General features: G+C 35.6%; 2 protein-coding genes and 2 pseudogenes across 7 annotated transcripts; 3 read left to right on the forward strand and 1 right to left on the reverse strand.

The window, feature by feature from the left end:
- Window positions 1-2,572, forward strand: part of LOC147820785 (UMP-CMP kinase pseudogene) — an 8,060-nt pseudogene extending 5,488 nt beyond the window's left edge.
- Window positions 2,573-8,628: 6,056 nt separating this feature from the next.
- On the forward strand, window positions 8,629-29,988 carry LOC147820786 (eukaryotic translation initiation factor 2 subunit 3, Y-linked-like). Of its 2 annotated transcripts, XM_087203573.1 has the most exons (12): window positions 8,629-8,778; window positions 9,368-9,431; window positions 10,693-10,820; window positions 10,908-11,029; window positions 14,411-14,505; window positions 16,808-16,966; window positions 17,573-17,707; window positions 17,923-18,017; window positions 18,364-18,508; window positions 21,933-22,102; window positions 23,524-23,696; window positions 29,213-29,988. In XM_087203573.1, the coding sequence occupies exons 1-12, from the start codon at window positions 8,710-8,712 to the stop codon at window positions 29,274-29,276; spliced, it is 1,419 nt and encodes a 472-aa protein (XP_087059699.1). In that variant the 5' UTR covers window positions 8,629-8,709; the 3' UTR covers window positions 29,277-29,988. The 2 variants fall into 2 exon arrangements, with proteins under 2 accessions (XP_087059699.1, XP_087059698.1); XM_087203572.1 differs by lacking the exon at window positions 10,908-11,029 and having other exon boundaries at window positions 8,702-8,778.
- Window positions 29,989-47,016: 17,028 nt separating this feature from the next.
- On the forward strand, window positions 47,017-101,603 carry LOC147820787 (zinc finger X-chromosomal protein-like). 5 transcript variants are annotated; one of them, XM_087203566.1, is made up of 10 exons: window positions 47,017-47,413; window positions 49,641-49,790; window positions 53,620-53,692; window positions 75,619-75,708; window positions 79,976-80,530; window positions 96,661-96,810; window positions 97,027-97,170; window positions 97,395-97,550; window positions 98,127-98,267; window positions 99,280-101,603. In XM_087203566.1, the coding sequence occupies exons 2-10, from the start codon at window positions 49,695-49,697 to the stop codon at window positions 100,458-100,460; spliced, it is 2,586 nt and encodes an 861-aa protein (XP_087059692.1). In that variant the 5' UTR covers window positions 47,017-47,413; window positions 49,641-49,694; the 3' UTR covers window positions 100,461-101,603. The 5 variants fall into 5 exon arrangements, with proteins under 5 accessions (XP_087059692.1, XP_087059697.1, XP_087059696.1 ...); XM_087203569.1 differs by having other exon boundaries at window positions 47,279-47,413; window positions 49,666-49,790; XM_087203571.1 differs by lacking the exon at window positions 49,641-49,790 and having other exon boundaries at window positions 47,232-47,413.
- Window positions 101,604-110,146: 8,543 nt separating this feature from the next.
- On the reverse strand, window positions 110,147-111,170 carry LOC147820788 (MKI67 FHA domain-interacting nucleolar phosphoprotein pseudogene; annotated as a pseudogene).
- Between the last annotated feature and the right edge of the window lie 33,009 nt (window positions 111,171-144,179).

A 144,179-nucleotide genomic window follows, 5' to 3' on the forward strand; every position in this document is an offset into this window, starting at 1 on the left:
CTCCTAGTCTCCTGATAGCTTTTACCATGAAGAGCTGTAGAATTTAGTCCAATTCTTTTTCTCCAACTAGTGATAGGATCATATGCCTTTTTCTTTTCCTCTGTTAAAATGATGACTTTTTGGGGGTGGATCTTCCAATGCTGAACCAACACTGCCATCACTATAACAAAACCACTTTCTACATACTGCCAGATCTGACTTCTAATAGTTTCTTTTGTTAAACAAATTTCTATCTATGTTCATACTTTTTTCTTCTTTATCTTTATCTAGTTTTAGGATTAGCACAATGTTGATTTCCTAAAATGAGGCCAGAAGTGTTCCTTCTTTTTCTGCTTTAATTGTTTGATATAATTTATCAGTTAAAATGTATATGAGCCTGCTGTTGTCATACAGGTAGTTTTTCAAGCTACGAATATACTTTTTTTAATAGGTGATATTCAAATTTTATATTTTCTCCAGAGTTAGTTTCATTAATTTGTCTTTCAAGGTACTTCTTAGAAGTTGTAAAATTTATTTCAAAAAAGATTTCTGTAATATGCTTTCTATATCCTTTTAAATTCTGTAAAATCTGTGGTAATGTCTCCTAGACATTGCTATTGTAATTTAAAAATGTATAATTGTTATTGTGTAATAGGAAGAAAGGTCTAAAGGAGCATGGGAAATGGGAGGGGTAGGGGAAAGGAAAAAAGTGAAAAGAAAAAATATGAGAAAAGGAAATAAATGGAAACAAAGTCTTTGCAAATAGGGAAGGGTGGAGGGGGTGAAGGGAGGGCAGGGGAATGGGGAAAAAAATAAGAACCAAGATAGTCATGTAATGGACAAATCCCAATGATGAATGTAACTATATTTTATACCTAAAATGTACCAGTAAACAATGGGAAAAAAGAATTTTCCTGGGTGTGGTGGTACATGCGTATAATCCCAGCACTCAGGAGACTGAGGCATCTCTGTGAGTTCAAGGCTAGCCTGGACTACATCTGAGTTTAACGCCAGACTGAAATATATAGCAAGATCTTGTCTCAAAAAAACAAAAGCAACAACAAAAAAAGAATTTTAAATGATTTATTTTCAGTACTTATGGATTCAGTTTGTAGCAGCTCTGATTATTGTATACCTAAAATGTGCCAATAAACAATACATTTTAAAAAATAAATAAAATAAAGGGGCGTAGTACTTGGCCATAACAAATGACAAATTAGACATTTACAGCTAAATGGATGCACATTGAGGGAATACTCTTAAGTGAAATAAATAGAACACGTGTAAATACTGAATAATTTCTCTAGTGTGATAAACTGAAAGTGTAAATAAGGACTAAAAAATATAATAAATAATGTGAAATAGTAAGAAAAGTGGTAAAGGGGAAGGGGAAGTGGGAGGGTTAGGGAAAAGGAATGAAGGGAATGGAATTAATATGAGAAAATGAAAAAATGGAAACAAAGTCTTTGCAAATAGGGAGGGATGGAGGGTTGAAGGGAGGGCATTGAAAGGAGGATAAAATAAGAACCATGAGAGATTATATAAAGGTGCATATTTCCAAGGATGAATGTCATTATACTGTATACCTAAAATGTACCAATAAAATAAAATTTTTTAAAAAATAAATGTTGGGAGCAATGTTACATAATTCTAGGGATAAATCATTTGGTTAGCCTAGCTCTCTTGCCTACAGCCCAGCTACAGAATAACTCCAGTTTGGCCTCCGGTCACAACTGAGACTTCAGTGATCCAGTGATGCTGTGATTCTCCAGGACAAGAAACATCCTGGGAGAACAAACATCTGCTCAGTTCCTCATTGTTCTTGGACTGATTAACATCTTGTTTGCCGGAGATGTACTGAACTCTCTGTAAGCCTTCCGTTACACCTTGTTTATCCCAATGTGAACTATTGAACTCTCTGCAAGTCATCTGTTACATTTGTTTCTCCCGATGTACTAAATAAAAGGTGTGGTAAGCTGGGGGCTTTTGTCTTTGCTGCCCAGAGCAGCACTGATCAGACCCAAAGCTCAGCTTCTTCTCGGTCTCATTTTTCTACATTTCCTGTAATTCGCCGTGTGCTGCCGTGGCTCACAGGAGACCAGGACTCACTGCAGAGGTTCTGGTAACGTCCCCTTCCCCTGTCCCCTACAAATAAAGTGGATTAAAAGATTGAAGGAGAGATGTGGAGGGGGTGGATGAAAAGAAAAAATAAATAAATTTAAAAAAAATCAAAAGTGCCCAGAAATACACAAAATGAAAATAAAGCTGAATAACACACAAGTGGTCCCTGTTTGATGGACTAATATTAATCTTCAAGTATTTGGTAAATCCAGCAATAAATACTTCTGATCCTAAATCTTTGTTAAGCCTTTGTTACATCCATCACTGATATAATCTTTTTACTTGTTAGGGATTTCTGTTTGAGCCTTCTATTGTCTTTCAGAAATCTTCTTGTTTCTAGGATCCTGCCCATTTTATTGAGACCATCTCATTTTGGCTGGCATATTATTGTTGATACTACTGAATATAATTCTTTTAATTTCTGTAAGAGCTATAATGATATCTTTAGTTTTTTTCCCTTAGGTATCCATAAAAAACAAAGCCAGGAAAAATATGTACCTATATAGAGACAGATATATTTTAAGACTTTGCTTGTGTCTTTTTGAAGGTTAGGGAAGTCCAAAATATGATTGGGTAGGCCTGAAAGGTGGAAGTTTGGGGAAGAAATAGAGTATGAATCTATTGACAATATTTCCTTTAACATGGGGAAATTGGCTTTGCAGTCAACTAATAATAAGACCCACCTATTACAAAGGATGATATGTTTTATTCACTTTTCACCAATTTAAACGTTAATCACATTAAAAATTATCTTTACAAAAACATCTGGAGTACTATTTAATCAATTATTTGGGCACTATGGCTCAGAAAATTGACACATAAAAGTTACCAGTATATTTAGTCTAGCTAAACGATCATCAAAATGACAAAATGTGTTGAGGAGAGGTAAAAGAAAAGAGATGCCTAGATAACTCTACCTAGCCTAGCCTGGAGACACTTTGGGATTACAGAGAAAGAATTAAAACTATGGCTCACACCTGAAACCCAGGCTTGCTGCAGTGAGCTTTGCCCAATGCTGGGCAAAGATTTTTGAGCCCTACTACCAGGCCAATGTACACACAATAAGCTGCTGGTATTATTAGTTCAGTCAGCTGACCAATGCACTTCCCTTCCTCCAGTGCAGGTCATAGAATGGAGAGCAATATTCCATCTACTTGGAAACAAGGCATTAAAGCCAGCACAGGGCTTCATCTCATAACATGCTGTCTTGCCTACTGTGGTGAGACCCAGCACATGGTATAGCATGAAGGGCCTATACACAAGCCAGACTTTAAAGATGGAGCTCACTTGAAGCAGATATCTGTGAGCTGAGTCAGATGTGAATTTTGACCTTCATTGGTTATTGCTTTGGAATGCACCTTGGGGCACTCCCAACCTCCACCTGAGATTATGCAAGCCCCATAAGCTGTGAGATGATGGGCATACATCTCCCAACCTTAGGTAGCATAATTGTGAGACCAGTATTTGCAGAGAAATCTTTGGTCTGCCCAGCCCTAGGCTGAAACTTGCACTCCAGTGGGATGGCTCATGTTTCAGCTTGCACCACCAGATGTAGCCTATCCAAGACTGTAAAGGTCTTTTGACCTGTGTCAGTCAAGCACAACTTAGCTTATCATTAATCTAGGTAGTCAAGGGACTTTGTTCCCCAACATCATCCAATCTCAGCTCAGGATGGTCTGAGTCTCTTGCTGATGTGGTAGAACAGGGTAGTAAGCACAAAATTTTTCCCTAGAACTTACTGCTGGGCTGTTGACACCTAAGGCTGGGTAGGTCAAATACTCCTACCTTATATATAAATTGAGTCTCTGGAATATCTCCAGTGAGGGGAAATACAAATGGTCCTAGTGCAGCAACCATCATTTGTGATTGGTTACAGGATTCTTTTGCTATGAGCCTATATCAGCAATAGCTAACACATTGCAGTGAGTGCCTTAGTCTTAAACTAGTGTTGTGTTAGTCTTGGCAGATGTGTGTTCAGAATGTGACAGAAATTGGTGGCACTCGTAGTCACAAGTATGACATAGAAGCCAAGGTCTTGTCTATCCATGGTGACGCTATCAGAGCTGAGAAGAACCATGCCTGTGAATGACCACAGGATAGTGGATGAGGTATTTGGGCCTGACCAGAACCCATGGAAAGATTTGAAGTATATACTACTGTTTCCAGGTATATATTTTCCGTTTCTTTCTGAGTAATGAACCAATAGTGTATCTGGAACACTAACAAGCTTGGGTTACTCTTTAGTACTGAAAACAGTATAGTAGCAACACACCAATAGCAGACACACAGAAAATCTGGAACTGGGTGCCATCTACTGCTGAAAGAGTGAAAGTGACTTCAGATTTAGAGAAAATAAGCAACAAATTATCTGAAATATAAATCAAGAAACCAATCCCATTTACAATAAAATAGTGAGAAATAAATTTAAGAAAAGAATGCTTTATGCAATAACAATAATAAAATGTTGGTGAAAGAAATAGAAAAGGACATTAGAAAAGGGCAAGCCATTCTGTATTCATCCAGTGGAAGAATCCATTTTGTTAAGTGTCCATTACTACCCAAAGCAATTTACAATTTAGTGCAATTCTTATCAAAATATCAATGCCGTCTAAAAAACTAGAAAAAATAATTCTAAAATTTACATAAGACCACAAAAAACCTAAATAGAAAAAGTAATCTTCAGAAAAAAACTAAAACACAAAACAATCCAAAAAAACCTAAAGGCAAAACAAAAAACAAAGCTATAGTAATCAAAATAGCATGGTATCTGTGTTTTTAAAAGACAAAGTAACTAATGGAATGAAATAGAGAATCTATTCATAATAGAAATACAGAACTTGGGACCTAGGATTTAGCTCAGTGGTTTCACCGCCTGCTGCACAAGTGCAAGGACCTGAGTTTGATCCCTGGTACCAAAAAAAAGAAAAAAAGAAAAAAAGAAATACAGAACCTACTTAGTAAGTTCTGTACAGAAATGCAAGTAATACTAATTGGAGTATTAGTAAATTAGTAAAATAATTTAATAAATTGGTAAATTTGAGTAAATGGTTCCAGGAACATTGATACTTACATACAGAAGAATTAACTTAGACACATATCTTCCTGTTACAAAAGTCAAACCAAGTGGATTAAAGACTTAATTGTAGGACCTAAAACTGCAAAACTACTGGAAGAAACAAAAGAAGGAAAAGAATTCTGGACATTAAAATTGGCAAGAATATTTTGGAAAATACACTCAAAGTGTTAGGGTCCTCCAAAAGTCTCCATCTCATACACAAAGATAATGAATATAAAAAGGCTTTTCTCAATAAATACTAATGGCTAACAGGTACGTGAAAACAATGTTAAACATTGCTAATTGTTATGGAAGTGCAAATCAAAACCATAAACACATATTACTTGGCCTTCTTAAAAATGGGTACTACAAAAAAGATGATAGATGAGTGGTGGTGAGAATGTGGGAGAAAAGGAGATGCTTAAAACTTTCAGTAGGAATGTAAAGAGGTGCAATAATTATAAAAAAGAGTATGGAAGTCTCTTAAAAAATTAAAAACAGAAGTACCATGTGATATAGCTATTTTCTCTATCTTACTATATATCTAGAAATCATTCTGTTATGTCAAATTAACCAGGTTAGCACAAAAACCTGAGATTTGGTATCCAATACTAGGAGAAAATAAAAAGCAATCTAGAAATTACCAGAGACCCAAGCAGCAGCTTCTGATCTCCTGCTTGGTGCTATGGCTCAAGACAAGAAGAAAAACTCAAAGACAGAATTAAAGAGATAAATAAGAAGCCAGGATGGCCAGTAGTGCTGAGCAAGCAGCAAAAGACTCTGGCCTGGCAGCCAACGCCACTGATTATTTATTTATTGGTGACATCATAGTTAGGTTGGGAAAAAGGGGTTATGTGTAGGAGCTACATGTATTTGCTATGGATATGTTGCTCATGCAGGCAAAGCTTGTAAAGAAAGAGACAAAGCATTCTTGAATTAGGAACAGAACAGACAAAATACAAGTGGTGGTTAAAAATTAACCTTGGATGAAAAGGATTAAAGTGAATACTTGATAATTTTAAATAGGAAATAAAATCCAAAGATGAGGGAATGAAGGGCAGGAAAGGGAAAAGGAAAAGAGGGAAAGGAAAAACTATAAGAAAAGAAAAAAAAAATGGAAATGATGTCTATGTAAATAGGGAAGGGTGGAGGGGGTGAAGGGCACACAGGTAATGGGAAAAAATAAGAACCAAGATACATCAAGTACGGGCACAAACACCCAATGATAAATGTAAATGAATTGTATACCTAAAATGTACCAATAAAAGAACAAAAAAAAATTAACCTTGTCTTTTTAGTAAAGAAAGTTTCAATCCTGGGAACAGAATTTGAGTTAATAGTCACTGACCTCCATTGTGTGTTATCTCATATTAAGCCCTATAGCTTCATGGGCCATTTCTCTAGCTTCTTCCATGGCTTTTGGTAGGGAGGGAGTCTGATATTGACCTATGTACCATCCACAATGTCCCTATGAGTCATGTAGGCTTTGGTCCAACTCATGTTTTAAAGCACACCAATTGCCGGGTAACTCTTTATAGCTTGCTCTGCTTATAGCCTTGTTTGGGCATAATCAATTGGGCAGTCCCCTACAAGAGATGGAGTAGATTATGTTGAATTTGGAATGTGTGAAATTTGTGATACATTCAAGTGGCTTTGCTGAGTGGAAAGGTCAAGAGTTTAGATGCAAATATGTGAGTCACTACAGTATAGACAGCTATTAATGAGATTTTCAAAACAGAGAAAGTTCAAGGAAGGAGATTTGCAATATGATAAGATAATTCAGGTAACTATTCAAGAAGACCAGACAAAGTGCTAGTATTCTACAGGGCAACAAATGTCTTCAGGAATCTGAGGCATTTCCCCAAGAACAGATGAGAATTTCAACTTAACTCATAAAGTAAGTTCTTGACTCACATCATGGAAAAAGAATTTCAGGATGTTCTAGCACAAAGCACAATATATATTCATTAGGCAGTAAGAAAATTAAGAGAAAGGAAAAAGTTACTCCAGTTTGAGTAACTAGAGCTGTTATATGCTGATGCAGGCGTTCATTCTGTCCTGCTAATGAGAGCAAGAGCCCAGCTTTTAATAATTAGCTCAGGTGAGCAACAGTCTGCTTGATCCTTACCTCAATTCTGCTTTCTCTAAACCTGGAACAACACATGACTTATAGGGTAATTCAGCTTTTAGATGATTGTTATTATTGGTGAAGAGGACTCAGGTCCTGTCTACGGCACTTGCTCCTACTTGGGGTGGTGGAGCTTGCATCAAACAGTGCTCTGTTTTGACTGAAACCTGAGATAATTATAAATTTGAAGAAATCTAGACATCTCACCAAGGGTGTTTGGAACTGAACATTACGAACACTGGCAATTATAAGTCCCTGAAAATACTTTCATTTTGTCTTTCTGTCTTCAGTTTTGAAGGGTAATATAGACTAGGAACATTTGGGGCCAATAAACCTTGTAATAAGACACTCACTAAGTGAGGAGCATGTGTATGTTTAGATTTAGTTGAAATAATAACCCAGAGCTTTAAAGTAATAATGATGTAGGAGGTAGGGTGTGGCAAAGCTGGCTGGGAAAACAAACGGGACTTGTCAACTACAAGATCCCAATATACTGCAAAATAATTCCGAGGACCCATATATAGAACTTCTTGTGGACTGGACTGCAGACAGACAGCACATGGATCCTGCTGTCTGACTCTTCAGGATAACCCACTCTGTTCCTTAGACCAGGGTTGCACTTTTATTTTCTCCCCCCACCCCGCCCCTTGTTCAGCCCAAGTTGTTTGTGCAGAGCCAGTTTTTCCTTGTTCCCTTACCCCTTCCCTTTCAAATAAACTTTTAGCACCGTTTTTGGTTTGTCTCATCCAATTTTTTGAGTGAGGCAAGGAGGACCTGGAATCAGATTAATTGTTGTTATTTCTAAAGGAACTATTAGATAACAACAAGGGAGACAAACTGAGTTTTGTCACCTCTATTTTTTCTATCCCACCTCAAAAAAAACACTAAGTTGCTGAATATCAATTATTAAAAGAATAAATGGATTTCACTAATTTGACTTAACATTGCCCTTTTGTAAATGGATAAAATAAAAATAAACTCAAATATCATCTCTGCACTGTCTAAATTAACGGTAACATTTGTACTGTAGTAAAATTCAAGAATAAATCAAGCACATGCCTGAAAGCACATCACAGCCGACTTCTCTCTTGTAAGGATTACCCGTCCCGGTGCGAGTAAGCCTCGCAGGGGACCTTTTCAGGGCCTGCCCTCAGCCTTGCCTGTACAAACATCTAACAAATCTGCAACGAAGAAATTCTCTACTGTTGCGTGGTGTTATTAAATATGCCAGGCTCCAGGTCCCCACCTACTCCAAGGAAAGAAAAACTCCGACAGTGAGACAACAGCTGTACCTCTCAGCCTTTTTTCCAGGCCTAGCTCTAGTCAGCCTTCCTGTCCCCGCTTCCCCGCCCAGCCCCGCCTCGCCACGCCCCTTGCTGTTCTTTCAAGGGGTCCTGAGGGTAAAAGAATTTCCTTTTCTGCCAAGATGGCGGGGGGAGAGGTCGGAGTGACTGTGGGCCAGCCTCACCTTTCTCGTCAGGATCTCGCCACCTTGGTAAGGTTTCGCATTGTGAGACCGCAAGTCCCAGAATATGTTAGGACGAAGCACACCTGCGTTGTGAGGAATATCGATTAGGAGGGAGCTGGGTAGCTGGGTAGCTTAGGCCGTTTTAGCGTGACTCCGTGTACCTCCGCCAGTCAAGCAAGTAGCTGTGCTAGGATTGTGCCAGGTTGGGACCTTGAGCACCTAAGGAATTTGCCTGTGTCTTGGTGTTAAGGTTCTCACCTCTGCATCAGCGGAGGGAAGTTGTTGAAAACATTTTCCGTCTTCAATAAAGATCTGGGAAGGGTTTGTATAGTCTTTTCAGTGCTAATTTTCCCAAAGTTTGGGACTGAGGACTTCTCTCTGTACTGAAAGAGGGAATTATCTTTTTTGTAAATGCTTGTCAAGTACATGAAGACTGCTTTTTTGTAGAAAGACCCTTTTCGGCGGGGCAGGCGGCGGAACCACTGAACTAAATCCCCGGCCGACTCTTTTCGTCGTACGTAGAGGGTGAAATAGATCATAAGATAAAGATAGGAAGATGAAGACAGGAAAGAATTGTTTTATCTTTCGGACAGTAATTTAAAATGTTTCACTGCAGGATGTTACCAAGTTGACTCCACTTTCACAAGAAGTTATCAGTAGACAAGCTACGATTAATATAGGTAAGAATATCTGATTGCATAAAGAATATCACAGTTGTGTAGTCCTGACTTCATGTCTCTTTAACAGGGAATTTGAATCTCATGTGATTGATCAGATTACATTTTTATATGTTTAAGGGACTATATTTAAGCCCCTGTGTGCAAAGCACCTGCTGGACAGAATTGGGAAATGGAAAAAATACACTACATTCCTGTCTGACAGAGTAGTTGTGTTGCTATTGGAAATGTAGTTGAGTGGTACACTGTTTACCTGGCATATGGCAGGCCCTGGGGACCATATTCCACATAACCCAAAACAGAATAAACACTACAGTAAGTGTATTGGAACGGAAAGACACACATGTATGAAAAGACAGTATGTCAGGTGCACATGTAGCAGGAATTTAAGAGGTGAAAATGGTTCCCTATCCAGAATTATTTTAAGAGGAGTGCTTGTAAAATTGTCTTGTGTAGTTGTTCCTTTTTTTTTTTTATTTTTGTGGTACTGGAGATTGTACCTTGGATCTCGCACTTGGTACTGAGCTACATCTGTTCCCATTTTTTATATTTTACTAATGACAAGGATATGCTTGAATTTGTTTTTTTCTTTTGTTGCTACTGGGGATCGAACTCCGGTCCTTGTGCTTGCCCAGCAGGCCGAGAAACCACTGAGCTAAATCCCCGGCCCTATATCATTGAATTTGTGATCCTCTTGTCTCAGCCTCCTGCTACTGTCTCACCCCATTTATGCTGTTGTAAAGTGGAGTATGTATTTTTCTGAACTGTTATTCTTAGTTGATTTAATTATAAGAGAAATTATGTTGACTACGAGAAAACTTCAGATCTTCTAGGGATTTTCAAAATAGTAAAACTTAATATAGTTTGTGGAGTTATTAAATAAGACATACCACTCTCAGTAGCATTGTTATTAAATTGAAATTATTTTCTGCTTTTTGTGAACTTGGGTTTTTGCATCAGGGATTATCATACTTATTATCTTTTTTTGGAAATACTAGAATATTTCTTAGCATATAAATTTTTGTAACTATTTTAACTGAAGATAATCTCTTTCATTTAATAAATGGCTTAAATTAACAATGAGTATGTTTTTTAAACAAGGTCTTATGTGGAAAATTCTTTGTAGTCCTCTTTCAGAAAAAGATTTATGAAGAAAATGATTTGACAGGAAAAAGTGTTAGCTGTAGACTTTTGTATTTAGTGAATTGTTTTAATATTTATATTTGGTTTAATTAGATGAATAGTAATTACTTTGTTTTGGTAGGTACAATTGGCCATGTTGCTCATGGGAAATCCACAGTTGTAAAAGCTGTTTCTGGTGTTCACACTGTCAGGTTCAAAAATGAACTGGAAAGAAATATTACCATCAAGCTTGGATATGCTAATGCTAAGGTACAGCATATACTGTGAAAGTAGAAACTGTTCTCCTTTGTTTTGTTATGCAAATGACAAGTTCAGTGTTTTCTTGAAAACTTTCAGATTTATAAACTTGATGACTCAAACTGTCCTCGGCCAGAATGTTATAGATCTTGTGGAAGTAGTACATCTGATGAGTTTCCTACAGACATCCCAGGAACCAAAGGGAACTTCAGACTAGTCAGGTGATCAATTCTGTCCTAAACATCCATTTTTTTCCCGTTTTAGTAGTTGATATATTTAATGAAGCTGTTAAATGATTGAAACCTCAGCTTGATTCAGATGTATCTGACAAAATGTGAAGAAACCTTGAACGACACTTTTTGGCCAGGTGGTATGACAATTTACATTAGTTACCTTTTTTTTTTTTTGGCATCAGGAATCAAACTCAGGTCTTATGCTTACACAGCAGGCAGCGAAACCACTGAGCTAAATCCCTGGCCCTAGTTAAAATAGTGGACGTTGCTTATAATAAAGATAATATGAAAAGCCAAGTATTTAAAATGGCAAGTTCTTTAAAGACTCACAGAAGACAGCTGAGGTCATTAGTAGAGGTGATGGCTTCATTTTCCAAGAATTTTTTTCTTTTTTGTTTTGCTATGCTGTGAGCAAGCCTTTTGCACACTAGTCAAACACTACCATTGAGTTATAGTCCAAGCGCCTCCAGGCTTTCTTTGTTTTAAATACTCTTGTTTTTCATTGTCTTGTAGAATAAGATAAAAATATCCTGACTTTTAATTAATTTGTGATACTAGGGATTGAATTCAGGGCCTTGAACATGCTAGGTGTTTTGTCACTGAGCTACATCCCCAGCTGTACTTTCTAGGACTTTGATACATTTCTTCATCTATTTTTGAGTTAATTGTATGTCCTGGCCTAATTCTTCTTTCTGTATGTAAGTGTATTTCCCTAGGAGAGTATGATCATATGAGAACATAAGGTTTTAAAAAAATGACACTTCTGAATTCAGTGTAGTTTTTTATTTATAGAAGTGATGGTGTCTTAGTTGGACTGGCAGTTCCATTAGCTTTTTCAGATACTAGCCATCATTTAGGGAATTATTTTTGGGGGTAAAAGTTTGCATTCTGTTAATTGGGTTTTTTTCCCCCAAAAGCAATTTAATGTTTTTCAACTTGTCATGGTTTTTTTCTGAAGACATATAAAAAAATCTCAAATTTTTCTCTTATGAGTTTTAAGAATGGAACTAAACTTGCACTAAAACTTAATTATTTCACAAAATGTTTTCATTATAAGCATCTTAGAGCCTAAAGTACATCTTGTATATGTAGTATTACCTTTCATTTTTAAGGTCTCTGAGGTGAATAGTGTGTGTGAATATTTAGGTTTTGAAATAACCACAGATTGAAAGGAATTTGCGAAGATTTAAAGTCTTATGTATCCTTACCCCAATGTTTTCCATGGGTTATGCTGCATTTCAGGAAATTTTATCAAAGAATCTTGACATTGACCTAATTGGATGTAGGTATACCTCTTATCTCTTAGTATATTTCCAAAACTACCTTTTCAGCTAGGGAACTGTTAGAAAACTACAGATGTCTGTTGAATCTTTTTTTTATAGTTTAAATCACACGACCCTTCTTATAATTCTTTCTGTATTTTTTGGCAACCACTAATGTATTATGTAGCTATAAATTTTTTTTTTCATATTGTATGAGACCTTTTAGATTGCCTTTTTTCATTCAGTATTACAATGGGAGTCAACAGGATGCTGATGTCTCAGTATTAGAAGTGGCATTCTATCGAGTGGATGTATCAGAATGATTGTAGATCAGTTTGGTTCCTTCTAGGTTTAAGATATTAAAAAATTCCTAAGAATAGTTAAGTTCAGGGTTTTACAAAGACTTAAGATTTCCTTACTCAGGGACATACATCTGGATATATGATTAATAGGCTGTATGGTTACATTGTAAGAAATCATAGCATGTTACTTTGTTTACTCAAATTTTGAGAAAAGTTAGAACTTCATAGCCATGGATTTTATATCCTGGGAATCAGTCAAATTTAGATCAAAACTTTTTGAGAAGGGATAAAAAACATTTACAGACTGTTTTCTTTTTATTTTCTAAGCATTGTATAACAACTATTTAACATATCTTAGGTATACATATTTTATGAAGTATATAAATCTAGGAATTAATGTATATTGGAGATTATATATAATTTATATGGAAACACTACTCTTTTATGCAGAGGACTTGAACAGCCTCAACTTTTGGTATATTTTGATGAGTATCTAAGTCCTAGAACCAGTCCTTCTTGTATATTATTGGACAACTATTTATGCTTAAAATACGCATTTGAACATTTACTTAAATGTATTAGCTATTAAAAAGAAAGTATAGGTGAAAATCCTTAGGACCTGGGGCTTGGTGAGATGTTCAAACACAAAAATACTAATAAATTGGATTTTATCAAAATTAAAAATAATTGCTTTGTGAAAAATTTTATGGGGAAGAAAAAAGGCTGAGGTAGTAAGAGACTAGAATACATATAGAACTGTTAGTATTTAACAGTAAAAAAAAATACCTAGGCATAGTGGCAGGTGATTGTAATCACAGAACACTGAAAGGCTGAAGCAAGAGGATCACAAGTTCAAGCCCACCCTGGGCAACTTAGCTGCATATGGACCCCATTTCCAAATGAAAAATTAAAATGACTAGAGGTAGTTCTGTGTGAAGACCCTGGATTCATTCCCCAGTATTGGGGGAGTGGGGAAGGAAAGGGTCCAATTCGAAAGTAGACCAGAGATACAAAAGCATATGTAGATGGCAAATAAAATAGTTTGTGTTTTTTGGTAGGCATTGTTTTTCAAATCACCATTAATACCTGTTCTATATAGTATCTTTGGTTTGGGGATTTTTTTTATGCTTATTAGAACTTTGCTTTTGGAAAAATTGTCACATAACATAATTTATCTTCTTTGTTATTATCTTCAGTTTAATTTCAACAGGTAACTATTTAGAAATTCTGAAAGCATCACATGTTTTAGTCTTTTAGGAGTAAAATTTGTTATTTTCAAAGTTACCTAACTCTGGAAACAGAATAGAAAGGTGAGGTAGGAGATGAAGAAAAAAGAGCAATGGGAAAATAAGATTGTGTGTTGCAATTAAAGATACAAGAAGTTTCTGTATTAAGAATTTAGAGATATCTCATGCTATTATAAAATATATCATACTGAATACTGTTAAATCTTTTTTTCCAAAATTGTTTTTCCAAATTGTCTGCCTAGAATAATATTAACCCTAATTTTCTGATGAGCAGTTATTGAATGATAAATTGATACATTTGTACATTTCAAATAAAAGTCACATTTTTATTGCTTCACTTATTTAAAAGTATCTACCTGTATGTTGTTTCATAACTCAATATGCATTTCTTTAAACTTAAAGGAAGTTTTTTTTGGTACAAAGATTTATACTATTGTCATTATGTTTACTTTAGCAAGTATTCTCCCTTAAGAACATGATTAAACTCTTTAAAAAAGTGTATGATGTATTTTTCTAAATATGATGTAATCTTACAGCTGATTATTTCTCAATTGTTAGACATGTTTCCTTTGTTGACTGTCCTGGTCATGATATTTTAATGGCTACTATGCTGAATGGTGCAGCAGTGATGGATGCAGCTCTTCTGTTGATAGGTAAATGCATCATTATTTATTTGATCAAGTCATGTGCAGTGTACTCATTCTAAATGAGCAAGAAAATGAGACTTTTAAGAACCTTACATTGAGAAATATGGAAATATTTCTGACAAGGTTTCCAAAATAATATTCATAGCAGTCAACTTTCCCAAAATACTAAGCTTGATGAACATGGAGTTGTAAGCATTCATACGGTAGCAAAAAATGTTTATAAAAAAACTCAGTGGTATACTTTCTTTATCCACAGATATATTATGGTAGTCACTGTCTTTAAAATTTGTTGTATGTATTTGCTTCCTTCTCTTTAATATCTCTATGTTGTCCACTGCAATACTGACATACTGTTTTTATTTAGATAGCATTATCATTCAAATGAAATATCTAAAAGCTTATTTGAAGGTTTTCAAGGGTAGGAATATGCTTCCCTGTATGAATTGTCAAGAGATTTTTGTTGTTTGGGACTATGTAATGTTTAGCTGAATGTAAAGTTTAGACCATAAAGTACTGCCCACATATGATTGCTTTTACTTCTGAGATCTGCAAGTTCAGGACTTCGCAAAACCCCCTTATGTACAGTGACTGGAAGAATCAGAACTGAGTGGAAGATGGCCTACTCAGAGTTGTAGTTTATGATAGGGAAAACATTCAGATTCAGATCAGCCAAGGAAACATGTGTAAGGCAGTCTTGAGGGTGTTGGTTTTCTTTTTGTGGAAGAAGAGATTACTGTACAGCATTATTGTACCACAGTGCACATGAAAATATTGCCAACATGATAGCCAGTGTGAGTAGAATTTTTAGTGGAGTTTTGCATAATTGATGATCGATACATGTGTTACCTCATAATCTCAATTCTAAATAATATAGTTGGTCTTCCTGCCATAGCTAGCCTTCACTTGGTTGAGCAACCCCATGCTAAAGTCTGCTGTGTTCAGTGCAGAACTAAATATGAACACTTCAAGAAGCACAAGGCAAAGTCCAGGCCACTTTTTTGAGGCAGGCCAAATATTTAAGTAAAATTAAGGATGATGTATGAGTGATGTACCAGGCAAATGACATTACAGCTTGGGGAAGATGATCTTTGGTGTACAAATGAAACATATTTCTTAGTAAGTTGTTAGATATTTTTGAAGCTAGAACTTTTTCACTTTGTTAACCATGTAACGGTTTACCCTGTCACTCCAGCAGTGCATTTGTTTACCTACTGAGTATATTAACCATCACTTGGACAGGTATCATTTCAACCAGTTGATTCTTGTATTGAATAAATTTGATAAAATTGTCATTTTTATATTTCCTGTTCTATTAGTTTAAAAAAGATGAACCAAGAATGCAGTGGTTGATCGTCTTGTATTGAAATAATTGGATTGGTAATTAATGAATAGCTGTTATTTATTCTCCATTGCTGTGTAACAGACTACCTCAAAAAGTAGTGGCATCAAGCACAAATACTAATTCAGTCATTTTCTATAGGGAAGAAATTTTGGTAACTGGCCAATAGTCTTTTATGAAGTTCTAGGATGTATAGTATGTATGCCAGAAAGGGTTGCAGTTACTCAGCTTCTCTGGTGGTAAAACAGTCTGCTTTTAAGTTTGCTTAGGCCTGTTTTCTCCTCAGATAGGTTTTTGTTTGTTTGTTTTTGTTTTTTTAAATGTTGACCTCTCTTTTAGCTCCTTGAGTATACCATAACTTGACCATTTGTATTTTGACATTCAGAAGCCGAAGTCTTCCTAACCTAACTGGAAAAGTGAAATCCTATCACTTTTGCAATATTTCCTTGGTTAGAAGTCATTTAAATCTCCTGAATATAACAGGAGAGATTTCCCAAGGCATGAGTATCAGGAGATGGTAAAGTGGGGATCCTCTTAGTTATTTTCTCCCTCAATAGTTATAATGCATAGACTTTATTAATTGACGACTTTGAACTGTTCTTTTGTGTAAGAGCTAGTCTGGGTCATAATATGTCAAAAGCTAAATAAAGCTGTTTTATTCCTGTGCAAAAACTAGTAGACCATGAAAAGCTGAATTTTCAGAATCCAGGATTGCATTTAGAAGTAGGAATGAGTGTTTAGGGAGATCAAAAAGAATCAGGCAGGGGGTTAACATTTGTTAATGAGTAGGATATCTGAAGGTCTCCTTATAAGGTGCCAGTTAATTCTTTTTTTTTCTTTTTCTTCTACTGGGAATCAAACTCAGGACCTTGTGCTTGCCAGGCAGGTACAGTGCCACTGAGCTACATCCTACTCACTTATTATTACTCATCTTGTTTTTATTTTTAAATTTTTTTATTATCAATTTAGCGGGTAATGAATCCTGTCCTCAGCCTCAGACTTCTGAACATTTGGCTGCCATAGAAATTATGAAGTTGAAACATATTTTGATTCTGCAGAATAAAATTGATTTGTTAAAAGAAAGTCAGGCTAAAGAACAGTATGAACAAATCCTTGCATTTGTACAAGGTAAGAAACCGTAGTATTTCAGAAATGTTTAAATCATTTGAAGGACAATTAGTTCAGATATCTTAACATAGCAGATTACCCAAAAAAGAGTTAATTTATGATTGTAAGCCAGTTTCTTTGTTAGTAATAGCTGTATTAATTCCTTTATAATCACTTTTATCTGTTTATATATTAGTATAACTAGATTTTCTTAAAGGGAATAAAATTTATTGATAGAAAACATTTTGTGAATTTTCTTAGTAAAATGATCATTTTTGTATGTTGCTCCTATACGTACAGGAATGTTTGAATCTTCATTTTAGTTAAGCTTAAGTTTTTTGGGTTTTTTTTGGTACCGGGGATCAAACTTGGTTCCTTGCACTTGTGCAGCACAGAGCAAAACCACTGAGCTAAATCCCTGGCCCTTTAGTTAAAGTTAACTTTTGTTTTGTTTTGTTTTGTTTTTTTGGTTTTGGTACAGGGGATCAAACTCAGATCTTTCCGCTTGCAAGGCAGGTGGCGGAACCACTGAGCTAAATCCCCGGCCCCAAGGATAACTTTTATATAGCAGGTATACAGAATAATTTCTGTTAAACTATAATTTTGATTGTGAATGTTGTCATATAGGTACAGTAGCTGAAGGAGCACCTATTATTCCAATTTCTGCTCAGCTGAAATACAATATTGAAGTTGTCTGTGAGTATATAGTAAAGAAAATTCCAATACCTACAAGAGACTTTACTGCAGAACCCCAACTTATTGGTAAGGACTTTACCTGTTGGCCCTTAACTGTTGATTTGATTTTTCTGTATTGTTTTGTTTTGTATTTTGATACCGGGGATTGAACTTGGGTCCTTGTGCTTGCGCAGCAGGCAGCGAAACCACTGAGCTAAATCCCTGGCTCTTTTTCCGTGTTGTAGTGTTTATTACTTCTTTATGCAGAGAGAACTTCAGTTTTTCTTTTCTCTCTCCCTCAGTTATTAGATCTTTTGATGTTAACAAACCTGGCTGTGAAGTTGATGACCTCAGAGGGGGTGTAGCTGGTGGTAGTATTTTAAAAGGAGTATTAAAGGTAAACTGAATTATAAACTTATTTTCCTCTCAACCAGAAAAAAATTGCAGTAAAATGAACTCTCAAAATTACGTTTTGTAAATAAATTGTTCTATTTTCTTTACTATTATCTCTTAAATACAGTGTGTCATGTATCTAAAACACAGGTTTCTTTGTAGCTAATTACTTAAATTGAGTGGTTGTGGCTTTAGAAATGTTTTAATTTTTAATCTTTTTGTAATAGTGTTTGAAATTATTCTTGCAAATAAGTTTGCTTTTATAATAGTAGTGTGCTTGTTAGAACTGTTTACATTTTAATAGTGATTGTATTACCCCAGATATTTCAGTTACTTATTTTTATTTTTAGGTGGGCCAGGAGATAGAAGTCAGACCTGGTATTGTTTCCAAAAATGGTGAAGGAAAGCTCATGTGCAAACCAATCTTTTCTAAAATTGTATCACTTTTTGCAGAACATAATGATCTTCAGTATGCTGCTCCAGGTGGTCTCATTGGTAAGTATTTTACTCTTATCTATAGGCTTTTATTGCAATTTTATGTTACTTCTGGAAGGTGGGTTAAGAGAGTATGTCATGTTTGTAATTGGATTCTTTACCTTAGTATGAATGGAAAGAGTAGAATGAGCAAATATACATGTGATTAAATTGTTGATTGTAGAATTATGCAGTATATGTATATAAATAAAGATGTGTAATGTGTACATATGCACATTGGTGATACCAGGGATTGAACACAAGGCCTTTGCACTGAGCATTATTCCCAGGCTTCTTTTTTTTCATGGTCTTGATGATTGGCTAAGTTAACCAAACTGGTTCAAACTTGAAATAATCAGAGTGCTGAGATTATAAGCGTGTACCACCAGGCCTGGCAAAACGTATATTCTTAAAAAATACACTTTTCAACGTGTAACATAACTTTAGCAATAACAGTTTAATGACTTACATGTAAAATATGTCTGTATAGTCTTTATATATGTAATCTTTAGTTGATCATGTGTATTTTTATCAGTGGCAAATTACTCAGAAATACCTTTATTATGAAATTATATTTACACAGGAGCAAACAAAGAAATTCTCTTATAAATACTGCTGAAATAACTTAAGGATTTTCTGTTTTTTTACTACTTGGTGCTTTAGGATTATCTAGGAAAGATAATCTCGCAAGATTTTGTGAGAGTTTTCATTGTCTCTTAGCCTTGGATTAAAGAAAATGTTAAGATAGGAGTTTCTCTTTGCTTTGGATGTTTTGCTATGTATTTCTTTCAACCTTGAATATATTATCTCATGGAGAACTCTTGTAGACACATTCTGGTCTCTGTTTTCTATGTTTACGGGTCTGTCTTACAGAAACTTATAAGTGGTAAGTTCATTTCATTAAACCAATTATGATGTGTTTTATTGTTGGTATCTTGAGTTTATTCTACCTAAAAAGCTGTTAAGTTTCATGAATGTATAGATTGTTTCCTCTGATCCACTCAAATCTGAAAATTTTTTGTGCAGCATTTCTTTAAAGATTCTCTGTCATCATCCTGTCCCCTCTGTGATTCATTTTGCTTCTGTCCCGGTGGGACTCATTTTGCTTACTTATATTGGTACATTTGGGGGTTTCTGATCAATTTCTAAGCCTCTGCTCCCTCCTCTTTCCAACCCTCCCTTCAAGCTTACTGGTCTTTTCTTCTTTCTGCCTAAATTTGCGGTTGAATTTCTCTGGCAAGCTTTTGATTACATGTCTATATGATTATTTAGCTCCAGAATGCTTTTCTTATACTTTCTTTTAACATTCTGTATTTGGTGTAACATCTTCCTTTATACTTTACTATAATTTTTTAGGCATAGTGTTTTAGTCCTTTGAACACATTTAAAATGTTTACCTAAAACCTTTGTGTACAGGTAATTCTTAACACTTACAGCTTCTCAGGAACCTTTATTTTAAAATACTGCTTTGATTCCTTTGTATAGACCATATTCCCTGCATTGTACATCTTAAAATTTTGTATTGAAAACATTTTTAAGTGATACAGTGTAGTGTCACTAAAAATCTTAATTTCTCCCCATCCTGAGACGTTATTGTTACTGAGTTTTGTCTCAGTAGTTTATTGATTTTTTCTGAATTGGTAGTTATTCTTTTCCAGTGAGAACACTAGGTGCAGTTAGGTTCTTTGCGTGGTTACTTTAGTGGCCAGTTAGGTAGATTTTCTTATTAGCTGGAACTAATCAGACTGTCAGTACTTGCAAAACAGTTCTGTGGAAATACTGGAGGATTCTTGCAAGATTCAGCCAGGTAGTTTGACATTTTGACCTAGCCTTTAGTTCCAATTTGTCACAACTTTAAGGTTATCTAGCAATGAGAGTTTAAAGCCTACTCAGACTGTTCTTGCTCATGAAATAGCCCTACATATCTTGTGTCGTTCTTTATTTGTAGGAATGTCAGGTTTTTGAGTGCCCCTTAGACATCTTATTCCAAAGTTCCTCCTTTTAAGCTTTTTGGTTAATGATTCTCTTAACCATTTTTCTCCAATGCTAATTACCTTTAGTTGTTACAGGTAATTTCTTATGGGACAAACAAAAGAGGCTTGAAAATAAGAATGAAACATAACTATAAGTCTTTTGGCTTTCTCCAGTTAGCTGCCAGGGTAGCTGGTTTCACCATAAATGAAAATTATTAATTTTCAATGCTACCAAAGCATTTAGTGAACAGAGAAATAATTAAAATATCGTAGAACTCACTGTTCCCACCAATAAATGATTTATACGTTTTTCTCTGAATGAACACATCTCACATTGCCTCAATGATTTTGGTAATATTTAGGATTTTTGAAAAGGTTGAGCTGATGTATATTGTTAGTTTTCTCAATGTTTTTTAGGGAGAAGAGAATTTCTGGAGACTTCTTTGGTATTTGCTACTTTGGTGACAATCTTTCCTTAATATATATTTCATTTCAGCATTATATTCTCATACTCAAGAGTTTACTATAGATACTTAGTGGGTGGTTAAAAATTTTTTTTTGCTTTTGTAAAGTTCTAGGAATTTTTTTAACATTAAAATAACTTATTGAACTAAAATTTGCATAACATACAATTTACAAACATAAAGTGTAACAGTCAGATGGTTTTAGCACATTGACAAAGTTGTACAACAATGATCACAATCAAATGCCGATCTTTTTTTGTTATCCCCAAACAAAACCTTCTGCCCTCTAGTTGTGTTCTTCTAATCACCCCAAACTAAATCAAGGTAAACTCTGAGCTACTCTACCTTTATAGATTTTTTTCTTATTCTGGGAATTCATCCATCCATCCATCCATCCATTCATTCATTCAAAGTAGACCATGTTCATAGCAATGTTAAAGACCTTAACATATACAAAGAAATGAAATTTTAAAGTCTTAACCTTTATTAAAATGTACAATAAACATACAGATAAAATAGTATAACTTTCTGTGTTCATCAATCAGTATTAGAAATTGTCGGTATTATTTCTGAATAATTAAAAATTGTGAACTTTTTATCCTTTTAGTCTTTTAGACTAATTTTTTTTATTAATTTGAGACAAAGTCTTACTAAGTTGTCTTAACTCTCCAACCTTAGCCTTCCAGTAGGTAGAATTATAGAGCTGTACCACTGTTGCCAGCAAAGTTCATATATCTTCCATTGGTGAAATTCATCATTAATCACTTGGATTTATAATTTAAGTCAAGAGAGCCTTTGTTCTTGAATTTTTATCAAACAGCTTTCCAGTTCTCCCTCAGATGAAGCAGGAATTTTGTAAGGGATTTAATTATATAGGTATTATATGGTGTAAACAACAAATAGCTCTTAATATGTATCACATACTCTATCTTGATCTGAATAACTTGATCTTTGCCAACACTTTAAGAAGAAAATTTAAGAAATTGTGTATCTTGTATTTTATATGAGGAGTTGGAACAAAAATCGACCCCACCTTGTGCCGGGCTGACAGAATGGTGGGGCAGGTGCTTGGTGCAGTTGGAGCTTTACCTGAGGTATTCACAGAATTGGAAATTTCCTATTTCCTACTTAGACGGCTTCTAGGTGTGCGTATAGAAGGAGACAAAAAAGCAGCAAAGGTAAGTATTTTGTATAATTCCTGTTTCAAAAATACAAAGCACCTTACAATCAGTTTGGTGTTTATTCTTTTATAGTTTAAATGATTACAAAAAAGTGGAAAACAAGCAGAAAAATTTCCATAAGGCAGTCATAAATTAAGTCAGAATTTTTTAAAAAGAGAAAAGTGTTTTTATCCCATACTACTACTTTTTCTGAGATTTACTTGGCAGAGATACAAAATTATCAGTACTCTTTTGGCAAAGCAGTCAGCACTCACTAGTTGATAAAGTATTTAAATTTGTAACATTTTCGTGGATCAATTAGGTGACACCAAAACTTTTTAGATGTTCACAATGTCCAAGCAGTTTCATTGTTGTGATGGTAAAATGTACTATTATGTGCTTTGATTCAGAGAGCTCTGAAAATTTAATAGTGTTGAGAGAAATAAGTAAAGATCAATGTAGAGCTTTGTATTTTGTTTTTACATGAAGTCCTTTCTTTTTTCTGGTACTGCAGATTGAACACAGCACCTTACATGTTCTAGGCAAACACTGAATTACATACTCAGCCTCAACCCTACACTTTTAATAGTAGCAAAATGTTGTCTCTTTTCTGTGTCATTATCTTTGAAATTCTTAGTGCATAAATTTTTTTCTTTATATCATTTATGTGATATACTTATTTGACTGTATTCTTGCTATAACAATAGAAATTCTCTGTATGTCATTGTCTTTTTTATATTAATGGAAAGTTAGGGTTATGAGAAAGCAACAAGAAAAGAAATTATTCTGAATATGAGTTGTATACTTGCATTTTAAAATTTTCTGAATTAGTTTGGTAAAGACTTCTTTTCCCTGTGACTTTCTTTTGGATATACAGGGTACTGAAATTGAAATTGGCCTCATGAATGCTAAGCACACACTGTACTGTAGAGCGAGCTATTATTCACACTACTTGTCTGACATTTAATGAAACAGAAATCATAAATACTGATTTGAAGATGTCAGTATAAAAAAACTGTGATTGTCATTCATAATTTCACTCAGAGGGTACCTGTTACCCTGTTTTATAGAGACTCAGAAAGTAGTTTAGGTTCATTGAGTGAAATTTGACTTTGTATTACTGTTAACTTATTTTAGAACTTTTGTAACCTTTTTCTTCCATAAAACCACTTCAAAATTAAATAATCTTTGGCCAGTGCTATACTTAATCATTTATTTTAGAGGTGGATCTTTGTAAATTTATTGGATGCTACAAAATTATTTTGTTCTGATATAGTACAGTTTATCTAATCGATATTATGAAATTTTCTCAGAATTCTAATTTTTTTCCTTTTTAAGTATGTATTCTTCCAGTAATCTTATTTCTAGCAATACTTTGTTTTCAATTTATTTTGGAAAGTTTTTTTTTAAATTTAACTATTTGCTTTTTATTTCTCTAGGTGCACAAGCTCTCCAGGAATGAAGTGCTCATGGTGAACATAGGATCTCTGTCTACAGGAGGAAGAGTTAGTGCAGTCAAGGCTGATTTGAGTAAAATAGTTCTTACTAATCCTGTGTGCACAGAAGTAGGAGAAAAAATTGCCCTTAGTCGAAGAGTTGAAAAACACTGGCGGTGAGTTTGTAAATTTTTCTTGGTGCATTATAGATATACATAGTGATGACATTCATTAGAGAATTTGTCACTTTTTAAGTAAGAAAAACAGCATTTTTTCTTAACAGGATTTCTTGATGAACATATGTATTGTTCCTGTCATTTAGTAGTCTGCACTTTAGACAAGCACTTTACTACTGAATTACATCCCATACCCTCTCTAACAATGTTTAATTGTACAGCTCATAAGTGTTAAGTCCATTCACACTGTTATGCAGCCATCATCACCACCATCCATTTTGACAGCTGTTTTTGGAATCTTTGCAAAGTGAAAACTTACGTGTTAAACAGTAAATACACTTTGCCCATCACCAACCCTGGCAAACTCTGTATGAACTTGACTGAAATACTTCTTACAAGTCATACATATTTGGTATTTTCTGACTCAGTTCTCTTGTACTGTCTTGGGCATGTTTTAGTGTATGTTAGGAATTTTTTCTTTTTTCAAACTGAATGAGGGCCAGGGATTTAGTTCGGTGGTTCAGGAGCCTGCCTCGCAAGCACAAGGTCCATCCTGAGTTTGAACCCCGGTACCAAAAAAAAAACCTGAATGAAATGTTACTATATGTGTTATTGTGTGTTAAAGTTATTTTGTCAATCAACAAACATTGGGGTTGCTACCATTTTTGACTATTGTGAATAATGCTGTTATAATAATGTTTGATGAATACATCTTTCAAAAGACTGTGCTCTCAACTTTCTTGATGTGTATTTAGCTTGGAATTGCTAGATTGTATAGTTTTAATTTTTCCTAGGAACTTTAGAGTTTTCAGTAGCTGCTGCCCATAAGATTTTTATATTGTCCCTTTGTTTTCATTTGAATGTAGTTTTGATTTCTCTTTAATTCCTTCTTTTACCCTTTGATTTTTTTTGAAAAAGATGTTAATTTCTGAAGGACCCTTGTTAGCCAGACAGACTCCATTTGGCTGCTTGACCCACCTGCCTGCCCTTTAGATGAATTCAAAAGGAGGAAGCTTAGAAATGTCCTCCCCTTAGAGTCTCTTAGAAACAACAATTAATCAACTATTGTTTTACAAATGTTCTAACAGCAGGACGCTCTGCTTCTGTACCTTTTGCTTGCTCGGTAGTTCTATCCCCTGGGGGGGCCTAGAAACTGTTGGCCTCAAAGGTGTATAAAAACATATTTGTCAACCCCCAATCGAGGCTCGAGTTCGATGCTCGGCTTGGGTCCCAGGCTGTAATAAACTCCTGTGTGCATTTAATATCGGTCTCTGGTTCGTTCTCTCTCACTTGGGTGTAACAATTTCCTTCCATTTGTGGTTTTTCTTGCTGTCCTGTTGGTTTCTTCTGCCATTCTGTTATAATCAGAAATAAATTTGTAAACTGTGTGACTTTATTCATTCTATCCATCTATCATCTATTTATTTTATTTATTGGTACTGGGGATCAAACTCAGAACCTTGTGCTTGCAAGGCAGGCGCCAGAACCACTCAGCTAAATCCCCGGCCCAACTTTATTCGTTTTAAACTTATTAAACACTTGAATTGTAATCCAGCACATCTTCTGTTATGGGGAATGTTCAGTAGGTATATGAAAAAAATTTGGGCCAGGGATTTAGCTCAGTGGTTCCAGCGCCTGCCTCACAAGCATAAGGTCCTGAGTTTGATCTCTTGTACTGAAAAAAAAAAGAAAAAAATCTGTGCACTGCATGGTTCAGTGGAGTTTTATATAAGTTGATTAGGTCATTAGTCTATAGTGCTCTTCAGTTTTTTTTTTTCATGATTGTTTGATTTATTTTAAGTTAGGTATAGTGGTCTTTTATTACAGTAAAGCTTTGTACTTTTTTCCATTCCGTCAATATTTCTCTCAGGTACTCAAGTTATGTTTGGTCCACATTATGTTTGCAATAATAATGTCTTCTAGTGAATTGACCTTTCTATCATCATGTAAGATCCTCGAAGTGTTTTGTGTGAAAGTTAATTTTGTCTGATATTAGAAAAGTGTCCATCCTCACTATGTGTTACTATTTGTAGGAAATACCTTTTTCTTGGGTTTTTTTTTGGGGGGGGGTCGGTACTGGGGATTGAACTTGGGTCCTTGCGCTTGTGCAGCAGGTGGCGAAACCATTGAGCTAAATCTCTGGCCCCAGAAATACCTTTTTCTATTCTTGTATTTTTCACCTGTGTGATTTTAGATCTAACTTGAAATTCTTACCACTGGGTAACTTATTAAATATGTACTGTATAGTTCCTGTTTTTTAATTCATTTACATAGTTCTTTGATTGAGGGGTTTAGTGTATTGACCAAAATAGTGATATGAAAGACTCACTATTGACATTTTGCTTTTTTATAGCTCTTTGTCCCTCATTTTCTCTCTTACTGCTTTTTCACTTGATATTTTGGGTAAATATTTTCATGTTCTTATATTTTGTATATAGTCTGTAGATACTTATTTCCAGTTATATAACATTTTAAGTTATTAAAAAATACATATAACATCTTAAGTTATAAAAACCTGTTTTAAATTGATAGTTTTAGGGAGCTGGGGGTGCCTCTGTTGTATGCCATTTACATAGTATCTGGCTCTTGGTTTAATTTATAGTGCTGCTCAAAAATAAAAAACTCAAAATAAGAGGGTGAGCAGTAACTTTTAACTGTATATAAAATGTCTTTTATGCTTTGCTTGAACCCTTGTCTTACTGATACCTTAAATTTTACATCTTATAATATTTTCTGTATATATTTTATACCTTATAATTTTATTTCTCTAGACTCAGGTCCTTCACAGTGAACTACATCCTCATCCTTTTTTTTTTTTTTTCGGTATGGGGCATCGAACTCAGGACCTTGTGCTTGTGAAGCAGGCGGCAGAACCACTGAGTTAAATCCCTGACATTCTTATCTCTTTTGTTTGTTTTTTAGCTAGACACTGGCTAAGTTGCCTAAGCTGGGTTTGAACTTGTGATTTTCCTAAGTTAGCCTCCTAGAGTGCTGAAATTACAGACCAAACCCACTATGGCTAGCTGACTTGACTTTTTAATTAAAAAATTAAAAGAGGAGTTAATGAAGGAAAGTATTAATAATAACTGGTTTTTAAATTGCCTGTGCATTTACTTTTACCAGAGAACTTACTTCATATGGCTTCACCTTATTGTACAGAATACTTTATTTCAACTTGAACTATATTTTACCGTTTCTTATAGTGCATCTCTAGTGATAATAAACCTCTGTCAACTTTTGTTTATCTGGGACTGATAATTCATTTGTTTTTGAAGAATGGTTTTTGTCAAATACCAAATTCTTTTTACTGTGTATTTCTTCTAGTGCTTTAAATATCTCATCCTTTTTTCAGGTTTCTCCTGAGAAATCCATTTACAATCTAATAATCATACTGAATATCCTTTTTATGTAATAAATCATATTTTTCTTGCTGTCTTTAGGATTCTCTCCTTGTCTATAGTAACACAGTAACTATAATTTGTCTTGGTTTAAGTTTCTGGGGTTTTTTATTTGTATATAAGGCATTATGTATTCAAATGGATTCTCTGCTTCTTTGTCTTTTCTCCCTTAAAACTCCCATAATATATATATTGGACTTCGTATTTTTTATTATTTTCTTGAGACCAGGGTCTTTCTTTGCAGTTCAGACTAGCCTTGACCTCATAGGTACCCCATTCTGGCTTTGAACTTGTGGGTGCCTCTTGCCTCAGTCTCCCCAGTTGCTGGGATTACAAGTGTATGCCACAATGGCTGTCTTTGATAAATCTTTTAGACATTGTTTACTTCATTTTCTCTTTCTAAATTACCCATCTTCCAGTTTACTGCACCTTATGTGCAGGTGTGCTGTAAAGCTTTTGTAGTTCATTCTTCAATTTTCAGTCATTATATTTTAGTTCTATTGTATAATTTCTCTATCAAAATGATACTTTTGTTCATATATTACTTCCTGATTTCCTTTATGTCTGAGTACATGTTCCCCTTTATTTAGAGCATACTTATGACAGTTATTTTAAATTCTGTCAAGCAACCTCTTTATTAAGTGATTTCTGGACGTTTGTTTTGTTCGAGTGGGTTTTTCCATATTTTTGTTTATAAGAATAATTACATCTCCTAATCTCTACAGACTGGCTTTTGATCTTCACTAATGAGTCCAGAATGAATGTGAGAAGGTGTCTTTGGTCTTTTCTGAAGATGTGTCTTCTTGGGCCCATGTATATGTTTTTTCAGTTCTCCCACATACCTGGCAGTTGTTCTTTTGTTTTTTGTTTCTCTGTTTTTAACTCTTCCTTCTCCTCAGTTACATTGTAGAGGATCAAGTTCAAGTCCTTGTGTATTTTACTACCCCACAGAGCTGTATCTCAGCCCTTGCATGGATTCTTAAATGTTTATTTTCCCCAAGAGTATCATCCTTAGTGCATCTTTGAATTTAGCTGTTATGTTCCTGTGTTTATAGTCTTTTCTTACAGAATACAGGTACAGTATGTCTTGCAGCTCTCAGTCCAGTCATTGTTTTAGTAGCCACCAATGTACTATCCAAGCTATGCCACAATTTATTTCAGAGCCCCAAGCCAAGCAGGACAAAAATTAGTCCCTTGAGCAGTCCTGAGATAAATCAAAGCTTTGAAAATGAGATCTGTTCCTTTTATTCCATCCCTGGTGCAGAACTGGGAACTGATTGTCTTTGTTGTACAATACCACATCCAGGATGTAAAGGGGCAAAAGAAATAAGATGCCATGGGATTTCCTATTATTTACTATTTGGAGGTGTTTTTGTTTGTTTGGTTTTTTTTTTTTTTTTGGTCTTTGTTTTTTGAGTTGAGCAGTTGTTGTGCATTTGCACAGTTCTTATACTTACTGTTTCTAGTTAGTATACCATTGCTTATGTTTCATTTGGGGAAATAAGGTTATAGAGCTTTCAAGTCTCCCAGTTTGGTGATTTTCCTTCTGTGTTGTAGTGTTTCGAATTATAGTTTTTAGCTCATGTTAGATAAATTTTTTTCTGCTAAATGATTACCCTAATTAGAGCACATGGACTAAAAGATGAAGCAGAGGCCAACTTGCTGTTAAGAATAATCTGTTTATCAATTATATGATCTTCAGATTACTTTAAAACCATTATGTGTTGAGGTATTATCAAAATTAGGAAAACACTTGTATCTTTCAATGAGGAAAAAATGGTTATTTTGTTCTGTTTTGGCAAAGTGTATTGAGATGGGACGTTAAGGGAATTTGAAATATTTTTATTTACTAGTTCTGGAGAGATGAGTGCATAAGGGGAAAATGATTATTTATGACAACAGTTTATTTACTTGTCTCGCCTTTCATGCTGGCCCGAGTTCTCTTTAAGGATGTGAGACTCTTAAGGAGAAAATACAAGCTTTTTTTTTTTATAGTGTCATACTAAGGTTATGGGTTTGAACTTAGAATCATGATAATATAGTAATGCTGTTGTAAAAGATTTAAAATTAATGATATATATTTTTTAAATTAATGATATTTTAATTTTTATTTTGCAGTTTAATTGGTTGGGGTCAGATAAGAAGAGGAGTGACAATCAAACCAACAATAGATGATGAATGAAGAATTACAGCTAAATAATACTCTTGGATAAAGCCAGAGTTTTTCTTAACAACCTTAGGGATATATTTTTAAAGCAAAACTGGGAAAGTAATTTTATATCTTACTACTTTACTATATAAGCTGTCAGTTTTACCTCATTTTTGTCAGGAAAATTAATGTCTGTTGCTTAAATAGTAGGGTCTCCAATAAATACTTAAATTGACATGTTGCTGGATTAACCTACATTTTAGCAGACATTAATGATTGATACATATTTTCAAAGTTACATGTCAGTGCAGCTATAAAATAAAACTGGTTGTTACAAATAGCTTTTGCTGTATCATACATACCACTGACCTTGCTTGAAATAGAGTTTTTCTTATTTTTCATGATTTGTGTTTTAGTATCACTATACTAGAGGACTTTCCCCAAAGTAGAAACTTGAAGAGACACAGGAAGTGTCCTTGAAGGCTGGCTGCATTTGCCTTATGTTGCTGTAACTTTAAAATATAAGATGAAAAGAAAATTAATTGGCTTAAAATAAAATGATCATTTTGTGCATGAAGACTCACTGACATTGGACCTCCTCTTACTTTGTTCCTACTTTTGCTATTCATCATCTTCTGGTTGCTTTGTACTTAGGCTTCTTGTTTTATACCTGAAACCCAGCAGTCCTTCCCTACTGGAAATATTGTTTCTAAATGCTAAATAAATAAATGTTTTTTTGACCTTATTTTCTGCTTATACAGTTTTATTTAATTAATCTAGAATATAAATTCTAATACTAGTATTTTTTCTGGTATCAGTAGGAAGTATTTTTCCTTTTTAAAATTAGTTGAAATTATTAATAGTTGAAAAATAATAGAAAGCACGATGCTGATACTTTAATAAGCAGTATTCCAAATGAAGTAAATTATAATTGTATGTATTAACTCATTTTTGTTAAATGACAAATATTGAATGATTGTGAATTTGACCATAATTGATTTAATGAGTCTAATTTGTGTTTAGAAAACTGGTAATTTATGATTATTATAGACTTAATGAGCAAAAGGAATATCTTGTAGTATTGATTGTATTGTCATTAACATTTATGCTTTGGGTATATAGAGGGTATTAAATTTAAGAACACAAGGTTAGCCAGGGATGGCGTTACACACCTATATGTCAGCCTTATTGGGAGGCTAGTATAGGAGGATCACATGTTGAAGCCCAGCCTGGACAATTCAGTGACTCAGACCCTGTCTTTGAAAAATAAAAAAGGGGCCCGGGCAGGGATTTAGTTCATGCTTGCTTGCATGGCAAGCACAAGGTGAGTTCAATCCCCAGTATGGAAAAAAAAAATGAGAAGGCTGGCGAGGACCTCTTTCAGAAATTTCTGGTTTAAAGCCTCAGCACCAGAAAAAAGTTGTAGTGTTTTTCCCCTCCGGAAAAATGACATTCATGTGTTCATTCAGTTCTACATACAGTTTCATGACTTCATAGAGGCATAGGAGTTCTTCCATAAATTTTATGTTAAGAATATATAGTTTATCTTGTATATACATAGCAAAACATCACATTTTACCCCATAAATATATATAGGTTTAGCTGAACAGTTACATAATCCAGCCTGTCCCTGAAAATATGCTCTTCAGCACATATGTTTCCTTAGGTATTTTCCTTATCTTGGTACTGTTACAAGGTCTGGGCTTTTTTGGGGTTTTTTTTGGTATAGGTATTTAATCTAAGGCCTTTGTGCTGAGCTACTTCCTCAGCCCCAGTTTTTACTATAGGCAAGACCCTGTAGTTTTGATTGACCTTGAACTCATGTAGCCCAGCCTGGCCTCAAACTTGTGGTGGTCTGGTGGTCCTCATGTCTCAGCCTCTTAAGTACTGTAATTACAAGAGGGTGCCACTATGCTTGGCTCTTATTTTGAGACAATATCTTACTAAATTGTCCAGATTGGGCTCAAACTTGTGATTCTTCGGGCTCATCCTCCCATACCTTAGGTAGGTATGCTTCACTATACATGGCTTCTGAGTTATTTATGTGTAGTAGTATAAGAAACTTAGAAAGGGGCTGTTACCTTCATTTTACCTTCAAGAACCTGAGGCACAGCTCTCACAATTTGTAAATAACATAACTAGAATTCAAGTGTAGGCACTTTGAAGTTATATTGCCACTTGGATTATTTATAAATTGTTGAGCACAGTGTTTTATATATGCTAGTGAGACTTTTACTGTTTAAAGGCTTTTATTTTCTGTATAACCTTATAACTTTTCCTTTCTGATAGCGGAGCCATCGTTTTTTCTCTGGTTGATTCTTGGTTTGTTTTATATATATTGAAACTAACTATACATAAATTGACAGATTGTCTCTTTATGAAATGTCTGTCTCATTGTTTTTGGCTTGTACTAATTTACCTACTCTGGCTACAGCTACAATAGTCTAATTTTGTTTAGCATCTACCTGGCAGATGAAAGTAAAGCCCTGAAATTAAGATATGCCTCTCCTTGCTCTACACTATTACACTATCTTAACTGCTACTACTTATGGTAAGTTTTAAAATTATCAGTGTTCTTTTTTGTTCTTTGTCAGAAAACATTTCTTACAAATTCTGTTAGGTTAATCTCCCTAATATCGTCTTCAAGTCTTCCGTAATGTAGACTATTTTTCAGCTACTTAAATTTTTTTCCAAGAAAGATCTGTGACTTTGGAGTATAAGTTTAGAATCTTTTATGTGTTCTGATAGCTGTTGTTAAAGAAATTATTTTCTTAATTTCATTTTTGGAAATTTTGTTGCTAAGATTTTTTTTCTGACCTTTATATTATAAAGTACAGGTAACAAACTTTTCCCTTTATGGAGAATGGTGGTTTGGGGAAATCATACATAGGGCTTTGGTCATGTTAGGCAGTGGTCTCCCACTATCATCCAAACGTTTTTTAGTGTACAGTGCAATAGTCTTAGCAGTATTGAAAATCTTATACACCGTTATTACCACGTCTGCATCTCATTTTGTATGTTTAACACTTCAGTGGAATGTTTAGGAGTTTTTACATACTATGCCATCTTCTAATATAGATTTTCAAATCTGAATGCCTTTTGTTTTATCTTGCCTAATTGCTAGAATTTTACTCAAATGCCTAGAACTTTCTCCAATACAGTATTGGCTCAAGAGAAAAATTTACAATTTTTCCATGTATTACTATTCTGTTTTGGTAACTGTTCTTCTGTATCATAAAATTACCTTTCTTCCTCTCCATTGTGTGTTTTTATCATGACAGTCTGCTATATTTTTACATCTTAGTTTTTTATGCCTCTATTCAGATGATCATGTGATTTTTGTTTGTAATTCTGTTTGCTATGTCACATTGATTTAGGATTGTATTAGTTGCTAATGGTGACTTAAATTTTTGTCACAGTTCTGAAGGGTAGAGATTCAAGTTGAAGGATGAGCATATGTAGTTAGGCAGAACACATCTTAATGCACCTTTTCCTTGGCACGGTAAACTTGTGTCTTCACATGATATTTCTTCTAGATAGGTGCATTAGGATATTAGATAGTATTTCCTTTTTTAGATTTCTTAGGACACTAGTTTGATTGGTTGAAGGGAAATCCCAATAGCTTTTGAATTTAATGACTTTAAAAGACTGATTTCAAAATATAAAGTTTTTCTGCTACTGATTTATAGTTGCATTCACTCACACTTAAAAGAATGTACTGTTTTCTATCATTTATTGGGGTTTGTTGTACTAGAGATGGTTCCATATGAACATGAAAAAAATTGCATTATGCCTGGAATTGTAACCAGGACCTTCCCCAGTGCTTTATTTCTTATTTAAGACAGGATTTCACTGTTACCCAGGCTGGTCCTAAACTTTAGGTACTCCTGCCAGAAACTCCCTGAGTGCTGGGATCACAGGAGTGTGTCTCCATGCTTGCATTGCAGATTGTGAGACCAAAGTGAACCTAAGAAATGCCCTCTCGGCCTGTGAATGAACTCCCCTCATACCCCTCCCCTTATGGAGTGCTGGAATTCCCCACAAGATAGCCGCTTGCTCTGCTTCTGTAAACATGCTTTATCAGTCCCCAGGAACAGGTGGTGCCAGGTGCCTCCCTGTAACCATCAACCCTGTAGCCACAGAATGCCCTATCTTGACAAGATAGGTAGGATGAAAAAAACTGGGTTGTGAAAGATATTTTGTAGCTGGCTGAAGGACATATTGGCCTCTCCCTGAACTTCTTTGTTTGAGTTACCTATAAAACTGTACTGTCCCCTGCTTCAGGGCTTCACTTCTCCTAGAGAGTGAAGTCCACGCGCATGAATAAACTTTTAGTTTTAACTCTGTCTTTGTCCCAGTGTTTGGTGATTTCCTGGCTCGTTTGACATAACACAGATATTTGTTAGTTTCTTTGTTTTTATTAGTTCATGTTTGCAGCACATGTTTACAGTCCCTGTGTGGAACCATACATATACATAACACATATTAATTCTTTTTTAAATCCTTTGTGTCACTATGGTTAGATTTATTTTCTGTTTTCTGTTAAATTTAATAGTTTTTTTGGGGGGGGAGGGTAGTAGAGATTGAACCCAGGAACACTTCTACCAGTGAGGTGAATCAGTAGAACCTTTAAAAATGTTTTTTATCTTGACCTGAACATGGAGTGCATGTCTATAATCCTTTTACTATGAGAGGCTGAGTTAGGAGGATGAAAAATTCAACCCCAGCCTGGGCAGTTTGGTGACTGAGCCAGATGCTGTCTGAAAATAAAATGAAATGCTGGGCCGAGGATTTAGCTCAGTGGTGCCGCTGCCTGCCTGCAAGTGCAAAGTTCAATCCCCCAGTATCAATAAAAGAAGAAATGCTGAGGATGTAGCCCAATGTTAAGGTTCTGGGTTCAATCCTCAGTACTTAAAACTTTGTCTTCTTTTTTTTGACAGTCTTGCTAAGTTTCCCAAGCGGTTGTTGAACTCAAGATCCTTTTGTCAAGTACCTAGGAATTACATATGTACAGGACCATGAATGGCTTTCTCACATCTGTTTTGTCTTCCTCTTTTAATACTTTATTTTTATTAAGTAAGATTCTTTAATATAGCATTTTACTATCTTTACTGGTTTTCTGACTTGTTATCAATTGTGTTTAGATGTCCCAAACCCTTATGTGGTCTTAGGTGGGGCTGTTTTGGAGCTGGCTGAATCTAGTGTGTGAGTCATGGTGCATTGCTAGGCCCAGAGAGCTCTAGCATTAAGTAGTCCAAATAAGATAAAATGGGGGAGGAAGACACTGTTAAAAAATTTCACTGTCTTCTGCCACCATGAACTTTGCCACTCTGCCATGTGCTACCCTGCCTTGGAGCCAGTGGGTTATGGACTGAAACTTCTACAAACAGTGAGCTAAATAAACCTTTTCTCTTTTAACTTTTGAGTGTTGGTTATTTTTTCTAAGCAATGAGAGAAAAGTAACTAAGCCAACTGTTCATCAATTTTTGAAATGGCTGTTCAGGCTTTAGAGTCTAGAGTTTATCATATACATCTTTTGTACCAGGATTACCTTTAGTTTGTACTAACTTAATTTTACTTAAGCTACTAACATGTGTGTATGTGTATACATGAACATACATATCCATATGATACACAGTATACAGCATATAATTGTGTACATAGTTACACATATATGTATAGAATATATGTATATTCTGTATAGCTGTTTCTTGTCCTATTTTTTAGTATTACTATTATACATATTTAAAAAACTAAAATATTAATATCTTGATTATGAAAATAGGCTATTGGTTTCTTTTTGTGGTTTTCTTTTCCCAGTGATACTGGTTAAAAATATTTACATGGCTTTTTTTTTGGTACCAGGTATTGAACATCGGGTCCTTGTGCTGTGCAGCAGGCAGCAAAACCACTGAGCTAAATCCCCGGCCTTACATAGCTTTTAAGTCTGTATTGTAGCACATTTTTTATGTGGCCTTAAAAGGTGTCACTCAAGATCTGAGAAAAGTTTCCACTTACATGTGTAAAATATATATTGATATTGAAAAATCACATGTTTACAGGTGTTTGGTTGTTGTTCCCTCCCTTTAAGCCTACTAGAAATTTTGCCGTCGTCACTGTTTCTGATATACAGATGGCATTTGTGACTAGGATACAGACAATGTTACTCAAACTATACAGAAAGCCAGAGCCAAAATGTAACTCTCCTCAAAGTCTCTACAGACTTTTCATTTGTTTTACAGTAGGGGTAAAGTTTGAGGAAGTGTGGTTTAGTCTGAGGAAAAGGGAGCCACATTTGCCAATATGAAAGTAGAGATATTAGTGCCCAACTAATGTAATTCTCAATGTCCCTTTTATTTATAGGAAAGAGATTTTTTTTTCCTTGTAGCATTAAGATTTTTTTCCCCCTGTGAGTGATGAATAGAATCTGTTTTTGTAGACACAGTTCAGAACCAGTAAGAAATCATTTGTCTTCAGATATTTGTCCATTAGCTTAATATAGTCACTCTGGCTATAATCAGTTCAAAAACCCAACATACATGTTTAAAAGTGTGTTTGTTATTTTATTCATGCAGTGCTATAATAGTTCAGTCCTCTTCCCCAGATTTTTAGATTGGCAATTCACAATTGACTTAGTTTCTAAACCCTTACCCTGATTTTCCCTGACAGCCTTAGCACCTTTTTTGCTTGACCAGGATATGCTTTCTCTTTGGGTCATGATTTTAGCAATTACATAATCCCAGTCTGCTTCTACAGTTTCATTTGGTCCTCTGCTTGTATTTTAGTAATGTACTTTGTCAGTCTTAAGTTGTGCCTGCTTGAAGATAACTCTTGGTTCGGCTGTGGAAGCTCATTCGTGTGAATGGTACACTTGGCTGTCCTGGAGGAGATTTATTTCACAAGTACTTACGTTGAATGCACCGGTACCCCTAAAAATGGTATTGCAATGGATTAGATCTAAAATGGACCCCAGACCGAGTTTGATTCCTGGAATAAAAAAAAAAAATGGATCCCAGAGGTTCATGTGCTTGGAGAGTGGATTATAGGAGCATTATAACCTGATATTCTGTGACTGGTAGGCCTGATTTGAAGAGTTTGGGTCATGACTTGGAGGAGGGTTTTTATCCCATGCTTCTCCCTCCACTTTATACTTCCTAGCTGCCACAATTTAAGGATCTTTTCCTCTTCTATGACCCTCTGGAATGACTTCTATCTAGGATCCAGCTGACCATGGACTGAAAAGGTGAACCAAAATAAACTTCACGTTCATGGTGTGAATATCAGACTTTATGTCTTAGTGACAAGAAAAGTGACTAAGTTATATAACACAGATACCTTCCCAACTTGTTCTGCAGTAGTCATTTGTCACAGGATTAGTTTGAAGAAGTTTTTGACCAAAGGACTTTTTCAGTTTGATTAGATGCGTTGGAATTTTTTCTCGGAATGACTCTTAATTAATTTCTTTTCAAAAAACAAAGTACAGTGGCTGGTTTTATGTACATTGTACATAACCAATTGACCTTTGACCTGGTATCAGCTGTTGCACTACTACAGACCTGGCCATTCGAATTCTTCTTTTGTCTTTTATTGCCTCTTTCTACTTTGGCATGCAGTGAGGTGTCATTTGAGGTTACTTATCAAGTTATTGTTACAGTTTTGATATTCAGATGATTTTTTTCACTTCGATGACTTTTAAAATGTGCAAAATGGCCAGGTTGTTTCTTACAGTGATAAACGATGGGAATTTTTTCCCTGTTTGGTTCTTTCTGATTCTGTATTCCCCAAGGTATAATAATTTAAGTAATGTATCTGTATACTTTCCAAAAGATAACTTTATTGAATATTTCAATATTCACTAGTTAAATACTTAAAACTTTAAAAAGTGCCATGTAATTTCTTATATTTTTCAGTTTGCTTATGAGGTTATATCTTCTCTAATAGGCCACTTACCTTGACAGAACCTGTACTACTTATATAATATTATGGATTCCTTGGCAGGGTCTACTTCTAATATTTTTATACCTTCAGAAATCTCTACTCAATTTCAGTATGTTCTGATTTTGCACAAATGAACAACAGTAATGAAATTTAATTTTTCTAAATCATCTTCCTAAAAACATTTGGTTGTTTCTTTGTCCTCTCTGTCAGGTGGGTTGTTTTAACCCATGGTTAACTGTCTTTTTTCTTATTCAGTGTTCTTTTATCCTGGGCACACTGTTTTCTACTCCTCATCTGCACTTTGCCCACCGATAAACATGCAGTGGCTTGAACACGAGGATTGTAGCTATACCTTTTGGGCAGTCAGTGGGGGAAGTCCATTTTACGTCTGTGAAGGTTACACTTTCTTAACCTGTTTAAAGTCATATTTATGACATCTGCTTTTAAATTTTCTGCTAATAATTATTGTCTGTTTTTTCTTTCAGTCTTTGTATTATTTTTTTACTTTGAAGCTTTGTTGCATATACAGTGGAGAATTAATGTTTCTATTATTTTGTTGTCTATCTTTGTCTTTAGTAATTTTTTGATGTTGTTTTAAAGTCTACCTTGTCTTACTATCCTACCATTCCTGTGTACTGATTAATATTTCCATGGCATATCTTCATTGTGCTTTCTCCTCTCATCTCTCCCTTTCTCCGTCTCCTGTCCCCTCCATGCTCCCCATTTCTCTCCTCCCTTTCTTGTTCTACTACCCATTCTCTAGTATAAGGCATTGAACCCAGTCTTTGCATTCAACTGCATCTCCATACTTTTTTTGTATTTTCATTTTGAGACTAGATTTAAGATGTTGAGTTGACAAGGCTGGGCTTAAACTTTTGAGTTTTCTACCTCAGCTTCCCAGAGTGCTAGAATTATACTACTGTGCCTGGTGTCAAGTCTCTCTTAATGGACATTTCAGGTAGCCATTGATACAATAAAACTTGTCTTTTTTTTTAATTTTAATTTTTTTGTTAATATCCTGTGATTTGTTCTTCTATTTTCTATGCTCTTCTATAGATTAATCTATACAGATTATATATTATATATAGGTATTATATATATCATTTCTTGTCTGCCTGTACAGATACCTCAAGTGGTTATGCTACTAAAATGTATATATGTCATTATAATCACTTAGTAAGTTTGAATGAAGTATTGAAAGTTTTGTCATATGCTTTCCCTTTTTTTTTTGTTCCGGGGCTCAAACTTGGGTCCTTGTGCTTGCAGGGCAGGCAGTGGAACCACTGAGCTAAATCCCTGGCCCTTTGCCTTCTTTATCCTACACTTATCTAAAATACTTGTACATTTATTGGAGTGTCACATAATGGTATTATTTATCTTATTATTTAAACATAATTTATAAACATAATTTATAGCAACCCTCTGAGACCTCAAGCCAAGAGAATTAAAAGTTTGAGCCCTGACTACATAACTTAGACACTGTCTCAAAATTTAAAAATTAAAGAGGGAAGGGCTCTATGCAAGAAACAAAACCAAAAAACCCTCCAAATCAATCTATTTTATCTACCCATATTTTTACTCTGTTATTTCTTTGTTCCTGGTCATGATTCCATTCACGTTTGGAGAATATTCTTTAGTTCTTTCAGGGTAGAGCTGCTGGCAACAATTTCTCTTTTTCCTTTATATGAGTGCCTGATCTAATCTTACTCCTGAAGGATAATATTGCCGGTTGTAAGTTTGAATTTACAGTTCTTTAAAGTATCAGTCAGCATGCACTGATAAAATCCAACCTCCCTTTTTCCTCCTACCCATCCTTCTGTTCTTCCTTTCCTACTTTTTTAGCAGTCATTGTCACAGATTTGTTGACTTGAGTTTGTTCAAATGAGAAAGAACATTTGGTATTTGTCTTTCTGTGTCTGACTTATTTCATTTAATGTAATTCCCTCCAGTTCCATCCATTTTGGTGCAAATGGCACTATTTCATTTTTTATAGCTGAGTTATACTACATTGTATAGGTATACTCTTTTTTTTTTTCTGTCCATTTGTTGATGAGGTACTAGGCTGATTCTCTATCTTAGCTATTTTGAATAGTGCCCCAGTAGACTTGCATGTTGCTATAGTTTGGATCTGGAATCTCCTCCAGGCCCTTGTGGTAAAGCATTGTTTTCCAGCCAGTGATGCTCTTAGGTGGTGGTGAAATCTTTAGGAGACAAGGCCTAGTGAAAGGAATCAGTGTTGTCTCCTTTGATAGGGAGATAGATTCTTTTGTTTTTTGGCTTCCTTGGGGTGAGTTCAGCCATGAACTGCTAATGATGACTGCTACCACAAATCCTAAAGCAACATGGCTAACTGACAATGGACCGTAACCTCTGAAACAGAGATTTTCTTTGAGAAAATATTATCTTGTAAATTCTGTTAGAGTAGTGCTAAACTGACTAACATAGGAATGCAGGTATTCATTTGGTAGGATGACTTTAATTTCGTTTGGATATAGAACCAGAAGCAGGACAGCTAGATTGTGTGGTTGATCTATTCTTGTGTTTTGATTCTGTTCTCCAAAACAATCCTACTAATTTACATTCTCACCAACAGTTTGAGGTTTTTTTCTCCACATTCTCACTAGCATTTGTTACATATTATGAGTATATATTATAATGTATATACATATATGTTAGGTATTTGTTGCTTTAAGTGGGATGAATTGATACCTTGCTGTAATTTCGGTTTCTTTTTTCTTCATGGCAAAAGATAATGTACATTTTCTTATATTTGTTATCTTTTGAGAGGTATCATTTCAGATCATTTGCCTAGTTTTTAATGGAATTATTAGTTTGCTAAATGGCTTCCACATATGTGCTGGGTATTAATCTTCAACAGATGAATGAAAAACTGACATATTTTCTTCTATTCTCTAAACTGTTTACTCTGTTGATTTCTTTTGCTGTGCATGTTTTTAGTTTTGTATAATCTCATTTGTGTATTCCAATATCTTAAATTGTTTCCTCTATGCTGTCTTTTAGTATTTTCATAGCTTTATATATTTAGCTCTTTGGCCCATTTTGTGTAATTTTTTTGTATAGATGTCAGATTTAATATTCTGCATATGAATATCCAGTTATCCTGGCATGATTTATTAAGGAGTACCTTTCTGAAATGTATGTGAATCAATTAACTGTAAATGCATGAGTTTTATTTGGTGAAAATAAGCTATGAATATATGGGTTTTTTCCATTGGCATACTTGCCTTTTTTTAAATGCTAAAACCATGCTGTTTTGGTTATTGTGATTCTGTAGTATGTTAGAACTCAGGTATTATGATCCTTCCATTTTTGCTCAAGATTGCCTTAGCTATTCAGGGTCTTCTGTACTTTCATATAAATGTAAGAATTTTGCATTATTTTTTCTTGTTCTTTGAAGATTGTTATTGGTGTGGTGACACAGAGCATTGATTCTATAAATTACTTTGAATGGTATGATTTTTAAAGTATATTGTGTGCATTAACAAAAATATTTTCAGTAATTTTAATTATAGAGGCTTTTACTTCAGTTAATTTTTTTCCAAGGTTATTTGTATCTTTTTGTAGCTGTTGAGAATGATGCTGCTTTTGTAACTTCTTTTTTAAGAAATTCTTTATTGGTATATAAAAATGCTAGTGGCTGGGAATACTGATTCTTGTCCGTGGGCACACATGGATGGTAAGTTTAGGCATGAGGATCACTTGAACCCAGGAGTTCAAAGACAGTGTAGGCAGTAAAGCAAAACAAACAAAAACAAATTACTGAACTTGACATGTTGATTCATAACTTGCAGTTTTACTGAATTTGTCTACAATTTCTTTCTTTTATAATGTCTGTATAGGGGATTGATCACGGATTTGCACTAAGCTACATCCCCAGACCTTTTAAAGTTAACCAGTTCTCCTTCCTCAGCCTCTCATACTGCTGGGATTAAAGGCATATGCCATCATCCCTGGCTTCATCAAGCATTTCTTAGTCTTTTAGGTATGTGTTTAAGGTTTTTCTATGTATTGAATAATTACTTCCAAACAAGGATAATTTCACTATCCATATGTCTGCCTTTTTTGTTTTTGTTTTGTTTTTTGACGCAGGATTTCATTCAGTAGTCCAGATTTGTTTCAGCCTCGTGAGTGAAAGTATTAGGCATATACCACCACACTCGCCTTTTTTCGTTGTTGTTTTATTGTTGTTATTTTTTGGTACCAGGGATTGAAGTCAGGACTGTGCACTTGTGTGGCAGGCATGGGTGCCACTGAGCTAAAGCCACAATCCATGGATTTTTTTTTTTTTTTTTTGCTACCAGAGATCAAACTCAGGACCTTGTGCTTGCCAGGCAGGTGCAGCACTACAGAGCTAAATCCCTGGTCCCACACTCGGCTTTGAATGTCTTTTTCTCTTGCCACTTATTCTAAAACTTCTAATATTATATTGAATAAGAGTAGTGAGAATGGATCCACATGTCTTGTTTTCTACCTGGCAGTAATTGTGGTTTCTTTGTACCACCCAGTATAATGTTGGCTGTGGGTTTGTAATATATAGTGTATTTTGAAACATCATTCTTTGATACCTAATTTGTTCCATTTTTTCATGAAAGTATGTTTGTTATGCCTTGTATCCAGATAATCCCCTAAACCTTCATGTACCCATAGATGGGGCTTTTATGAGGTGGATGGATTTGAGGGTGTTTGAGTTTGGATTAAGGATATGATAACTGGATTAGTCCACTGATTTATCATAATTGAGGGTGTGGATGATGGGAATATAAAGGGAAAGATGGAAGGTAGGCTTCCTGCTTCCTTCCTCTCCTCCCATGGACTGTTTCTTCTCTGCTATGCTCCTCTGCCATGCCATCCTACCTTGGAATGAGGCCACTATGGATTGAAACCTCTATAAACATGAGGTAAATTGTGGGTGTTTGATATTTTGTCCCAGCAATGAGAAAATAAGTGTTGAATCTTATCAGATACTTGTTCTCTAGCCATAGAGATGATCGGCTGATTTTAATCCATCCTGTTAAAATTGTATTTTGTTTTTTGACTTGCATGTACTGACCCACCTTTGCTTCTCTAAGATAAAACCAACTTCAACATGGTTTGAACTGCTGCTGCTGAATTCAGTTTGCTATTTTGTTGAGAATTATTACATCTGTATTTGTCATTGATAATTGTAGTTTTATTTGTATGTATGTGTTTGTGTGTATTTGCTTGCCCTTGTGTATTTTTTTTTTTTTTTAATCAGGGTAATGATAGCTTTAGAGCATGAGTTTGGAAGGGTTCCTTTGCTCTTTTAATTCTTTGGAATCCTTTGGAGAAGAATCGACATTAATTCTTCTTTAAAGAGTTAGTAACATTCAGTAGGGAAGTCATGTCCTCATGGACTTTTCTTTTAGGTGGATTTTCTGTTACTACTACAATTTCTTGTTACTGACTTTAAAAATTTTTTATGTCTTTGTGTTTCAGTTTTTGTAGATTTTCCCCAGAAACGTAAACATTTCTTGTTTTCAAACTTCGTGGTATACAATTCATAATAAAACCTAATAATTCTTTATATTTTTGTGGTGGTATTAATATCTTGTATTTCATGTCTAATTTTGTTTTTTCTGACAAAAAGTTTGTTAACTATTCACATTTGAAAAACCCACTTTTATTGATTTTTTTTCTTTTAATTTAGTCTTCTTTCCTTCTAATTATTTAGGTTTCAGTTGTTGTTAGTTGTCTAGGTCCTTGAATTCCATAGTGATATTTTTTGAAATCTTTCCTTTTCCCTTCCTTTTTAAAAATTGCTTTATACTCCTGTAGCCCTGCTTTTGCTTTTGGTATATTGTAGTTTCATTATCCTATGTTTTGAGAAACTTTAAAATTTTCATTTTGATTTCATTGACATGTTTTTTTCTTTGCTCATAAGTGTTTTTTACCCTCCATGTAATGATATGTTTTTGTTTCTCTTGCTTTTGATATTCTAATTTTTTCCATTATCACCAAGAATGATACATGATATATTTTACTTTATTTTTCCAATATACATTTTATTTTTCCAGTTTGTTAAGACTTGTTTTGTACTCTAATATGTTGAATCCAGGGTCTTGATGGATCCTTGGAAGTGCTCTGAAGTACATTCCCATCCCCAGTCCTTTTTTATTATTTCTGGGGCTTAGGATCTATCTCAGTGATACATGTTTTCTGAGTATGTATAAAGGTCTGGGATAAAGGACTTCATTTTTTCCCTTCTTCAGTATTTATGTAACTTTTTTTTTTTTTTAGTTATTGCCCTACGCTTTTCTATAAACCTTGTGAGCTTAAGATTTAAAGTTGATGTAAAGTTTTTGTCTAGCAAACCTAATGTCATTTTTATCTGAAACAGCTTCTATTTATTTCTCCCTATTTTGTGAATGAGGCATATTTTCTTTTTTGTTACAGTGCCTTTGAAATGTTTTAGAAATTTAATGTTCAGAATTACACAATGTAACTTAGTTACTCTCAACTGGATGTGGTAGTAATCTTAGCACTTTGAAAGCTGAGACAGATGGGTCGAAAGTTCATGCCTGGTCAGGGCAAGTTAGTAACTTAGCAAAACTGTCACAAACGAAAACAAAAAACCCACTGGAATAAGTCTTTCTCATTAGTGTGTGTTTGTTACTTTGTCTTTTTTGTAGTTGTTCAGTGATTTAAAAAAGTTTTTACTTTTGTGATGTGTATTGGTTACTTTTCTGCTGCTAGTATAAAATACCTGACATCCACAAATCAAAAGACAGGCTTATTAAAGAAATTAGCACTGTAGATTGAGTTCAGAGCCTTTCCATTGAGTTAATCCTCAACCCCTTTGTAAATTTATTTGGAGACTGGATATCTTACGTTGCTAAGTTGCTTGGGTTGAACATGAACTTGCAGTCAGCCTCACAGCTTGCTGTAGTTACATGTGTGTGACATCACACTATTATGTCCTTTTTTTTTTTTTTTGGTACCAGGGATTGAATTTGGGTCCTTGTGCTTGCACATCAGGCAGTGAAACCACTGAGCTAAATCCCCAGCCCTATTATTTCCTTTTTATATGGAGCTGCTCAAAGGGAAGCACCAAGTACATATTTGTTATGGCTATGCCCAAATTCTTTATACCTCTTCATTAATAGTAAAACAGATTAATAAAATCAAAACCACCCTGGATGTAGTTTTTCCTTCAAATGAAAGACTACAAGATATTAGGTAAAGTATTTAATCCCTAGTTTTCATGATCTTAGGTCTAATTAAAATCCTAATACTCATAAATTGTAATTTGCATTTCACTGTGGCATCAAACAGCTTCTTTGCTATTCTCACTATATTTTCTCATTTTTATATGAATATTGCATGTTATTGACCTCACTGGGTCACTCCCTTGTTAAGTTGGAAATCAGATGCTATTCCTAAAGTGAAAATAACATGAAAGATTATTGTAGGAAACATCCAGCTTATTCACAAACAGCAGTCCATCTCATATTTAAGGGGTTTCATCTAGTTTGCTTGTATGTCCTGCTTCCTTATCTCAGGGAGTTCAGAAGCTTACCCCTTTATCATTTGATCTTTCTCCCTTTTATCACCCAAAAATACAGCCATCTGCTTATTTTCTATCAGGCAGCTATCCTTCACTACCATCCATAAGTAGAGTTACAATATAAAAAAACTTTCTTTTAAAAGCAAATAACATAGTATAACATGACTTCTTTTGTACTGCCATCTTTAGAATAACTTCTTGGATGTTAATATAATTATATTTTCTCCTTTAATTCAGATTTTTAAAAACTGAGTTCTATGTTTTGACCCATTTGTATAATGATTAAACCAGATTAACATCTATCAAAATTGATTCATATACATAAAAAGTAAAGTCAGAAGTTATTTAAATTAGATGCTGTGGGAAATGGCTGTAATCCCAACTACTCCTAGGTTTGAGGCTGAGAGGATTATTAATTTCAGCCTGGGCACTTTAGCAAGATTGCCTCAATGTGAAAAAAAAAAAGTAAAGAGTTTGATCTCCAGAACCCCAAAAGAACAATCAAAACAAAAATGTATTTGAAAGTATCAAAAATAACAGTATACTACTATGATAAATATGAAAGAACAAGAATGTTAACTTTTTGTTTTCTGACCATGCTGTACACAATTCAGTGGATGATATGAGACTTTAAACTATAGATTTGACTGGTAATACTGTTGTTTTTTGTCGGATTTGGGGATTGAACCCAGGGACCTTTGCACTGAGCTACATCTTCAGGATTTTTTTTGTTTTTTTGAGACAGGGTCTTACAAATTGTTAAATTGCTCAGGATGGACTCGAAATTCTCCTGGCTCTGACTCCCAGATTGGTGGGATTACAGGGTATTTTGAAATCTTAAAATGCTTGAATATTAAATGACAATTACTATATATTGAAAATTGATAGTTCTTTTTATATTTGAAAAGAGTTATTTCAGTGAAGTGCAATCAGACTGATGGACTTTTCAGTAAGAATATATATTCATTTACAATTATTGAAAAAATTACTTGAAAAAATAGTAATGCTTTGAGAGGAAAAATACCATTGTCAAGGTTTTCTTCTCTTGTACCATTGGTTTTCTCTTTCTAAATCATTTTATGGTTTTTAAATGTCTGGTAAGGTCTCGGAGTATTCTGTTTTTGAAAAGGATAAAGAAAAGCCAAAATACATAGACTCTACATTGAGATTTCATATGTCCATCTATTGAATTTACTTTCATTTCGTTATTTAAAATGTTACTAATACCTGGCTCTCTACTAGAGTTGTAGCATTCACATTCTAGATTAGAGTAACACCGTACCAGTTCTGTATTTTATTAGAGAAATCTTTCAAACCTCAAGATCTCAAGTTCAGTATGGAAAAATAAAGTTTTAAAAGTTAAGGTTAAAAAAAAAAATTTAAGGTAATGAGGCTGAACCTCGTGGTGTAAACCTGAAATCCCATTACTCTGGGAGGCAGAAGGATGGAAAGTTTGTACCAAGTATGAATAAATTAGCAATTTAGTGGGATCCTTAAAAAAGGCTCAGGATATAGCAAAGGCCTTGGGTTCATTTGCTGGTACTGCGTAGGGATTTAAAGTAATGAAAACTCAAAATACAAGACGGATGTTGTTTAATCGTCTAATCAAATATACTTTTTATGTATTAACCACTTTCTTTCTCAGATGCTATTTTTATTTTTAAATTTGACTGAGACATACGGCCTTGCTAAATTTTCCAGGTTGGCCTCTAAATTGTGACCCTCCTGCATCAGCCTCCTCAATCTGGGATTAAAGACCCGTGTGCCATCATGTCCCACCCCAAAGACTCTTAAACTTTATAGTATTTATAAAAAAACAAATTTATAGCTGTCTGCCACCGTATTTGCATGTATGCGAAAGAATATGGACAGATGTTAGTGAAACACCTCATTTTAGTACTCTCCAAAACCTGTTATACAGAAAACATACTCCCGAAAATCCTGTTCACATACAAAAAGTTTTAAAAATGTAACCTCCCTTTCCCATTCCCTTCTAGTCAGGCTATCAGTCTTCTTTAAAAATTATACTTTTGATCTAGGACCGGACATCTCTGCTCAATTTATTTTATTTCGGGGGGGGGCTGGTTTGTTTTTTTGAGAAGCCAAAGAACCATGGTAACTTCTTCAACCTCGGGGTTGGGAGGTCCTGCTCGGAGACTCGCGGGCGCCAAGCAGCATTAAGCCTTCAAAACTACGCGGGGGCGGCTGTGGGCTCAAAGCCTTGGTGGGAGGTGGCCCGGGCCGCAGGCTCTGCGAGGGGTGTACCAAATGCATCCCCGCGCGAGATTTACGGTAGAGGCGAGGGCAGAAGCGAATGTGTGGCGGCGGAAGGAACGCAGAAGTGGAAATCGTTTTTCAGGCCTCCGAACCCCCTTCCCCCCGCAGTCTACTGAGCTTCCCAGTCACCTGGTTCTAGACACCCACCGGGCTGGGGGGAGGGGGGCGGTGTCCTAATCTATACTTCCGTGTTTTCCTGGGTCTCTCCCGGCTGGTGACGTGACGCTCTGACGGCTGGTCCGTGCCGGGAAGTTGGGCCATTTTTTTGTCAGCTCCGAGCTCTGCCGCTCTGAGCTCAGCCCCTCCTCCCTCCCTCCGCCTGCCTCGCTGGCCGGAGCCCGGCCCAGTACTACAGAGGAGCGGGCCTGTGGCACCTGCCGCCGTCGTCGATAACCCGCACGCCAGTCCGGTGAGTCCTGGGCTCCGCAGCCCCCGTGGGGCCTAGTTCGTCACACGGGAGGCATCCTGCCGCCCTGGGCCGGGCTGCATACCAAGCCGCAGGGAGCTAGGCCCCGAGGAGGCCATAGTTAGGCCTTGGTAGGTTACCGGCTATCCCGAATGGCAGCAGAGTCGCACACCGTAAGCGGGGGGGGGGGGGTTGAAAGAAGGCTGCCCCACGGTTCAAGAGATGGTTATGGGATTTAGGGTGGGCGCCCTGGCCTACTCGGGGCACAGTGCCAGAGGCAGGCCTCGCGAGATGACGAAGCCTGCAGGCGTGGGGTGAAGGCCACAGGCTAGTCAGACCAATTTTCTGTATGTAAATACGGACCGGACGGGACGGGACAGGCGGGGGGGGGGGGGGGACGGGGACGAGGAACAAGATGGCGGCAGCCCCGTTGCTGAGGGGGCTGCTGGGAGAGGGAGCTGCCATCTTGAAGAAGGTGTCTGGAAAGAAAATTTCACTACAGCCCTTAGTGGGTGGGGTACGAGAAAGGGTGGAGAGTCGCGGGTACTGCAGGTGTAATGCGGCGGCGTGTGCGTGCAAAGGGGCGTGCTCGCTCCCCGTTGCTGCTTTTGCTACCAGCCCCACGATGGGCCCTCGGGTTTTAGGCGTGCCGTGGCAGCGCCAACTTCCTGCACTACTTCCTGCAGCCCCTTGGTAGCTGTTCAATTGTGTTTTGGCTGGCTGCCGCAGGCTGCCGGCTCTGCTGCAGACCCGTGGCGGCCGTGTCTCCCCCAGCAACCCTGGTCCCGAGTCTATCCCCCACGCTGGTAGCTATCTGTGAGTTGTCAGGGTGGGATGGCAGAGTGCAACCACAGTAAACGTTTTTGCTTAAGTTGTACATGACGATTACAAGTGATTTCAGTGCGATGCTTTTCAAACAATCGCTGGCTCCCGGGGGTAAAAAATCTAGTAGAACATGACGGAAAAAATTACTCTTATTCAGTATTGTGCCCTACAAGAGCAGAAAAAAATTTTGGAGGGTTCCATGCTCATTTATCGGGAGAATAAGAGATATGTTTAACAGATTATTGAATTTTTTATATTGTCTGTTAAGAGTAAGAAACGGGTTGGGAAAGATGCTTTCTTACCGAAGGACAGTTAAATGCATATTTGGGACTCGGTGTATGCATGGATGATACTTTGTATTTATAAAGTCCTTCCTGAAAGCACTTTTGATTTCATATTACATAACTTTGCTGGGTGATTGCAACCCACTGTTGCTTCATTGTGCTGTTGGTGCAAAGATCTAAAAGGTCTTTATGTTGCAGAACTTGGCTGCAGCAAATTCTCTGCTGAAATTTCATTAGTGGGATGGAGTGTTGACAAAAATTACCAAAGGATGAGTAGGATTTTGTTAGGTGAAGATGAGAGGAGTGAAACGTTTTCAGAAAACAATCATTTACAGTTTGGCTGGAGTTGATGACAGAGATAGGAGGGTGGATGATTCACATTCACTTTCCATACTTTTCCACTGGAAAATTTTGAAAGTTGAGAAATAGAGCTAATAAGCTGATGTGTTCTACTACTAAAAAGATGATCAAGAATGTTTCCTAAATGATAACATTTATTATTATTTCTATCGTCGTGTCTCATACCAAATAACCTTTCTATGACTACACTTAGAATATGCAAAACTATGTTTAAAATATAGGGATAATTAAAAAGACACTCAGAAATAGATTTAGAAAAGTATTATTGTACCTAGAATCTCAGTAGTATCTTTATGCAAACCTTGTCCTGGTGAAAGTAATTTTAATTATTTGTTATTTGCTGTAGGTTTTTTTTTTTTTTTTTTTGGTACCAGGGATTGAACTCGGGTCCTTGAGCTTGCACAGCAGGTGGCAAAACCACAGAGCTAAATCCTCTGCCCTACTTGCTCTAGTCTTAAAGCTCCTGTTGTGATTTAGGGGATATGTCATAGAGGCAGAAGTTCCAAGACACTTGTGGAGCACTTGCTTCCTGACATTTTGTGACATAAAAACCAACATTTCTATTTCCCTACACTGAAACAAGTCAAAACAGTAAGGCTCCTTGAGAGTATCAAAGAGGTAACTGGAAATATTCATGTTTATTTTTTAATGGTCATGATTTAGAAAAGTTTGAGAAACTACAATTCAGGAGACAGAAGCATGTTAATTATAGGTTTGTGTGTTGAGTTAAGTTGGTAATGCATTCTGTTTGTTGACTGTAGAAGTAGTTGCTTTGTATCTTGCTAGCTGAAGAGCTATAAAGAAGATAGAATTGTATGTTGCACAGTACACCAAGGAAAGATGTTCCAGTTTGGAATCTCTGGATTTGCAAGATTGATTACTGTAAATTAGACACAAGCATAATAAAACAGGTAAGTGTTATGTAGTTGTGAAATTTGTTGGAAATGGTTAAATAGAGGGTGTGGTGTAATCTCAGTTACTCAAGAGGCTGAGACAGGAATATTCCAAATTGCAGGCCTGCAAGGCAGCTGTCTCAGAAATGAGAGTGGGTTTCAGAAGGGCAAGTGAGTGAATTGTTGGGAGAGTGCTTACTTACCATCATGTGAAGCCTTGTTCAGTCTCCAGTACCAAAAATAAAAAGGGTAAATAAAAAAATTTTTGCCTAAGGGAGTAGTCCAAATCTAGAAAATTACTGTAATGTTTTACTAAATATCTTGGGTAAATGAAGTGTGTATTTTTGCTTTTTTATTTTTGTATATGTCTCTTTCTTAATGCAGTACCTTACAAAAACCCCTGCCTATTGATTTTTACCAGTTACTTTTGTTTGTATTATTTGTATTTACTGGAAATCACCTTTTAGACTCTCAAGTGGTTTGAATTTTCTTACTTCTGGTGTATCTTATTTATTTATTTAATTAAGATGGATGGCTAGCCATCATCTTATGTGAATAGTTGAACTTGTTATGGCCCTCCAGACATCACTTTTTTAGGACCCCCCCCACCCCGGTTTTTACTTGATTGGAGAATTGCCTTTCTTCCTTTCAAATCTGTATCTTTATGCCTGTGTTCTTTCCCCTTTTTCCTTGTTCCCATTTTGGCCCCTTTCTTATAACTGTTTTATTTATATATATATATATATAAATATATTTATATTTATATATTTATATATATTCATCTTAAACAAAAATCTTGTGCATCTTGTGTTTTCCTTAACCACTATTGTTATTTTTCATCACACTTTGAAATAAATATTCCTCAAAATATCTTCCCTAACCTTGGAAAGTCTTCATTGTAGGAAGTTTAACTGCTTTGCTTTCCAAGCTGAATGGTTTAGCACAGGAAAATTATTTCTAAAACTTGCTATTTGAATAAATTTATAGATACATATGACTTGAAGTTTCTTCAATTGAAATTTTTCTTTCAATTGAAATTGAAATACTGTGTTCTTGCAAAAAATGTTAATAAGAAGGCGTGCGTCATTCATTTTTGTAGGCAGCGCATCAAAACAAGTAGCTCTGAAATAACCCTTCCACCACTCATCTTCAATTCAGCTGACAGGAACGTAGGAATTCTTGATGAAACTACTCCCCCCACCCTGTCCTTGGGAATCAAACCTTGGATCTCAGGCAAACTGGTACACCTGCTAACACTGAGCTACATTCCTAGCTCTGAAAATAACATTTTACCAAATACAGGTGCCTTAAACAGTATTACATGGCATACAATTTCTTGAAGGTAAGCAAATCATGGTAATGCTTATTTACCCTTTGTTTTGTTTGTATGGTACTAGGATCAAATGTAAGACTTCACAGTGCTAGAAAAGTTGTGTATCACTGAGGTACATCCTTAAGCCACCTCCCACACCAACCCTCACCGTTCTGGAGATGGAACCCAGGGCCATCACACTGAGCTACATTTCCAGTATTTTTTTTGACCGGGTTTTTCAAAGTAGCTAAGTTACATAGGTTGGGCCTGAATTTGCTATTCTCCTGCATCAGCCTTCCAGAATTTGCGGATTACAAGTGTGTGCCACAGTGCTAACTTCTAAATCCTGTTTTCTTTTGTTTTGTTTGTTTGTTTGTTTGCTTTGGTACTGGGGATCGAATTTAGGACCTTGGGCTTGCAAGGCAGGCGGCAGAACCACTGAGCTAAATCCCTGGCCCCCAAATCCTGTTTTCTTAAAGAGAGCTTTTTTTTTTTTTGGTGCTGGGCGTTGAACTCAGGACCTTGCAGAAGGTTGGTACAGTGCCACTAAGCTAAATCCCTCTCCCCTTAAAGAGGGCTTTTGATCATTGAGAGTTTCAAAATAACAGTGCTGTCTTGAGAGCTTTCAAGAGCATGTCTAGCATTAAAAAAAAAATCAAGGTAATTGACAATATGTTGCATATTTCAATTAGTAATTGTTTGAAAGGTACCGAAAACTAATCACCCTCAAATAACTAATATTTGTTTCATATTTGATTCATATTAGTTTGTATTTAATGAAAAACATGCAGATCCAGTTGAAGGGTGATGATACTATTTTCTCTTCTTCTCTTTACTTGGATTAGTATCGCTGTGTGTACATAAAATAATATATCTGTGTTTTAACAAAGTAGAGAGGCAGCATTTTGTTTTTGCAGTAGAAAAAATAAGGGGATCTAATTATCTGAAACCAAATATTAAATTTTTAAGATTAATTATTCAATTTTCATTCTTTTTTTTTTTTTTTTTTTGGAGACAGAGTATCGCTGGATAGTTCAGGCTGACCTGTACCCGTTATGTAGCCCAGGCTGACATTAAACTCTTGGCAAACTTGCCTGCCTCAGCCTCCTGAGTGCTGGCATTACAGCTGTGTGCTATCACTCTCACCTTAAAATTAATTTTTTAGCTCAGAAAATTCTTACAGTTCAGATGTTAACCTAAGTAACAGATAGGTTATGTAGGTTGTTTTTTGTTTTTGTTTTTGTTTTTGTTTTCCTGTATTGATGATTGAACTCAGGACCTTGCACTTTCGAGGCAGGCTGTGGTGCCACTGAGCTAAATGCCCAGCCCCAGGTTTAATTTTTGTGTAGTAATAAAATCTTCCTTTAGGAAGACTCTTTAGGGGTCCTAGACTTTTTAGGTTGCAAAACAGTTTTGAGTTGGAAAGTTTTGAGAAATCATTAATCTCATTCATAAATATTCTGTTATCAGTTTGTAAACATACTGTAGCTTATCCATTCCTAAGTTCAGTTAGGTTTTCAGTTTTTTTCCAATTTTGAAGCAGTACAGCTTTTAAATGTCTGTACATCATTTTGCACTGTTGCTTTTAAGGTGCATTTATATCTTGAAGTCCATGTGGATGTCAATCTTACTGGGAAATTCTAAGTTCTTAGTGGTTATATTTAGTATATATTAACTCATCTGAGAGGCTTATTTGTTCATATCATTAGCAAAGATGTAACAAGTTTTATTGTTTCTACTCTATGGGGATCAAATATGATAACTATTTTCTCCTGGTCTCCTTTCTATATTGGTAGGGTTTTTGGTAGAGTATTAGAATATTCTTTTCCATAAGTTGTCTGTACCTGTTCTTGTTCCACTTTTTTACTGGCTTAATCTATTGGTAGTATTTTTTTGATTTGCTGATGATATAAATTGCAAACACTGGGATTTATGCCTTTTAAAAATTTCATTTGTGGTATGTTTTGTTATACATGACATAATTTGAAATAATCTCTGTTATAAAGAATCTGCTTGTTAACAAAAGATAGGCTCTTTGTTGTGAGAAAAAGAAAAGTATTTCATTTATTTCAGTTAACAGGGACTAGAAATCAGATTTTAACAGCTAGGTGGGAAAAGGCAAGTTTCTCACATCTGTGTGTGGATGGGCTGACAGTGGGAGAGAGAGAGAGTGCCAGCTTGATGGGAGAGATTTCATCCCTGAGAGGATGGGCTAACACCAAGGGAGAGAAATACTAGCAATTAACTGGGAAAGGCATTAGGCTTATATAGGTATTAAAGGGGTCAAGGAATCTGGGATGACATTTTTAGGAGATCAGTTTTTGTTGTTTTTATTTTTTGGGTAGAATTTTTGTTTTGTTTTATTTTGCTTTTGAGACAGGGTCTAGATTTAGTTCCCATTGGTCCTGAACACACTATGTAGGCCAGGCTGACCTCTTATCTCATAGCAATCCTCCTACTTTAGCCTCTTGGGTGCTGGGACTACAGATAGGCACCTCCACTCTCAGCTCAGGATGGTTTTTTTGTTCCCCCCAGTACCAGAGACCGAACTCAGGACGTTGCACTTTCCAGGCAGACGTGACATCACTGAACCACATGTCCAGCCCAGGTAAGATCTAATACTACTGTTTTTCATATGGATTTTTTTAGTTCAGTTTTATCACAAATAATATGGAATGCAGCTCTCAAGGGGTATAGCACACTTACGTGTATATTTCAAGTACCTCTTTTTTGATCTCAGAATATATAGATACTTTATAAAGAAGGTTTTGGTGAACATAGTATATTTTGTTTTTTTAGGGCTAGGATTGAATCCATCACATGGTTGGTAGGCTAGCACTGTGTTTATCACTAAGCTACTCCCAGTTTATTTTTTTGTCCTCCACGACATTTCCTTTCTTTCAATGTTAATTGTCATAAACATTATATGCCCTGTTTTGGAGGCCTTATTAGTATATTAACCTATTGTTTTGAATATCAACTCCTTGAGAGATAAATATTATTTTATTGTATTTTTATGTAAAAATTTGAAAGGAGAGTATATATAGGTTATAAAGCTAATTGGAATGATGGGATTTAAACCATATATCTCTATAGAGTGTACAGATTTAGACCATATATCTCTAGAATGTACAGAATTACATTGTTTTACAAAGAGGTCGTACAGATATTTTGCTGTGAGATAATGTATGATATTTGTTGCCATTGCAAATAATAAGTTTAGAAAAGTTCTATGATTTGTAACAGATTGTATTAAATTGATGATACTGCCTTACTGAAAATCATATGCATATATTTCATAGTTTCTGTGATGTATTTTTCTCCTTATATTGTTAATATTCCAGAAATCTGTATTTCACAGTTGGTAAATCTCATAATTATATATAAAGGCAGTGGCAATTTTATATTGTCCTACCTCTAGTATTCCTGAATTGTTGAAATCAATTAAAAGCACTGTTGTCATTGTACTCATTGCGCATGAAGGAGTCCAGCTACAGGTTCAATACATTGTCTTTGGAAGAGAGAAATTTGAAAGTAAAAACAGACCAGTATGATTGCTTAGGTATGTCTTAGTTACTTTTCTCATTGCTGAGACAAAATACCTAATACCTGAAGTCAAAGGAGGACAGGCTTATTGTAGCTCACAGTTGGTAGAGGTTTCAGTTCATAGTTGATTGGCTCTAAGGCACGGTGACATGGCAGAGGGGTATTTCAGAGGGGAAATAGTTCATGGCAGGCAGAAGGCCACAAAAGCATCAAGTAACAAGTGGTGACTTTCTTTATGTCCCTTATAGTCTGTCCAGGATACTGCCTGGGCAGTTAGCATTGACACCCAGTGGGGTCCTTCCCTTTATTCACACTCAGAACTAGCCAAACCAGTGAATGGACTAATTTAGTAATCATACACCCTTAATCCCAACATCCTGTAGTTTAAACTCAGCATCACACAACTTAGATCCACCTACTTCTGAAATGCCCCACCTGTGACATGAGACTTTGGGGGAACATCTAGACACAAACCATAACAGTACAGTAACTGCACTGTAAGTTAAATGTCTGTTGGAGTATTTTCTAATTCTGGATAACAACTACCAAACATATATTAGTGCAATCCAGTAGAAGAAGTGGGAGAGGGTATAAGAGTAATGAAACTGTCTTTTATCAAAATAGTTCCAGCAACGTAGGCATCTTTAGTTTGAGGGAAGATTTCAGAGATGATAATAAAATAGGTTTGGTCACCAGTGCTCTGTTGAATTAGGACTATTTTTAGAAAGATGGCCAGTAGACAGTTTAGAGTAGTAGTGAACCCCAAGTAGCACCCTGAATTAAAAATTTTTTTCAATTACCTAAACCTGTTTTTGGGCGAGGGGAATTTTTTTTTCTGTATACTTACAGAAGTTGTTGTATTAGTATATGTGCTGCTGAAGTGAGCACAGGAGTGGTTATTTTAAATTATGAAGATAAGATCTAATTCCAGCATAATATAAAATAAAAAATCCAAATGGTGCTGTCCTGAAGCATGAGGATTGCAGGTGTGAGCTCACCCTGTTTCACAAAAGGGGTGGTGGTGGCTGACTGATAATGTAGCTTCATGCTGAGGATTCAGTTCAGAACTAGTAAGAAAGTTTTTGTTTGTCAGGCAGTGCTTTTTTGAGAGAAAATAATGGTTTTTTCTTGCAATTGGAAACATCTTTAGATGTAGTGAAATACTAAGTGTTCTAGTTAATGACTTTTTTTCTTTTCTTTTTTTTTCTCCATACTTCTCTCCCTTCCTCTTCTTTACCCTGTTTCCTTTCATTTCTTTCCAGTACTGGGGATTGAACCTTGTGCTTTGGCACTGAGCTACATCTGTATCCCCCACCCCAAGTACCCAGGCTAGGCTTGAACTTAACATTGGCCTACTTCAGCCTTCCAAGTGGAGTATATGTCAGCGCCTAATTTCCATTTTCTGCAGTTATATTTCTGTGAATTATGTTAAATTTCTTTTTTAGTGATTTGGATACTTTAAAAACATCCCTTGATCATTTTAATCCTTATTTATACTTTCAGTTTCTCACACCAGAGAAACTATTTGGTATTTACACATATATGTCCTATTTATTTCACTTAGTATCACCTCAATGTGCATCCATTTAGCTATAAATGTCTCTAGTTTCTTGTTCTTTTGGATTTTTTTTTTTTTTTTTTTTTGGTTTTGGTACTGGGGATCGAACTCTGGACCTTGTGCTTGCAGAGCAGGTGGCAGAACCACTAGTACTCTGTTTTATGAAAAAAATCTCTGCATCTTCTTTATCCAGTCTCCAGTTGATGGGCACTTGGGCTGTTTCCAAGCTTTAGCTATTACAAACTGTGCCAGTGTAAACATGGGTGCGCATGTATCCCTGTGGTATGATTCTTTCAGTTCTTTTGGGAAGATATCCAGCAGAGGAATAGCTGGGTCAAATTGGACCTCTAATCCTAGGTTTTTGAGGTATCTCCATATTGATTTCCATGCTGGTTGCTTCAGTGCAAGGTGCTGAATTTTATTAATAGAGGAACTTTAAACTTTTTCTTGAATCCTCTGGATATTTAATATTTAAATCATCTTACTGTAGTCTTTTAATTTTCCTTACTGTAAATCAGTAATCAGTTTATTGATTTATTTTGATGGCATTATTGCCTTTATAGCAAGGTTATGTTAAGCTCATAAGATGAATTTGGAATTTCTTTTCTGAAACAGGTTGCTTATTAGTAAGATCAGTGGTTTCTTAGAAATTAGGTAGAGTTTAACTGGTACTGTACTGTCTGTGCCTTGGATCTTTTAGTGAATAGATTTTGATATTTTTCAATGATTTTTTTAATATATTTGCAGGATCTTAATATAAAAATGACCTTACTGCATTGTGTTTATATTTTATGAAGATATGAAGCATTTATTACCTCTGCAATACAGTTGCATATTTTGTTGATGTCTTCTCTAGGGTTGGTATAGTAGAAAAGTGTTTCACCAGAAATAAACTACAGTTTTATGTACTGTAGTTTAGTAGTGCATTTACATTGGTATATACTCATTTGTATGTAACCTTTTATGTTTATCTTATCCAGTATTGTCTGAAATTTGCAGTATACGTATCCACATCAATATAATACTCATGACTTTCTTGAATTTTCATTAAAATACTTAATGTTGAAAATGAACACTTATAGTTAAGTGGTTTTCATATAAAATTATTATGTAATGCCATACTTTATATAAGTTAAACTTTATTTTGAATCCTGCTAATGAACATTAAATTTACCTTCATTTTGCTTCATTTTTACTATCAAGTTTTAATAATTTGATAGTAAAAGATAGAAAGTCTTGTGCTTTCAAAGTCACATATTTCAACTGAATATCATAAATGAATATGAAAAAGATTTCTGTTTCCTCTAATCTCATTACACTTGAAGAAGAAAATTCTTATTCATAAATAAAATAAGAACTATCCAGTTTAGTACATATTACATGCAGTTACTAAATTTATGGAAGTTTCTGTATACGTAAAATGAAAAAGAAGCATTAACACTTTAAAAAATACATTAGCAGACCAGGGATTTAACTCATTGGTTCTGCCGCCTGCTTTGAAAGCGTGAGGTCATGAGTTCAATCCGAGGTACAAAAAAAAAAAAAAAGAAAAGAGGTTTGCTAGAAATTATTTCTGCACTTTGCCTTAGTAATAATCTTGTTTCATTGTCGAAATAGTTCCTGGATAAACTTAGTTCATGGGAGAGGTAAAATATTAACTTTTAAAATTTCTCCCCAAATTTTTACAAAGTTATGGAAATATTACTGGTATGATGAATATCCTCAGATTTCACATAAATTAGACTAATTTTGAGATATATTGTAAGACCGTGGGCCTCACCAACCGCTCCAAGGAGCTGACTGCAGCAAGGATCACCCGGGAGGGAATACACCAGACAAATTGAGAAAGTAAAACAGACCTTTATCAGTCTGGCCAGATGGCACCCTCCAAGCACCAAGCTTAGAGAGGCATCTGGCTCAGAGTCTGAGGTTCCTTTATATAGGGGTCGCAAGAAGGAACTCGGCAAGCAGCAGTTACAGAAGCGAGACATTGGCGGTTAGGAGAGTGTTGCAACTAATCTTTAGATAACATGCATAAGACTATCTTGTGGTTTTTCTTAGAAAAACAACAAGTACATTCTGGGAACTTGATGTCCTCATGGTGACCCGTAACAGAAGCAGACAAGATGGGTACTTACTGCAAAATGGAGTAACTTCTGTTCAGTCTCACAATATGAGTTTCTTTTGACCTATATGGGTTTCCTAGTCTTTTTAATACCTGCTTTACAGGAGCTGCAATATTTATAAATCGTCATCTGAAACAGTATCCTAAGATAGACTGTAGGAAATGGAAAAATAGACTTTGGAGATGAGAAAAGGATTAGGGTAGATGGGAGGGCAGGATAAGGGAAATTCAAATGATTTAGATGTGTGTAGATACTGATTTCCAAAGATGAAAATAATTATGGGAAACTTAAAAGGTAAAATAAAATTAAAAAGTGATGAGATGTTTCTAAAGGAAAAAGTTCTGTTCATATTAATTTTAAATTTTTTCCCTTTAATTATATCAATGCAAACATTTTAAGCAATGTCTTGAATATTCAAATATTGAAACCTTTAATTCACATATTTGACTTTTTAAAAAATGTGGGTATTGAGTTAAAATTCATTTTTCTTTTCTAGGAAAATACATGCTTATGTAAGTGCATATGGCTTTAAATTTTTCCTCCCCATTTTCTGGGTACAAATATTAGGAATATAAGTAAATTCAGTGTGTTACTTTTAAAGTGTTTTCCATAAGGAACTTTAAAAATAGAAGATTTTTTTTTTTTTAATCTTTTAACGTATCAACATAAGTTGATCTTTTATGTGATAGGCAGCAGACAACATACTGAAGACATTTAATATTGCCAGTATGCAAAGGGAGTTATGCGAAGTCTGAGGAGCTGTTCACTTAGCCTGGAGGCTCATAGGAGTTATCAGGAAATACAAGATTAAGACTGACAGGCAATCATTAAATGTGCTGGAAAGTAGGAATCTCAATAGATCCTGGGATTCTTTTCCTTATGGCTTGAGCAAAGTGTATGCATAGGTATGGTGTGAGATCAAATTGGAAATGTAGTGGATGTCTTGAGTAGCAAAGGAGGAACAAGGCGATTGGAAACCAAGGAATGATTTTTGGTTGCTCTATAGATTAGTCTTAGACTTTAGAAAGATAGTTGGTGGTATAGAACATCGGACTACTGTGGTAGCCTGTTTAAAAACAATGTAAGAAGAGTTTTGGTTTACATTAAAGTGTCCTTTTAAAATATGCCATAATAGCACAGATTTAATTTTTCCCTCCCTGTCAGCTAAAAATAAATGCTAAAGGTAAGGAGAAGCTGTCTTGGTCAGAAAAACAAAGTCAAGTGATTTAATTTTCTTTCTTCAGAACTGTGAAGCTCAAAACAGTCATGACACTTTAGAGGTAATGAGATATGTTTAGCAAAATCTGGCCATTTTATCTTTTAGTAGGAACTTTACCAAAGTGGCAAGTTAAAGATTTGAGATACATTTATAATCACTTCAAAACTTGTAAATAAATACAATGGAAGTGATGAAAAGAAAAGGTTAACTTGGATTTTAAGTCTACCAACCACATTTAACAATAGCTTACATTTCGCATTTACCAATTTAGTACTTAGGAAAACTGTCAGAATCAAAATGAGAAACTGTTAACCCTTAAAAAAGTATAAACACATCTGGGAGATTATAAAAGGATTCTCACACAGTTAACTGATAATTATCACAAAAGAAGACATATTAAATAGTTTCTTTCACGCCAATAAGTTTGGCTTTTCCTCTTGAATATGCTTTGTTATTTTTGTAGGTATTATTATTACTACATGTTGGAATACCAGAAGGTTGAGGTTCATTTTGGTTGGTTATGTACATTTAAACATCGTCTAGACACAGGAGTTTACAAACGTGTATAAATACGATACATGTTTATCAATGTTTGTCTTATGATACCACAAAAATTTTTAATGAAAATTTGCGACTGGTATCCCTATTTGGTTAGACTTTTGAAAGTTTCTTATTGGACTTTCCTGTCTAGGGTTTTTTTTTTCTTTTTCCATTGTGCCTTGTGATATGTTGGAAATTTAGACCTTTAGTATTTTAATGTTTTCCTTTTTTTTGACTGTGGAGTATATGTAATTTTCCTGAGAGGAAACTATATTTGAGGCTGTATAGATTTTTTTTCTTTTTGAGATAACTCTTTCTGAATTTTTGAATTTTTTGGTTGTAACTTCCTGTCTCACCCTCTCCTGGAATTACAGGTTTTTGTCATACAATACTAAGGTAGAGCTTTAGTCTTAATGGAGGCAAAATGTGTAAGTAATCTACCAGTAGCCAGTCCTATAAAGATGCCACTCCCAGTAAAAGAAATTTGTTAAGTTTATTACCTTGGATTTGAACTCTGTAAGAATAAAATCATAAAATAATTTTATCCTGTCTTTTTTTAGTGCAACATTTTATCTGTGATATTTGTCCTTGCCTTGCATACCACAGCTACTCATTCTTGCATGTGGTAACTAGTTATATACATACTCTATAAAAAAATTTTTTTCACTGCTGTTGGTTAACATTTGTATTCTGTGCATAGTTCTTTGAACTGTTGGCTGTTTCAGAGAATAGTGTCACACAACGTATCTGTGCGTATTCTGTATGTATACAAATATTTCATTTAGATATGTGTATAAAAAGTGGAATTGCTAGGATTTTAATTGAACACATTTAAGTTAGGATTAATTTAGAAAAACTTGACCTTCCTGATTCAGTGTTTTCAAGAATGAGATATTTCTCCATCCATATATTCATGTTTTAAAAAGAATGTTATTAGAGCTGGCAGTCTTTTCAATGGGCTATTCCATTTTTACATACTTCTGAAATCATTTTAAGTTTTCTAACTGATTCGGGTTTTCATATATGTATAACTTGCAAGTTTGACTGATGTCAAATAATTATCATGAATTTTTAAATCTTACCTGTTGGGATTAACAGTTGAAAGTGTTAAAAGGAGGGGGAAGCCCACGTTAGTTTTAAAGGGGAGCCTGATCAAATTTCTACCTTGTGAAAATGTCCATAGTGTTTATTCTTAAGCTTAAGGTATGCTGTTCCATTTTAAAGCAATATTAGTATTATTGCTTTGTCTTTGTGAGTTGATTTATTTTTGAAGAGACTATATTGGAGCAGATTTGATTGGATTTGAAAATCTTGTCTGTTTATATACACAATTTATTGTTGTACTGTTGTATATTTTATCCTTTGTTGTATTGCCAGGAATAAGTGGAATTTCAGTTTCTCAGTGTTTATTGAGAATGTTACAGTTTACATCTTTCAATTTCCTAATATGGGGCATTTGCCTCTGTCTTTGACTTCTTGAAAATGTTACTTTGAATGGAGGGCCACAGGTTTGAAACTAGCATGGGCAACTTGGGGGGGGGGGGACCTGACAAATATAAAAAGAACTAGGAAGTGTAGCAGTTGTAGAGCACTTGTGTAGCATGCACAAGACCTTGGGTTCAAGTCCTAGAACTGGAAAAATAATACTAAAAATGATTATGAGTACTCACTTTGGCAGCACCTCTACTAAAATGGGATGCAAAAGCAATTATGAAGATGTTTTCTAATGCTACTATAGATTGATTGATCTGCTCTTGGGGACTTAGCCAAGAAAACTCATAGGAGGCAGGTTAGTCTTGACATTACTTACTTGAAAAGGATAACATTTTCTGAACTGATAATTTTCTGAAAAAAATTTTTGATGATTCCTTGAGTATTTGTTTGTTTATTTTTGCTTGACTGGGGACTGACCCTAGGGCTTTGCACATTCTAGCAAGGACTTTACCACTGATCACCAGCCCCAAACTGTATCTCTTTTAGCTTAATTCTGTTAATTTATTGTTTCTAGTAGGTCTTTTTAAACTTTGTTTTCTTACCATGTTCTGGCATAAAATTAAAAATAATATTATTCATATTAATTTTTAAAGTAAGATTTTTTTCTTATTTCAAAATTCATATTGGCACTTTTTCAATTTATTTCCTTTTATTACTTTTTATGCCTAATGGCACAAAAGAGCCAGGTTTATTTTTGTTTCTTGTTTTTCATAATTGGCTTCCTAGCTTTGCTCTCAAGAATTATCAGTGGTATCAAAATAAATGCTTGCATTTACTAACTTTAACTTTTTACCCTAATTTCCTCTTGTGAAAAATACTATTTATAGAATGCTGAAGTGAGAAGAGAGTGCAGGATGTCCACATCAGCCTGGGCAACAAAATGAGACTCTATCTTAAAACAAGCAAGTAAAACAGGAAAAATTTGCCAGGCCTGGTGGGATATATTATCATGGGCTGAGCTAGGAGGATTAAAAATTAGAGGTCAGACTAAACAACTTTGTGATACCTTGCCTCAATTTAATTAAAGTGCTGTGGATATACCTCAGTGGTAGGATGCTTTACTCGGTATACTCAGGGGAATAGCTGGGTCAAATGGGACTTCCAGTCCTAGTTCTTTGAGGTATCTCCATACTGATTTCCACAGTGCTTGCACCCGTCTACACTCCCACCAGCAGTGGAGCAGGGTTCCTCTTTCCCCACAGCCCTGACAGCATTTGTTATTGGTTGATTTCACTATAGCAGCCATTCATTCTGGAGTGAAGTGGAATCTCAGCGTTGTTTTCATTTGCATCTCTCAAATGATGTTGAACATTTTTTAACGTATTTATTTCCTGTTTCTACTTCATTGTCTGAGAAAAGTCTGGTCATTTCAGATGCCCATTTTTGGATTGGGTCTTTAAATTTGGGAGGTCTGATCTTGTTAAGTTCTTTATAGATTCGAGATAGTAGGCCTTTGTCTGAGGAACAGCAGGTGAAGATTTTTTCCCACATTGTGAGTTGTCTCTTCACACTGCTGGTGGTTTCTCTTGCTGTGCAGAAGCTTTTTAATAAGAAGAGATCCCACTTGTTGATTGTTTGTGCTAGTTCACAGGCAACTGAGGTTTTGTTCATAAAATCTTTTTCTACACCAATGTCTTCAAGAGTTCTACCTAACCTCTGCTCCAGCCAGTTCAGTGTTTCTATTTTAATATTTAGATCTTTAATCCATTTTGATTTTAGTTTAGTGCATGGTGAGAAATACAGGTCTAGTTTTAATCTTTGCCAAGTTGAAACCCAATTTTTCCAGCACCATTTATTAAAGAGGCTATCTTTCCTCCAGTGAGGGTATTTGGATCCTTTATCGAAGATGAGATGGCTTCGTGTGTCTGGCTTTGTTTCTGCATCTTCGAATCTGTTCCACTGGTCCTCAGAGGTCAGTTTATTTGCCAGTACTGTGGTGTTTGTAGTATAGTAGTAGCTTTGTAGTTTAGTAGCTTTGTAGTTTAGTTTCAAGTTGGGGATTGTGATACCCCCAGTCATATCTCTGTTACCTATTCTGGGTCTCTTGTTCCAAATGAATTTTTGGATTGTTTTCTAAAGATCTGTGAAGTATGCTGCTGGAATTTCAATTGGGATTGCATTGAGTCTATATAGCAATTTTGGAAGTATAGCCATTTTCACTATGTTGATCTTTCCTACCCAGTACCAGGAAATGTCTTTCCTTACTCTGATATCATCTTCAGTCTCTCTTTTTAGAGTGCTATAGTTTTCAGAGAAGTCTTTGATTTCGTTAGGTTGATTCCTAGGTATTTCAGTTTTTTGGATGCTATTGTGAAAGGAATTGTTTTCCCTATTTCTCTCTCAGCGAGTCTCTTATTTGTGTAGAGGAAAGCTGTTGATTTGTATGTGTTGACCTTGTATCCAGCTACTTTACTGAATTTGGTTATTAAGTCTAGAAGACTTTTGGTGGAGTTCTTGGGGTCTTCTATATAGAGTATCATGTCATCTGCAAATAATGACAGTTTGACTTCATTTCTTTCATTTCTTTCTCTTGTCTAGTTGCTGTGGCTAGTATTTCCAAAACTATATTGAATAGGAGTGGTGATAGTGGACATCCTTGTCTTGTTCCTGATTTTAGTGTGAAGGATTTCAGTTTTTGACCATTTAGTATGATACTGGCTGTTGGTTTTTCATAGATGGCTTTTATTAGTTTAAGGTAGAGACCACTTATTCCAGTTTTTTGTAGGGTTTTTATCATAAATGCGTATTGGCTTTTGTCAAATGCTTTTTCTGCATCTGTGGAGATAATCATTGTTTTTGTCTTTGGCTCTGTTGATACAGTGTTATTGCATTGGTTGATTTGCATATGTTGAACCATCCCTGCGTCCTTGGAATGCATCCCACTTGGTCAGATTATATTATCTTCTTGATGATCTTCTGCATTTAATTTGTCAGTGTCTTAGTAAGGACTTTTGCATCTATGTTCATTAGTGAGATTGGCCTATAGTTCTTCTCTTTTAGTTGGGTCTTTCTCTGCTTTGGGAATCAAGATGGTGCTTGCTTCGAGGAATGAATTTGAGGGATCGAACTCAGGTTCTTGAGCTTGCAGGGAAGGTGGCAGAACCATTTAGCTAAATAACCCCGGCCCCAATTTTGTTTATTCTTTTGAAGAACCTACTTTTGGCTTCATTGATTTTTTTTTTTTTTTTTTTTGTATCGTTCACTTGTCTCCAATGAATTGATTTCTGCTCTGATCTTTATAATTTCCTCCCTTGCATGAGCTTTGAGTTTGTCCTGCTCTTTTGCTAGAAGCTTCATGTTCAGCATCAGGTTGTTTAACTGGGATCACTCTGTTTTCCTAATATGCGTATTCACTGCTTTGAATTTCCCTCATAAGACTGCTTTCATTGTGTCCCATAGATTCTGATATATTGTATTGACATTGTCATTTAGTTGAAGGAACTGATTTCTTTTATTTCCTGTGAGAAATAAATGGTTATTCAGAAGTGTGTTGTTCAATTTCCATGTGTTTATGAAATTTTTGCAGTTTCTTTGGCTATGGATCTCCAGTTTCATCTCACTGTGGCCCGATAATATATGGGGGATTACTTCAGTTCCTTTGCACTTAAACATGTTCCATGAGCGAGGAGGTGGTCTATTTTGGAGAATGACCCATGTGCTACTGAAAAGAATGTGCATTCTGATTTTGTGGGGTGAAACGCTCTGTATGCATCTGTTAAGTTCATTTGTTCAATAGTTTGATTGATTGTAGTATTCCATTACTAATTTTTTGTCTAGTTTATCTATCTATTTGTGACAGTGGGGTTGTTGAGGTCCCCCATTACTATTGTTTTAGTGCATATATGACTTTTCATGTCAGTTAGTATTTGTTTTATATAGTTGGGCACAGTAGTGTTTGGTGAATAGATATCTAAGATTGTCATGTCTTTCTGTTGGATTGTTCCCTTTACAAGGATGTAGTGTCCTTCTTTGTCTCTCTTAATCAGTGTTGGTTTGAAATCTATTTGATATGCCAAAAGGATAGCTACTCCTGCTTTTTTTTGGGTTCCCGTTGCATGGAGTATTGTTTTGCACCCTTTAACTTTCAGTGTACAAGTTTCTTTTTACATTAACTGTGTTTCTTGTTTGCAGAATGTTGTTGCATCTTGCTTCTTGACCCATTCTGTTAGTCTGTTTCTTTTGATTTAATGAATTGAGATGATTAACATTGATGGGTATAAATCATACCTATTGACTTATCAATGTCATGATTTTTTCTTTTTGTTAGGTTCTCCCCCTTTCCATTTCATGTCTTTCCATGCCTGATGGATTAATTCTGCTCGGCTTCCTGGGGTTGTGATCCTCATTGTCTTTTCCTAGGATATTTACAATTTTTTGGATTGCTGATTTGATATTCACGTAGTTCCTGAGGTGCTCTTTGTCAAGAAAGTATCTTATTTCTCCATCAATTTTGAAAGATAGTTTTGCAGGGTCTGTCAATCTGGGTTGGAGGCTGTTTTCTTTTAGGACATGGAATATGTCACTCCAAGCTCTTCTTGCCTTGATGGTTTGTGTTGAGAAGTCTTCTGTGATTCTGATGGGCTTTCCTTTGTATGGGATTTGTTTCTTTTCTCTAACTGCTTGTAGAACTTTCTTCTTTTGTTTGGTTTCTGGAATCTTAACAATTATATGCCTATGTGTAGATTTTTTTTTGATCAAGGCTATTTGGAGTCCTATATGCCTCACTTATCTGAATGTCAAGTTCTTTTCCCCTCCTTGGGAAGTTTTCTTGCCATTACCTCTGTGAACAGTTTTTTTTTGTTATCTGCACTGTTTGTCATCTGTCTCCTGTTTCCTTGTTGACTCCAGTCAGTCTAATGTTATTCTTCTTTTGCATCATCTAGCGGCTGCTGGATTGATTTTTCATGGTCCCTTACAATTTTGAAGCAGTTTTTATATTTCTGGTCACTAATTGCAATCTTATCTTCTATATTTGAAATTCTGTCCTCACGTTGGCTCATTCTGCTGGGTATACTTTCCATGGAGTTTTTGATGTCCTGGAAATCTGTTTGCGTGTGTTTTATGAATTTCACTTGTTTCCTATGTTGTGATTCCATCATGTTCCCCAGGTCTTCTCTAGATTTTTTAATCATGTCTTGCACTACTAGCATAATCTCTGCTGTTATCTTGGAAATTATTTATGATTTCATTTTTTCCAGATCCTCTTTTGTTGCCAGTTCAGGGAGTCCAGGTGGTTGAGTATCAGAGTGTTATATCTCATTTCCCTTTGAGGTTGATGTAGGTGATCTGGAAGTTTGGAGTCTTGTTTATGTGTCTTCTCATTTTTGACCTGGGTTGGGGGGCGGGGGGGCCAGGGGGGTGACAGTTGGCGCCAGTCCAGCTCACTTCTTCTTAACTGAGAGGGGTGAAATGTTAGCCTGGAAGCCCCTACCTCTGGCCTGGGAGCAGTGGAATGGCGGCCAGGAAGCCCCTACCTCTGGGCTTGGAATGGCGGCCCGGAAGCCCCTTCTTTTGGGCTGGGAGCAGTAGTATCTTGGATTAATACTGTAGAGCCCTCTTGAGTATTAGAGAACTGCTTAAGTTTTTTGAGCAGTGGAATTCCATAATCCAAAGCAGTGCTTTCAGGAATTTTAATGGTTATGCTACTGGTGATTGAGCTACAGTTGAAGACTTGGATTTTGTAAGCCGTAGAAGTTAGTAGTATATGACAGATGTGACATATAGAGAATGAAGACCTTGATTCACATGAAGAAAACAATATTTAAATAATTTGACTAGTTAGAATGCTATAAAATGACCTTGTATACATGAATGATCAGTGTTTGAACTAAGTTAGGTTCTTGGCAGTTGTGAAACCTGTTGAATGAAATTCCATCACTGGGATTCAATGTTGTAAATTGTTTGTAACAGATCATATGCTACAAAACATTTTAAAATATACTAGTAATGAAATACAGGGAACATTTTATATACATTTTGAGTAATACTCAAAAATATGTTAATCATGATAACATACTATGTGAACCAAAGCAGGACTTTGCTTCATAGCAGGACTTTGTCATTATAATCATCACAATCTAAAGGGTTTATGGAGAAGTGACAGATGTGTTGAGCTTTTTGGAACAAAAATGACATCAAGAGATTTGGTTTCTTCCAAAATTTACCTGCATTTTAATGATTTTTTTTTTTAAAAAAACCCATCAAAAAAGAAAAAAATGGCAGTTTGGCTGTTTGCTCATTTATTGAAAGCTTTGTTTAGAACTTTCAAGTAGTTTATGCAACATAGAATACATGACAATTGATGAGCAGTGTGCATCATTTCATGATTGTTGAAGCTTTTGAAATATATTTCAAAAATTTTTTTTCTGAAAGATCTCTAGTTGACCAGCATAGAAACTATTCATTTGCAAAAACAAAGCTGAGATTCCTGAAGACAGTGTTGTAAGTTTATAAGAGAGAAATCTACAATCTTTGGATTTCAAAAAGACATAATATTGGCTGCCTGTGTGGTGAAGAGAAACAGTAATGTTGACAGGTGAAGAGAAAAAGTAATGTTGATACTATCAACCTTACACCAAGATAAGATTGATAGGGAGTCCTGGTGTGGTCGTGCACGCCTGTAATCCTAGCACTCAGGAGGCTGAGACAAGAGAATACAGAAAGTACAGGTCAAACTGTGCTACATAGTTAAAGATAGTCTGGTCTGTAGCAAGACCCTGACTCCAAAGATTGATAGTGAATCAACAGAAATGAAGCCAGAAATGGTCACATTTTACAACAAAATGAAAGCACAGTAAGTCTGGTTGATGACTTAGCAACTATGATGTCATTCGAAACAAAACATTGGCCAGTGGTTGTGTTTTATTCCATCCTAAACATGTGAGGAATAAATAGTCTTAGTGTGAAGAAAATAATGAACACAAAATATCCCAGAGAAATTTCTTAGAGGATTGGGACTGGAATTGATAAATGATCAAGTATACCAGAGGGAGAACAGTATGTATCTGCCCAAAGGAGTCTCTGCCAAAGAATTCTGGAGCAGATGAGTGAAATACCTATCACAAGAACCTCCTAAGAAAACAGGAATATCACCAAATGCCAAGTATGTCCTAACAAAGAAGACAGGATAACAAAACACATGCTAATAGATATTAAATTTTCCTACTAAGTAGACATTGTATAATAGGAAGTCCCTGACAAAAGAAGCAGACAAGAGAGGTGACAAGTATGACCTGCCAAACAGGGAAGAAAAGCTAAGCACGTGTGCTATAAGTGTGAGACTTGTGTATGGAACATGTTGTTGTGATGTGTGAAGACAGCCTTAGTTTGAATCAAAGGTTACTTCTATGGTGGAGTTTTCTTTGTATTTTTTTCATCGTAGTTCACATAGGAATTTATTTCTGTTATGTTTTTAGATCTTTTAAGCAGGTAAACAATTGCTGTGAAAATGTTCATGTTTATTCTACACACTCATTACATACTAAAAATTTAATATTTTATTGTATTGGTATTTTGTTTTCCTGTTAAGTACACATTAATATAAAACTTAAAATTAATAATTCATCAGAAGAAATAATTACAAATAAAAGTGGGCCTTATCCCCATAATGTGCTGAAAAATTTGGAATTGTGCTCATTAATTTCTACCTAACTTAGCTGCAATATATTAGTAAGGAAAACAAAAGAGAGGTTGTAGAGATGGAAGTGAAAAGATTTGGTTGCCTATTTGGTAGGAAAGGAGGAAACTAGTGACAATCAGAGGAAGGCTGGATTTTATGTAGGTGGAAATATACAGCACTCTTGGAAGTATTTGATGTTTTCCTGTCTGGGGGGGATTGAAAAATCTTCATGCAGTTGATAGTTAAAAACATGAGAATAAATAAAAAAGAAGTGAGAAGGGAAAGGCTATAGTAGTCATCAAGAACTTAGAAAAAATAAATAGTCCTTAAAGAGGAAGAGGATGTTCAAATTTTTAAAAAAATTGTCAAACTCTGATAAGCTCAAGAAGATAAATACATAAACCAGGAAAATGCTACAAGTAGATATACTTTTTACTTTCTGAAGACTGTCTTACTAAATAGCTCAGACTGGCCCTGAACTCTGTGCAACGTAGCCTGGCTTCAGACTCAATTCTTCTTCCTTAGACTTCTGAGATCTGGACTTGTTGCATGGGACCTGGCTCAGTAGGAGCCAATGAGATTAGTCTTACAGAAATTGAAAATCTTTTTGATATAGGAAAGGTATAACTCCCAAGCTGCTAGATGTCAGATGTGCTGAGATTCTTTCCCCTGAAATCAAAGAATGAGTTCTAAAGGACAAAGGAAGTGAAGAGTAGAACAGGTTTATTGGGGAATAGGCATAGCTTCTGAGAAACAAAGGTAGCAGAGTGGATTGCCACTGAGACCCTTAGTCAGAGGTAATTTATACACCAAAGTCACAAATGTTGGTATAATGTAGGTTGAACTGTAATCAACAAATAAGATTATAAATACTGTAGAACTACTTAGCTAATGTTGATCCAGTAGGGAAGCAGGGCATGTATCGAGGTGATATGGCTAGCATCATTAAGATTGGGTTATCTCTGACTTCTGAAATAGGAACATTTTGGGGAATGTTCTGGTCACCCACCTGAGTGTCTGATGTATATGTGGACTTAATGGACTGAGTGGTAGCAAACTACAGTTCTGCTTAGGGAAGTATGTAAGTAGGTTCATTGTGACTTTATTTTCAGGCCTTGACTTTTTTGATTACCCACAATTCTGATAGTATTTTTCATTGACTTTCTTGAGACCCCAGTCCTCCTCTGACTGCATGTTAATTTCCATTCGATTTTGTCGTCTATAATATTCCATCCTCTGAAGAGGGATTCCTAACTGTGTTTCAAGGAAGAATGAGCATAGTTTCAATCTAGCTCCTTCAGACTGAGAAGGATTGTGTAGGCTAGACAGTAGTCAGGGGCCTTCTCCAGAAACCTAATAAGGGCTTTGGCTAGAAGTCAGTTGGGATTTAGCAGTTATGAACTCCCTTTCCAAGACTGATATAGTGGATGCCAGTAAAAAGAGCCTGGCATATTTGTCAATGGTTCCATCAAGGCTTGGTCACTTGGAGTATGGCAGCTTCTAGACAAAAACAAGATTTTTCTCAAGAGAATTAAAGCACCTGCAGTCAAAGCATAACTACTAAAATGGAAAGAAAAGTGCTAGCATCTAGCATACTATATATGGCCCTGTGGGGAAACAATAGTGATGTCAAGTGAATGACAAGAGGAAAGCATGGTTCAGGTTTCTTATTGGGACTTTTGAGGAAAGGAGTGGATGAGATACCATAAGCATGCTAAATAAATTTAGGATTGGATGGTCTTGATTTCTGTTGGCTCAGGGTTTTAGAAGTGCTTACTAGAGATTTGGTACCTGATCCCTGAAGTGATTTTTAAGGCAAGAATTTTGACTTGGTTTGCGGCAGTTTGATAATGGAAGTGGATTGTCTTGGCCTGTGGACTGATTAATTAATCTGTTTATCAAAGGCATGATCAGAAGAGTTACCTAGCCCTGGGGGTGTGATCTCACCAAAACCAAAGCCATAAATACTAGAGCATTAAAAATTCAGAAAGTACAGTCAAAATACTATCTCATTTATAACCTTAACTAGAGCTATGCATTACTGTACTCAGTAAAAATCAGAATGAATCCTGGGACAAGCATGTGTCTTGTTGAGAGGCAGAGATGAGTCCATCATTCCTGTAATTGAACCCGTGGATTCACGGGAGGCACCTGGGTTGAGGTGTGCCTTGGCCTTTAAATTCCTTAAGCTTGATTTAGCTTGGTATTGCTGCTGGTGTGCTGTTTTTTGTGTACAGGGCTTTTGCTTTCCTGTCACCTTGGCACCACTTTTCTTTTGTCTACTAGGGCTTGCCATGAACAAAACTTCCCATGAATGTTTATCTTCAGTATATATATAGCTGCTTGCCATTAGTACTGATGTTACCTTTGTAATTCTTTCTTGCTCATCATAGACAAAGCCTGGATTATACCTGCTGAGTTCATAAAACGATAGTAATAGCTCACTTCCTCTTTCCACTCTCTCTTTTTTACTTTTGGATTTTTTTTGTCACTTTTCCAGTGCTGGTGACACAGGGGAAAGAGATGTAACTTCCAAACCTGCTGGGTATCAGAAACACACGTTTGTGTTCTCTAAAATTGAAGAATGAATTCTAGGAAGAGCAGAGGTTAAGAGTAGGAAAAATTTATTGAGAGAAAGATAGTGTCTAGGAGAGACAGAAGAGGGACTGGAAAGTGGGTTGCCCACTCACCCAACTTCTCGGGTTCAAGGTGGGATAAAACTGTAGTCAACTAATAAGATTACAAGTACAGTCCTTCAGGTAATATTAAACAGGGATCTAAGGGGGAAACAATTTACTTAGCAAGTGTTACAAGGAATGAGCAAGGATTTTTGTTGGTAAGGGGTGGGTCAGGGATCTTTCCTGGAAGATCTTGGTCCCCCAACCAGGTGATTGTATTGGACCTCGTCCCTGAATTAGATTAGGGCCGAACTCTCAAAGCACGGCAGTCCTGGGATCTTACTGGAGAACTTTATTTTCTGTTGGGGACCCATGTACACTCCAACCAAGTCGGAGGACAAAGTCCCCAATTGAAATGAGGACTGCATATTTAAAGGGAAAAACCACAGAAAAAGTCCCTCCTCCCATTCCCCTGGGTAAGTTGGTTATAGATAACCTGAAACACTGTTTCTGTTTATTGGTTAGGGGTGGGGCTTTCTCCAGGGAGATGGAGTGCAGCTGGAAGTCACATATTTGAAAAATGAAGGAGAATGTTCTCAGCATGGTGCTGGTGTTGCTAAGTTGGGTGTCACAGTTGATTCCTATTTAATATTATCAGTCACTGCTATTTATCCTACATAGGTGGGGTAGTTTCTCTTTTACAGTGCTGGCCTTCCATGAATGTATCTTCATTGTCCTCCATGTTGGCTCCTTGACTGTCCTCTATGTTGGCTCCTTGTGGGCTGGCCCTGCCTTACTGCCTACAAGATATTGAATTAAGTTATCTGTAGAGGCAGGCCAAGTCTAAGCAACATGCAGTGAGTTTATTGCCTTCTGGGTGCAGATGGGCCAAGGGTGAGAAGGCCTTTGCCACTGAGAGGAGGCTGCCCATAATTGATATAAGGCATTTTAGGTAGGGGAAGAGGGCACTGCTCAAGAGGGTGGAAAATTTTAGAGTCCCATGGGTGATGGGCCTGAGGCTGGCTGATAAACGGGGTGGTGGTGAGAGCAGCAGGGCAGCTGCTGGCTTCTTGTGATCTGTGTTCCTGTGGATGGCTGTAGTGGGTCTGCTTGTTGAGGGTCCAACTTGAGGGACCTGTCATTACCTATCCGCAATACTGGGATAAAATTAACCACCACCGAAAACTTAAAAGAAGAGAAGTTTATTTTGGTTCGGATTTTAAGGAAATTCAGCTGTGGTCAGCTGGCTCCCAAACAGAAACATCATGGTAATACAGGAAAAGTAGATCTCTGAACCCGCTAGATGTCAGATGTGTACCTTTTGTGTCCTCTGAAATTGAAAAATGAATTCCAAAAGGACAAAAGAAGTTAAGAGTAGAAAAGTTTTACTGGGACTAGGAATAGCTCCTGGGTCACAGAAATGGTCCTGAGTGGCTTGCCAGAGGCCCTTTGTCAGGAGTAATTTATACAGCAAATTCACAAGTGTGGGGCAAATTATAACAAAGCAAAAAGATTGTAATTATAGTTACTTAGTCTACATTGACCCAGTGGTGGGCAGGCACATAGCAAGGGTATATGACTGATACCATTAACCTTGGTTTATTCATAACTTTTAAAACAGGAACATTTTTGGGAAGAAACAGGCCCGGGCGTTCTGATCACCCTTCTAAATGAATGGCATGTATCTGGACTTAATGGACTGGGTTGTATAATCTCAAGTTTCCATTCATCCTTTGGGGGAAGTATGCAAATCTTTCTATTGTGGCTTTAATCTCAAGGCCTTTCCTTCTTCAGATGTGCCTTTACCCACGTTTTAATGTGTTCTCATGTTTCGCACTGATTTTCTCAAGGATCTGTCTCTGACTGCCTATTAAGTTCCTTCTGTAATAATGCCAAAAGGGCGTGGTAGAGCAAAGCTACTAGTTCATGGCAGCTGAGATGCAAAGGATAAAAGTGCATAGAGGCATGCCCTGGCCACTACATATAATGGCCAATGTAAGGCTTTCATGATTCACACAGGCACCTCTAAGAATGTGCTATACTAATCACTGGACAATTTTTTAAATCAGTAGTGTTGACAAATCAGGATTAATAGTCACAGTATCCAACTTTTTTGTTTTTTTTCTTTGTAAACTGGCCTTTTTTCATGGTAGTCTCCTCACATCTTTTATAGTTTCATTGAGTAAGAGAAAAGAATGACTTGCTTGTGGTTCTGTCACTGGGTTGGGTCTCTGAAGTCTGAGCTGAAATAAAGAACCTGTCTCACACTTTTAAAATAAAATGCTGATTCTGCAGAAAATGAATTCTTAGAAGACATTAGAAGCAGAAGATGCAGTCAAGTAGACTGTGGGTTCTCAAAGAAATGAAAACAAGTTGGAGTAAAGCACATTTAAAGGAGTGCCTTTAGGACAAGTGATGGAGGATGTGTGTTTTCACTGTCAGGTTATGGTGCATGCTGTCTACACTTGAAGTTGAGACAAGATGCTACCAGTGCAGGTGCTTTTAGGAACAAAGGACAGGCAGTTGGCAGGTGGAATTTACAGGTGAAAAGTATAGGCCCAGTGTCCAGAATTTAGGAATTCTGTGTTTTATAAGGATGGAAGAGAGTGTCACAAGCTGGAGAGGCCCCCAGCAAGAAACGAGGATCTGTAGGTTGTTTTTTTTTTTTTGAAGTACACCCTTAAAATATCCATTTTTTTAATCTTTTTATCTTTCTTTTGTTGTTGTTTCCTCTACCCTAACTCGGTTCCAGATCTTATAAAAATAGGGTTGTGTGTGTGTGCATGTGTGTGTGCGTGTGTGTGCGTGTGTGTGTGCACTCAGCTGTGTTTATTTTTGCCTGTATGTATGTGTCACTAATTTTGTTATGGCCTGGAAAATGAAAAGGATACATTCACACATACACACTTAGCTACACAGTGTTATAGCTGTCCCAGCAAAAAAAATCATGCCACGAAAAATGTCCAAGTTAAATGTCCTTTTAGTTAGGTGGCGACCAAAGGGACAAGCTCTCACTACTACCTCCCTTGGTACCATCTCCCTTGGTACCAATCAAAAAGAAAGCCCAGTTTTTAAAGGGAAAAATCACACAATAGAATGTTATGATCTCATCTTTGAGCAAACACAGGGGTACAGAAGCAGGTTGCAAGTTAGATTAATACCCAATTTTTGGGATCTGGTAGGAAATTTCTATCTTATGGTTAGGGCTACAATGTAACATATCCTGTCCTTTGTTCTTAACCACCAGGTAAGCTATGTGCTGGTTGACATCACTTTGAACAAACAATCAGGGGAGGAAAAAGGGTAAAGTTCAGGCACTGGCTGTTGGGGGCTTTTCTGGTTAACTTACTTCACACAGAAATCTCAAAGAGTATTTACAGTTATTAAGAATTGTGAATTTTTATTATTTTGTAATTCAGTGACAGCAAGAGCAGAGATACTGTCTACATAAATACCTTACAGGAGTCACCTTAACTACTTGCAACATGTATTTTGAGTCTTAAAGAATCATTAGGTCGCTAATTGGAGGCAAGATTGGGTATCTTCTAAGTAATTCAAACTCAAGTTGGTAATATGTAAAAATTAAATTAAATACCAAATACTGAAATATTAAATACTAACCTTTGGGTTTATGTAAGATCATAATTAAATATTTTATGACCTTAAAACACTGCAGATTTCTAGGTGCCTTTTCATTTAATGTAGTTACCCATATATCACTAATCAGTTCCTAAGGCAGTCAGAAATGTAAATGCAATGACATTTTAATATGTGATACTGAATTTAATATTTGGTGTGCTTTTTCTCTGATTTAGGAGCTGTGACTAATGAGCATTTAAAGACCATGGATGAAGATGAATTTGAATTGCAGCCAAAAGAACCAAATTCATTTTTTGATGGAATAGGTATGATAGTTTCTTCGGTGGTTTTTCTTATCTACCAAACTTTGAGTTATCAAGAGGATGATTTGCCAGATCTCATATTGATTCATACTTAGATACCTTATTATCCTTCCAGTCTCATAGTCAACTCAGTTGTTACATAATCATGTGTATCAATGTGTTATTCTACTTTTCCCAGTTATATGCTAAATAAGTTCTTACAGTAACACTTTGGAAATGTTCTCAAATTGTATTATTTTTCTTGTGGATACATTTTCACAATTTAGTGACATAAAACAAGGAAATTTGTCTTAGAATTCTGTAAGTTAGAAGTACAAGAGCCATGGCTTAATTGGTTCCTTACATAGGGTCAACATCAAGGTATCCGTTTCAGGGGGCTTTTGAGGGAGGAAGATTTTAGAATCTTTGTGCTTTTTTTGGCTAATTGTTTGTTGTTACAAGGTGGAAGATCCTCTTGGGTTGTGCTTTTAACTTCCTTAGCCAAGTGGTGTTTTTTTTGTTTTCGTACATGCTTTCTCATGCTTTATACAGTTTCCTCTAACAACAGTAAATGGTTTTTCTCTCATGCTTTGACTCTTTTTGACCCTCCCTTCCATCAGATCTTCTTGACGCTAGCCAGTAAAATAATCTGGGCTCATGTGATTAGATTGGGCCTGTTTAACCATTCCAGGGTAATCTCTCAATTTTAGGTCCTTACCTTAATTATGTCTATGGAATTTGTTTTGCAGTAGCACATATTTTAAGATCTAGGACCAAAACATGTACATATTTAGGGGACATCCTGCCTACTTTGGTCTGCTCTCTGTTCCTCATCTAAAATGTTACAGTCAGTCCATCTCTCCCAAGATTCTTGATTAAAAAAATCTCTTCTTAAATTAAGCAGCTCAGACTTCTGAGATCATATCTAAATCAAGAACTTGCAATACTCCGAATATAATTAAGTAAAAATTTTAGGATACACTTCTCTATATCTGTTGTCATATAGAGCTAAAGAAACAAACTCTCCTTATAACATTGAAATAATAAGATTGTTTATAGTTGCTGGCACAAACAATGAAAAGTAGGATAAAGATGGAGTTGCCAGTTTAAAAATCTTGAAATTTTGCCTTACAAAGTTCTTTCATGGTTTATGGCCCCTAGCTCTTTTCTCCTGAGTTTTACTTGCCCTTTTTTTTTTTTATCAAGCAGAGCAGGCATTAGCAGGTGAATAATTTTACGAACCTATATCCTGACTCTAGAATCTTAGAGATGCAGATACTTGCCTCTTCTTTTTCTTTTCTCTCTCTACTGGGGATTGGACTCATGGCCCGGTGTTTGTATTGGACTATCTCAATCATTTTTTGTGTTGTATTACAATAGGTAAAATTTTATTACAATAGGTAAAAAGTTCAGCTGCAGTCTTCTTCAGGTAATCCCAGTTTCTATTTTTATTTCTGCTGAGCTAATTGAGGGACAATACCTTAAGCTTCTCAGAAGTACCTTTAATATAAACTTCATCTTTAATTGCTTCAGAAACTAAATCTCTTTGATCTTCCTGAAATTTCAGAGAATAATTACAAAGTAGCATAATTGTGTCTCTCTAGAAATCCTTCTTAAAACCAGATTTTAACTTGAAATTCCACGACCTGTGTCATTCATACAATTTTCTTAACACTGGCAAAGTCCGTAGCATATGAACTGTATTGTAGTACATTTATAGAATCTAGTGATTATACTCTGTCTCTGGAGCTGTTGGTTAAAAAAGGAATTAATGATTATTTTGTAGCTATCTTTTCAGTGGATAGTGTGATGGCAAAGGAGTGTCAGGCAACTTTCATCATTCTGCCTTTCTTCATTTCATTAGCCACCATTTAAGCCAGGCTTAATTATCTCATTAACCTGTAATGCAAACTGTTTTCCTCATTGTTTTTTTTTGCTTGGCGTATGTCATTTCTCTATATCCTGTTGCCCATTGTATAGTTCACATGCCCTTTGCTTTTAACCAAGGTTTTATAAGTGTATCTTCTGTGCATTCCTAAAAGGGAATTTGGTTATACAGATACACTTTTCGCCCATTCCCCAGACTTTTTAAGGAAAGTTATATTCCGAAAGTAATAATAATTGGGAAAAAGTATTCAGTATTTCTGATTACTCATCATTCTAAATGTAGAATATTGTAAAATGTACTAGAATTGTGCTAAATTTTGTTATTGCATAGCTGCTTTACAGGATTATGATGATTTTAACCAAATTGTAATTGTTTATATGACCATGTATTTAAGCAATAATAATTGACTTTATCAAGAAATTTACAGGATTTTTAATATTCTCTTGAATCCTCTGTTTACATTTCTTAAGCAGTTTGGCATATTCTTTTGATTCACATTTGGTAATTTAAATTTGATAATCACAAATGCAAAATTAAAATTCTTTCTTCAAAATACACTGAAGATGTCATGATGGTACATGCCTGTAAATTTAGCATGTGAGAGGCTAAGGGAGGATGTTTATGATAATTTAACAAGTTTGAAGCTAGCCAGAACTACAGAGAGTGGTGAGTGAAGAAAGTTTGATTTAATATGGCTAAAAGACAAACGAAGTTCTTTGGATAAAAATTTCAACATGTGTTAACTTAATGTTGCCACAACTAATTCTGAGAATTGGGACAGGTGTTAGGTTTTGAAGGACTGTACATTTTAGACAGGTGGCCAACACAGTATTTATCTTTGACAGATCATTTACTCTGTCAGGTACTATATTTTTGTATGCATAATAATTATGAAACTTCCCATAGATTTTCAGGATACTTTCCATTTGACCATCACCACAGTGGTATGAGGTGTTCAGCAGATACTGCTGTCCTCATTTTTCAGCAGTTACATTTCTTTCCCAAGGTTACATAACTTGTATGCAACTTTGCTTTGTGATTGACTGTTTTAACTCATATTTACACTGAATGTTTTTATATTTTATGTCTTCCTAATAGTGACATTGATTTTTTGCTTCATTTGAATTAAGAACATTGATGACAGTATAAAACATTTTGTAGAAGTTTTAGACAACTAAAACTAGACATTCCTTGTTATATCATGTAATTCAAGTGTGTATTGATCGGTTTTAACTTTCTACAGCTTTTAATATAATTTGTCCCGCATTAGTTATTTTTGTTGGAAGAAGCTTCTTGTTTATATGAGCCCTGACCAGCGATACATAGTTATTTAGGAACTTGCTTGGACTCAGCCTGATGAGTTAGAACCAGACACACTAATCAACTGAATATTTTCTAATGCTCATGAGTCTGTTTATGTGTTTTTCTTGATTTGGATCTTCCGTGCCTATTAGTTTTATTTTACATTATGGTTATTTTATATGTTATAGCAAATGCACATGAATTATTTCCGTATGTAACATTCATTCAGGATAACATTTACTGAATACTGTGTGCTGTGCAAATTTGGTCAGTGATTCATGCTTCTACTTTTATTTCTTTATTAACTGCACAATGTCAAATACAATGTTTTATATTCTGAAGATCTATCTTAAGAGTTGGAATGTAGGGAAACGGGAGGAGGAGATAGTACAGGCACAGTAATATGGTGAAATCAGTAATGTGGTGAATATGCCTGGTCTCTACTATGCTTAACTTTCATCAACCCAAAGCAGTTACATTTTTATTCATTTTTGTCTGCAACCGTTAGGTTCTACCCTGTGCCTTTCCTCATTAAACTTTTGACAACCTATCCTCCTTTTCATTATTGGCCTGATTGTTTTATATTTTAGATTCAAAGACTGATTTTTGTGATTGCCACCATCATAAATAGAAGATGTTGGTGGGTTATTGAACACAAAATAGAAATATTATAGTGAAAGAAAAAAAATATATTGAGTGGTGAAGAGAAAATTGTCATGATTTAGAAGGGTAATGGCACTAGAAGGGGAAAAAAGTGAAACAATGAAAAATGGTGTATTTGTTTTATTGTAGTATTTGCTTGTTTTATACAACCATCAATTAAGATTGTAGCGGTTAAGGAAATTTTTTTATGTTTATGGTCTATTGCCCCATGATTTTTATTTTCATAGTTTTTTTTTTTTCCTTTATGGTAGAGTTTTAAAAGTTACAGTAATTTTTACTTAAGTAAACTAAAAAAATGTCCTTTCTTTAATCTGTCTTAATGTTTGATGAACATTAAGGATATATTGTGTTTGATAGAAATTAAATAACAATTTGTATAATTTGAGAATATTGTGCATACTTACCTAAAAATTATCATTTTAATTTTCATTTTTCAAGGTGCTGATGCTACACATATGGATGGTGACCAAATTGTAGTGGAAGTTCAAGAAGCTGTTTTTGTTTCTAATTCAGACGTAACTGTGCATAACTTTGTTCCCGATGACCCAGACTCAGTTGTAATTCAGGATGTTATTGAAGATGTTGTTATAGAGGATGTCCAGTCCCCAGATATTTTAGAGGAAGCAGATGTATCTGAAAATGTCATCATTCCTGAGCAAGTGTTTGGTTCTGATGATGTAACTGAAGAGGCTTCTTTAGCACATTGCACAGTTTCAGATGATGTTTTAGGTTCTGACATTACGTCAGCCTCAGTGTCTGTGCCAGAACATGTTTTGACAAGTGAATCTATACAAGTTGGACATATTGAACATGTGGCTCATGATAGTGTTGTAGAAACAGAAATTGTAACTGACCGTCTGAACAATGATATAGTTTCAGAAGAAGTATTGGTAACAGATTGTGCCTCTGAAGCAGTCATTGATGCCAGTGGGATCTCTGTTGACCAGCAAGATGATGACAAAAACAACTGTGAGGACTATCTTATGATTTCCTGTAAGTCTTGATTATCAAGAAAGTGCCACATTTTTAAGTCTTTTTCTTAACAAGGGTGAAATTTTATTGAGTTACGCTTCAGTAAAATTAAAGAGAATTTCCTAAATTTACTTGCATTATGTTTTAGTTTAGAATCTATGGATAAGCTGCAGAGCTAGGTAAAATGGTATAGAGTAATTCCTGCAAAAGTAAAGAATTAGAAATGCAAAAGATAAAGGGAAAAGATTGAAGTTTATGGAATCATGAAAAGTGTGACAAGCCTGTTACCTCCTTATCAAAACTTGATGGACTCATTCTCTTTTAAAAAATATAACTTTTATTATGTAGTCATGTTGATCTTCTTTTTGATATATGTCACTTTAAAAAAGAATTGGATGTACAAACCTGAATTCAAGAAAGTAAAGCACCATATTGGATGCTAGAAACAACAAATCAAATACAGCCTAAGATTTTGTCATGAGTAATCTTGATCCCAGCATTATTTGGTGAGGAAATAATTTTTTGCCCCACTGGATTGTCTTGAGATTCATGTGAAAAGTTATATGTCCACAGATGGATGAATTTATTTTGTACTGTCAGTTTACTCCACTGATCAGTGTGTCTGTTAGACCACTACTGCAAAGTCTGTATTTCTGTCTTTTGATTATCTAAAAATGTTTTAATTTCATCTTTTCTTTTTCTTTTTTCTTTATTACAGGTTAATATTTTTCTTTTTAGAAGACACATTCTGTTTACTATTACTTTACTTGCATGTATCTAGACTAATCTGAATGTTATAATTTTAATTCCTATCAGTAATGCTCTTTGAACACACTTTAAATTCATGTTTTAAATACTTTTCTCAATAAGATACATCATCTCAATAAAAAGTACTTTTAAATCAAAGTTGAAGCTGGGCATGGTTGCACATGCCTGGTCATATCAGCACTGTGGAGGCTGAGGCGTGAGGATCTCTGAGTTTGAGGCCAGTGTGGATTATATCTGACTATAGTGAGACTCCATCTTTTTTTTTTTTTTATAATAAAGCTCTATTATTTTTGCAGTTTTTATTATGTGTATTTCTTTTTTTTTGCTACCAGGGATCGAACTCAGGTCCTTGCACTGGCACAGCAGGCAGCAAAACCACGGCCCCCAAAGACTCCATCTTTTAAAACAAAGAAACAATTGAAGTAATAAGTAGAAGATACATAGTCAGATACGTTTCTGGGGTGGTTGGTATTAAACTTTTAACAACCTGACTTTAAGTGACTTGGCAACTGTGTAGCTAGTTAAAAATGAAGCTTGGGTCTGTAATCCCAGAATTTGAGAAGATAAAGCAGAAGAATTTTGAGTTTAGAACCATTCTTGAAAGGAAGGAACAAGGGGCTTGGGAATGAGGAGAAAGAACAGTTGGGAAGGGGGGGAAGGGTCTGAGGGAAGGGCAGAATGGTAGGAGAGGAAAGGGAAAGGGGTGAGGAAAGAAAGGAGAAAAGAAGTTAGGGATAGAAGAGAAAGAAGTGACTAGGAGGAGGGGAGGGCTCAGTGGCACATACTTGTGTTCCCAGCTACTTGGGGGAATGAGGCAGGAGAGCTGAGTGTCAGCCAGCCAGCCTGGGCAACTCAGTGATGTACATACATATATGTATTATAATAGTTTAGTTCTAAAGACAGATACTCTGTTCCCCTTAGTGGTCATTGACTTCAGACTAATGTCATTGTTTTTATTTCTATGTGGAAAAGTGAGGTAAAAGATTTAGAAATACTAAAGAATTAAGCTGCCACACAAGAGGTAATTATTAGATGTGGTCTTCATTTCCAGAAACATAACACTTCTGTGTTTTAGAAACGTTTTAGTCTAAAATTCTAGCTCTTCATTACTGCATTTTTTTAAAGCCACAGTTACAATGTGCCACTTGTAGTCCCAGCATTTAGGAGATGGAGGCAGGAGGATTTGCAAGAGAAGTTTGAGGATAGCCTGGACTACATAGCAAGATCCTATCTGAAAAGTGAAGAAAAAAGAAAAAGCAGAAACGATAGTAGGGTGACTTAGTCTTATTCAAGAATTCAAGAATCCTTTTTTCTGTTTTTAAAAGTTTAATTCCAGTTTTAAAAGCACAGATTTTCAGTAGTAGAAATCTAGGTCCTTCTCACTGAACTATCTCTCCAAACCTTTTTATTATTTTTATTTTTTATTTTGAGACAGGTATAGTTTTTTGGGGGAATCTCTTTATTGATTTCCTTAGTGATTGTGCTAGTTTTACAGTAATCCTGAAGAAGTGTTCATTTTCTTTGTGTTTGTTGTTTCAGTTCATCATGATACTTATTTTTGATGGAATAATGTAAAATATCACTGTTTGCCAAATGATTTTTCATACATTATTAGCCATTTGTACGTCTTCTGAGAAGGGTTTGTGCATTTCACTTACCCATTTTGGGGGCCTTTTACTTGTTTTCTGGGTGTTCTTGTTACTGTTCTTTTTTGTTTTTGTTCTTTATATATTCTAAGTGTTGGATCTCTTCTGTCTGAGGAGTAGCTGACAAATTTTTTTTCCTATTTTATAGATTGTCTCTTTATTCTGTTGTATCCTGCTATGCCAAAGCGTTTTTTACTTGATACAATCACATTTGTTAATACCTGGTGTTCTTTCTTATGCAGTTGGAGATTGGGTCAGGAAGTTCTTGCCTTTGCCTATGCCTGAAGAATTTTACCAAGTTTTATTCCAACAGATTCAGTGTTTCTATTTTTGTATCTAGATCTTTGATTCATTTTTATTTGAGTTTAGTAAAAGGTGAGAAATAATGGATTAAGATTTGATCTTCTAAAAAAAAAGGATTTGGTCTTCTTTTGTGTGGTTGTTTTCCCAGTGTCATTTGTTGAAGGGGTTGTCTTTTCTCTAGTGTGTATTATTGGCAAAAGTCAGTGGATGAAGGTGTTTTGTGATTGTTTCTGCATCCTATTTTCAATTCCATTGGTCTACATGTTTTTTTCTGCCATACCATGCTGTTTTTACTACCTAGCCTTTATAATAAAAGTGGCAGTCTGGGATTGTGATACTTCCTCCTTTTCTCTGGTTGCTCAGGATTGCTTTGGTTTTTCTGGCTCCATTCAAGTTTAAAATTGTTATCTCTAGCAATGTGAAAAAAAGCTGATGGTATTTTGATTGAAATTGCCATAAATCTGTATATCATTTTGTATAATATGTCCATTTTGATGGTACTAAAATTCTGCCTAACCAAGAAAACAAGATGTAATTTCATTTGCTAATATCCTCTTAAATCTCTTTTTTTCAGAGTGATACACTTTGGGTTATCATATAGAAGAAATCTTTTACTTCCTTAGTTAATTCTTAGGTATTTAATTTTTATTGAAGCTGTTTGTGAATGGGATTACTGATTTGCTTGTTAGTGTTATTTTTTCTTGGTGTAAAGGATTGCTGTTGATTCTTGTGTGCTAGCTTTTTATTCTGCCACTTTGTTTGTTGCATTTATTAATTCTGAGAGTTCTAATGGAGTTCTTGAGGTCATACTATGTAAAGGATCATGTATTCAGCAACTAAGGATAATTTGGCTTTTTCCTTTCTTTTATTTGAATCCTTTTCTTTTTTGCCTTTTTGCTCTGTCGTGTTTGAACAGAAATGGTGAGAATATATATCCTTGTGTTATTCCTGAAATTAGAGGGAATGCTTCTAGTTTTCTCTTAGTATGCTGGTGACAATTGGTTTGTTACATGTGCTTTTATCAGTTTAATGTCTTTCTGTACCTATTTTCATCAAGGTTTTTTTTAATCTAGAATGGATGTTGGATTTTGACATGCATTTCTGCATCTCTTAAGATCATGTTAATATGTGTAAGTATTTCTGCTTATATGATATGTTGAATTCATTTAAATACCCATGCAGCCTTAGATGATAAACAGCATGGTCATAATATCTTTTTAACAGTTCTGTTCTGATTGCAAGAATCTTCTTGAAGTTTTTTGCATCTATGTTCATTAGGGAAATTTTTTAGCTTTCTCTTTTCTTAATTCTTTGTCCATCTTTGGTATTAGGGCAGTACTTCTTTCAAGTAATGCCATGTTTCTCCCCTCAAGCTCTGGTAAAATTCAGCATTGAACCCATTAAATCCTGGCCCTCTCTTGGTAGGGTTTTTTCTTTATATTACTCCCTCATTGCCTGTTACATTTTTATGTTTTCTTTAGTTTTGTTAATTTATATGTTGGAAATTTGTCAGTTTTCTAGATTCCCCAGTTTTTTGGAATAGAAGTTTTCAAAATAGCTTTTTGTAAAATCCTATGGATTTCAGAGATGTCCATTTGATTTTTCCTTTTTCATGTGTAATTGCACTGTTATTTTTCCTATCTTTTGATAAGGTTGACTCAAGGTTTATTTTATCCTTTCAAAGAACCAACTCTTGACTCATTGATCCTTTTTATATTTTTAGTCTCCACTTCATTAATTTCCCTTCTGATCTCTATAATATCCTTCCTCGTTTAGTTTTTGAATTTAAATTGCAGATGTTTTTCTAGGTACATCATTAGGTCATTTATTTGTGATTGCTCTATTTTTCTTTTGGTACAGGGGATAGAACTTGTGTTCTTGCACAAGCACAGCAGGTGGTGAAAACTCCAAGCTAAATCCCCATCCCTGTGATTACTCTGTTTTTCTAATGACATTTTCCAGTATGAACTTCTTCCTTAGAGCTGCTTTCATTGTGTCCCATGGGTTCAGGTATGTTTTGCTGTCGTGGTCTGTTGAATATAAGACATTCTAATTTCTTCTTTGGTTTCTTCTGTGAACCATTCATTGGTCAAGAATGTATTTTTTTTTTTTTTGGTATTAAATTCTTTTATTGGTAGATTGTAGGTATACAACACAATTACATTTCTCACTGGGAATTGTACCTTTACATAATGCATCTTGTTTCTTATTTTTTCCTCATTCCTAGCCCTCCCTTCACACCCTCCACCCTTCCCTATTTACAAAGACTTTATTTCCATTTTCTCCATTTCTCATCATTTTTCCTTTCCCTTCTTTCCTTTACCCTGGCCCTCCCACTACCCCTACCCCTTTGGGCCTTTTCTTCCTATTTTACATTATCGATTATTCATTCTAATCATTGGTACATTTTAGGTATACAATATAATGACATTCATCATTGGAAATTTGCACCTTTACATAGTATCTCTTGGTTTTTATTTTTCACCATTGCCCAGCCCTCCCTTCAACCCCTCCATTCCTCCCTATTTACAAAGATTTTGTTCCTATTTTTCCATTTTCTCATTTTAATCCCATTCCCTTCTATCCTTTCCCCTAGCCCTCCCACTTCCTTCCCCTTTGCCCCTTTTCTTCCTACTTCACATTATCTATTATACATTTAGTCCTTATTTACATTTTCAGTTTATCACACCAGAGAAACTATTCGGTATTTACATATGTGTGTCCTATTTATTTCACTTAAGAGTATGGCCTCAATGTGCATCCACTTAGCTATAAATGTCTCTAATTTCTCATTTTTTGTGGCTGAGTAGTACTCCATTTAATAAAAAAACCACACTTTCTTTATCCGGTCTCCAGTTGATGGGCATTTGGGCTGTTTGCAAGTTTTAGCTATTACAAACTGCGCTGCTATGAACATGGGTGCACATATATCACTGTGGTATGATTCTTTTAATTCTTTGGGGAAGATAAAGAGCAGTGGAATAGCGGGGTCAAATGGACTTCCAGTCCTAGTTCTTTGAGGTATCACCATACTGATTGCCACAGTGCTTACACCAGTCTACACTCTCACCAGCAATAGAGCAGGGTTCTTCTTTCCCCACAGCCCCACCAGCATTTGTTATTGGTTGATTTCATGATAGCAGCCATTCTTTCTGGAGTGAAGTGGAATCTCAGCGTTGTTTTCATTTGCATCTCTCAAATGACCAGTGATGTTGAACATTTTTTTTATGTATTTATTTGCTATTTCTCCTTCTTTGTCTGAGAAATGTCTGTTCATTTCAGATTCCCATTTTTGGATTAGGTCTTTAAATTTGGGAGGTCTGATCTTTTTCAGTTCTTTATAGATTCGAGGTAGTAGACCTTTGTCTGAGGAAGAGCAGGTGAAGATTTTTTCCCCCATTGTGGGTTGTCTCTTCACACTGCTGCTGGTTTCTCTTGCTGTGCAGAAGCCTTTTAATAAGAAGAGATCCCATTTGTTGATTGTTTGTGCTGGTTCACATGCAACTCAGGTTTTGTTCATAAAATCTTTTCCTACACCGATGTCTTCAAGGGTTCTACCTACCCTCTGTTCCAACTGGTTCAGAGTTTCTATTTTAATATTTAGATCTTTAATCCATTTTGATTTTAGTTTAGTGCGTGGTGAGAGATACAGGTCTAGCTGTAATCTTTGGGAAGTTGAAACCCAATTTTTCCAGCACCATTTATTAAAGAGGTTATCTTTCCTCCATTGAGGGAGTTTGGCTCCTTTATCGAAGATGAGATGGCTGAGTGTATCTGGCATTGTTTCTGCATCTTCTAATCTGTTCCACTAGTCCTCAAGTCTGTTTGTTTGCCAGTACCATCCTGTTTTTATCACAGTAGCTTTGTAGTATAGTTGCAGGTTGGGGATTGTGATACCCCTTGCCATATCTCTGTTACCTAGAATTGCTTTTGCTATTCTGGGTCTCTTCTTGTTCCAAATGAATTTTTGCATTGTTTTCTCGAGGTCTATGAAGTATGCTGCTGGGATCTCAATCTGAATTGCATTAAATTTATATAGCAGTTTTGGAAGTATGGCCATTTCCACTATATTAATCCTTCCAACCCAGGAGCAGGGGATGTCATTTTCTGATATCATCTTCAATCTCTCTTTTCAGAGTGCTATAGTTTTCAGAGAAGAGTTCTTTGAATTCTTTCATTAGGATGATTCCTAGGTATTTCAGTTTTTTGGATGCTATTGTGAAAGGAGTTATTTGCCCTATTTCTCTCTCAGTGAGTCTGTCATTTGTGTAGAGGAAAGCTATTGATTTTTGTGTGTTGACATTGTAACCAGCTACTTGCCTGAATTTGGTTAAGTCTAGAAGACTTTTGGTGGAGTTCTTGGGGTCTTCTATATAGAGTATCATGTCATCTGCAAATAATGACAGTTTGACTTCTTCATTACCTATCTTTATTCCTTTTATTTCTTTCTCTTGTCTAATTGCCGTGGCTAATGTTTCCAGAACTATATTGAACAAGAGTGGTGATAGTGGACATCCTTGTCTTGTTCCTGGTTTTAATGTGAAGGATTTCAGTTCTTGACCCTTTATTATGATATTGTCTGTTGGTTTTTCATAGATGGCTTCTATCAGTTTGAGGTAGAGACAATCTATTCCAATTTTTTGTAGGGTTTTTATCATAAATGCATGTTGGATTTTGTCAAATGCCTTTTCTGCATCTATAGAGATAATTGTATGGTTTTTGTCCTTGGCTGTATTGATATAGTGTAGTACATTGATTGATTTTCATATATTGAACCATCCCTGCATCCCTGGGATGAATCCCACTTGATCAGGGTGTATGATCTTCTTGATGATCTTCTGCATTCTGTTTGCCATTATCTTGTTAAGGATTTTTGCATCTTATATTCATGAGTGAGATTGGCCTATAGTTCTCTTTTTCAGTTGGGTCTTTCTCTGCTTTGGGGATCAAGGTGATGCTTGTTTCCAGGAATGAATTTGGGAATATTGCTTCCCTTTCAATTTCATTAATGAGTTTATACAGTAATGACAGCAGTTCCTCTCTAAATGTCTTGTAGAATTCAGCAGTGAAGCCATCAGGGCTCAGGCTTTTCTTAGTTGATAAGTTTTTAATTACATTTTTAATTTCATTGGTTTAATATTGGGTTGTTCAGAATTTTTAGGTCTTCTTTGTTCAACTTTGATAATTCATATGTATCTAGGAATCTGTCCATTTCTTCTGTGTTGTTCATCTTATTGGCATTTAGGTTCTGGAATTAGGTATTGATGATTCTCTGTATTTCTTCTGAGTCTGTTGTCATTTCACCCTTTTCATTCCTAATTGCATGGATTTAGGCCTTTTCTTTCCTTTCTCTGACAAGATTGGCTAAAGGTTTGTGAATTTTGTTGATTCTTTTGAAGAACCAACTCTTGGCTTCATTGATTTTTTGTATCGTTCTCTTAGTCTTTATTGCATTGATTTCTCCTCTAATCTTTGTAATTTCTTCCCTTGTATGAGCTTTGGGGTTGTCCTGCTCTTCTTTTTCTAGAAGCTTTTGAGGTTCAGCGTCAGGTTGTTTAATTGGGCTTGTTCTGTTTTCCTAATATGTGTATTCACTGCTATGAATTTCCCTTGTAAGACTGCTTTCATTGTGTCCCATAGATTCCGATTAATTGAAGGAACTGTCTGATTTCTTCTTTAATTTCCTCTGTGATCCATTGGTTAAGAATGTATGATTTGTGGGCCAGGGATTTAGCTCAGTGCTTTTGCTGCCTGCTGTGCAAGTGCAAGGACCCGAGTTTGATCCCCGGTACCAAAAATAATGTATGATTTGATCTCTATGTCTGTGCACTTTCTGATTTTGATTGTCAATTTTTAGTTTAATTGTGATATGGTTTAATATTCATGAGATTATTTTCATTGTCTTGAATTTATTAAGTTGCTTTCCAGGCTAATGTGGTGTACTTTGGATAAAATTTGGTGTTTTGCTGAGAAAAACACATATTCTGTTCATCTGAACACTAGATAATCTGTTACTTCCATTTGTTCGAATGTGTGGTTCTGTGATGTTTGTTGAATTTGGGTGGAGTATGACAACCTATTTGTGATAGTGGAATATTGAACTGAACTGTGAATGTGTGGATGTTTATCTGTTAAATCTAGCAGTATTTGTGAAATAGGCTGTGCATTCTTGAACGTACATATTTACAGTTATTTTTTCTTGTGAATTTTTCCTATTGTCTGCATAGTGACCTCCTTTATCTCTTTTTGATCAGTTTTGGCATGGGGTTTATTTTGTCTAAAAATATGATTCTAGTTGCTACTCCTCGTTGTTTTCAGGCACTTGTTGCATGGAGTATTGTTTTCCATCTTTTAACTTTCATTTATGTGTTTTATGGATAAGGTATGTCTCTTCTATGCAACATGCAGTTGGAGTTTTTTTGATCTAGTTTGCCAGTTTGTCTTTTTGCTTAAATTCTTTTATTGGTACATTTTAGGTATACAATACATTTACATTTATCATTGGGTGCTTGTACCTGTACATGATGTATCTTGGTTCTTATTTTTCCTCCATTACCTGTGCACCCATCCCTATTTACATAGACTGTTTCCATTTTTTTCTTTTCTCATAATTTTTCCTTTCCTTTCTTTCCTTTCCCCTTCCCCTACCACTTCCGCTACCCATTTAGACCTTCTCTTCCTATTTCAAATTATCAATTATTAGTTTTAATCCTTATTTATACTTTCAGTTTCTCACACTAGAGAAACTTTGGTATTTAAACACATGTGCGTCCTATTTATTTCACTTATAGGCTTAAGACCATCTATCTACATTGAGAGCAATTAGCAAAAGATATTGAGTGAATACTATTGTATTTGGTGTTGTCAATTCCTTTACTTTTTCCTTTTGTTTAAATGTTTACCATGATAGGTTTTTTTAATGAAAATAAATATTTCACAACAAAATAATAACAGTAGTATCATCTTCAAAATAGTTACTCAGTACAAGACAGATAAAAAATCTGTCTTAGAAGAAATAGATTATGTACAAAACTTTCAGTGAACTAAGAAACCAGAAGTCTTATGTTAGATTTATGTTATAGCTTTCTTTTACGAAATATTTGATGCTTTTCTTTTTAGAATTGTTCCTGTGTATGGATCTCTGGGATTTTACTTGTACATGGAGGAAAGGTTCTTTCCTGATCTTAAATACATCAGGTTCTAATTGGCTCATTTTTCCGGAAGTTGGATTCTTTCCCTGGACTTGGAAATTTTTCTGCTGTGATTTCTATAAATAAATTTTCATACCTTATGCTATTTTGTAATCTTTTCTTACTCCTAAAATTCTTAGATTTTTTTTTTTTTGAGTCATCCAGCAGCTGTCTATCCAGTTTTTATGGGCTCTTGTTTTTAAAGGATGTGGTGCTTCAGATGTAACTTTTCAGTTCTGATACACCTCATGTTCACCATTTCTGCTGTCCATAGTTTGAATAGAATTTTTTATACCCTGAATTTTAAGATCTCTAGTAATTCTTCATATTTCCTAGCATCTTCCTTATTTAGTTCACCCAGCTTCTTATTTCTTTCTCATCCCTGATCATTTTGTCATTTAAGTCTTTTATATGATTACATCTCTTTGAGTTCCCTGAATATCTTAATGGATCTCCTTATTAGTTTCTTTGATTCTTTCAAACATTTTAATATTTGGTTTTTAAAATTTACTTTGTATCAGTGCTTATGATACTAACTTTTGGAAGTTAATTTCTGGAGGCAATTGGTTTCTTTGTTTTGTCATGTTTCTGTTATTTGTGTTGAGGTTTGAGGATCAGCTACAGTAGAAAAACTTTATTGCTAGTATGAAGATCTGTTTAGTTGTTGTGTCTTGGCTTTGGTTGTTTTGGTTTTTCTACACTTTTTCAAACTACTCAGCATAATAGGATTAGTCCTAGTGGCTGTGTTGCAAAGGGAGAACTACTCTTATTTGTATCATCATCTATAAATAGGAAGCCTGGGCTGAAAGGAAGGAAGAAGGAAGAGAAAAATAAGGAAATAGATTAGAAGGAAGAAAGGGAGAAATAAGATAACAGGAATTTAAACAAAGATAAGAGGCTGAATTTTGTATTATTTTAATAATGGGTAGAGGACTTTTTATTATTGTTTTTATATGTGCAGACACCTGCCTCATATAACTGTAGATGAAAAGAAGACAGGATAGGGGGAGAGGGAAGAAGGAAGAGAGAGGGAGGCAAAGAGGGGGAGATAAAGAGGAAGGTTAGTGAAGGGAGGGAAGAAAGGGAAAAGGGAGAGGAATGAGGAGAGAGGAGAACAAAACAAATAAAAAACATGCAGTTAACAAAAACACAAAATTCTGTTTATACTTCATTTGTGAATTCAGTCATTTCACTCTTTGCCTTGTGTTCACAAATGAAGAACCTTTCGCTTCTAGAAGTGTTTGGATTTACTGTATCTCTGGCTTGTTCCTGTACTTCACTCTTCAAAGCCTCATTGAGCCTATTAACCCTTGCAACTCAGAACTAGCTCCCTTCCTGTGATTTGATCTCTGACCTGCTAATGAATGAGTATGGCCAACCCAGTGTGTTTTGTTTAGTTTAATCTTCATACCTGAGGTGGTTAGATGAAAATTTTTGCCCCTGTCTTGTGATCTGACCCTTTCAGTTGAGCTGGAAGGGGCAGTGGTGCAGTGTGTTTGGGCCAGTACTCAGTCTTCCTCTGATTCCTAAAAGGCCTTTCTTGGTTTTCACTCTTCTCCATAATCCCTACTTCCGTTAGTGCCCCTCACCACACCTTGTAGCTAAGTCATACCTCTCTAGCTCTTTTCCTTGCATCACTCACCACATGATTCAGAGCATCATTTTGCAGCCTACTGACTAGTGCCTTAGGGCTTGTGGTTAGCAGCATTTTGCTGAGATTAGGAGAGTTCTACTCCTTGTTGTTTAGGAGAAGAGTAGGGGAGCGCCTGCTTTGTTGTTCATCCAGTTACTTCCTCATGTTCTTAATCTCCAGTATTACTGGTTGTAGTCCTGGCCTGCCCCTATAACTTCCTAAAGTCGGGCTTTCTTAGTGTCTGTCTCTGTGTCACTATCAAGACTATTCCCTGGCCTTTACTTTCCCATTGGTCTCTTGGAGCTACGTCAGTCACAATTCTTAAGTGATTCTCTGATTTCCAGTTTCTCTGGTACCCTAGTCCATGAATATCTCACCTGCTAGTTTCTCTATCCCAATGGGTTGGGTGAATAGTTTAAGAGCATATCCGAAGGGTCTGGCTGCCTGTCTAATACTGGCTCCCTCTGAGTATTCTCCCAAGATACTGTTTACTGGGCCTTGAGCATAAAGGATGCTGCCTTCCTCTGATACTGGAATTTGATGGGTTTCTCCTTCATGTTGACTTTCATATTTAGCTTTGTTTGCTTCTGTTTCTGCCTTGCTTACTTGTCCTTGTTCTTCATACTTTTCTAACATATAGCCTCCTATGGGACATGGTAAAATCCCCAGAATACTGTCTCATGGCAAATATGCCAACTTGATCTTATCATGCTCAGCTTAATAGCACAGGTTTCAGACATCCCATAAGGATCCTCAATGGAGTATGGCTTTAAATTCATTGATTTATGTCAAGAGATCAGGGTTTTTTTTCCCTTAAATTCTGTTATTGGTACATTTTAGGTATACAATACATTTACATTTATCATTGGCTGCTTGTACCTCTACATGATGTATCTTGGTTTTATTTTTTTCCCCATTACCTGTGCACTCTTCACCCCCTCCACTTTTCCCTATTTACATAGACTTTGTTTCCATTTTTCCCTTTTCTCATAATTTTTCCTTTCCTTTCTTTCCTATCCCCTACCCCTCCCACTTCCCCTACCTCTTTGGACCTTTTCTTCCTATTTCAAATTATCAGTTATTCATTTTAATCATTTTAATCCTTATTTACACTTTAAGTTTCTCATACCAGAGGAACTATTTAGCATTTACACGAGTGTCCTTTTTATTTCATTTAAGAGTATGGCCTCAGTGTGCATCCATTTAGCTATAAATGTCTCTAGTTTCTTGTTCTTTATGGCTGAGTAGTACTCCATTTTATAAAATACCACATCTTCTTTATTTAGTTTGCAGATGATGGGCATTTGGGCTGTTTCCAGGCTTTAGCTATTACAAACTGTGCCGCTGTATATATGGGTCCCCATATATCGCTGTGGTAAGGTTCTTTTAATTCTTTGGGAAAGATATCCAGCAGGGGAATAAATGAGTCAAATGGACCCTTTAGTCTTACTTCTTTGAGGTATCTCCACACTGATTTCCACAGTGGTTGCCCCAGTCTGAACTCCCACCAACAATGGAGAAGGGTTCCTTTCTCCCCACAACCCCACCAGCATTTCATATTGGTTGATTTCTTGATAGCAGCCATTCTTTCTGGGGTGAAGTAGAATCTCAGTGTTGTTTTCATCTGCATCTCTTGAATGACCAGTGATACTGAACATATTTTCATATGTATATTTGCTCCTTTTACGTCTTTGTAGTTTTGACATAGTGAAAAACGTTCAGCTTGTTAGGATTATGTTTCAGCCCTCTATGTGTTCAAGGCATCTATGATTTTGCTTTTCCTTAGTACTTGGGCACATTTTCCGCCTGTGCTCTAGATTATAGCAAAATTGAAGAATATGTTTTATTACCTTCGTATTATTTCATATTTCTATTCATTTCTCCCTTCATATTCTTTCTGTCTTTGGGATAAAATTTCTGATGGACATGACTGACGGATTTATTTTGACTCACTTGGTTCAGAAGTGAAGTCCATGGCTGGGTACCTCTAAGGCAGCAATCACATGTCAAGAAAAAGCTGCTACCCTCATCCGAGTGAGAGGGAAAGAGCCAGAGAAAAGATACATTCTTCATAGGACATTGATTGATTTCCTCCCATAAGGGCCTGCCTCTAAACTTAGCAATGGATAATTCCTTCTTTCAAATTAATCCGTCCTTTAAAAGCCCTATATGTCTGAGACATTTGGGAAACAGTTTAGAGCCTTAAATAGGTGTCCAACCATTTGTCTTGCCTGGAATTCACTGAGTGAAGAGGAATTGTCTTGGGCCAAATATAAAACACATAATACTGAGTTAAGGCATATACGTTACAAAACTTTTTCTGACCGTGATATTACACGCCTGTAATCTTAGTACTTGGGAAGCTGAGGCAGGAAGATTACCTTGAGTTTGAGGCCAACCTGAGCTACATAGTGAGTTCAAGGCTAGCCTGAACTACATAGTGAGACCCTTCCTCAAAAAAAAGCAAACAAGAAAACCTTCCTTTTTGCATTTTTTTCAGTTTGCTTGTCTGATGAGACAAAATGATTTTGTACTTTCTATACTATTGGTGCCAGAGAACTTTAGAATTTACTAAATTACTCTGAAATAACAGAAACTAAGCCATTTAATAATTAAATGGAAAAAATGTACATATCCATGTAATAGTGATAAATACCTGTCTTCATAGCCACACACCTGTAGGAAAATAGAACCACTGATTATAGTAATTGCCTCATATTACTTGTCAAGTTACATGAGGGGCTATGATATGATTCATATGGGTTTGAGTTCTACTGACTGGTGGTGTCAGGAGGTGGGAATTAACACTGTATTGCATCCTCCCTTACATGGAAGCAAGCCATTGTTACCTAGGCAGTCAAGCACTAAGTAAGTATGTCATGGAAATAATACATATATTCCCCAGGATAAATATAAAACATTCCATTTAAAATGGAGAGGTAGAAAATTTAGTTCTTTCTTAGAAAATAAAAATCACATAGTAATGTTAAAATACAGGATTACCAGCTATTTGGGACTGTGTGGGACAAGGGTTAGACTTGACCATAACAAAGTGGTACTTGCTTTTAGCCTGGATAAGAAATCCTTTCTTTTTATAGCATAGTGTATTATTGCTAAACTATTTCTTTCTGAGTCTCTAAACTCTTTCAGTGTTACTATTTTATCATCGCTTTGCAAGAGTTTTTTTAAAGCTTTTTTTTAATTAATTTTACAAAAATTAAAGTATCTTCAGTTTCATACTAAAGTTTGTAGTAAGTTCTGCTTTGGTCTAGACGTGTAATTTTTGTTGTTATTTAAGTTACTTTAAAGTGAAGTCAGCTAGTGACATTTGTTTTGAGAACAAATTATTAAAATGCAGTTTTCAAATAACTATAAAACCAGCTGTTTTTGGTAATGGCCCAGAAGATTGAGGTTCTTTATTGAAAATAAAGTAATTCCCATGTTTATATGAAAAAAGATTTTTGGATACTTCCTTTAAAACAGTCAGTCCTTCGTTCCTAATTAGATTAATTCTTGGTTCTAATCAGATTAATTCTTGGTTCTAATCAGATTAAATGTCACTGAAAGATTTTTTTTTTTAATTTTGTTTTGTTTTGTTTTTGATCGCTGTACCTCATTATGAAGCTCAGGCTGGCCTAGAACTTGGCTTTAAAGTCATGGTCCTCCTGCCAGTGTGTGCCACTATGCCTGACCCATAATTTTGCTTTTTAATGTTGGCTTTTCAAATATTAAATTTATCTGAACATATACAAGACTTTTCCTGGGAAAAAATAGTTTTGGACTTTTTAAAAGATTATGAGTGTATATGTTCAAAATCTGTTTTGTGTTTATAAACCAGTGTTAAAAAATAGGATTAAAGGGCAGCATTAGTGGCAGATGCCTGAAACCCCCTGCTGTTTAGGAAGATGAGTGAGAAAGGAGAACCACAAGTTCCAGGGTCAGGCTAGGCAAGTGATTTAGACCTTGTCTAAAAATAAGAAGGGCTGAGGATTTACTTCCGTGACGAAGCACCCATGAGTTCCATCCCCAGTCTCTCAAAAAAATAAAATAAAATTTCACTCTCATTACAGCTTTAGTTGATTTATATACATTGTGCTTGAGTCATGAACCCATTGATTTTCTCTGTGTGTATTTTTCTGGTAATCCTATTGTATGTTTTTAAAAACTTTCTAATACATTAGGACTAGTGTTCAACGTTGAGAATGTAGCTCAGTGGTAGAGAGCTTATCATACAAGAGGTCCTAGCACTGCCAAAAAACAAAACAAAACAACAGCTGATGTTTGCTGATTTTACTGAGAGGACACTGATCCAGGACATTGAAGAATAACTAATAGAGTAAGGCTTTTACCTATGGATAAGTGAAGATGCAATATATCCTTTTATTTCTTTTATTAAATTTGTAGGATATGAAGAATTTGAATTATGTGTAATATTTTTAAGATTTCATTTATTTTTAAATGCATTTACAACATATACTTTTCTAGGTAAAATGATTTTATGTGAATCAAGTTAATGATTATATTTGTAAGAATAAAAGACTTTCAAAAATAGTATCATTTTTATTCATTTACCAGCTATTATTGTTTATGGTGTGTTTCCTGCTTTTGCAGTGGATGATGCTGGGAAAATAGAACATGACAGTTTCACTGGGGTGACTATGGATACAGAGTCAGAAATTGATTCTTGTAAAGTGGATGGCACTTGTCCTGAAGTTATCAAGGTGTACATTTTTAAAGCTGAATCTGGAGAGGATGACTTAGGTAACAGGAAACTGTTAAAATTTTGTGTGTCCCTTTTTCAAACTGCTTAACTTAATTACTTTTAGATTTTTAAAACTGGGTGTTCTTTAGTTTGGAAAATTAACTTTTAAGACATATTTCTCATGTAATATAAAAATACTGTAAAATAATCATCTTGTTGAAATAAAATGAGATGACATTTCAAGCAAATCTTTGGAGTTGTGTCTTCCCTCCTAGGTGGAACTGTAGACATTGTGGAGAGTGAGCCCGAGAATGGTCATGGAGTTGAGGTATTTGATCAGAACAGCAGTATTCATGTGCCTAGGGAAAAGATGGTTTATATGACCGTGAGTGACTCTCATCAGGAAGATGAAGACTTAAGTAAGTAGGTGGCCTTTTTGTGGGATTTTATGTTTCTGTAATTCCTTTTTTTAATGCAACCATTACTTGAAAAAATTAAAGCCATTATTTTAGAGATTGTATATACTATTTTCTATTGAAAGACATCATAGGAAAACAAGTTATGGTGAAGTATTTACTGTTACTGTATTTTTCCTTTTTATCTGTAAATCTGATTGTCAAAAATTTTATTAATTTATATTTAGATGTTGCTGACATCACTGATGAGGTTTATATGGAAGTGATTGTAGGTGAGGAGGATGCTGCTGCTGCAGCAGCAGCTGCTGCTGCTGTGCATGAACAGCAAATGGATGACAGTGATAGGAAAGCTTTCATGCCAATTGCATGGGCAGCAGCTTATGGTAAGTCACATAGAAACTTGAAGAATGAGTAGTTTTAAATATCTACTTATAAAAAAATGATTTATGTGATCTTGGGATTTTGGAAACATAAAGTAATCAGTATGACGATCTAAACAAAAGTGAAAAAAATCAAAGCCGAGGATTTAGCTCAAGTGCTTCTGGCGCCTGCCTCGCAAGCTCAAGGTCCTGAGTTCGATCTCTGGTACCCAAAAAAAAAAGTAAAAAAATCAGTTATAGAGTTTATATCTTTCTTTAAATTATAATACGAATTTCTTTCATACCTATTATATAGGAAGTACTCAGGCTTTAAAGGTGATTTTTTTTTTTTTTTTTATCTTGTTTATACTTGTCTCATGGTTTTACAGTTTTGGGAGATTACAAAGGAATTCACAGGACAAAATTCTACTGGATTTGGAAGCTAAGAATTTCCTGTAGTCTTGCTGTAAATATGTTTATAAAACTTGGTACTTAAAATGTGGAATTTTTGTCATTCATGGGTGGGATGTCATGGCTTCTCATTGTCATAGTTAATAATTCTTATTTATAATGCTGTATGTTTTTAATGCACATTGTTAGGTAATAATTCTGATGGAATTGAAAACCGGAATGGCACTGCAAGTGCCCTCTTGCACATAGATGAATCTGCAGGCGTTAGCAGGCTGGCTAAGCAAAAACCGAAGAAAAGGAGACGACCTGTTTCCAGGCAGTACCAAACAGGTAATGGCACATTAGTTCTATGACACAATGTGCTCTATGAGGTCTCAGAGGAAACTCTAGTATATATTCACAGTGGTAGTATTTTAGCTGCTAGGCTACATGTAGTTTTTGTTTACTGAATTTGAAAATAATTTTTTTTTGGTACCAGGTATTAAACTCTGGACCTTGTGGTTGTAAGGCAGGTACGGTGCCACTGAGCTAAATCCCTGGCCCTGAAAATAATAATTTTTATAACTCAGTAGCATTCATGATTTCCCTGGATAAAAAAACTGTGGATTAAGACATTAAGGAAAAAGAAAATTAAAATCTCAGGTGATATTCATGAGAATAAAAATAAATCACATGTTTTAGTTTACTTTAATTAGTTTAGTTTATTAAATTAATTGAACCCAGGGCCTTCACATGCACTACATTATCCAGCTTTACTTATTTACTTTATTTTTTAGACAGGATCACCCTAAGTCATTGAGTTGCCCAGAATGGCCTCAAACTTGGGACCTTCCTTCCTCAACTTCTAAGAATTCTGGAATTATAGACATGTGCTATCAGACCCAGCTGTTAATTAACTTTAAATAAATAAATTTCAGTAGTCTAGTTATTTTAGTGTAAAACATAATTTATAGAAGAGCAGGAATGTATTTTACTTGGTCATAGAATATATTTTCTGTATTGTTTTGTATATTGACTTTCATATAAAATTTTTGTAGTTATGATTAAAGTATAAATATGGTTTTAATAACAAATTAGAAATGTTGACCTTTATTTATAATTGATTTTCCACAGATTTCTAAGTATATGCAGCTTCATTATTGCTTGATTTTTCATTTTAGTTGTTGACAGTGAGATTAGAGTAGTCATACTGAACTAGACCAGGTTCATTTTATTACTGTGTTACAATACCTTACATCAAAAAGTGAGTATTAAAAATTTAGGTGTAATTGGCCAATAATGTTTAGAAAACACACTTAAATCTTTGAAACACCATTCATACTCTTTACTTGTCCATTTTTAGCAATTATTATTGGTCCTGATGGACATCCTTTGACTGTATATCCTTGTATGATCTGTGGGAAGAAGTTTAAATCAAGAGGTTTTTTGAAAAGGCACATGAAAAACCATCCTGAACACCTTATGAAGAAGAAATACTGTTGTACTGACTGTGATTACACTACCAACAAGAAGATAAGCTTACATAATCATCTGGAGAGCCACAAGCTGACCAGCAGGGCAGAGAAGGCCATTGAATGTGATGAGTGTGGAAAACATTTATCTCATGCTGGGGCTTTGTTCACTCACAAAATGGTTCACAAGGAAAAAGCCAATAAAATGCACAAATGTAAATTCTGTCACTATGAGACAGCTGAACAAGGGTTATTGAATCGCCACCTTTTGGCAGTCCACAGCAAGAACTTTCCTCATATTTGTGTAGAATGTGGTAAAGGTTTTCGTCATCCATCAGAGCTTAAAAAGCACATGCGAATTCATACTGGGGAGAAGCCATACCAATGCCAATATTGCGAATATAGATCTGCAGACTCTTCTAACTTGAAAACACATGTTAAAACTAAGCATAGTAGAGAGATGACATTCAAATGTGACGTTTGTCTTCTGACCTTCTCAGATGCCAAAGAGGTACAGCAACATGCTGTTATCCACCAAGAAAGCAAAACACACCATTGTTTGCATTGTGACCACAAGAGTTCAAATTCAAGTGATTTGAAGCGACATATAATTTCAGTTCACACAAAAGACTACCCCCATAAGTGTGACATGTGTGACAAAGGCTTTCACAGGCCTTCTGAACTCAAGAAACATATGGCTGCCCACAAGGGTAAAAAAATGCACCAGTGTAGACACTGTGACTTTAAGATTGCAGATCCATTTGTACTAAGTCGCCATATTCTCTCAGTTCACACTAAAGATCTTCCATTTAGGTGTAAGAGATGCAGAAAGGGATTTAGGCAACAGAATGAGCTTAAAAAGCATATGAAGACACACAGTGGCCGGAAAGTGTATCAGTGTGAGTACTGTGAATACAGCACTACGGATGCCTCAGGCTTTAAGCGACATGTTATTTCCATTCATACAAAAGACTATCCTCATCGGTGTGACTACTGCAAGAAAGGCTTTCGAAGACCTTCAGAAAAGAACCAGCACATAATGAGGCATCATAAAGAAATGGGCCTGCCCTAACAGTAGTTCTACAGACATTTGTTAAAATAACTGCCTTGAATGGAGAAATTCATTTTAAAGGCCTTTATTCTTGTCACATAGGATGCTGTATGTTAATTAATCTGGTGTACAGATAACTATTTTTTTAGTTGTCTACATCTTTTTCAAGAGGGTGTTCTGGATTCTACTCAGTTTATTTAATAAATGAAAAAACAACCAAATTGCTTATAATACAGTAATTCTTGTTTCTATACTGAATTTTTAATCTTAGAACCTTTACTATTCATCTTGAAAGTACTCTCTCTCCTAAGACAGAATAATTTGATTGATAATTCTAAAAATAGTCATTTTGACTCCATTTTTGACAAAATTTTCACATTAGGCATTGGGTCCAAATGGGAGATTTATTTTTACTGTCCAGTCTCTGTTGTCATGATGTGGCTGTCATTTCCTTGGTTAATATTTTCAAATTGCCTGACCGTTGAGTGTTTTAACACTGCTGATTGTAGAACATTGACTGGGTTTGTTTCATTTTGTTTAGTAGGCAAAAAATACTTCTTAAAAATCTGATATTGTAGTGTTTTTATCTTTTTTTCAATCATAGCAAACTTTTAGAAAAATCTTACTGAAATTTTTGTGTATTACTGTTCTTGCTTTTATCTCCTTTTGTCTTGAAGTAGTTATGTAAATGAGATTGCAGGTTGAATTTGCAGTCTTTTAATTTTTGGATTTATAAGGGGTTTTGTCATGTGTGTAAAATGTACCATAAAATTTAGATTTTTGAGTTACTTATTTCCTGTTTGCACAGATAACCTCCCCCAATTGTCTTTCTTTTTTTTGAGTCAGAGTCTTGAACTCTTTATTCCAGACTGGCCTTGAATTTGACAGTCTTCTTTCCTCAGTCTCCCAAATGCTGGGACTGCAAGTTGCAACACCATGCCTGGCCTCAATTTTAAACTTTTTTTTTTTTTTATACCTGGGATTGAACTCAGGACCTTGGCTTGTGGATGCCACTGAGCTGAATCCCAGCCAGAATTTTAAATTTGTGACAAAAAATATAAAATTTAATACAACTTGAAAGATCCAGGAAATGTATGAACTTGTTGTTTCAGAGAAATTAAAATTCAGGTGAAGAATTAAAAATAAAATAAGGCCAACAGGAAACTGTTTCTTTCTGTTAATTGAAAAATGCAAGTTAAGATCTTTCTAGGTAGAATATTCTCATAAAATTTCAGCTTCATACCTTAAGATCTGGAAAGGTAATCCAGACATGGCTGTACTGGTTCTCTGAGAATTCTATGATGGAACTTTGTTTTTTGAGAGAGAATGATGACTAAGAGAAAGTAATGGCTCTGAACAGAATGAATACCAGTCACAACTTGAGTTGGCAAGTTCCACCTGCTTTCTCATTTCTTAGTTAACAAATTTTAAAAGACTGAGTGTACGTGCTGATTTTGATTAGAAGATAAAAATGGTAGAGTGAATGAAAATCTGTTACCTTGGAACATCACTGCATCTTTTATTTTTGTTTAATTTAATAGTTGGCATTTTTAAACTGTTAAGTAACTCATGCACAGTTACAGTTTATTCAGTTAATTAGAATTACGTTATTAGGAATTTTGGAGACCAGAAAACAGTTTTTAATTTCCATAAGTTAGCTGCTGGCATATATGTATCTGGAATAAAATGGGAAATTAGAATAATAATTCCCTTATGTCATAAGCTCCTTTTTTGGCTTCATTGTGGTGGTTCCTTCCACGTTTACTCTCAAGTGGTTGTATTTTTCACTGTGCTACAATAGCATATTCAAAAGTTACAGAATGAGAAATCAAAATATTCTTTGGTGTTTGACAGCTTCTGAAATGCTAGAGAATATTCTACTTCTAATGTGCTTTAGACACATTGGAATTCAAACGTAATGCCAATAAATGCCATGGAATGGATGTTGGAACCTCTTACACTTTCTTATTCTCTACATGAATTCCCAGTTTTTAGTTATGTCTTTTATACAGACCTTGGAAACTAATATTTGTGTGTTTGAGAGTCTTAAATCTCATTTGAATTTGACTTTTAAGTAAAAGAAAATATTTAAGCAAAAAATCTAAAGTTAGAAATTTAAAAGCATCCTGTAAAATTAATTTAAGTAGCTTATTTATGTTTTTTAAAATAAACTGAAAGGTAAAGAGAACATTTTATATGTTATTTTCCACATAGTCTGAAGTCATACATGATTTTGTTTTTTAAGCACAATATTAAAACCTTTAAAAGGTAATAAGTAAGTTTGTTTAAGTGAATATCAGCAAATACATTTGTATAAAGAATGAAATTGTGCTTATTATATATGTTATAGTCTGGTTTTAATGCTTAAATTTGATTAGCAAAGCTAAAATTGGTTTAAGATTTTCAAAAGGTACAAATTCTTATAAGAACATAAGTTATTGTTTCATTGAATTGCCTATTAAATATTATATGACCCTTTCTCTGTACACACTGTAAAATGCCTGACATACAGTACATAAATTCATACAAGGAAGTGTAATAGTATTGTAAATGTGTACTTGAGAATAACATGTAAAAATAAAAGTGAAAATATTTTCTTGTTAAATGCTTAACGTATTTAATATTAGTAGTTAACACTTGTTTATGGAAAAAATGCAGTTTTAATAAGCTGGTTTCTTAATTTCTTCTGTACATCAGTAAAATGCAAACTGTTACTGTCAGTTTTATTAGTTTTAACTTCAGAGTAGTTAAAAGCCAATTGCTGAACTTTTGACTTGCATGTTCTTGAAATTTTTTTTAAATTTTATTTTGTACAAAGAATTGTTACAGTTTTTTCAACACTTGAGATAAATTTCCCTTTTCTGAAATGGTTTTTGAGAACATTGAGAATATTATAAATCTGATGTACTGCACACCTGTAATAATCCTAGCATTCATGTGGCTAAAGTAGAAAGATTCTGAATTCAAGGCCAGCCTAAGTTACACAGTGAGACTTTGTGTAAGATAAAAAGTTGTATAGATACACAGTATACAGCTATTTCACATTGAATTAGTGATGGTTGTTAATATCTCCATAACAAAAGACCCTGCTTTAGAGTTACTTGTTTCTTACTCCATTTGCTCAAAAACTATAGGTTATGTTTTTTCATAATAAACTTGGGATCTAGATTAAAGTTAACCATATGTTGATGAGCAGAGGGTTAGGGGAGATTGAGATACTTTGATTTTGTTATTATTGCTTTTATTAAAATATATGTAATTCCTAATATAAAAACCAAAGTCCTAAAATATACAGTCAGTGGTATTTAATATATTCACAATATTTTGCTGCCATCACTTCTGTTTAGATGATATTATTAAAATATTATCTTTGTTTTAATTTTTTTGAGTAGTAAAAATTTATTGAGATAAAGCTGGTAAGAGAGACAGAAGAGGGACCAGAAGGTGGGTTGCCCCCTTTTTTTTAGGTTTGAAGGTAAAAATCTTACAGATGTTCATCCCTGTAGGAACATGTACTTACATAACAGTTTAGTAAATAATTAAAACAAGTTGTTAAGAAAATGTGAATATTATTACCTAGATCATGCATGCAGACTAAGGCAACTGTTAAAAATAAATCATAACACCTAATAATTACAGAATTTGTGTAAAGAAAAATATTGTGTGATTTGAAGGCAGTTTGTAGACCAAGGATTGTCAGCATCAATAGGAAAATGTTGAGAAATATAAAAATTTGGTTGTACTGTAGCCCTAATAAAGTATGAAAAATGTAATAGGCCCCAGCATTTGGTTGGTTGGTTATGTTGAAGTAAGAAAAAGGAAGAAAACCATCAGTTTTACCATTTTAACCATTAAAAAGTGATATTCAGTAATATTGGATATACAGTGGACCCTTGACTTAACAAACTCAGTTCATTCCCAAGGGCTGGTTATAACTCAAGTTGGTCAGTTGCCTGCAAAAGCTTTCTTCTGTATAATTTTAGGCCACACTTCTCAGTGTCCTTAGTCATTGGCCAAGGATTTAATGAACCTTGCACAGAAAAGAATGTTGTTCCTTCCAGAACTCTTTAAGGGTTAAATCCATATTTGAGAACATCTGGAAGCCCAAGTGGCCAGCATTTGAGTGGTAACTCAGTACTTCGGTTGTAAGTTAAAACTAAAATTCTGGTCATAGCCCAAGTTGTTTGTACACCAGGCGAGTCATAACTCAAGGATCTACTGTATTCTTTGCTGTAAAGCTGATGTCTTACAACTATACCCAGGCAGCAGCTTACAGTTTTCCACTGCCCTGGGTTCTTGGTGTCCTTCATTTTTGTTCTAGTTCTACAAGTTTGATACCACTTTAGATATCTCAAATATGTACAGTACTGCTGTCTTGTTATTGTGACTTATTGTTGCTTGAGTGCATTCTTCTGACTGGTAGAAAATTATTTACTCTCAACTATTACTATGATATTAGGTGTGGACTTCAAAAATCACAATCTTTAGCTAAGTCTTGTGCATACTTACAGTCTCAACTACTCAGGAGGATGACAGGTTTGAGGCCAGTGTGTGCAATTGAGCAACATTCTGTCTCAAAATGATAGGACTGGAGGATGTAGCTTCAGTGGTAGAACACATGCCTAGCATGTCCTATGACCTAGGCCCAGATCTGATTGGTACACAAATATCCACAACATTTTTCTTATTGGTAAATTGGTTATTTTATAATGTCTTATACTAATTTTTTGACATGAAGTGTGTTACCTTGTCTGACTGTAGCTATCCCTGCTTTTTTGGCTGGGGACGGCCACAATTTGCATGGTTTGTCTTTTTTTCTATTCTACTTTCTGACTTAATATGAATTCCAGGCATTGAGCATGTAATTAGGTCCTTTTTTTCCCCACTCATCCAGTGTCTTTTGTCAATTTATATTTGAAGTAATTGCTAATACAAAGGACTTTTTATTATATCTTTTCTGTTTTCTCTATGTTTTGTGGCTTTTCTAACTGCCTTCCTGTTTTTACTGATTTTTTTTGTAGTAACATTCTTTGGTTCTGTACTTCTCGTGTATATTTTGTAGGTATTTTCTTTGTATTTTCTAAATTAAATGCAATAGTGAAAATATCTTAAAATGTAATAACATTCTACTTGAATATAAATAGTTGAAGGCCAACTATTGGAAATATCTGGAAGTTTACAATATTCTGTTTTAAATTAATATGATAATTTTAGTTGATTACAAAAACTTTTTTCTAGGCTGGCAGTGTACCTTATTGGAGAGTACTTGTCTAGTATATAGAGGCCCTGGGTTCAATCCCCAATAAAAAAGAAACCCTTTTTTTAATCCCTAACCTCTGCCCACTTTGTTATTTATATTTGTTGCTATAAGATCCTATACAGGAATTATAGGCACTAAAATTACAATAAGCTTATTTTCCGTGTATTGGAGATCTTTTTACTTTCGTAAGAGTTTTTGTTGCTGTCTCATTGTTTTGTTTCAACTCAGTTACTTTTTTTAGTAATTACTGTTAACACTGGTTTTATGGTATTGAACTCCCTCAATTTATGTTTTTCTGAAAAGGTGTGACTTTTTTGAAAAGTCAGTTTTATTCTATGAAACTTTTCTTGGTGGGGCAGGTTATGTGTGTATGCTTGTGTGTGTGTGTGTGTGTGTGTTTGTATCTTGCTGGGATGAGAGCCTGGAGCTTTCTGGTTGCCATCTTACACTATTTATTATCCATTACCTTGGCATGAAAACTGGCACCCATAGCTTATTCGCTGACATTGTTTCCTTGCAGTGAGAACATCAGTCTATTTTTATCTTTAAATTGATTCTGATGTCCTTTAAACAATGTGAGCTATTGGTTGAGAGTGCTTGAAAGAACTACAGAAGAATTTGCTAAACATTTTATACAGTAATGTGAAAGACTACCCCCATGACCCATCACTTGAAATAAGCAGAATAGGTAAAATAGGGCCCAAGTAGCTTTTACAGCACTTTCTAAAGGGTGGGTCAACTTTCAGTAAATACACCTTTTAGACCACGTATAAGTTATACACATTTCGTACATCTTGTATGGTCACCCAGACCTTAAATTCTTAATGTAAATGGAATTCAGAATCAAATTCAACAAATTAAATTCAGAATACTCAGTATTTTATAAGCTTATCCTGGACTAATTATATGATTCATATTAGAAATACTGTTTTTCCATTTTCAGCAACTATTGGGTAAGGAAAACATTAAGTTGGTCTCATTTTATTGTAAATACATAGTTTATATAAAGATATCTTTAACATTATATCTACTATTTCTAAATTTGACTTCAGATAACTTGGATATTACATGTAGATTGTATATGTGTATTTGGATATTTATATGTACCTACATGGCTATATACATGCATACTAAAAAAAGTCCAATTTTCTTGACATACTAGAAGATGGAAATATTTGGTGCACCTTTTTGAATACTTTGGCATTTCTGTCATTTAAAGTCCCTTGGATATGCATGTTTATAACTTAACACATAAAGCCTTTTCTGACAAAAATATGTAATATTTGAAGTTGGAGATCAGAAACAGGCATTATTTTTTCTTAATACCTTTTTCACATGTATTTCAGGTTGAAGCATTCTGTTACTAATGAAGTTAGCCTTGTTAGGAATTGGAGATGACATTCATGTAAATTCTCACAAATTTCTTCTTAACAGCATTTAAAATTAGTTAATCCACATTTCCTTTAGAAGTCGTGTCTCTGTTCTTCATGGTTATGATTGTCTTTAAATATAGACTGCTTTTCTTTTTTCATGTGATTTATGAAAGGTATTAGAGTCATCTGACATACTGGAGATACTAATCACTAATCACATTGACACTGTAGGCACATGGGCCAGGGATTTAGCTCAGTGGTTGCACCGCCTGCCTCCCAAGCAAGCACAAGGTCCTGAGTTTGATCCCTGGCACCAAAAAAATAAATTGTTTTTAATTTTTAAAAAATGGATACAGGAAACTATAAAAAAATACGTGGTGCATCTTTTAAAATTAAATGCAGTAAACCTTGTGTGAGAAAACTAGAGGCCAAAATAATTCTACTTGTTACTACCTCCAATGTAGATTTAAATTCAGTCAATCACTGAAAAACATTGATCCGACTTTGCACATCTTAAAGTAGATTGCTCTTACACCAGAAGGACTGTAGCACTTTCTCAGCCTTCACACTGAAATACAGAGAAGAATTAAAGAAGAGTTTTAATAAACTTAAATAAAAGGTTAGAGCACTTCTAAGTTGTCCTGTGGCATTAGCACACTAACAAAATGTGAGGCTTTTAGTCTTACGTATTTGTGAGAGACTGCCTGTAGACTTAAACATCTTTCCTTAGGCATTGTGATAGTTTCCAAAGTTTGTTTCTTGTAGGAGATGGGTAGAATTTTTTTCAGATAGCTGTTTCTATTGTGGCAGAATTACTTAATATTAATGGGAACCCTTGTAAGTTTTCATAATTTTGGAAGATTTGGTAAAAATTATACAAGGTAGGGCCAGGGATTTAGCTCAGTGTTTCCGCCGCTTGCCTTGCAAGTGCAAGGACCCGAGTTCGATCCCTGGTACCAAAAAAAAAAAAAAATTTAGACAAGGTTTGCATGGTGTTACCTGTAATTCTAGCACTTGTGAGTCTAAAGCAGAAGAATTCAGAGTTCTAGGGCAGCATGGGCTACATAGTTCAAGGCCAGGATAGACTACATAACAAGACCCTGTCTGAAAAAATGGAAAGGAAGAAAAGGTAATCACAAAACCAGTGGTTATTAATACCACTTACTAGTAATACCAGTTTATTAAGTGAATTAATCTGTTCTAATTCTTGCCATATAGACGTGACTTTTTTTTAAAATTCAGGTATTCTGAGACATTTCCACATCTAATTACCATTCCTTTTAAGTAGATAACCAGTTTCTAGACTTTATAGTAAGAATAGATTTAATTTTGTGAAAAGCTGCCAGACTATTTTTCAACAAGACCATACTATATTGTGTTCTCACCATCACTAAATGAACCTTCTTATTGCTTCCCATCTTTACCAGTGCTTGATTTTGTCAGTTATCCGGATTTGGTGGTTTTAGTAAGTGAATGGTGGAATCAGTGTTTTAATGTACTTTTCCCTAATAATAGATATAGTAGATATCTTGTAATTTGTTTCTCTTACAAAATTTCAGAAGTCTGTATGTTTTGGATTGCAGATCATTATCAATTAGTTGCAAGTGGGCCAGGGAGTTAGCTCAGTGGCACCACGCCTGCCTCCAATCATGAATTCCTGAGCTTGATACCAGTACCACAAAACAAGCAAACAAAAAATTGGTTGCAAGTATTTTCTCTTGGCTTGTGACCATTCTCATTTTCTTAACACCTTTTGTAGAGCAGAAATTTTTAATGAAGCAAGTTTATCAGTTTGTAATGAATTTTACCTTTGGTATTATATCTTAAAAGTCATTGCCTTATCAAGGTCATCTGGGCTTTCCTTATGTTCTATTTTGGGTCTTTTATAGTTCTGTATTGTGAAAAAGGTCAAGTTCCATGTCTAGATTTTTTTTCCCTTAAATTCTTTTATTGGTACATTTTAGGTATACAGTATGTTTACATTTATCGTTGAGTGCTTGTACCTGTGTGTAATGTATCTTGGTTCTTTATTTTTTCCCCATTACCTGTGCACCCTTCACCCCCTCCACTCTTCCCTATTTACATAGATTTTTTTATATATATACAATGCCTTCATTTGTTTCAGCACTATTTGTTGAAAAGACTGTTCACTTCATTGTACTGCCTTTACTCCTGTCAAATATCAGTTGACCAAATTTACTTAGTCAAAATTTTCTCTTTTGGGACTTTCACACAGTCTGTTTACTCTTTTGCTAAACCATACTGTCTTGATTGCTACAGTTCATATTGACAGAGTTTACTGGTAGTGTCCTCCTGTTGTGCTCTTCTCCTTAAGTAGTGTGTTGTCTATTCAGAGTAGTTTGCTTCATCATATAAACTTTAGAATCAACTTGTCTAACTACAAAATAACTTGCTTCAGTTTTACTTGAAATATCACCAATTTTGTGGATCAAGGCAGAAAGAACATTGTGACAAAAGTGAGTCTTACCTCTGAACATTGAATATCTTCACATTTATTTTCATTTGATTTTTATCAGAATTTTAAAATTTTCTTGCACATATCTTGTATGTATTTGGTTAAATATTTCAGCACCATAACTAAGTATTTACAGTGTGTTTTGATTTAACTAGAACTGATACCATTCCTACTTTTTAAAAGTTTCTTTTCTAGCTTTGCTTGCTTTTTATTTATTTATTTTTTCAGATGTTCAAGCAAGACTAGTGAACTTTATTTGCTGGTGGCAAAAGGCCACAACATTTCAGTACTTCAGCCTGTAGTCAACAGTGACATTTAGGCAGGGTAAACCAAGGGGAGCTAAAAAACATCTGAACACAAAAGCAGGAGACCAGGACAAAGGCACTGTGAGCCCACCCACTCCACGTGGTGATGTACCCGAGATCTCAGCAAGGGCAGATAAGCCAAAATTACTCACTGCTTTCTTTACAGACCTGGAACAATCAGTCCTCTGAAAGTCTTGTTAATGATTGATTTGTAATACAGTGTAATACCGTAGTCAGTCCTTTTAACAAATCACAATTTCTTGGAAAATATGCTGCATACAATACATTCAGAATCACTGCCTTTTCTTTGCCTTTGTGTTTTTTTTCTCTGAGCAAGTGGATGTTGGAGTCGCTGCTGTTTCCTTTACGCTGGATACAGGCTGTTTGAAGACTATTTCAACATCTTTATCATCATCTTTATCATCATGTATTTCAGCCACTTCAGATTTTCGTTTCTCCAAAAATGTTGGTGTCCAGACTGGTGTAGCACTCTGCCTATCCACAGGGTTACTAGGAGTGACAAGAGAGCTTTTGAAACCCTTTTCTTTCCTGAAGGCTTATTTTTTTTTTGCTGAAATTTCTTTTTTTGTTGAAACTTCTTTCTTAGTTGATAAAACCTATGAAGGAAAATTATAATCAACTTCTTTTGCAATTTATTTCTTCCTTAGTAATTTTTCTTTCCTTTTAAATTGATCTTCCATCTGCAACTTTTATAGAAGTGTCCACTTATGATTATACCATTTCACTGCTGATTATACCATTTCACTGCTGATTATACTACATGATGAAATGGAATTTGCCAGCCTTTAAAAAGATCTTTCTGCACCTTTTCAGGCAGCATAATATGGCAGACCAGGAGTCTTTCACTGAAGAGGTTGTGCATTATTTCAGCCACTGTCTTGGCAACATCCTCAGATGCAAACTCCACAAAGGCATAGCCTCTGCTATTTCCAGTCCTTTTACTTCTGGACAGTCTGAATCTTGTAATATTGTCCAATTAGGAGAAATATTCTTTGATCTGGGATTCAAAAAGTACTGGCAGTAAGTGACCCACAAAATTTATTCCAGGTGTAAGTTCTTGCTTTTTTTGCTCTTGATTTTTTTTTTAGGTCATACAATGCCGAACCTGTGCCACCTCCTTCTGAAACTCATTATCTTCCTGTGGGTTCAGAGACAGAATTAGCATGACCAGAAAACACCACCATGCTGAGCGTGCCCCAGCACCCCAGCTCAATGCCATTTGTAAAATTTATTGGCCTTATATTTGAATCTATAAAGTTTGTAGATTAAGTTGGAGATTTTCTATTCAAAGATAAAATATGCTCACCTATCATTTCAAGTATTAAGGCTGGCATTTTAAGATTCTTCCTAGTTTACATACTTCTTTTAAAAATTTGCCATTTTGTTTATAGACTTGGAAGTTGTCAGGTAGTTTCTTTTGGCCCTATGAGATACTGTTTTGAGGTTCTGCTTTTTGGGTTGTTGCTGGTGCAGTTCCTACCATTAACTGCTTTATTTTTCTGTGTTGCTTTTACATTTGTCTTCGTTTTTATGTCTGAAGTTTTTTGTTTTGTTTTGCAGTACTGGGGACTGAACCCGCTACACAGGGTGCGGTCTGCACTGAACTATATCATCAGTCCTTTGTTTTTTGAGACAGAGTCTTGCTGTTTTGCCTGGCTGACCTCAAATTTTGAAGTCCTTCTGCCTCAGCTTCCCATATAGCTGGGATTATAGGTCTGCACCATTATACTTTAGTCAAAAAACCATTTTTTAATCCAAAGCTAAAAAAGGGAACTTCTTCATATTATCAGCTATTTGGAAGGTGTTTACATTTTTATATTTAATACATATTTGGATGGTCTTATGCATGACCCAGTCTTTTTCAGGTTGCTAGTGTGAATCTTGATCCAAATATGACCTGTCATTTCTTTTTCATTACTTTATATTTTCTACATTCCTTCTTCCTCTTCTCCACTTGGTTTTATTTGTGAAAGAAAGTCATTTGTTTGGCAATTTCCACAGTCTTAATTTTACCAATTCTCTCCCAAAAGCAAGTTTTTACATTTCTCTCACACTGCTTTTTGACTTTTAAAATTTTTTTTATCAGTACACATTTGCAATTCATAACGATTATATTTATTGTGGGGAGTTTATACATGTATATAACAGACCTAATTTTTTTGTCCCCATTTAATTCCTTCCTGCTCCTCCCAACTCTTCCCCTTCCCTTTTGCAAAGGCTCTATTTCCATTTTTCCCCTGCTATCCTTTTCCTCTCCCTTCATCTCTATTCCACTTCCCATTTGAAAAATATCTCCCTACTTCATCTAATCTTTTAGTTGACTATTTATACTTTGGGTTTCATATAGAATAGAAATCATGTGCTATTTAAATTTATGGGTCTGATTTTAACTTATTTTTTTGATATCAAAGAATTTTGTATTTCAGAGTCTGACCAAATTAAGTTTTTTCTTTGTGAGAATAGTGTATATTAAGTGATCATATATTCTTCCATGGAGGCATATCATATCTAATTCCCTTTCTTGTATCTGTTGTAGACAGTGATCTATAAAGCTAGGATCTTGGAGGTCTGAAAATGATAATGTTGCTCCTTTATTTCTCTTTCATGGAAACCTCTCCTTTCATGAACAGATTGGTTACCTAGGACTCCAATGCAAATGTAAATTTTGAACATCATATCATAAATAGAAATTCTGGCCTCGTACTGGTGTACACTAGATAGCAGGTGTTTATAGGATATTGATTATAAGATGTATTTCTGGAGTCAAGTATACTATACCCATGGGTTTCCAGGTTTGATAAGTTTTCTAGGGGTTGTCACAGAAGGGTTTTCTTTCCCAGAACTTACGAGGACTTCACTAAGAGTTCTACAGACCCCCTATCTGCCTGCTTGCTGCCATGTCTGCAGGCAAGTTTCCAGAGATTTAGCACAGATTTGGGAGCAATGGACAACCTCTGGAGATGAAATTGCTAAGAGAAAAATCTTCTATTAGCAAGTAGTTTAATTGTCAGGGACAGGAACACCTGAAAAATGATCTCCTCTGCTTTTAATAAAAATTGCTGTCCCTTTGAGATAGTCAAACAATATGATTACTTAGAACCCAAAATGAGTATATGCCTGACCTGACTATGTCTTCTATCTACACAGCACCACAACTTACAGGTTTTTGAATGATAGTTCCTGCAATTTTATTTTTCACTGCATTTTGCATCACATTATGGAGCTGGTCCTTGGTAAGAACACCAGGCAGGTGCAGTAAACAACAAAAAGAAAAAGGGTTTATCTACTGTCGTGCCTGTTCTGAATGGGACCTTCAAAGCCAGCGGGCTCCTCTCAGCATACAATAGGCTATTCTCAGTAATCAGGCCATAAAGAAAATTTAGGATGGAGTATACAATCTCCCCATTGCTGAGAAGTCCACTGACAATCTGCACACCTGTGCTGTCTTTAAACCCTCAGTCATAAACATTTCTTATGATCGTAGCCCCCTTTTCAATCCCTATATATCTTAATTCTCCTTCCAGCTAACTGCTCTCCCCCTTCTCCCCCTGTCCTCCCTTCTCCCTCCTGTCCTTCCCCCCTCTCTCTTTCCCTCCTCCCTCTCTTTGTCCTCCCTCCCTCTCTCTCTCAGACACACACACACACAAACACACACACATAAAAATCTCTCCCACCTAGTTGGTGATAACCACACACAAATGTAAGAAACTTGGCTCTTTCCAGCTAAAATCTGCCTCAATTTCAGTCTCAGTTCACACCTGGACTGGACTAAACTTTTTTTTTTCCTCTGCATTGGCCTCACCTGTCATTTTCTGACACCTACTACACATGTAATGTGAAGTACCATAAGTATTCCAAGATGTTCCTTCTGTTTTCTTCTGGAATGCAGAAGCAAAAAGAACTTAAAAGTTTTAATTAAGAGCTTTTAATTTTCTTAGTTCTGGAAGGTGAAAGTTTTAAGATGAATATGAAATGAAAAGAGAATTGATGTCTTATGAGGCCTCTGGGTTTATTGATGGTACCCTTCTGATTTATAAATATGTAGTGGTTCCTCTGTTCATACACCTCTTTGAGGCTTGTTTTCTCAGCAGTGAGCTATAGGTTGGAAAGTTACTACCAAGAGTTGACCCTTCTGCATCAGTGACCTTTTGTCTCACAAAACATGAAGGTAAGAGTACCCTGCCCATGGTCACTACCCAGGGATCAGTCCAGACTTTGAAGGCATGGAACTAGATGAAGGGCCACTGTGAAGTATCTGCTCTCCTTAGAAATTGTGTAAGTCTCAGGACTTGAGCACCAAGGTGTCCTTCCTCTGAATTCTCCAGTAAGAAAATGAGGTATAGCAGTTACACAGCAAGGGTGTGGGCAGTCACAGGGAGGGAAAAGGTAAGAGTGAATGACGGGATGGATGAGAAAAGAGTAAAGAACAAGGTAAGAGCTGGGGGGAGTAAAACAGCAGGTGAAGGGAACAGAATAGAAGGTACAGGGAGAAGCACACTGAGGAAAAAAGTAAGACTGGCTTAAGGGGAATGAGGTGCAGAGGGTAGAGAAGTAGTCAAAAATGGTTGAGGAAGAGTGAGAGGTCGGAGCGGTACATAGTAGAAACTGAAGGGAGAAGAGAAGTGAGAGAAGGGGCAAGGTAAGTAGGTGGAAAAATGGTATCAGAAAGAAGTAGGGCGATTGTAGGAGGAGCCACTGACTGGAAGAAAAGCTAGCCTTAGGCATACTACATGCTTCTACCTCGTGAATAGGCCTTTGGGTATTTGAGAGCAATGATGTTGGTCAACAGTTTAGGGGTAGAGCAGCTGCTAGAAGAGGTCCAGGGCCTTGTTCAATGATGTAACTTTGCTTGACTGGCAGAAGTGATGCCATCCCAGCATCATAGTACATGCCTGTAATCTAAGCACTTGAGAGGTGGAGGCAGGAGAATCAAGATTTTGAGGTGAGCCTGGGCTACATAGGGAGTTCAAGGCCTGCCTGAACTACAGAGAAAGACCCTATCTAAACAAGTGATCGTGGCAGAGTAGTCTGCGGCATCAGCAAGGGTTTCAGTGGCATCTGGCCAGGGGGTAAGTACTGTTAGAAGAATATGATGGAGCTTTGCAAAGGGTTCCAGTTGTCCATGTACTTGCTGTGCAAGGTACAGGAGTCAGTGCCCTTGAGAATCCAGATCAGCCTGGGAGCCTGTGCAGACATTCCCTGGCAGAACAAAACCAGCAGTGGAGGCAACCCGTGGAAGCTGTGTTTATGAAAGCCTGAAGGGCCACTATGAGCATTTCCTGCTGTATCCCTTATGACCTCTGAATTCTTTGCATTGCTCAAGACCCACAAGAGCGCCCAGATGTCCTACATGGTGAGTAAAAGCTCTAAATACTATGGCATCTGTCATTACATTGACCTGTACATTACAGGCTTCATATATTTGACTCTTAATGAGTAGTAAGCGCTGGGGGTGCCAGGAATTACTGCAGAATCAGGATCAGTGCAGGCCATTCTCCAGGCTGAGGTCCATAATGAATATGTTTCTGAAATTTTTTTCTGTGGGAAGTTCTTCCTCTTCTCTTGACATCTGCTGAACTATACTCAGAGGTTGGATACTTGAGATTTATTCTTGCAGCCCTGCAGATACCCTTTTCCTTTTTGTACTGTGCCCATCCCTGTCCTTGCTCAGACATTGACCTCTGTTTCCTCATACTTGGCTCCAGCCCTTTCAAGTGCTTGTGAATGTACATATCTTCTCTGAAGTTCTTGTGGAATTTTGTGGTGAATCCTTTGGCTGCTTAGCTTAATTGGAAGGTTGCTTTTTTTAAGCCTAAATTTATTTTCCTTTATTGGATTCTTCAAGCCATTTATATCCTCTTGGTGTATATTTAGGAATTCATGTGTCTAAGAATGTTCACTTCTAGATTTTCCAAATTTTTAAAATGGTTACCATTATGGCTTGTATCTAAATGTCCCCCAAAACCTCATGGGCTCATAGATAGGGCTTTTCAGAGGTGGCTGGCTCTAGGGTGTGAAACTGGGAATAAGGAGTATGTGGTACTGGATTATTGCACTAATTGGTTTATCATAGTTCTGGGTGTTGACAGTGAGAAGGCCCACACTTGGTATTGGTGGCACTTCCAAAAACATTTGTAATTTGGGTGGGATAAAAGAAAAAGGGAAGCTTTCTGCTGCTTCTTGCTGCTTGGTGCACACTGACTTCTGCCTGCCATTCCATGATCTGTTTCTCCTCTGTGATGCCCCTCTGCCTTAAAACCGGTAGACTGAAACCTCTACAAAATATGAACTAAAATAAACCTTTTCTCCTTTAACTTTGAGAATGAGGTACTTTGTCTCAGCAATGGAGTAATAGGACTATTAATCTGGACTTGGTAACTTCCATTATGATTTTATGTTTTTCATTTCCAATCACATTGATGTGCGCCATTTTCCCCCCTTTTGGTGAGATTGTCTAACAGTTTGGTCATTTTATATATTCATCTGAAGAATCAAATCTTGATTCATTGATTTTTTTTTGTAGTTTTAAAAATTTTATTAATTTCTGCTCTGTTCCTAACAATTTTCTTCTTTGAATTTATTTTGTATCTGCATTATTCCTTCTTTTCTAGGACCTTGATGTACATCATTAAGTTACATCTTTGAGCTTGCTGTGCTTTTCTGATATGGCTATTCCCAGCTATAAAGTTCACTACTTGGACTCCTTTCATTACATCTTGTAGACTAGGGTATATTTTACTGCCATAGTCATTTGATTTTAAGAACTTTTTAATTTCTTCCTTGATTTTTTTTCTATGATGAACCAGTTATTTCAGAGTGTATTGTTTGAGTTCCATGTGTTTGTATAATTTCTGTGATTTGTTGTGCCATTATTTCTCATTTCATTGTACTGTGGCCTGAACATGTTATGGTGAGATTAAAGGGGCAGAAAGAGTCTTGTTGGGAGCAATGCTACATAATTCTAGGGAAAAATCATTTGAGTAGGTCTAGTTCTCCTGCCTACAGGCCAGCTATAACACTCCAAGACCTAATTCCATTTTGGCCTCAGGTCACAAGGGAGATCTCAATGATCCCAAGATACTGTAATCCTCCAGGACAAGACCACACCTGTGGGAGACGCCCTGGGAGGAACCAAATCTTCATCTGTGTAGTTCCTGGGAGGAACTAAATCTTCATCTGCATAGTTCCTCATTGTTCTTAGATTTCCGCTGTCCCCAGCCAGTCTTTTGTTACACCTTGTTCATCCCAATGTGATACTGAAATCTACATTATTCATTTGTTACATTTGTTTGTTTGGATGTACTAAATAAAAGGTGCTGCAAGCTAGGGCTTCTTGTGTCTGCCGCCCAGAGCAGCACTGATCAGACCCAAAGCTCAGCTTCTTCTCAGTCTCATTTGTCTACCTTTCCTGTAATTCGCTGTGTGCTGCCATGGCTCACAGGAGACTAGGACTTACCACAGAGGTTCTGGTAATGTCCCCTTCCCCTGTTCCCTACAGAGTCTGGCTTCTACTGCCATGAATTGTTGGCCTTCTGCCACCTTTCCTTGGAGCCAGCTGATTATGGACCTGTACAAACTGTAAGCCAAATAAATCTTTTCCTCCTTTAACTTTGGGTGTCAGGTATTTTGTCTTAGCAGCAAGAAAAAAGTAACCAAGACACAATTTGGTACCTGTGACATGGGTTCATTGCTGTGACATTACCTGGCCATGTGCCTCAACAGCCTTTGGAACTGGCTTGTGGGAACAGGAGGAGTTAAGATGTCACCCCTTATCAAGCTATCTGCTTTTCTCCACTACCAATTTAGAGATTCACCCTTTCTGTTGTCCCTTGGTGATCATCTCTCTCTAAATGGTTTTCTTATTCTCAAGTTTCTGGATTTCAACTATGATCTTTAGAAATTTTTCCTTTGACAAGTTTTGGATTTGGATAGCTCTTTTTTTTTTAGCACTGTAAGATGCATCATTACATTAATTAGGTTCACTTTTGTCTTTAAAGCACTGGAATATATACCTAAAAACTTACTGCTTAAAACAGCTTTTATTTGTTTCATAGGATTCAATATGTTTTACTGCCAGTGTTATTTGATTCAAGAAACTTATTAATTTCTTCTTTGATTTATTCTGTGATCCCTTATTCAAATGTGTATTATTAAACTATATATTTGATTGAGGTTTTTTGAGGAGGTTCTTTTGCTGTTGATTCTTAGTTGCCATCACTATAATCTCATAGTATGAAGGCAATTATTTCAATTCTTTTGTATCCAAGCAGCATGTTTTATGGCCTAGTCATTGGTCTGTTTTATAAAAAGTTCCTTGTGTCACTTTGTATATGTCTGTTGTCTATTTTTTAGAAATACAGATTAAATCTATTGGGTTTTTAAAATTAATTTTTTCATTTGTTTGACCGGTTATGTAAAGTATAAATCATTGAAGTTTGAAGAATAATTTTGGACAAAATAGTAATCTGGGTTGAAAATATTTTTCTTTTAAGGCTTGAAAGATTTTGGTGCAAGAACTCTTTAGACATTATGCCTTGTGTTGACAAATCTACTGTTATTCTTATGGACTTACTCATTCTAGGTTAATTGCATCACATTTTGCCTGATTGTCTTGGGTTCTTGAGTGTGAGGTTTCAAGGAGAGGTACTCTTGTAGTTATGGTGAACTTGGAATCTAAGAGCCTCATATATACTTTTACACTTATTTTATCATAGATTTTGAAAATTGTTTTCTATGGTTCTGGTAAATACAATTTTATGTGTTTTGTGTTTATTTTTGGCTGGTTCTTCTCTCCTCTTTCTCTCTCTTTCTTCACCTGTAGTATCCAACTTCCATGGTTTCTTCTTTTTAGGGTATTACTGAGTAAATAATGAACTTCTTCTCCTTTTAAGTCTTGGAAATCTCTTCTCAGATTGGTCATGTCTGCTCCCCCTACTTTCAGATGAATTTTTCATATCCAGGGTTTCTGTTTGATTCTTTTTACAAAATTTCTAGTTCTTTACCTTACTGGTCGTTTACATTTTTTGTTTTATCCTTTAATTCAGATGACTGCTTTAGTCTTCTTTAAGCTAATTAACATGTAATTTATTATATCCTTTTTATATTATTATATCCTTTTTATATTCAGTAACCTGTTTTGAACTCACTGTGCTTTCTCATGATATTGTTTTCTTTCTTCCTTCATCTTTTCTTCCTTCCTTCATCTTTTCAAATATTTAACCATTTATTTTTTGCCAAACCTTTTTCTACTTCATTGCTCATGAAATAAGCTTTTGAGATGTCAAGTCAGTTTTTAGAGGTGTCAATTTTTAGAGGTATCCTTGTGCTTTATTTTCCCATGCTTCCGTTGTTTTCATTCTGTGAGTTGAAGATCAGCTAAATTTCAAAGCTCTGTCTCCAATGTAAAGATCTTTATTTAATGTGTGTTTCCTGGTGATGTGTTCTTGGCTTTGGTTATGTTTTGGTGTTTATGTACCATTGAACTTACTTAACCTATTACAGTTAGTCTCTATCATTGTGTTCAACAGAGAGAACTACCATTGATTACATCATCATGTAAAGAGCCAACTTTATAAAAAACTTTATTTTAAATATTTTATGCTTTTTAAAAATAGCACAGTAAGGAAATGAAATACTAATAATAACTGGACTGAAATGTAAAGTATAAGGGAAGGAAAAAGGAAAAAATAAATCAGAAAGAAAGAAAAAAGACAACAGCAAAGGAGTTCAGTGACATATCTGAAATGAAAGAAGAGGAAAAGAAACAGTTTATTTGCATGGACATGTAAAGGAAAAGGAAGGGAAGTACAATTAGAAATGGGGAAACTGTAAGAGTGGCAGAACCAGTTAACACTCTGATAGAAATTTGTGTTTGAATTCTTCATACACAATTTTTGGTAAGTTGCAAACTGACATGAGCAAATATATATAAAAAATAGCAATACTGCTATTCACAAACTTAATTTGTTCCATGATTCTCATTGTAAACCCAATTGGTTATGAATCAAGTCAAATTTCCACATTATTTAATAAGGTTAATCTACTGTGAACCACGTTTGTTTGTTTGTTTATCTGTTTAATTTATTGGTACCAGGGATTGATCTCAGGACCTTGTGCTTACCAGACAGGTGTGCATCACTGAGCTAAATCTCTGACCCCCACACATAATTTTAAACATAAAAATGTAAAGAAAGAACAGTACAATATGCAGAGAAAGAGAACATTAACCTTTTATGAGATGACTTCTGGATGACAGTATAGAAAGCTGGGTGAAGAGGAAGTTATTATTTTAAGGGGGAGTCTCCCTCCATAAGAACATCAGGAGGATCTCTTTTGGGGGATTCCTCTATGGTCTCTTAGCTTAGCTGCAGATTTGATGAAAGATCTGTCTAATGTCACTTCTTCTTCTGTTTTTTTGGTACCAGGGATCGAACTTAGGTCCTTGCACTTACGAGGCAGGTGGTGGAACCACAGAGCTAAATCCCCAGCCCAAATGTCACTTCTTTTTTCCTGCACTGCATAACCCTATGAAATGAGAGATCATGTTATTGTTCATGAAAGTCAACACTCTGTTCATTACAGTCATGTTGGGATGATGATTCTCAAAATAATCCTGGCGTTCATTCCATTTCTCCATGATGGTTTTTCTCACATCACTGCTAACCTCCTCCTTGTCTTCCTCTTCCTTGGTAGAATGCTCCTCAACAAGCACCTTCTTCTGCTCACTCTTGAATTCAAGTTCTTCCATCAATTCCTTATAGTCCTCAATAAGCTCCTCTGTCTGCACCATTGATGTTCAGACCCAAACTCTTGCCCATGGACACAATATCCTCCACTACCTGTACATTAGACCTTTCAAAGTCACCTTCAGTAACACATTCTAGGCAGTTTCCTCCAGGAGGAATTTGAGGTCTGATACATGACATCTTCCCAGGCTTTGTCAATGAGGTTGATAGAGTTGACAGTGAAACTTCTGGTAAAAGTACCTTTGTATACAGCTTCTTGAAGTTGTAGTTCACTTGCTTGTCCATGAGCTATAAAAGAGGTGTTGTGTTGTTGTGGAGGAACTTGACCTTTCTGAAGTCATATTCAGTGATAATTTCATCCATGAAGGCTAGAACATGTGATGAGGCATTGTCCATCAGAAGAAGGCACCTTCCAGGCAGTTGACTGTCAGAAAGATTAACACATTTAACCATCAGTGAAAATACCTCATGCAATCATTTCTTGAACAACTGCCTTGTTACCCAAGTTTTCAAAGTGGACTTCCACGTGATAGGTAGTCTGGCCTTGTTCAGATTCTATTCCTTGGATGCAGGAGAAGCCTCAGAATGGTACACCAGTAGTGATTTAATCTTAGATTGGCACTTGTACTCACACACAGCAAAAGCGTTAGTCTGTCCTTCATGGGCTTCATGGATTTGTCCCCTGACATGCCTTTCCCTCCTGCATGATACAGGTTCTCCTTGAAATTTTCTTCCTGAAGAGCCTTGCTTTAACACTTGCTGAGTGAATGAATTCTTTCTTGTAGTCTTCTGTAGCAATTGTCTGATCTGGAAGCCTCATCATGTCTTATCTCATTATCTCTTTTCTTATCTCAAGAGAAGGATAGCCTTCTCTTATAGGATTTATCAAATCATCTTCCATATAAAATAACAATCTGTTGCACTTCTAGATGGGGTTTCTTGCAGGAAATCGCTACAATTTCCTCAGTTTTTTAAAACATGTTGTAGCTTAACGAATGCTATCACTTGCCACTCTTTCTCATTCAACTACACTAGCAAAAGTTTTTCTATCTCTTCCACCACTGGTGTTCTCTGCTTGGCTAATATCATTACTACTTTTGCCATAGCAGTTCCTTTGATTGCATCTTTATTCTTCAAAATAATTTAGACTGGTGACTTCATCAAATACCCTAAGGCCAGATCAATGAAATGAATACCATGCTCATGCTTTTGTACAATTTCCTTCTTCAGTTTAATGGTAATTTTATTCAAAACCTTCTTGCCATTCCTGATCTGCACTTCTGTGTTACCTACATTATTGTTCTGCACATTTTTTGTCACATTCATTACAGCCCTGCACATTTTGGTTACCTTCTTTACCACTGCACATTCTTCTCAACTCCACTACTTCTCTTTTTTTTTAACAACCATGCTTGCTCTGCACTTTCTTTGGAGCCAAGCTGGATTAAATACACAGTGGTGTATTTGCAAAAAACTACTCAAAAAAAGCTTCACAGAAGTGTGCATAGATTTGTCTGTGATCACAATCTCTACTAAAGGAAGCCAGGATGACATGTCAGAGTGGGGAAGATATCCACAGTCATGTTCATCATGTAATGCTGTTTGTGACTTGCAGAAAAATTTTGCTGAATGGTTCTGCTTGTGAACCAAATTATTCATGAACAGAAGGATTTGTGAATGGATTATAACAGTATACTAACCTAGTAATTTCTGGTTTCCTTTATATGTATACAAATATCTCATACATTATAATATCAGAAGAAAAGAAAAAATAAAATAATGAATGTAAAAAAATATGTCATGCTAGTGGTGCTTGTGCCTTTCAAAAGGAAGAAATGGGTGTGGGAGGATTTGAGAGGATATAAGACAAAAACTAAGAAAAGAGTAATAGAAAGGAATTTAGGTGTTGAACCATAGAGACAAAAGCATTCACTTGTACATTTACAATCTTACTAGCACTCTTGAGACTCTTTTTGCAAGGGAAATACCAGATAAATGTTAGAATGAAAAGAAGAAAGAAAAAAAATTTAAAATACATGTTAGTATATAGTGAAAAAGAAAAGAGAAGGTGGAAAGATCAAAATCAGTGTGGGAGAAGAAATAAAATGAAAGAGATGAAGTTTAAATGAAACACTGAAGATAGTACAAGAAGATTGGGAGAAATTCATTATGAAATGAAGAACCTAATTTATTTAATGTTAACCTTGACATAAGAAAATTAACTTGGAAAAAGCCATAGCCCAGATTCTTATGCTTTTACTAGGACACAACCCCCAACCCAACTCTAAAAAATGCCAATAGAAAAAAAGCATACATACATACACACATGCATAGCCTTACACACACACACACACACACACACACACACACCCTCTCAATACTATTATGCTGTAGTCAAAATTCAGCTAGTCTGCTCTAGTTTCTAGTTGAAAAATGGAAAGATATAGATGCATAGCACTTACTGGTGGCTGAGTTTCAGTTCTTTGTGATTATGATTAGGAGGATTGGTACACCAACCACCTTAACCTGGGTTCCTTCTAGTGATTTACCTTCTTGGCTAGCAATCAGTGAAGGGCCCAACAATTCTGGAGTGATCAATGAGCTAGCATCTTATTTCCTTATCTCTGCTAAATTTAGCTGCAACCTGTGGGCATGATGAGGTGGTTGAGTTTTCCTGTTTTATAACTTCACACCTTCAGTTATATTTTGGGTTGCACAGAAGATACTGCATGACTGTCAAGCACTCAGTCTTTCACTGATGTCTAGAGAGGCTTTCTCAACCTCCTCTTTCCCTCTGTTATATTGCTGCTTATAGCTGCTCCTCTCTATGCCAGTCTTTGTGGGTATGCTTTGCCAAACCCCTTAAGCTCCTGTCTATCTGTGCCACCTTCTCTGTCCTCACCTCACAAATAATCTCCAGTACCTATATTCAGTGGTGTTTACGGCTCAAAAGAAAAGGTGCTCTTCTCCTTGGAATTCAGTAACATCCAAGTAATTTTCTTGGAGAAAGCTCCCATGAGCACAGAGCTCAGCAGATTTTGGAGGGATTCCACATGGTTACTGAATTCAGCAGCACTTGGCAGGTGAGTGTTGGGATAGATGTCAGCATTTGGTGGTGGTGTTGTGGTGGTGGGAGAGAGCCTTCTTTGGCAGTATTCTTGTGTCTTTTATCCACTGCAAGATCCCTGCTGCATTCCTCTGCAACTCACTATCCCATGGCTCGCTCAGTGCCTGGTGTGGAACCTAACCAGATCTTTTGTCTTTTTCTGTCTCCAGGGAACACTGATCCAAATTCCATAACTGCACTTGGTGATTCTCTGGCTCACACTTTTCTTAGGTGTAGCAATCTGAGGGAACCATTTCATGGAAATGTCTTGCTCACTTGGCTATTTCAATAGGAAGAGAATTAGGACAGTCAGGGTCTTGGCCATTGTTTTTGGGGTGAGCAAAATGTTAAGTGGTCTAGGGACACATAGAACATGTGCACAAATATTTCATAAATGGCAACTTGTTCAAGTTCATAGTGCAAAGCAAGAATATGGTCATTTCTATAACCATCAACCATCTAGATATCATGACCTGTATCCCTGCCTACATGTCCCTCTAATTGTTCCAACAAGAGTAATTCTTGCTTTCAGGAATGACTGTGAGAATATCGTTTTCCTTTCTGTTTCATTAAAGAGTATTGGCATCACATCTTTAAAATTTCTGTAGAATTCAGCAATGAATCTCTCATTACCTGGAATTTTCTTAGTTGCTACTTTTTCTTATTTTTCAATTTCATTGGCTGACATTGGATTGTTCAGAACTTTTATATCTTGTTGGTTTGGGTCTGCTAGTTCATCTGTGTCTAGAAATTACCTATTTCTTCTGAATTCATTTTATTAAAGTATATGTTCTCTTGATTTCAGTAGTATCCACTGTAACCTCAACTTTTTCGTTTTGAATTACAATGATTTGTATCTTTTTTATGTTTTAAAGTAACATTAGCTAGGGAATTTTTAAATTTCAAACAATTCACATTTCAGTTCATTGATTCTTTGTTTTATTAGTCTCAGTTTCACTAATTTTTGGTCATATTTATGATTTTCTTCCTTTTACTAGCTTTGGATTTTATTTTTTCTTGTTTTTCTGGTACTTTGAGGTGCATCATTTTGCTGTTTATTTTATCTCATTCTGTTTTTCTGCTGTCATCATTTATTTCTATGAAATCTCTAAGGCTTCTTCTCTTTTGGTTGTGTGTCCCATACGTTATATTGTGTGATGGTGGATTACCTTTTGATTCTAGGAACTGTCTGGTTTTCCTTGATTTCTTCTGTACTCTGATTATTCACTAAGGTATTCCTTACTTTCCACATGTTTTCAAAGTTGCTGTGCTTTCCTTTGCCATTGAATTCTAGTTTAATTACACTATAATCTGAAAATATACATGGGATAATATTGACTCTTTGGTATTTATATAGACATGATTGATGGGCTAGCATATAGTCTCTGTTGAACAAATTATCATGTGCTTCTGAGAAGAATGTGTATTATCCTGTGGATCACAAGATGTTTATTGAAGTCCATTCTTCTGAAGGTTTGGTTCAATTCTGATATTTCTTTGATTTTTATCTGGTTGATCTATTTCTGAAAGTGAAGTATTGAGGATCATCTTACAATTATATTGGTGACATTTGAATTTTTAATGTCCATTAGTATTTGTTTTATTAAACTGTTTATGCCAGTGTTTGGTGCATATATGTTTATAATTCTTTTTCTTAAATTCATTTATTGGTACATTTTAAATATACAACACATTTAAATTTCTCATTAGGAACTTGTACCTTTACATGATGCGTCTTGGTTCTTATTTATTCCCCATTCCTAGTCCTCCCTTCACCCCCTCCACCCTTCCCTATTTACAAAGACATTATTTCCATTTTTTCCATTTCTCATCATTTTCATTTCCCATCTTTTCTTCCCCCTGCCCCTCCCACTACCCCTAACCCTTTGGACCTTTTCTTCCTAGTTTACATTATCGATTATTCATTCTAATCATTGGTACATTTTAGGGATACAATATAATGACATTCATCATTGGAAATTTGCACCTTTACATAGTCTCTCTTGGTTCTTATTTTTCACCCTTGCCCGGACCTCCTTTCAACCCCTCCATTCCTCCCTATTTACACAGATTTTGTTCCTATTTTTCCATTTTCTCCTACTAATTCCACTTCCTTCTTTCCTTTCTCCTACCCCTTGCACTTACTTCCCCTTTGTCCCTTTTCTTCCTATTTCACATTACCTATTACACCTTTTAGTCCTTATTTACACTTTCAGTTTTTCACACCAGAGAAACTATTCGGTATTTGTACATGTGTGTCCTATTTATTTCACTTAAGAGTATCGCCTCAATGTGCATTCATTTAGCTATACATGTCTTTAATTTCCATTTTTTATGGCTGAGTAGTACACCATTTTATTTAAAAATGCCACATTTTGTTTATCGAGTCTCCAGTTGATGGGCATTTGGGCTGTTTCCCAGTTTCAGCTATCACAAACTGTGCTGCTATGAACATGGGTGCACATATATCACTGTGGTATGATTCTTATTCCAGCAATGGAATAGCAGGGTCAAATGGGACTTCCAGTCCTAGTTCTTTGAGGCATCTTCATACTGATTTCCACAGTGGTTGCACCAGTCTACACTCCCACCAGCAGTGGAGCAGTGTTCCTCTTTCCCCACAGCCCCACCAGCATTTGTTATTGGTTGATTTCATGATAGCAGCCATTCTTTCTGGAGTGAGGTCGAATCTCAGCATTGTTTTCATTTGCATCTCTTGAATGACCAGTGATGCTGAACATTTTTTCATGTATTTATTTGCTATTTCTACTTCCTTGTCTGAGAAATGTCTGTTCATTTCAGATTCCCATTTTTGGATTAGGTCTTTAAATTTGGGAGGTCTGATCTTTTTCAGTTCTTTATAGATTCGAGGTAGTAGACCTTTGTCTGAGGAAGAGCAGGTGAAGATTTTTTCCCCCATTGTGGGTTGTCTCTTCACACTGCTGCTGGTTTCTCTTGCTGTGCAGAAGCCTTTTAATAAGAAGAGATCCCATTTGTTGATTGTTTGTGCTGGTTCACATGCAACTCAGGTTTTGTTGATAAAATCTTTTCCTACATCGATGTCTTCAAGGGTTCTACCTACCCTCTGTTCCAACTGGTTCAGAGTTTCTATTTTAATATTTAGATCTTTAATCCATTTTGATTTCAGTTTAGTGCATGGTGAGAGATACAGGTCTAGTTTTAATCTTTGGCAAGATGAAGCCCAATTTTTCCAGCACCATTTATTAAAGAGGCTATCTTTCCTCCAGTGAGGGTGTTTGGCTCCTTTATTGAAGATGAGATGGCTGAGTGTGTCTGGCATTGTCTCGGCAACTTCTAATCTGTTCCACTGGTCCTCAAGTCTGTTTCTTTACCAGTACCGTGCTATTTTTAATCACAGTAGCTTTGCCAGTAGAGTTGCAGGTTTGGGATTGTGATACCCCCTGCCATGTCTCTGCTACCTAGAATTGCTTTTGCTATTCTGGGTCTCTTCTTGTTCCAAATGAATTTTTGCATTGTTTTCTCAAGGTCTATGAACTATGTTGCTGGGATCTCAATTAGAATTGCATTGAATCTGTATAGCAGTTTTGGAAGTATGGCCATTTTTGCTATATTAATCCTTCCTACCCAGCAATAGGGGATGTCTGTCCATTTTCTGATATCATCTTCTTCAATCTCTCTTTTCAGAGTGCCACAGTTGTCAGAGAAGAGGTCTTTGATTTCTTTTGTTAGAATGATTCCTAGGTATTTCAGTATTTTAGATGCTACTGTGAAAAGAATTATTTGCCCTATTTTTCTCTCAGTGAGTCTGTCATTAATGTAGAGGAAAGCTATTGATTTTTTCTGTTGACCTTGTAACCAGCTACTTGCTTGAATTTGGTTATTAAGTCTAGAAGATTTTTGGTGGAGTTCTTGGGGTCTTCTACATAGAGTATCATGTCATGTGCAAATAATGACAATTTGACTTTTTCATTTCCTATCTTATTCCTTTTATTTCTTTCTCTTGTCTAATTGCCGTGGCTAATGTTTCCAGAACTATATTGAACAAGAGTGGTGATAGTGGACATCCTTGTCTTGTTCCTGGTTTTAGTGTGAAGGATTTCAGTTTTTGACCATTTAGTATGATGTTGGCTGTTGGTTTTTCATAGATAGCATCTATCAGTTTGAGGTAGAGACCATCTATTCCATTTTTTGTAGGGTTTTTATCATAAATGCATGTTGGATTTTGTCAAATGCCTTTTCTGCATCTATGGAGATAATCATATGGTTTTTTCCCCTTGGCTGTATTGATATAGTGTATTACATTGATTGATTTTCATATATTGAACCATCCCTGCATCCCTGGGATGAATCCCACTTAATCAGGGTGTATGATCTTCTTGATGATCTTCTGCATTCTGTTTGCCATTATCATAAGGATTTTTGCATCTATGTTCATGAGTGAGATTGGCCTATAGTTCTCTTTTTCAGTTGGGTCTTTCTCTGCTTTGGGGATCAAGGTGATGCTTGCTTCCAGGAATGAATTTGGGAATATTGCTTCCCTTTCAATTTCATTAATGAGTTTAAACAGTAGTGACAGCAGTTCCTCTCTAAATGTCTTGTAGAATTCAGCAGTGAAGCCATCAGGGCCCAGGCTTTTCTTAGTTGATAAGGTTTTAATTACATTTTCTATTTCATTGGTTGATACTGGGTTGTTCAGAATTTTTAGGTCTTCGTTCAACTTTGGTAATTCATATGTATGTAGGAATCTGTCCATTTCTTCTATGTTTTCCATCTTATTGGTGTATAGGTTCTGGAAGTAGGTATTGATGATCCTCTGGATTTCTGCTGGGTCCGTTGTCATTTCAACCTTTTCATTCCTAATTGCATGGATTTAGGCCAGTTCTTTCCTTTTTCTGACAAGGTTGGCTAAAGGTTTGTCAGTTTTGTTGATTCTTTCGAAGAACCAACTCTTGGCTTCATTGATTTTTTGTATCTTTCTCTTTGTCTCCATAGCATTGATTTCTCCTCTGATCTTTATAATTTCCTCCCTTGTATGAGCTTTGGGGTTGTCCTGCTCTTCTTTTTCTAGAAGCTTGAGGTTCAGCATCAGGTTAATTGGGCTCATTCTGTTTTCTTAATATGCGTATTCACTGCTATGAATTTCCCTCGTAAGACTGCTTTCATTGTGTCCCATAGATTCCGATATGTTGTATTGTCATTGTCATTTAGTTGAAGGAACTGATTTCTTCTTTAATTTCCTCTGTAACCCATTGGTTATTCAGAAGTCTGTTGTTCAATTTCCACATGTTTATGAAATTCTTGCATTTTCTTTTGCTATTGATCTCCAATTTCATTGCACTATGGTCCAATAATATACAGGGGATTACTTCAGTTTCTTTGCACTTACTTAAACATGTTCTGTGAGCATGGATGTGGTCTATTTTGGAGAACGACCCATGGGCAGATGAAAAGAATGTGCATTCTGGTTTTGTGTGGTGGAACACTCTGTAAACATCTGTTAAGTTCAATTTTTCAAGAGCTTGAGTGAGTTCTAATATTTCATTGTTTATTTTTTTTCTAGTTAATCTATCTGTTTGTGACAGTGGGGTATTGAGGTCCCCCACTACTATTGTATTAGTGCTTATATGATTTTTCATGTCTATTAGTATTTGTTCTATATAGTTGGGCACACTAGTGTTTGGTGCCTAAATGTTTATGATTATTATCCCTTCCTCTTGATTGTTCCCTTTACTAGGATTTAGTGCCCTCTTTGTTTCTCTTCATCAGTGTTGGTTTGAAATCCACTTGATCTGCAAAGAGGAAAGGTACTCCTGGTTTTGTTTTTGTTCCTGTCTCAAGGAGTATTGTTTTCCACCCTTTAACTTTCAGTCCATGAGTTTCTTTTTGAACTAAGTATTTTTATTGTATGCAGCATATTGTTGGATCTTGATTCTTGACCCATTCTGCCATTCTATTTCTTTTGATTGGTGACTCCATTCACGTTGATGGTTATAACCTTTATGTATTGACTTATTGTCATGACATTTTCTTTTTGTTGTATTCTCCCTCTTTGTATTTATTTTCTTATCATGCCCAATGGATTTATTCTGCTGGGCTTCCTGGCATTGTGATCCTGTTTGTCTTTTCCTGGGATACTGTCTAAAAATTTTTGGAGTGCTGGTTTGGTATTCACGAAGTTCCTAAGGTGCTCTTTGTCATAAAAGTATCTTATGTCTCCATCAATTTTGAAAGATAGTTTTGCAGGGTACATCATTTGGGTTGGAGGCCATTTTCCTTTAGGGTTTGTAATATGTCACTCCAAGCTCTGCTTTCCTTGAGGGTTTGCATTGAGAAGTCTGCTGTGACTCTGATGGTCTTTCCTTTGTATGGGATTTGTTGCTTTTCTCTAACTGCTTGTGGAAATTTGTTCTTCTGTTGGGTTTCTGGATTCTTAACAATTGTATAGCTATGTGTAGATTTTTTTGATCAAGACTAGTTGGAATCCTATATGCCTCACTTATGTGTATGTCAAAATTTTTCCCCTGCTTGGGAAGTTTTTTGCCATCACTTCTATGAACAGTTTTTATGTCATCTGCACTATCTCCTGTTTCTTCATTGACTCTGATCAGTCTTATGTTATTCCTCTTCACATGTCTAGCAGGTGCTGGATTGATTGGTCCCTGACTGTTTTAGAGCAATATTTCTTTTCTTGGTCACTAATTCCAATCTTATGTTCTATATATGAAATTCTGTCCTCAAATTTGTTCATTCTGCTGCATAAACTTTCAATGGAGGTTTTCATCTCCTGGAAATCCATTTGCATCTGTTTTATGGGTTCCATTTGTTCCTTATGTTGGGTTTCCATCATGTGCCTCAGCTCTTCCTTTTTAAAAAATCTGTGTCCTCTCTAGATGCATTAATCATATTTTTCACTATGGGCACAATCTCTGCTCTTATCTGTGAAATTATTTCTGATTTCGTATTTTCCAGATCCCCTTTGTTGCCAGTTAAGACAGTCCAGGTGGTTGAGTATCAAATTGTTTCATCTTGTTTCCCTTTGAGGTTTCTTTAGGTGATCTGGATGTCTGGTTTTGAGATTTGTTTATGCGTCTTCTTGTTTCAATGGAAGGTTACTGGTGGCACCTGCATGGCTCGTGTCCTTCGTGCTGGGGGTGGTGATATCTTGCCTTGTAAATTTCCTCCTCAGTGCTGTTCATGGCTGTGCTCCTTAGTTCTGTGGGCTGTTGTTCAGCATCTCGGAAGGGTCAACTCCTCCTCACCACTGTGGGTGTCTCTGGTCCATGGCACTAGTAGGGGTTGTACAGCTGGTATTGAAGCTTTTATCAATATGATAAAACCTTTTGAAAAACAAATGGCAAACATTTTATTGAGTGGGGAAACTTGTAAGCTATTTTCTGATCACTAAATCATGAATAATCCAGGGCCGTCTGCTATCACCCCTCCTGCTAAACATACTTTTCAGTACATCTGCTATAGCAATCAGGCATTGGAAAAAAATGTTATATATACAAAGAAGTAAAGTCAAATTGAGTTTGCAGATTATGTAATCCTCTACATAAAAGACAATAGAAATTCCAGTAAAGAACTTCTAAAATTGTGAGCTAAATTCCATAGAATAAGAGTATACAAAAGCAATATATGAAAATCAATAACATTGTTGTACACCAGTAGTAAGCTAGTTAGTACAGAAATTAGGAAAAAAAGGCCATGATAATTTCAAGAAAAATTATAATTAATCTAAGGAAGCTAAAGAAAGGACTCTTTATTGAAAATAATATTTTTTTTTGTTTTTTCCAAAAGGAAATCAAAGAGGACATCAGAAAATGGAAAGATAGCTCCTTCTTCTGGAAGGGCAGAACCATTATTGTTAAAATGGCCATATTTCCAAGACTGGTATATTCAATCCCAATCAAAATACCAATAGAATTTTTTATAGATTTAGAGAAAACAATCCTAAATTTATAAGGACTCATGAGACCCTGAATAGTGTGAACAATCCTGTACAATAAGAGTGAAGCAGGACACATCTCAATCTCAGAGATAAATTATACTACAAATCTATAGTGAATAAAAACAGCAAGGTACTGGCAAAAAAGTTATGTGGATCAGAACAGAATAGAGAATGAGGAAACAATTTCAAGATCAGCCATCTGTTCTTTTACAAAAAGACCAAACTAATATTGTAGAGGAAAGATGGCCCTTTTAACAAATGGTGCTTCGAATACTGGTAATCACATGCAGAAGATTGAAACTAGACCCATATCTCCCAAAATATTCTGAAGTTAAAATTGATCAAATACCTAAATGTTAAACCAAAAATACTTACCCTTCTGGAAGATAAAATATGTAAAACTCCAAAGACATGGGCATAGGCAAAGAGTTTCTGAACAGAACCCCAGTTGCACAATGAATAATGTCAAGAATGAGCAAATAGCATCATATCAAATTTAAAAGCTTCTGCAGAGCAGAGGAAACAATCAGCAGATTTAAAAAGACAACAGATTTTTCCATTGATTCCTTAAAGAGAGGACTAATGTGCAGAATACATAAAAAAGTAAACAGCTTGAAATAAGACAATCAAAAAATGGTAACTGAAATAAATAATTCTCAGAAGAAGAAACACAAATCATCAGTGTTTCCTTGAAAAACTGTTTAACCTCTGACCATGAGAGAAATACAAAGTAAAATAATTCTGAGATTTCATTGGTATCTTTCTGACAGAGTTAAAGACATCATATTACAATAATAAATATATATCCATGTTTATAACAGTAAAATTCATAATAGATAAATCTTGGGAGTGGACTCTGTCCATCAGCAGATATGTGAATAAAGTAAACATGGATGTGTACAACAGAGTACTACTATGCCATAAAGAAGGATAAATGTCTCATTTGTAGGAAAATGAATGTCTTGTGACTATAATGTTAAGTGAAGTAAATCAGACACACAATATTCAGTATCTCATAGTTTCTCTTATATGAGAACCCAAACTTTCAATACATTACAGTGAACCCTTGAGTTATGACTGCCCTCACACCTGAACAAGTTGGATTACAACCAGAATTTTAGATTTAACTTTTGACCAAAGTCTTGAATAAGACCTGATTGCCAGTCTTTTCCTGTGTGGGTTTAATTGAGAAGTTCTGAGCCAATGTCTCTCTAAGGACACTGAAACCAGCCTGGAAGAAAGTATAGCCTACAATTATACAGGATAGAATCTTTGAAGGCTGTGTAGAGGAGCCTGATCCTTCAATTGACCCTGTGGTTGATGACATTGTCACTATAGCAGAGTCCATAGGCTTGCAGGTAGACAGTAGAGATGTTGAAGAACTGGTGAAGGAATACTATGAAGAAATTGCCTACAGAGGAACTTCAGCAACATTTGGCTGAGCAACAGAGAAAGGCAGCTGAGGAGCTTTCTGAAGAGGAGAGGAAGAATCAACAATCTGCAGCAAAATTCTGCTTAAATAAAGGAAATCCTGAAAAACTGGACAGAGCTATAAACATTTGTAGAGAAGACCTACCCAGAGAAAAATGCAATCATTGCATTCATTTGCTTAATGGCAATGTCATGTCATACTACAGAACAGTGTTAATACAGAAACAGACAACCTTAGACAAGTTTTTAGTTCTGAAAATATTGAGATCTTGTGACCCAGAAGCAGGTCCTTAAGGGATATGGACTCACTGAAGGAGAAAAAGGCCACCAGAGAGCCAGATTCTTGATTTTCTTATGGATGGGGACTCTCCTTCCATTTCATCCTTCCATTTCACAACCACCTTCCATTTCATCCTCTCTTTTTGTAAGCCAAAGATTTCAACTTGGTGATTGCAGTATGATGTTTCTAGTAAACTAGGCACATTTTGTAACTTTTTGGCAAGTATACTAGGAATTATTGCTGTTTCTGGTAAATGTGCACATTATACAATCCTATTTTTTACTATGAAAAAGTTAAAGGGTGCTTTAGAAGGTTCTGAATGTATTACGGGTATTTGCATTATTTATAATGGGAAAAATAGTTTTGACTTACAACCAACTTGATTCACAACCACCTCTTGCAAAAGAATTGAGTTTGTAAGTCAAGAGTTCACTGTAAAATCATAGCAAATAGTAAATATGGGGTTGTGGGATGTGGAGTGCTGAATTGCAACAACTCAGCTGCTCCAACATTTGGTATCCAGATTCTGGAAAACAACAACCTGGAGAAGAATTAAAGAGATAAGTTGTTCACTAAGAGTTAGGAGGCCACTGACAAAATAAAATGTCAAGATACAGAAGAAACAGAACACATTTTGTTCCCTGCTATCATCAAGACTCTCCCAGCAGTGGCAGGCCATGATGTCTGTTGCTAGTGGTCGGCATGTGAGGCCAGCTCTGGTTCTCTGCAGAAACAGTCCTGCCTATCTCTTAAGGGAGAGGTCAAGGCCAGGATACGAATCTCTGGAGACCCTAGGAGGAAGAGTATGTTGGTGGCTTTCTAGGCTGGGCAGCCTCATTGTCATCAATTTTTGGCCAAGCCTGGATTGGGGGCAGCTGCTCTGGGAGAGAAAACTGGATGAAGGAGGGCAGAGATTACATTAGTGTAGACAATCTCACGGGGACCCAAGTTCCAGCCTTAACCTAAAATATATTTGGTAATCAATCACAGTCTAGGGCATCAGTGACTCTGGAGTTTGCTTTAGAAAAATGAAACAACAAACTTTAAATCAGTATGGGGGTATATGGAATATTAAAAGAGACCAGAATTTATTTACCAGGGGGCTTCAAGTGAAAACATGTAGGAATGAGGCCTGCCACCTGAAAACTTCATCCACTTGCATCTTAATATCTAAACTTATGGGGTGACCAAATATAATTACACACACACACACACACACACACACACACACATACACATATGAACAGATCTTTCTCACCATGATGAGATAAAATAAAAGGAAAAATTTCTTTTTACACTGGAATAGAATGAGCTGGATATTTTGATCCTGCAAGAAGACTGCAGGACATAGATGGCAGTTTGTCCTACAGACAACAACTAAAGGATAACCTCAATAAAGCAGCCACTCATGATGGTGAGGACCCCTGGGCATGCCCACCAGCTGCCAGCATATTCATGCAGGTGCCTGCAACTCCCCTGACCACCAACCCCCTGCCTCTTGGCTATGCAGCTACCTGATTCCACAGTATAGAGGCACAGGGGGACATAAAGGCCATTGTCCTGAGCTGCAGAACTGAACAACAGAGAGAAGGCCTCTCTCAGGCTCTCTTATGAAAACTGAAGCCCACTGGAAAAGTGAAGAGAATCTCTGGAATAAAGGCACACCAGACCACCATACTTGGTAAATTGGTGGGATCATCACCTCCCATCAGAACCTGGACTCTCTTCAGGGGAAAGGCAAATGGAACCTGGAGTAGAATCTTGTAGAGTTCAACCCTGCAGGAAGACAGGGAGCTCAGCTTGAGACTTGGAGCCAGAAATCTCCCTGAATCTCATGGGTCTGTGACTGGCTTGCTGAGACTCATTGACTTATATCTGTACACTGCTGCCCACATTGTCTATTGTGACAGCAGAGGCATACCTTGAAGGAGGCCTTTCATTTTTATCTTTTATTTTTTATTTTCAAAATTATCACCAATTTTTGTCTTATTTTTAATTGTTTTCTCTTTCCACTCTTCAAATTTTTATTTTTCTCTTTTTGCTTTCTTTTCTCTTCTCCCCCCACCCTCTCTCTCTCCTCCCTTGCTGTCCCACATCGTTCTTCATCTCCCTTTGTGTTTCTGTTCTGGCCCTAATTCAAAATGCTTCTTTATTTTTCTTTTCTTCTTTTTTTCCTTCTCTCTGCTGTGTCCTCTGGCCTCACTGCTAACCTTCCCCTATCCTTCTACCTACATATCCCTCCCACCACAACTCCTTCCAACCACCCATCCTGAAAAGTAAAGTTGCTACATTGAAGAGTTTATTCACTAGAAACATGTTGGGTTGGTCCTTGATTTTGATTTAATCCACACAGTTAAAGGTGATTAATAGCTACCACAAATTGTCATTTTCTAAGAGGTACTTTATGCTATAGTGTAGGTGATTGTATCACTTGGGGTAAGTTGTTGTGATTGATATAATCAGTTCTCCTTCCTGATATAATGAAAATGAGATAACCTCAGAGCCATTAGAGGCTCAAAACCTAAAGAGCAGCTGTATCTGGAAGACACCTCTGAGAAGCAATCATTCCATAAGGGTTTTAAATACATCAACAAAGATGCTTACAATAGGCAACTTCAAAATATCAACCCAGGAACTAAACCAAGGATAGTACCAAAAACAAAAATGACAAGACATTTAAGCAAGTCACAAACTCAGACTTCCGCCACACAAAAGGCAAATTTTGGGGGAAATGAGGTGGAAAAGTCTGATAATCAACAACCTGGACACCCTGAACTGACAGCACAGGAAGTAACAAAACAGATGAATGAAGCTCTAGAAAAATTCAAAGTGGAAATAAACTCCCAGATATCTACAGAGATGGTGAGCAGAGTGAAAGGCATGACTAGAGGCTCTAAAACAGAAACAGATAAAATAAAATAGATGTCAGAAACATGCTGGAAGCCAGGAATGCCCAGCATAAGAAAGAAATGAAAACCATGATCACCCAACATAAGAAAGAAATTGAATCAAAGAAAGAGATTCAAACATATTTAGGAGATTAAAAACTCCATTGAAAGTATCCACAGTAGATTAAGGGAATCTGAAGATAGAATATCAGCTATAGAAGACAGGATTGTGGTTAATGACCATGAAAATAGATTTCTTTAAAATAGTAAGGGACCACAAGAAAGAAGGAAGAACTATAGTGAAAATGGCCATACTTCCAAAACTACTGTATAGATTTAATGCAATCCCAATTGAAATTCCAACAATATACTTCACAAAACCAGAGAAAGCAATCCAAAAATCCATTTGGAACCAGAAGAGACCTAGAAGAGCAAAACCACTTTGAGGCAACAGAGATGTGGCAGGGTGTATCACAATTCCCAATTTGAAAGTATACTACAAAGCTACTGTGATAAAACCAACATGGTACTGGCAAAAGAACTGACATGAGGATCTATGGAATAGATTAGAAGATGCAAAAACAACTCCAGATATACTCAGCCACCTCATCTCTGACAAATGAGCCAACCACCATTATTGGATGAAAGATACCCTATTTAATAAATGGTGTTGGGAAAACTGGATTTCAACCTGTCAAAGATTAAAACTAGACCCATACCTATCACCACACACTAAACTAAGATGGAAGTGGATTAAAGAACTAAATATTAAAACAGAAACATTAAACTTGGTGTAAGATAAGTTAGGTAGAACTCTTGAAGACATTGTCATAGGAAAACAAAACCTCAGTAGCACAGGACCTAGCGCAAAGAATCAACAACTGGGATCTCATCTTATAAACAAGGTGCACTGCAAAAGATACCACCAACAGAGCTAACACACAACATACAATGTGGGACAAAATTTTTAGCAGCTGTCCCTCAGACAAAGGGCTACTATCTAGAATATATAAAGAACTTAAGAAAAAATCAAACCTCCCAAATTCAAAGACCCAATCCAAAAGTGGGCATCTGAAATGAACAGACATTGCTCAGACAAAGAAGTAAAAGGAGCAAATAAACATGAAAAAATGTTCAACATCACTGGTCATTCGAGAGATGCAGATGAAAAAAATGCTGAGATTCCACATCACTCAAAAAAGAATGGCTGCTATGATAAAATCAACCAACAACAAACGCTGACAGGGCTGTGGGGAAAGAGGAATGCTGCTCCACTGCTGGTGGGAGTGCAGGCTGGTGCAACCACTGTTGAAATCAGAATGGAGATACTTCAAAGAACTAGAACTGGAGGTCCAATTTGACCCAGCTATTCCCCTGCCAGGTGCCTTCCCCAAAGAATTAAAAGAATTTTACCATAGTGATATATGTGCATCTATATTCATAGCACAATTTGTGATAGCTAAAATTTGGAAGTAGCCCAATTGCCCATTTACTGGAGACTGGATAAAGAAAATGTGTTTTTTGAAAAATAAAATGGATTACTACTAAGCTGTTGCAAATGAGAAATTAGAGACATTTATAGGTAAATGTATGCACATTGAGGTGATACTAAGTGAGATAAATAGGTCACATATGTGTAAAAACCGAATAGTTTGTCTAGTGTGAGAAATTGAAAGCCTAAGGACTAAATAGTATAATAGAAACTGTGATATAGGAAGAAAATGGGAAAAAGGGAAGGGGAAGTGGGAGCAGTAGGTGAAAGGAAAGAAGGGAATGGAATTAATATGAGAAAATGAAAAAATGGAAACAAAGTCTTTGTAAATAGGGAGGGATGGAAATGTTGAAGGGAAGGCAGGGAAAGGGGGAAAAATAACCAAGATGGATTATGTAAAGGTGCAAATTTCCAATGATGAATGTCATTATATTGTAAACCTAAAATATACCTATAAAATAATATTTAAAAAATCCTTTTATTGAAGGAATTTATCATAGCCAAAGACCTCCAAATGATATAGGGCACCAAGTAAATCAAATAAGGGAAATACCATACCTCCCAACCTGCTAGATATCTGAAATTAGTTTTTGTTCTCTAAAATTGGAATGAATTCTAGGAACAATGGAGGCTAAGAATAAGAAAAAAGTTTTTTGAGAGAATTATAGCTTCTGTCTAAGAGACAGAAGAGGAACCAAAGTGGGTTGCCCCAAAGATAAGTTTTATGAGGGAAATTTATTATAGTGAATTCTCATATCAAACAACACCATCACCAACAACAACACACAGCTCAAACAAATAACCTAACATATCTCAAGGTTCTAGAAAATGAAACCAACTTAAACCCTAATGTCATAGGAGGAAAAAAATTATAAAGATTACAGAAATTAATGCAACTGACCTGAAGAAAAGAATATAAAGAATCAATGAATTGAAGAGGTGGAATCTCAGTGTTGTTTTCATTTGCATCTCTTGAATGACCAGTGATACTGATCATATTTTCACTTGTTTAATTGCTGCTTATATTTCCTTGTATGAGAAATCCCTATTCATTTCAGATGCCCATTTTCAGATTGGGTCTTCAAATTGGGGGGCATCTAATTTTTTAAAATTCTTTTTATTAAAACATTTATATAAATGACATATGTCTTTATATTAGACATTTCTCAAAGTATAAAGAGCAAAAATTATATAAAATATACATTAAATATATATATATTTATATATATATTGCATGAATAAAACCTTCTAGATACTGGTTATTTGAGAAATACAAATTAACCTTGAGATTCCATCTCACTCCATAAAGAATAGCTATTAGGAAGAAATCTGTAATAACAAAATGCTAGTGAGGCTGTGAGGAAAAATGACCCTTTTAGAAAAATGAACCCTTCTCTATTGTTGGTTGAAGTATAAGTTGTTACAACAATGATGGAAACCAATAGGGTGATTCTTCAAAAAACTAAAACTGGAGGTTTCATTTCATCTAGCTGCGCCCCTCTAAGATATCTTCCCAGTAGAGATTAAAGCATCATGCCACAGTGGTATTTGCATGCCCATGTTTATAGCAGCTCAATTTATAATAGCTAAATCTTTGAAATATCTCATATGCCTCATCAAAGGATGAATGGATAAAGAAAATATGGTATTTGTGTACAGTGAAGTACTACTCTGCCATAAACAAGGATGGACAAATCATTTCTAGGGAAATAGATTCACCTCAAGAGCATAATCTTATATAAAATAAAGCAGATGCACAAGTTTTCGTATTACATTGTGTCTCTTGTGTGAGAAACCAAAAGAGTAAATAAGGAGCATAGTGGAGGATAGATATTGGGAAGTAGGAGGAACATGTTCAAAAGGGAAGGGAAAAAGTGAGGGGGCCTGAGGGGAATGAAGAGAAAGATATTACAATAAAGAATATAAATGGAAAAATGGAAAGAAAGGTTTTGTTGATTGGAAGTTGAAAATGGGTTGAAGGATGTGGAGTAGAATTAGAATGAAAAGGAGGATTAAGTCATGTTATGGATTGGTACAAATCCCTATGATGAATGTGATCAGTATTTATGGTGATTATGTACAAATATAAATAAATAAATACTATGAATTAATAATAATAAAAGAAAACTACAGGCCAGTGTCCTTATTGAACACAGATGCAAAACTCTGATAAGAAACTAGAAAATAAATTTCAGCACATTAAATAAAAGGTCATCCATCATGATCATGGAGGTTTCATCCCAAAGATATAATGATGGTTCAACTTATGGAAATAATATATCCACACAGAAGCCAGCTCAAAAACTGCACAAATATATTAATAAAAGCAAATGTGGCTTTTAACAAAATCCAACAGCCCTTTATGATAATGACTCTGAAAAAAATAGATTTGGAAGAACCATCCCTGAGTTTGATGACTTATTTATGACAACCCAAATGTCAAAGCATATTAAAAACATTCCTTCTAAAATCAGGAGCAGTTAAAGGATTCTTATTATCACACTTTTATTCAATACAGTACTTAATACAATAGTAAAAGCAGATAAGAGAATGAAATAAAAGGCATATATATATATATGCTCAAATTATTATTTGCAAATAACATGGTACTCTACATAGAAGACCCAGAGTTTCATCAAAAAACTCCTAAAATTAATAACCAACTTTAGCAACATAGAATACAAAATAAACTCATAAAAATCAATAGCACTTTTGTACATCAAAAATTAACTCAATGAGATAGATATTATGAAAACAATACCATTCATTGTTGCATCAAGAAAAATTAAATACCTAGAAATTAACCTAACTGAAGGAGTGAAGGATTTTGAGCAGTACTACAGAGTACTCTGAAAAAAAAGATAAAAGGAGAATTCAGAAAATGGAAAGATGTTACCCACTTTCTGCTAGACAGACCCAATATTGTCACAAGGCTGTACTCTTCAAAATTGCAGTCCCAAATAAAATCAGATGAATGTTCTTTGTGGATCTAGAGAATTCAATCCTAAAATTCATATGGAAACAGAAGAAACTTGGAATAACAAAAGCAGAGTTTGGCAGCAAAAGCAAAGCAGGATGGCTCACAATACCTGACTTAAAGCTATACTATAAAGCAGCACTAATAAAAATATCATTACAGTGACATAAAAACAAACATAAATCAGCAGAAAAAAAATCAAAGGATTCAGAAACAATCCCAGAGACATTCAACTCTTTGATCTATGATAAAGGGTTCAAAAGCATACATTGCAAAAAAGAGCATATTCAATAAATGGCACTGAGAAAACTGGATATCTGAAGAAATTTAATTGGAATCATATTTCTCACCTTATGTTAAACTAAAATCAAAATGTTTTGGGGATCTAAACATTAAAACAGCAGCATTGAATCTACTGAAATTATATGTAAAACTTAAACATCATATGTAGGAATGTATTTTTCTAAACAGAACCAAAATTGCACAAGAAATTACACTAAAAATTAACAAGTGAGATTGGATAAAATAAAAATCCTCTACACAGTAATAGAATCAGTTAGTAGAGTGAAGATACAACCTGTAGAATGAGAAAAATTCTCACTATTTCTAAAGAGCTAGTAGATAGAATTTACAAAAAAGGCAAAAAATTTCATCTAGAAAAAAAGACCAAATCAAGAAATGGTAAGTGAAAGGAGCAGATACTCCTCTATTTAAGATGTACAAATAGCTAACAAATAATTGAAAAAAAGTTCGTTTTCTTCCTATTCCATTCAAATGGCAAGAGGAACTGGAGAAGAGGGTAGTGTTAAGGAAAGAAGGGAAAGATTAAAAAGAATGAAAAAGAATTGAAACAAACCTTTTGTAAATAAGAAGGGGAATAGGGGTTGAAGTGAATATAGGGGAATGGGATTAGAAAAAGTATCAAGATATGAACAGGTACAGATTTCCTGTGATGAATATGATCATTATTTATATATAAAATGTTCCAATGAACAATCAATTTTTTAAAAGTTTAAAGACAAAAAAGAAAAAAATGCTCAACATCTCTGACCATTAGAGAAATATAAATTAAAACAATGTAAAATTCCATCCTGCATAAGAAAGAAGTAAAAAAACAAAAACAAAAACAAATGCTAGTGTTGTAGCAGAGAAAAAAGTACCCTCCTTAAATGTTGGTGGAAATCATAACTATGGAACTTCCACTATGGAAATCAACGTAGAAACTAAAATTGCAAAATCCATATGATACAGCCATACTCTTTCTAAGAATCTTTCCCAAAGTGGGAAAAACATCATACTACAGTGATACATGCATATCAATGTTGGTAGCAGCAACCTGTATAGCCATCAACAGATGAATGGATTAAAAAATTGTAGTTTCTATACATAAAGGCAAACCACTCAGGTATAAAAGACAAATTCAAGACATTTGTAGGGATTTGGGTGCACTTGAAAAAATAATATTGAGTGAAATCAGATACTTTTTATTTAGTTCTTTTATTGGTACATTATATGTAGACAGTTCATTTGCATTTATCATTGGGTGTTTGTACCTGTACATGATATATCTTGGTTCTTATTTTTCCCCATTACCTGTGTGCCCTTTACCCCCTCCACTCTTCCCTGTTTACATAGATTTCATTTCCATTTTTTTTCCTTTCTCATAGTTTTTCCTTTCCCTCTTTTCCTGTCCCCTTCTGCTCCCTTCACTCCTTCATCTTAGGACCATTTTTTTCTATTTCAAATTATCAATTGTTCATTTATATCATTTTAACCCTTGTTTACACTATTGGTTTCTCACACTAGAGAAACTATTCCATATTTACACGTGTGTTCTATTTATTTCACTTGAGAGTATGGCCTCAATATGCATCCATTTAGCTATAAATGACTCTAGTTTTTTGTTCTTTATGGCTGAGTAGTACTCTATTTTATTTTTAAAAAACACATGTTCTTTATCCAGTTTCCAGTTGATGTTCACTTGGGCTGCTTCCAAGCTTTGGTTATTACAAACTGTGCTGCTATGAACATGGGTGCACATATGTCACTATGGTATGATTCTTTTAATTCTTTTGGGAAGATGCCCAGTAGGGAAATAGCTGGGTCAAGTGAGACCTCTAGTCTTAGTTCTTTGAGGCATCTCCATACTGACTTCCACAGTGGTTGCACCAGTCTGCTCTCTCACCAACAATGGAGAAGGGTTCCTTTCTCCCCACAAGCCTGCCAGCATTTCTTATTGTTGATTTCTTGATAGCAGCCATTCTTTGTGGGGGTAAAGTGGAATCTCAGTGTTGTTTTCATCTGTATCTCTCGAGTGACAATTGATGTTGAACACTTTTTATATATTTGTTTGCTGCTTTTACTTCTTTGTGTGAGAAATGTATGTTCATTTCAGATGCCCATTTTTTAATTGGGTCCTTGAATTTGGGGCATCTGATTTTCTTCAATTCTTTATATATTCTAGATCATATTACTTTGTCTGAGGTACAGCTGCTAAAAATATTTTCCCATATTGTAGGTTGTGTGTTAGCTCTGTTGGTAGTTTCTTTTGCAGTGCAGAAGCTTTTTAATAAGATGAGATCCCAGTTGTTGATTCTTTCTGCTAGTTCCCATGCTGCTGAGGTTTTTGTTCATGAAGTCTTTTCCTATGCCAATGTCTTCAAGAGTTCGACCTAACTTATCTTCCAGCAAGTTCGGTGTTTCTGTCTTAATATTTAGATCTTTAATCCACTTCAATCTTAGTTTATTGCATGATGATACGTATGGGTCTAGTTTTAATCTTTGTTATGTTGAAATCCAGTTTTTCCAACACCATTTATTAAATAGGCTATCTTTCCTCCAATGATGGTGATTGGCTCCTTTATCAAAAAGGAGGTAGCTGAAAATGTCTGGAGTTGTTTCTGGATCTTCTAATCTATTCCACTGATCCTCAGGTCTGTTTCTTTGCCAGTACCATGATGATTTTATCACAGTAGCTTTGTAGTAATTGGGGATTGTGATACCCCCAACCGTGTCTCTGTTGCTTAGAATTGCTTTAGCTATTCTAGGTTTCTTCTGGTTCCAAATGAATTTTTGATTGTTTTCTCTACTTCTGTGAAGTATATTGTTGGAATTTCAATTGGCTTTGCATTGAATCTATATAGTAGTTTTGGAAGTATGGCCATTTTCACTACATTGGTTCTTCCTACCCAGGAGCAAGGGATGTCTTTCCATTTTCTTGTATCCTCTTTGATCTCTTTTTTTCAGAGTCCTGTAATTTTCAGTGTAGAGGTCTTTTGCTTCCTTTGTTAGACTGACTTCTAGATATTTCATTTTCTTGGATGCTATTGTAAAAGGAATTGTTTCTGTACTTACTCTCTCAGTGAGTCTGCTATTTGTATACATGAAAGCTTTTGTTTTTTGAGTATTGACCTTGTATCCAGCTACAGTACTGAATCTGTCAATTAAGTCTAG

This window comes from Heterocephalus glaber, unplaced genomic scaffold, assembly GCF_053883595.1.
Source record: "Heterocephalus glaber isolate CG9 unplaced genomic scaffold, H.glaber_assembly_v1.0 deba00001803, whole genome shotgun sequence".
Lineage (NCBI taxonomy): Eukaryota > Metazoa > Chordata > Mammalia > Rodentia > Bathyergidae > Heterocephalus > Heterocephalus glaber.

Excerpts from the sequence above, each read along its gene's own strand:
- LOC147820786 (XM_087203573.1), top strand. The coding sequence starts at position 8,710 with ATGGCGGGGGGAGAGGTCGGAGTGACTGTGGGCCAGCCTCACCTTTCT. Across the intron at positions 11,030-14,410 it reads GGGAACTTCAGACTAGTCAG|ACATGTTTCCTTTGTTGACT; the intron begins GTGATCAATTCT and ends CTCAATTGTTAG. Across the intron at positions 17,708-17,922 it reads TGCAGAACCCCAACTTATTG|TTATTAGATCTTTTGATGTT; the intron begins GTAAGGACTTTA and ends TCTCTCCCTCAG.
- LOC147820787 (XM_087203566.1), top strand. The coding sequence starts at position 49,695 with ATGTTGCACAGTACACCAAGGAAAGATGTTCCAGTTTGGAATCTCTGG. Across the intron at positions 49,791-53,619 it reads ACACAAGCATAATAAAACAG|TACCAGAGACCGAACTCAGG; the intron begins GTAAGTGTTATG and ends TGTTCCCCCCAG. Across the intron at positions 97,551-98,126 it reads TGCATGGGCAGCAGCTTATG|GTAATAATTCTGATGGAATT; the intron begins GTAAGTCACATA and ends GCACATTGTTAG.